The 121,896-nt window shown below is 52.0% G+C and overlaps 2 protein-coding genes and 1 long non-coding RNA gene across 9 annotated transcripts; 2 read left to right on the forward strand and 1 right to left on the reverse strand.

The window, feature by feature from the left end:
• Positions 1-38,717: 38,717 nt before the first annotated feature.
• Positions 38,718-51,610, reverse strand: LOC117066624. 2 transcript variants are annotated; one of them, XR_004430414.1, is made up of 3 exons: positions 51,577-51,610; positions 50,965-51,106; positions 38,718-39,104 (listed from the first exon to the last, which is right to left on the reverse strand). It is a non-coding gene; the product is annotated as an uncharacterized LOC117066624 (long non-coding RNA). The 2 variants fall into 2 exon arrangements; XR_004430415.1 differs by lacking the exon at positions 38,718-39,104 and adding an exon at positions 42,665-43,041.
• A 3,876-nt stretch (positions 51,611-55,486) lies between these two features.
• Positions 55,487-61,716, forward strand: RPL38 (ribosomal protein L38). Of its 6 annotated transcripts, none has more exons than XM_033182026.1 (5): positions 55,487-55,583; positions 55,791-55,831; positions 55,998-56,058; positions 61,060-61,182; positions 61,645-61,716. In XM_033182026.1, the coding sequence occupies exons 2-5, from the start codon at positions 55,829-55,831 to the stop codon at positions 61,668-61,670; spliced, it is 213 nt and encodes a 70-aa protein (XP_033037917.1). In that variant the 5' UTR covers positions 55,487-55,583; positions 55,791-55,828; the 3' UTR covers positions 61,671-61,716. The 6 variants fall into 6 exon arrangements, with proteins under 6 accessions (XP_033037917.1, XP_033037918.1, XP_033037919.1 ...); XM_033182027.1 differs by having other exon boundaries at positions 55,511-55,601; XM_033182028.1 differs by having other exon boundaries at positions 55,520-55,618.
• A 3,645-nt stretch (positions 61,717-65,361) lies between these two features.
• TTYH2 (tweety family member 2) lies at positions 65,362-113,948 on the forward strand. The gene is made up of 14 exons (XM_033182032.1): positions 65,362-65,555; positions 74,528-74,700; positions 83,159-83,270; positions 89,551-89,771; positions 96,173-96,268; positions 96,777-96,849; positions 101,834-101,903; positions 102,164-102,219; positions 102,725-102,817; positions 103,054-103,146; positions 105,279-105,421; positions 106,129-106,314; positions 106,803-106,881; positions 113,791-113,948. Exons 1-14 carry the CDS (start codon positions 65,427-65,429, stop codon positions 113,869-113,871), a joined length of 1,605 nt encoding a protein of 534 aa, XP_033037923.1. The 5' UTR covers positions 65,362-65,426; the 3' UTR covers positions 113,872-113,948.
• The last annotated feature ends 7,948 nt before the right edge of the window (positions 113,949-121,896 follow it).

Genomic DNA, 121,896 nt, shown 5'->3' on the forward strand with positions numbered 1-121,896 from the left:
TGACCCCACTGAGCCCAGCTCCAGGGACTCAGGCCGTGCCAAGTCCTCTCTGCCTCCTCTCACTCCAAATGGAAGAGACAGGTAAGGTCAGGCTGCAGGTATTTCATCCCCTGCTGAGTCCCCAGGAGAATACCAACCAGGACTCAGAACTGGCCTGGCACCTGGAAACCATAGCCCCACTTTATTTCTGTGTTCCTCCTGGAGACGCCCTGAAATATTGGTGTCTGAGCCTGCCAGGCTGTCCCCAAGGCAGAGCCTGAGATGAGGACATTTGTAGTAGGGGTGTCCTATCTGGGAGGCAACCCCAGAACAGTAATGAAAGAACAAGAGGGTGACATAGGGACAGAAGAAAGTCAACACAGAAGTGCTGCTGAGGCCATTACCGTGAGCAGCAGGAACTCCTTCCTCCGGGACCTCTGAAGAATGAATGGCACATAATGCTGCCCAGAACTGTGCCCTGTAGGACTAGGGGCGGGGGCAATAACCCACTGCCCCCACACTGCCTGGCTGCAGATGCTCATAGAACAGACAAGCGCCCTAGAAGCTCCCACCAGCATCCTCCAGGTTGGAGGAGCCCAGGGGCAGAGATGGGAAATGTATGCCCTTGCTTGAGGCAAGGTGGCATCCGTGTGGATGCAGTGGGAGCCTGCAGGGCACCGTCTCCTGGCTGGCCTGGATCAGAGGTGGGGTGGAGCAGATGCAGGTCAGGCAGCAGACTGCCTGCTCAGTAGATAAATCTCTCTGCAGACCTTTGAGGAATGACTCATCACTTATACCCAGGTGTGGAATTTGTCTTCCCCTTGCAGCTGTAGGTTAAGAAAAAAAGAGAGAGGGTGACACATGATTGAGAGCTTTTGATGTTAGGTTTCCCTGTGTTACCAGCCCAAGACACCCTCCAGTGACAGGGAGGCCTGCTCGGGGACAGAGCACAGTGTAATCAGGGATCGTGTTCTGCTTCAGAAGTGGCCTGGAGCAGAGATCCCAGCAGCCAGGGTGGCTGGCAGTAGAGAAGCAAGCCAGACATCCCTGCTCCCCTCTGCCTGCCTGTCCTTCTGAGTCCAGAAGCCAGCACAGGCTGTCCCCAGCCTGAAAATAGGCTGGGCTCCAAAAAGTGTTTTGAAACATCTGCTGTTTGGAGCTGGAAAGCACCTTCTCATTGAATGAGACTGTGTACAGCTCCTCAGGCCCCAGCCCAACTCACAGGAAACCTACTGAGCGTGGGCCACCAAAACACTGCAATCAACGGGGTCAGCATGTCATAGGGTCCCCTTGGAAAGCACAATCATGGTCACAACTTGGGGAGCTAGGAGCACAGAGTCCCCTAGGCAGCGAGGTCAGGGGATCCTCCGCCTCCCATCCTCTCAACTGCTGGGCAGTGGCACGGGGCAGTTTCCAAGCTCCAAACTTCTGATGGCAATCTTATAGCCAGAGCAAGGACTCCAGCAAACAGGGCCGGGATGAAGCTGGTGGAATTTGAGGGGCTTCTGAAGCTCAGATTCATCTTCAGGAGCTAAGGAGGCACAGGGGAAGGCCCAGGAGAAGGTGGCACGGTACCTTCTTTCTGGCTGTGTCCTAGGTTGAAGAGAGTAGCCTCTGCCCAAGGATTAGATGGAAGTCACCACAAGTCACTGACGCCTGTAGCTAAGGCTGACTCCCGGCCTCCTGGATTTTCCCCGCTGCTCAGACCACAGCTCCTAGAAGCTCCTCCTTCAACATCTATGGGCTCCACTGGGACTCAATCCCCAACTCCCAGCTCACTTCTCCAAGGACCCAATATAGCCTCCATCTTCTGGACAAGCCAGCTGAGGCCCAGCATCACCCAGGAGGCAAGTGCCAGAATGTAGACGAGGACACAGAACCGCTCACCCCCAGCCAGCCCACCTACTCACCAGGAAGGCTCAAGAAAAGCTCCTGTTTCTCGGGTAATGAAGGCCGCTCAGCCCCTGCCTGGGGATGGGAGCCTGGAGCATTATCTTTTGGGAAATTACAGGTATCACTTTATCTTTCCAGGGGAAAAAATAACCATGGAAAACGCCTGCAATTACAGCTCATCACCACTGACTGTGTAACTGCAGCCTAAGTGCCCGGTAATCAGAAGACCGCAGACAATGAGAATTTACCTTTATTTAGCACCTTTCCAACCCTCCACCTCAAACCCTCTCGCGTGGTGTGGCAGCAGGAACCTGGTTTCCCAAACACTCGATACAGCCTTTCCACAGTCTTTCCATACAAAGATCAGGCCACTGCCCCTTGGCTATCCATGGAAATGTCAACTTCTTTTCTTTCCCCAGAGGTCCGGCTGAGTGTTACTGGCCGCCTGGCCCCTCTCAGTCCCTTGCTCTCGTCCGAATTTAGTCTTTTATTCAACCACATTTGTGGAGTGTCACCTCTATAGCAGCCATGGAGAGAGGAGCAAGCAACATAACAGTAAACAAGTCAGGCAAGGCCCTGCCCTCATGGGGATTACATTCCACTCTGGGAGATAGAGAGTACACAGGGCAACCTGTGAGTACAAGAACTGTAGCACATCGCCAGAACTATGAAAAAAACTTAAAGGGGCCGGGTACAGTGGCTCATGCCTGTAATCCCAGCACTTTGGGAGGCCGAGGCGGGTGGATCACCTGAGGTCAGGAGTTCAAGACCAGCCTGACCAACATGGTGAAACCCTGTCTCTACAAAAATACAAAACTTAGCTGGGCATGATGGCGGGTGCCTGTAGTCCCAGCTACTCAGGAGGGATAGGCAGGAGACTCACTTGAACCTGGGAGGTGAAGGTTGCAGTGAGCCAAGATTGTGACATTGTGCTCCAGCCTAGGTGACAGAGCAAGAGTCTGTCTCAAAAAAAAAAGAAAGAAAGAAGGAAAGAAGGAAAGAAAGAGAAGAAAGAGAAGAAAGAAAGAAAGAAAGAGAAAGAAAGAAAAGAAAAAACATACAGGTGATGGGGTTTTAACCAAAGGGACGAAATGATATGATTTGTATTTGGAAAATATCATTCCAGTTGCCAGGTAAAGAATGGATGGGCAGGCCGGGCGTGGTAGCTCATGCCTGTAATTCCAGCACTTTGGGAGGCTGAGGCGGGAGGATCGCTTGAACCCAGGAGGTGGAGGTTGCAGTGAGCCAAGATCGTGCCACTGCATTCCAGCCTGGGCAACAGAGCGAGACTGTTGCATCCTCTCAGGAGGACAAGCCAAACCACATGCACATCGGAGGCCTCTGCTCACATCACATCTAACAGAAGTCCACCGCAAGTCACATGGCCAAGAGTAACGCCAGTGGGGTAGGGAAATATACCACGCAAGGTCACGTGACAAAAGGAATGCACAAAGACTCAGGAATAATGCAGCATTATCTGTCTCAAAAAAACACGAATGGCTGGGCAACAGACAACGTGGAGAACATGGGGGCGGGGCGACCAGCAGAGGCTGCTGCGGGGACCTGGGAGGTGATAGGAAATGGTAAGAAGGCTATTTACCCGTTTGCATTTTGGGGAAGAGCCCACAAGCTGGATTAGTGATAACGGAGGTGTGAGGATGTGGAGAGGATGGAGCAGATGCTCCCCGGGTCTGGCTGAGCAGCTGGGTGGACCATCTGCCAAGGAGGACAAGGTTGCTAAAGTCACGTACAGGAGAGAAGTGCTGGTCCACAACCTGTTTGCTGCCCAATCCATCCCTTATGCTGCCCTTGCCCTTCTCTGTGTCTCGAGGGGGTGCTGACCTCAGCATTTCCCAGGCTCCTGTGTCAGCTGGGTGCAGCCAGTGGCAGACACTGGCAGGGGATTGAAGGGCAGGAGGAGCAGAGTTGGGCCCATCTCCCTCCCTCTCTGCTTCAAGCAGAGTCCAGGAAGCAGCGGTTATCTCCTCTGAGGCTCCAGGTCCCAGGAGGCAGCTCCCCTGGCTGTGGCTCCCACTGGGTCTCCCCAGCCCCTGAGGTTAAGGACCCACCTCTCTTCCTTGTTCCTCCATCCACACATAGTTAAACTTCGTGCCTTTGCTAACCTCTAGGTTTCTTCATCATTCCTTGTTTGGTTTCTCAGTTTTTCCATTATCTGTGTAACCAAATTCCTATAAAAAATTCCCTCCGCTTTAAAAATTTAGAGTGTTGTATGTAATCCTGATTGGACCTTGACTGGTACATGAAATGCCTAGATGAGGTGGGAGGTGCAAAGCTGGTCCGTGTGGACTTTAAAATTTTAATCTTATATTGATCCTGCCTCCTAGAATTCCAAGTACCAGTCTCCAATAAGCAGAGTTAACCACAACTCCCTTTGGAACATAAAACCACAGGGTCCAGAGGCTGAAAAACACCTTAAAGATGCCCTAGTCTTAACTCTTACCCAATGCTGGATACCCTTTGTAATGCCTTACCAGATGATCTTAAGCCTGGGCTAATCACCCTCGGTGACAATGTATTAGTTAGCTATTGCAATTATAATGCTGTGTAACAAACCATCCCAAAACTCAGTGGCTTAAAATAACAAGTAATTTATTTTCTTGCTCATAGGTCTGTGGGTGGCTCAGGTGTTTCTCCTTCAAGCTGAGGGCTTGGTTCCAACTGGGTTCAAGTCTGCTCCATGTGTCTACACATTCTCTGGAGACCAGAATCTACCTGAACACTCTTCTGACAGATCACGGGCTCTCAGGAGGACAAACCAAACCACACGCACATTGGAGGCCTCTGCTCACATCACATCTAACAGAATTCCACTGCAAGTCACACGGCCAAGAGTAACGCCAATGGGGTAGGGAAATATACCACACAAGATCACGTGATGAAAGGAATGCACGAAGACTCAGGAATGATAACACAACCAGTAAGAGGTTTCTTCTGTCCAGATTTTGAGCTGGAATCTGCCTGTCTGTGTGTGACAGTTAATATAGGTTGGTGCATCATCAAAAGTGATGGCAAAGACCCCAATTCCTTTTGCACCAACATATATTAGGCGTCAACATGATTGGATTGAAGGACACCTAGATAACTGGTAAAGTATTGTTTCTGGATCTGTCTGTAAGGGTATTGCCAGAGGAGACTGACATTTGAGTCAGTGCACTGGGAGAGGAAGACCCACCCTCAATGTGGGTGGGCACCGTCCAATTCAGCAGGCAGAAGGAAGTGGGCTCACCTTGCTTGCTGAATCTTCTAGTTTTCATCTTTCTCCCATGCTGGATGCTTCCTTCTGCTCCTCCTGCCTTTGGACCCCAGAATCCAACTTCTTCCGCCTTTGGACTCTGGGACTTACACCAGTGGCTTGCCAGGGACTCTCAGGCCTTCAACCACAGACTGAAGGCTGCACTGTCGGCGTCCCTGCTTTTGTGCTTTTGAGGCTTTGGGACTCGGACTGAGCCAATACCGGCTTCTTTCTTCCCCAGCTTGGAGACGGCCTATCGTGGGACTTCACCTTGTGATCATGTGAGCCAGTTCACCCTGGTAAACTCCCTTTCATATAGACATAGATCCCATTAGTTCTGTCCCTCTGGGGAGCCCTCTAATACATGATGTTAAGCCAAGTTTTCTGTATCCCTGTTCTTCCACGTGATATACTAAACAACCTCCCACAGGTCCGAAGCCCACTTCTAATCTTCTTCCTCATGAACCTCCCTGATTCCTTCAAAGCCCTGATTTTCAGATCTGTCATCCTGTTTGCTCCCCTCTGAATATGATCCCATTTTATTTTGATTACACCTCATGCATAATGTCCACAACTGACTGCACTTGGTATTTTCTTACCATGACAGATTCCTTGTCCCTGTGGCAAGGGCCCCATCACTAGTGGAAGCTGAACCCATATAAGCAAGAGAAGACAGCTTCCCCCAAAGCACTGCCTCCAGAAGGCTCTCTTGGTTATGCCACCCACACAGATGATCCCTCCTCTTATGCTGAACCCCACAGTCCTCATGCATCGCTAGGCCTGTGCTGGTTGACAAACTGCTTCTGGTCCTCAGCCTTGGGTCCATGGACAGGCATCATAGCTCTATTTGGGCCATGAGAACCTAGAAGACAGGGTCATTTTTGGGACCACAGTACCTGGTACTAGGCTCTGGGAGCCCCTAAGTCTATGTTTGATGATTGATCAAGTGGTCATGACTGAGGGGCTCAAGTAGCTTTACCCATAGGCACTCAACTATTATTTAAGGGATCAGGTCTTAGCTCTTCCTAAAGCAGCAACCACCAGAATGCAAAGCTGGGTGTGAGATCTCAGCACCAGCCCTAGTAAACATCTCAACTCCTCTAGACTGTAGAGATGTTTACAGGAGCTGTCTGCACTGATTTAAGCTGGTCAGCTGGAGGGAGTCTCTCTCTCTCTCTCTCTCTCTCTCTCTCTCAGACACACACACATACACACACACACACAGACTCACAGCTAAGAACCCAACAGGATTTTTGAAGGCCTAAGCAAAGCTGACAACTGATCTATAGCCTCCTTCCTTCAGCTGGAAGGAATCTCGTATCCAAGGAGGGAAGATGCCACTGTAGCTGAGAAATAGACTAGGGAGTGCTTCATCAGGAGAAGGATGGAATAGCAGGCACTAGAATTAAAGGAGAACTTTTCCCCATAATGTTTGTGGAACCCTTGGCCGGACAGCTTCTCCAGTGTGTTAGTCAGGATAGAATAGGATGAGCTGCAGTAACAAATATCCCCAATACCCTAGTCCTTTAGCATAGATAAGAGTTTGTCTCTTAGACTACACAGGCATCACAGATCAGCAAGGGGCTCAGCTTGTCATGATCTCTCAGGAAGCCAAGCTGGCAAGGGCATTATTTCAACATGTGCTCCCCCTGCCCACAGTGCTCTCCCTGCACACAGCAGTGGGAAAGAGGTGTCACAGACCAGGCACCACTCTGAAAGTTGCTGCCCAGAAGTGAAACGTGTGTTCATATTTTCTTGATTAGAGTGAGTAGCATAGTGATTGCCAACTTTAAAAGAGGCGGACCAATGTAATCCTTCACATGCACAGAAGGCAAAGAGCACAAAAGACCACCATGCCTAATGTCAAGGTGGGAGCCTCAGCCCAGGGGCAGGACGTCCACAGGGCAGAGCTGCCCAGGGCCCAGTTCCTCCCTGGTGGGCCTCTTCTTTGCTCTCTCTTGCTCACTCCTTCTCCCTCTCCTTCTTGCTGTCTTTTTCCATGTATTCATTCATTTAACAAATACTGACTGTACTCTCATACGGCAGAATATGGGGCAACCCAGTGAACACAGCAGATTCATCCTTGATCTTGTGAGCTCTTGTCCATCAGAGGACACCAGCAACCAAGCAAATCCCATGTCCACCGTTTCTCAAGCCAAACCTCATGTCTTCCTTGATCCCTCTCTTCCTAACTGCCCACATCTAATTCATGAGTAAGTCCCATCCACTCCACTCCAAAATCATGCTGAATGTGACTCCCTCTCCACCATGGATGACCCCTGTCCCATCACCTCTCTCCTGGACCCTTAGAGACCCCTGGCTGGTCTCCCCATCCCACTCTTCCCACCTGGAGTCTATTCTCCACACAGCAGTAAAAGCGACCTTTAAAAAGCCAATGTCACCAGGTGCAGTGGCTCATGCCTGTAATCCCAACACTGTGAGAGGCTGAGGCAGGATAATCACTTGAGCCCAGGAGTTCGAGACCAGCCTGGGCAACATGGCAAAACCTCGTATCTACAAAAAAATACAAAAATTAGCCTGGCATGTTGGTGCCTACCTGTAGTCCCAGCTACTTGGGGGACTGAGGGGGGTGGATCACTTAAGCCTGGGCCGGGGGGGAGGTCAAGGCTGCAGTGAGACAAGATGGCAAGCCAATGTGAGTGGAAGGCAAATGTAAAATAGGTGAACAAACATAAACTAAACACAAATTGTGTTAGGCATTATGTGGGCGACAAGTGAGGTGCTCAGCTAATGAAACTCACAGGGATGGCCTGGAGACAGGCGGTCAGGGAAGGTGTTTCCAGCACCTGCCATGCCACCCCAGCCTCACCTCCTACCCTGTCATCTGCTGCAGCTCCCAGTCCCGCACAGACCAGCCTCTCGCAGGTGCCATAGGGCAGTGCCTGGCCTCAGCCTACACGGTGACTCCGAGGCCCTCTGTCACTGTGGAAGGAAACACCTGAGGGCTCTCGCTCCTGTGCAATCCCGGAGAGTGGGCGACTTCCTGTCCTTGGAGTCACCGCTGACCAATGGACCAATGGGAACAGGAGCCCATGCATAGATGCTTTTCCCTTTCATACTCGGGGGGAGGGCTGAGATGCACACCATACAACCCCATGGGGTGGAGCGCCAGTGTCTGTGGCTACAGCTGCCTCCAATTTTGTTTTTTCCTCCTTCCCTGCTTCACTCTCTTCGTCCTTGCTCCCACTTCCAAGAATCATATTCCCAAATAAATAACATGCCGGTAAACCCTCATCTCAGGGGAACCAAGGCTGAGGCAGAGGCCTCCTCGAGCAAGTGACGGCTGGACTGAGCTGCAGGGGCTGAGAGGAGAGGAAGGAAAACCACCCCTAGCAGCCGGGATGAGTGGGAGCAGATATCCGAGGGGTCCCAGGGGCTCATGTGTATGGGGAATAAAGAAGGGGCAGCCAGAGTGGCCTGAAGGTAGGGAGGGAACAGGCATCAGCCCTTGAAGGACCTTCTGAACAAGGCCAGAGAGCTGGGACTTCCTCCAAGGGCAGCCGGAAGCCATCAAAGTGTTGAATCAGGAGAATTCACACTGCTCAATATGGCTTTGAAAATGGCAGCTGCTTGTGTTCCTTCCATCTAGTCTCTGCATGTCTAACATCCTCCCCTTTTTCTTTCCTAACCTGGCTCTCCTCCACCTTTCATTCTCTCTACCTTCCATGCTTACCTGACCCTCTCCCACTCCTTGCACCCACTCACTTCTGGGGCCGCTCCCTGGACCTCTCCAGCCCTCACATCCCGTTAAGGACACCATGAAGAATGAGGCAATAAGGCAGGGGAGTATCGTAGTGGGGACTGTATTTTCTAAGCCCATCCAGGACAGAGGTCTGAGAAATCTTGGTGCACTCGCAGGAGTGTTGGGGCAATGTTTGAAATTGGAGCTGTCGTGAGAGTTCTGAGATGTACGTTTGCCGTGACTGCATGGTGAATCCAAATTGCAGGAGTCAGACAAAGAAGAAATCGCTGTCCCCAGGATGGGGGGAAGAATTCAGGGATGGGCAGTGGGAGGTATTGAGCTTTGTAGCCAACACACCTGGCTTCTCTCCAACATCCACCACCGCTCGCCGAATGGCCACGGGCAAGTTACTTAATCTCTCCAAAATTCAACTCACTGTTTAGAAAAATGGCGCCATAATACAGAATTCATTAGGACTCTCGGTCACAAGTAATGGGAAACACACACAAACTACCTTAAAATGAGGAGGGGAACTTGCTCCCATAGACCACCAGGAGTCTTCCAGAGAGAACAAGACAGGGGCTTGTTTCTCCTCCTCTCCTTGTCTTTCCAGCCGGCATCTTCTACTTCCCAGTCAGGTTGGGGAAAGCCAAAAAACTGAAAGAAAGCCTGGGTTACAGCCCAGGCAACAGAGCGAGACCTCGTATCTACAAAACATAAAAATTTTAAAAAAAAATCAGCCAAGCATGGTGGTGCACACCTGTAGTCCCAGCTACTTGGGAGGCTGAGAGGAGTGGAATGCGTGAACCCTGGAGTTCCAGGTTGCAGTGAGCCATGATTGCACCAATGCACTCCAGAGGGAGACCCTATTTCAAAAAAAAAAAAAAAAGCCTGGGTTTAGATGTTAAGATTTGGCTTCCTGGCCAGGCACAGTGGCTCACACCTATAATTCCAGCACTTTGGGAGGCCAAGGCAGGCAGATCACCTGAGGTCAGGAGTTCAAGACAAACTTGGCCAACATGACAAAACCTCATCTCTACCAAAAATGCAAAAAAATTAGCCAGGCATGGTGGTGCATGCCTGTAGTCCCAGCTACTCGGGAAGCTGAGGCAGGAGAATTGCTTGAACCTGGGAGGCGAAGGTTGCAGTGAGCCAGGATGGTGCCACTGTATTCCAGTCTGGGCAACAGAGCAAGACTGTCTCAAAAACAAACAAACAAGCCAGGTGCTGTGGCTCACATCTGTAATCCCAACACTTTGGGAGGCCAAGGCGGACGGATCACCTGGTCAGGAGTTTGAGATCAGCCTGGCCAACATGGTGAAACCCCATCTCCACTAAAAATACAGACATTAGCCGTGCGTAGTGGTGTGCACCTGTAGTCTCAGATACTTGGGAGGCTGAGGCAGGAAAATCACTGGAACCTGAGAGGCAGAGGTTGCAGTGAGCCGAGACCATGCCATTGCACTCCACAGGCAACAAGAGCAAAACTCTGTCTCAAACAAAAAACCAAAAACAAAACAAACAAACAAACAAAAAGAGTTGGCTTATTTTGAGAGATATCAGTCTGTGTGTGTGTGTGTGTGTGTGTGTGTGTGTGTGTGTATCTGTCTGTCTTCTGTCCCAATTCCAAATTCCTAGTAGTATCTGGCCCAGTGGGTCAAGAGATACGTGCAGGCCAATCAGCTGTGCTAAGGCACCATAACCTAGGAAGAGAAGTCTGAGTGACTTAGATTAGCCTGGACCAAGCACCCGTAGTCATGGGTGAGGTTGTGATGTGCCAACCCGACTGTCAGAACCCCACCCTGGAACGTGTATGTATATGTGTGTGTGAGAGAGAGACAGTGAGTGTGAGAGTGTGTGAGTGTGTGTGGGTGTGGGTGTGGGTGTGGGTATTGGGTGAAGAAGAGACATCCTTCCCAGAAAAGCAAGGGAGGCTGTGGCTGGGCAGTTGACAAATAGGGAACACCACAAAAACGTAGTCCTTGAAATGGGATCATGTTGGTGAAGTGCCCACAGCAACAGCTGCAATAAATGGTTCCTGTGACTGTAAGCTGACCCCTGCAGTGCTATTTATCTCCTCCTCCAGCAAAACTTCCTTAGAGCTGCCCAGGGCCACAGTCTTCACTTCTTTATCTCTCGTTCCCTGCTTACTGCTCCACGTGGACTAAAACCACATCTCTGTGGTCACACTCATCCAAGTTCCCAAGTTCCCATCCTCCTACTGATCACCAAAGTCTGTTCTTCTCCTGTGTTATTTCTCAACAGCATTCAGCATGATTGCCCACTCTGTCCTTCCTGAAGTGCATCCTTCTCTTGGTCGTTGGGATCCTCCTCCCAGTTTTCCTCCGCCTCCACTGGCCTGTTTCTCTGTGCTGGAATGCCTCAAGGCTCAGCCCTTGGCCCAGTGCTTCTCTAGCCGGTAACTCTCCAAGAGTCTCATCCACTTCCATGACTTTGTCATCTATGGCCAATGACCTTCACGTCTCCATTCCAGCCCTCACTTCTCCCCAAATCTCCAAACACCTCTATCCAACTGCCTGCATCTCATGCTGTCTTCACATGGGTGTTGTAAACTCAGCAGAGTGAGTTGAGCCCCCTCCACCCTGCCTTTCCCGTGCCATGGAAATAGCATTCAGTGGCATAGGAGTTGTCCTAGCTTCCTCTCTTTCCCTAACCCCCTACCCCCAATCCATCAGCAAGTCCTGCAGGCTCTGCTCATCTGTCACAGGCTAAATTCATCCACTTCTCTCCAGCCATCTCCACTGCTATCAAGCGGCCATCACCTCTTGCCTGCACCACCCCAGTAGTCTCCTAACTGGTTTCCTCACTTTCTCTGCTGTCCCCCACAATCCATTCTCTGTTCAAACACCAAAGCAATGATTTCAAATGTGTAAGCCCGATTATGTCATGTCCTCGCTTAAATGCCTTTCTTTAACACTCAGAACAGCATACTGACTCCTTAGGATCTGCCACTGACCCCCACCCTCCCAGGTGCTATGCACACCATCCCCCCTCCCACATTCTGCCTCAGGCTTGCTGGACAGCTTCTGTTTCTCTAACACTCCAAGTTTATTCCCGCCTTTGCACCCACCCACTCTGCCTAGACAGCTTCTCCCCCTCCACACCTTTTACCAAACCCTAAAGTCCCATCTTCATGTGACCAGCTCCTCTAATCTTCCAGCTCTTAACTGAAAAGTCGTTCCCTCCAGTGGGCCTTCCCCGACTGGTCTATCTAAAGAAACCACTCAGGGCTGGGCATTGCAGCCCATGCCTATAATCCCAACACTTTGGAAGGCCAAGGCAGGAGGATTGCTTGAGCCTGGGAGTTTAAAACCAGCTGGGCAACACGATGAGACCCCATCACTAAAAAAAAAAAAAAAAAAAAAAAAAAAGGTTTTCTTAATAATCTGGGTGTGGTGGCAAATGCCTGCATACTTCCAGCAACTTGGGAGAAGTGAGAGCATTGCTTGAGTCCTAGAGGGTGAGGTTGCGGTGAGCCGGAATTGCACCACTGCACTCCAGCCTGGGTGACAGAGCAAGACCCTGTCTCAACAAAAAGAAAAGAAAAGGAAGCTGCTTAGTGGATCTGTATTCATCACCTATTGATTTCTCTGCATAGAAATCAGACTTTTCAGCCAGGCTCACGCCTGTAATCCCAACACTTTGGGAGGCCGAGGCAGGCAGATCACTAGGTCAGGAGATCAAGACCATCCTGGCTAACATGGTGAAACCCTGTCTCTCCTAAAAATACAAAAATTAGCCAGGCGTGGTGGTGGGTGCCTGTAGTCCCAGCTACTCGAGAGACTGTGGCAGGAGAATCATTTGAACCCAGGAGGCGGAAGTTGCAGTGAGCTGAGATCAGGCCACTGCACTCTAGCCTGGGCAACAAAATGAGACACCTTCTCAAAAAAAGAAAAGAAAAGAAAGAAAGAAATCAGTATTTTTCAAATGTATTTATTGGTTTATGCATCTGTCCTTTTCTAACGTATTTATTTCTTTATGGTCTATCATTCACCAAAATAGAATCTCCATGAGAGTAAGGACCTCATTTATTCTTCCGTCCCCTATGCCCAAAACAGTGCCTGTCACATAGTTAGCACTTAACAAAATAGAAGAAAATTATAAATAGTAAAGGGGCAAAAAGGGTAATAAACCAAACATTATTTTAAAAAAAAAGGGTCACTTGTGGATGAAGAAATGCAACAAATATCTGGAAAGGGAAAAGTGATGGAAGTGTGCGGATGGAGGACGGAGGAAGCTGCCTTCAGAATATGCTCCGGGGAGGCTGGGTTGAGTCAGCCACCGAATTTGCATAAAGAACACTAGAGAGATTGGGGCTTGCAGTTGTCAAATACAACCTGTGGTGGGAGGGAAAACGGGGAGGTGGTGCTAAAAACACAGGGGTTAATTGAAACTCTGTGGAACAAATTTGTCATTCACCACCCTCCAACCCCACTCCCACCTAACAGAGCAATAGGAAACACAGCAAAAATCAGAAAGGACTCCTGGCTAAATCAACGAAACTGCTAGTAGAGAATGGGAGGCCAGCACAGTGGCTCACACCTGTAATCCCAGCCCTTTGAGAGGCCAAGACGGGAGGATCACTTGAGCTCAGTAGTCTAAGACCAGCCTCAGTAACAAAGGGAGACCCCCTCAGGAGGCTGAGGCTGGAGGATGACTGGAGCCCAGGAGTTCAAGCCTGCAGTGAGCTGTGATGGTTCCACTGCACTCCAACTCAGGTGGCAGAGCAAAACCCTGTCTCAAAATAAGAGAGAGAGAGAATAGAGCAGCTGTTATGGCTGCTGGTGTTCTATAGTAAAATTCATCTCGTTCTGCCATTTTTGCCTCCCCGCAACCTAGCTTCACAGCCACCACCCTAGCCAGTCCTCATAAAGCAAAGCCAGATAGTAAAGTAAGCCTTGCACATGAGCCCAGAGGTCCGAGGCAGCATCTCCACGTAGGGAAGGTACTCAATGGGAAAATAAAACCACATATAAAAATCAGGAGCCAGGCGCGGTGGCTCACGCCTGTAATCCCAGCACTTTGGGAGGCGGAGGCGGGTGGATCACGAGGTCAGGAGATCGAGACCATGGTGAAACCTCGTCTGTACCAAAAATACAAAAAACTTAGCCGGACGCGGTGGCGGGCACCTGTAGTCCCAGCTACTCAGGAGGCTGAGGCAGGAGAATGGCATGAACCCGGGAGGCGGAGCTTGCAGTGAGCTGAGATCGCGCCACTGTACTCCAGCCTGGGCGACAGAGTGAGACTCCGTCTCAAAAAAAAAAAAAAAAAAAAACAGGAAACCCACGCCAACCTCCTAGAATAATTACCCCCATCCTTCATTCTTAAATAGAAACAGACAAATGAGATTCACTAGACATGTGACAAATGAAAGAGAAACTCTAAGATTAAAAAAGAAAATGAACAGCAATCCAAATGTATCATCAAAGAAATGTGGAAGCCGATTACGTCCAAAAAACAGAACAGATTGCAATGAAAAAAGGAATTATCAGAGAACAAGAAAAAGTTCTTAGAATTTAAATCATATGGTTATTACCATAAAGGCCACATACGGCAAGCCCACAGCTAACATCATACTCAATTGCAGAAAGCCGAAAGCTCTTTCCTCTAAGATCTGGAATAAGACAAGGATGCCCAGTGTCACCACTTCTATCCAACAGAGTACTAGGAGCCCTAACCCGAGCAATTAGGCAAGAAAACGAAATAAAATACATCCAAATAGAAAGAAAGAAGTAAAATTGTCTCTGTTTGCTGATAGCATAGTCTTATAAATAGAAAATCCTAAAGACTCCATCAAAAAACTGTTAGAACTGATAAAGAAAGTCAGTAAAGTTGCAGGATACAAAATCAACTTACAAAAATCAATAGCATTTCTATACACTGCTAGCAAACTATCTGCAAAAGAAATTAAGAAAACAACCCCATTTTTTTTTATACTTCAAGTTCTAGGGTACACGTGCATAACGTGCAGGTTTGTTACATATGTATACTTGTGCCATGTTGGTGTGCTGCACCCATCAACTCGTCAGCACCCATCAATTCGTCATTTATATCAGGTATAACTCCCAATGCAATCCCTCCCCCCTCTCCCCTCCCCATGATAGGCCTGGTGTGTGATGTTCCCCTTCCGAGTCCAAGTGATCTCATTGTTCAGTTCCCACCTATGAGTGAGAACATGCGGTGTTTGGTTTTCTGTTCTTGTGATAGTTTGCTAAGAATGATGGTTTCCAGCTACATCCATGTCCCTACAAAGGATGCAAACTCATCCTTTTTATGGCTGCATAGTATTCCATGGTGTATATGTGCCACATTTTCTTTTTTTTTTTTTTTTTTTTTTTTTGAGACGGAGTCTTGCTCTGCCACCCAGGCTGGAGTGCAGTGGCCGGCTCTCAGCTCACTGCAAGCTCCGCCTCCCGGGTTCACGCCATTCTCCTGTCTCAGCCTCCCGAGTAGCTGGGACTACAGGCGCCCGCCACCTCGCCCGGCTAGTTTTTTGTATTTTTTAGTAGAGACGGGGTTTCACCGTATTAGCCAGGATGGTCTCGATCTCCTGACCTCGTGATCCGCCCATCTCGGCCTCCCAAAGTGCTGGGATTACAGGCTTGAGCCACCGCTCCCGGCCATGTGCCACATTTTCTTAATCCAGTCTGTCACTGATGAACATTTGGAACAACCCCATTTTTAATAGCATCAAAAAAACACGGGAGTTAATTGAACCATGCTGAAAACAATAAAACATTAGTGAAAGAAATTGAAGATAACACAAATAAATGGAAAAATATCCCATGTTCGTGAGTTGAATTAATATTGTTAAAATGTCTGTAATACCCAAAGGTATTTCAGATTCAATGCAATCCCCATCAAAGCTTCAATGTCATTTTTCAAAGAAATAGAAAAAACAATCCTAAAAATTTGTTCAGAACTACAAAGGGGGTAAATATTATGTTAAGTGTTCGTACCCCCGACACACACACACGCACACACACACAAAAAAACAAATAAATAAAGTCAAAAAGAGGAAATTTGGAGACGTGATGGATGTATCTACGACCTTGATAGTGGGAATAGTTTCACTGGTATATACTAATCCCCAAACCAATCAAGTTGTATACGTTAAATATGTACAGCTTTTGTATGTCAATCATACCCCAATAAAGCGGCTTTAAAACAAGAAACAATATAGTTGTTGAAATATAAATACATTAGAAAGGTTAGAAGGTAACGTTGAGAGAATTTCCAAAATGTTATAAGAAAGAGAAAACCTACATAGGCAGAAAGAAAGAAAAGATAAGAGACATAGCACATCAATCCAGGGGGTCCAACATCTGACTAATAGACCCTATAGAAAGAGAGCAGAGAAAAAAACGGACATAAATAAACTACAAAATAAAAGCAGAAGAAGGTTTTCCATTATTTAAGGAAGAAAGAAGCTTTCGGAATATAATATTGGGAAACATTAGTTCATCAAACAAAAAGACCCTGAAAGTCTCCAGGGAGGGGAAGAAGTTACCTACAAAGGAATTAGACACCACCTGTGGTTGCTCATCAGCAGTACTGGATCCAAAAGCAAAATGAGGCCTTCAACATTCCCAGGGAAAATTTGTTTTGAAACTAGAAATCTATGCCTACCCAAACTAACAATGAAGGAAAAATAAAGTCTCAGACATCCAAAAACGCAGAAAAACTACCTCCTCTGCATCATTTCCAAAGAAATTACCAGAAAACGTACTCTAACAATATGAACAAGATGCCAAGAAAGAGAAAAGGTTGGATTCAAGAAAAGGCAGAACTCTCACTAAAAAGGAAATCCCAGGATAATGGCTGGTTGGAACCAAATGTCAGTGTACTCTAAAGACAAGTTCTGGCCGGGCGCGGTGGCTCACGCCTGTAATCCCAGCACTTTGGGAGGCGGAGACGGGCGGATCACGAGGTCAGGAGATGGAGACCATCCTGGCTAACACTGTGAAACCCCGTCTCTACTAAAAACTACAAAAAACTAGCCGGGCGAGGTGGCGGGCGCCTATAGTCCCAGCTACTCGGGAGGCTGAAGCAGGAGAATGGCGTAAACCCGGGAGGCGGAGCTTGCAGTGAGCTGAGATCCGGCCACTGCACTCCAGCCCCGGCGACAGAGCGAGACTCCGTCTCAAAAAAAAAAAAAAAAAAAAAAAAGACAAGTTCTTCAAGAAGAGCACAATAAATTTCAAATGAGGCCAGGCGCAGTGGCTCATGCCTGTACTCCCAGCACTTGGAGAGGCCGACACGGGGAGATCACTTGAGGCCAGGGGTTCGAGACCAGCCTAGCCAACATGGTGAAACCCCATCTCTACTAAAAATACAAAAATTAGCCAGGCATGGTGGCACATGCCTGTAATCCCACCTACGTGGGAAGATGAGGCAAGAGAATCGTTTGAACCTAGGAGATGGAGGTTGCAAGATAGCTGAGATCACACCACTGCACTCCAGATACTCTGTCTCAAAATAAAGAAACAAAAAATTAAATAAATAAATAAATAAATTCTGAATGATAGGTAGACTTAATAAGAAATTGGAAGATATTTGTGAAATGATGAGTAAGATAATTTTGCTTCCTCCAAAAAGAATAAAAATATACACTTAAAGCCAGGCACAGTGACTCATGCCTGTAATTCCAGCACTTTGGGAGGCCGAGGCAGGCAGATCACCTGAGGTCAGGAGTTCCAGACCAGCCTGGCCAACATGGTGAAACCCCGTCTCTACTAAAAATACAAAAAATTACTCAGCATGGTGGCACGCACCTGTAATCCCAGCTACTTGGAGGCTGAGACAGGAGAATCGCTTAAACCTGGGAGGCAAAAGTTGCAGTGAGCCAAGAGCATACCCTGCACTCCAGCCTAGGCAACAGAGTGAGACTCTGTCTCAAAAATAATAATCATAAATAAATATATACAATAAAAATAATTAAAACATATATATATATATACACTTTAAAATGCCATGAAAAATTTGTACCAAACAATCATGATCTGAATCATGAAGCAAATTAAAATGTGGCATGATTTTGAACAAGTGATGGAGAATACAAAAATATTTGATTTTGCATAAGGTTATGATATGAGATTGAGAGAGGAAAAAAACATAATCTCTTTATACCATACTACTGGTTCATTGCAGAAAACAATACTTATATCATCACAAAATGTAAAGGCTGTTGACTGGATTTCAACTTTTAAAATCATTGTATAGATAAAACATGAATGACATAAATGTGGTTAAAAAACAGACTTTCAATGTCGCCAATTTTGACAATGTGAAAGATAAGGATGCAGAAGCTGGAAAGTTACCAGGGGTGGGGAGAAGAGGAGAAAGGAGAACAGGAGATGTAATCATGTCCTCGTGTTACAGAGTGGGCACACAGAATTACTGGCTCACATTAAGGGAGTAAGAATTGGACTGTTTAGGCCGGACATGGTCGCTCACGTCTGTAATCCCAGCATTTTGGGAGGCTGAGGCGGGTGGATCACCTGAGGTCAGGAGTTCGAGACCAGCCTGACCAATTTGGTGAAACTCCCATCTCCACTAAAAATACAAAAATTAGCCAGGTGTGGTGGCAGGTGCCTATAATCCCAGCTACTCAGGAGGCTGAGACAGGAGAATTGCTTGAACCTAAGAGGTGGAGGTTGCAGTGAGCTGAGATCGTATCACTGCCCTCCATCCTAGGTGACAGATGGAGACTCCATCTCGGGAAAAAAAAAAAAGAAAAGAAAAAGAATTGAACTTTTTTTTTTGAGACCAGGTTTCACTCTGTTGCCCAAGCTGGAGTACGGTGGTGTGATCATGGTTCACTGCAACCTTGACCTCCTGAGCATAACTGATCCTCCTGCCTCAACCTCCTGAGCAGCTGGGACTACAGGCACATGCCACCACACACCTAATTTTTTGCTTTTTTTAGAGATGGGGTCTTGCTGTGTTGACCAGGCTGGTCTCAACTCCTGGGCCCAAATGACCCTCCCACCTCCATGCTCTCAAATTGCTGGGATTACAGATGTGAGCCACCAACAGCATTGGATATTTTAAATATATTAATTAAAATTGATAAGGTAACCAGTAGAAGAAATAATTACCAAAATAGGACATAGATGGGGGAAGTAAGCAAAGTCTTCATATCTCACAGTAGGGAACCAATATGGGCCTAAAGTTAACAAATCAAGAAATGGAAGTTTAACAATATTAGAGGCCACCAAAGACCCCACACACATGCACACACGCGTGTGTGCGCGCACACACACACACACGACAGTGGTTGCCTCTGAAGGACAGCACTACACCTATGGAATCGTGGGGAGTTCTTTATGATCAGCTGACTGAAAAGGAAATAAATCAGATCTAATTTACAGATGGTTCTGCATGGTGTATTGGCATCAACCAGAAGAAGACTGCTATTAACACATTACCACTGCAATCGAGAGCATTTCTTAAAGGCAGTGGTTAAGGGAAATCCTCCCACTAGACAGAAGTTCAAGCATTATCTTTGGTTGTCTACTTGGGCTGAACGGAAAGATGACCAAAAGTATGGATCTATACTAACTCATGGACTGTGGTTAATGGCTGGACTAGATACTCAGGGACTTGGAAATAACAAGATTGGAAGATGAAGACAAGGAGCTCTGGGAAGGAGGAATGTGGATGGACGTCTTGGAGTAGGCACAGAGGACAAATACGTTTGTGTGCCATCTGCATACTCACCAAAGTCTAGCCACAGTAGAGGAGGTTTTCAGCAAGATGACACATTTTGTGGCTATCTATTTGCATTTTTCCCCAGGCCCCTTGATGGCTGTACAATAGGAAAGTATACAGAACAGTCACAGTGGCGATATCAAAGTCTATGTGTGGGCTTAGTAATAAGAACTCTTCTCACAAAATCCACCTGGCTGCCACCTCTGCTGAATGCCCAAACTGACAACAGCAGAGACCAACGCTGAGCTGGTCTCTAGTAGCATTCTGCAGGGGGATTAGCCAGACATGTGGTAACAGTTTGATTATATGGAAAGGGGCAGCCATTTGCCCTCCCTAGAATAATATGTATTCAGGATATAGATGTACCTTCCCTGCTGACCAAGTTTCTGCCAGTACTACCATCCATGACCTCATAGGATGCTTTATCCTGTGAGGATAAGGATATCCACCATCATGGTATTCCACGGAGATGGTTTGGCTGTGTCCCCACCCGAATCTCATCTTGAATTCCCGTGTGTTGTGGGAGAGACCTGGTGGGAGGTAATTGGATCATGGGGGCAGGTCTTTCCCATGCTGTTCTCATGATAGTGAGTAAGTCTTACGAGATCTGATGGTTGTAAAAAGGGGAGTTTCCCCGCACGAGCGCTCTTCTCTTGTCTGCCATGTAAGACATGCCTTTCACCTTCCACCATGATTGTGAGGCAGCCCCAACACATGGAACTGTAAGTCCGTTAAGGCTTTTTTTCTTCCAAGTCTCAGGTATGTCTTTATCAGCAGCATGAAAACGGACTAATACACCCACATGACAATGTTTCTGATCAAGAAACTCACTTCGTAGAAGTAAAGTGGGGCTGGGGGAGGTGGCTCATGCCTGCAATCCCAGCACTTTGGGAGACCAAGGCGGGAACGTCTCTTGAGCCCAGGGGTTTGAGACCAGCCTGGGCAACATAGTGAGACCCCACCTCTACAAAAAAAAACACAAACAAAAATTAGCCAGGTTTGGTGGCATATGCACCTGTAATCCCAGCTACTCAGGAGGCTGAATTAGGAGGGTTGCTTGAGCCCAGAGAGGTCAAGGTTGCAGTGAGCCATGATCATGCCACTGCATCCCAGCCTGGGCAGCAGAGCAAGGGCCCTATCTCAAAAGAATAAAAAAAAAAAAAAAAGTAAAGCAATGGGCTCATGCCCCTGGAAATCAATGGTCCTCCCACGCACCCCATCACCTAAAAGCAGCTGGTCTGACAGAACAAGCAAACGGCCTACTGAAAACTCAGTTTGCCAGCTGGACAATAACATTTCAAAAGATTGGTCTGTTTTATAGGATGCAGCCTGTGCTGTGAATTGATGTCCCATCTATAGCCATGTTTTTCCCAGACCAGAATACACAGGCCAGGGAAACAAGGAGTAGAAGTGGAAGTGACTCCTCTTACTATTTTTTTAAAAATACTTCTTGTAGAGAAGGAATCTCACTATGCTGCCCAGGCTGGTCTCAAACTCCTGGCCTCAAGTGATCCTCCCGCGTCAGCCTCTCAAAGTGCTGGGATTACAGGCCTGAGCCACCACACCTGGCCACCTCTCACTGTCACACCTAACAACTCCCACAGAATGTGTTTCCTATCCCCTCTTTAAATTTGAACTCTACTGGTTTGGAGGTTTTAGGATTCAAGGGAGGAATGTTTCCACCAGAGACCCAGTGATGGTTCCACTGAACTGGACATCAAGGCTGACACCTGGACATTTTATAGGCACTTTATGCTGCTGAATACACAGGCAGAGAAGAGAATTACTTTCCTGGTTACCAAAGAGAAACTAGATAGCTACTATATAAAGGAGACAAGGAACCCAGGAAGTTCTCTGGTTTCCCGTGTGGTACTTCCTTGTCTTAGGGAAGAATAATGGATGTGGAACGGGCAATGAGAGAAGGAAGTTAATACCAACATGACCTCATAAAAACAAGAACATAGAAAGCAGGAATATGTTCTTCCTTGCCTGTTGTGTATGTGTACATGTTTGCACTGGCACATATTAACTAATGTATCTTCTCTCTCCTTTGCCGTTTTTATTTTATGTAAAGATTATTAGCAGTGGTTAACTTCACAATTTCATCTGTAAGTTACGAAATATTCAGACGGGACCGTGACTAGCTTTTAGGGGTGATCAACATCATCCAGAAACGAATACCATGTCTGTCACTCAGAGGAAGATATAATAGCTCTTGGGATTTTATGTTTCCTGTCTTTGAGAACAATGTGAGTGTCTTTGTACAAAAAATAATTGCAGGTTACAAGGTAAAGGTGTACGTTTGTTGTCATCATTAGGTGGTGTTCAATACATGTAAATGGATGCTGAGTAGCCAAAGAGGTGGAGGACTGTGTCAGTTATCAAGCTATCATCTCTCAACTCTAAGCTCACCCTTCTATTTATTTATTTATTCATTCAGTTATTTTATTATTTATTTTTCTGTATCGAGATGGAGTCTCGCTCTGTCACCCAGGCTGGAGTGAAGTGGCACAATCTCAGACACTGCAACCTCTGCCTCCTGGGTTCAAGTGATTCTCCTGCCTCAGCCTCCAGAGTACCTGGGACCACAGGTGCCCGCCACCACACCTGGCTAATTTTTGTATTTTTAGTAGAGGTGGGGTGTTGCCATGTTGACTAGGCTGGTTTCAAACTCCTGACGTCAGGTGATCTGCCTGCCTCAGCCTCCCAAAATGCTGGGATTACAGGTGTGAGCCACCACGCCCAGCCCGAGCTCACCCTTCTAAACTCTACTTTTTGGTGCTAACATTAGGGCTCTGCACATAACATCTCTCCTTTGTCAACTGGCTCCTTGTTGGGTTCTGCCTGTAGGAGGACTAGAGAGAAACCAAAGGCTGGAGGAGAGAAAAGATGCATGCTCTTTCTGCTAGTTTATTCTTCTTGTCCCTGTCCCTCCAGCAACAGATCTCCCCCAAGCAGCAGCAGTGCATTCCAATAGCCAGTTTTTTACTGCACAATCTCATCATGCTCCTTCAGAGATAGCAGCACCAGTCAGCCAGGCTGCAGCGTCTGAGGTCTAAACCCAGCTCCATGGGGCCACTTCTTCAAGCTTGTAGAGTCAGATAACCACGACATCTCCCATTTGTTCTGCCCATCCTAGGGATGATGGCTTCTTTCTATAGTTCCTTTAACCATGCTACTTCAACGTTCTCTTTGGGCTTTTGCAGTCCTCCAATACCTGTTTAGCCAATTCTCTATATTAAATTCTCTCTGTTAAGGTAACTGGTGTGGTTTCTATTTTCCTGACTGAACTCTGACTGATACAAGCAGGCAACTGTAACTTTTTATTATAGGCCTGCTATACAATTGGAATTCATTTAAATTCTGCACGTATACTACTTTTGTTACTCTTTTCCAATTCTTCAATGTAACTGCAAGGAGAGTGCAGTTACAGAGTAGTGCCAGGCCATTTAGAAGAACCTCCTCAGCCTGGCACGGTGGCTCACGCCTGTAATCCCAGCACTTTGGGAGGCCGAGGTGGGCAGATCACGAGGTCAGGAGATCGAGACCATCCCTGCTAACACAGTGAAACCGCATCTGTACTAAAAAAAAATACAAAAAAAAAATCAGCCGGGGGAGGTGGCGGGCGCTTGTAGTCTCAGCTACTCGGGAGGCTGATGCAGGAGAATGGCGTGAACCCGGGAGGCGGAGCTTGCAGTGGGCTGACATTGTGCCACTGCGCTCTGCCTGGGCAACAGAGCGAGACTCTGTTTCAAAAAAAGAAGAAGAAGGAGAAGGAGAAGGAGAAGGAGAAGGAGAAGGAGAAGGAGAAGGAGAAGAAGAAGAAGAAGAAGAAGAAGAAGAAGAAGAAGAAGGGCCTCCTCTACACCGGGTTGGTCATGGAAGACTTCCTGGAGGAAGTGACATCTAAACAAAATTTGAGAAACTCATCGAAATTAACTAAGCAAAGAGTGTGGGATAGTGAGCCAGGCATGGGGAATAAATAACAAGTACAAAGGGAAGGAGATAGTAAGGCCTCATTACGTTCAAAGAAGAGTCCGGCTGGAGCATTGCCGGTGCAGTGTCAAGATGGGAGGCTGGGGAGGAGAGAGGTAATCAGATCAGAAAGGACCTCTGCAACCTTAGTGAAGAGTTGGAACATTTTCCCAGGGACTGTGAAGATCTTCGAGAGTTTCAGCAGGGAAAAGGCATGACTGTATGGCCGGCAGCAGACACCCAATGTCCTTGTGCCCACCTTGACCATGCTGGCCCTTGCTCTCAGCCAAGTCACATTATCTCCAGCACTTGCCCAAACTCCAAATCTCCCCCTCTTCCCAGGCAGGCGCCTCCTCAGAACACATCTGTACTGAGTTTCCCCTCAGAAACCTTGTTAGGGCACTAGTTAGTGTGATAAACTAATTCACGGTGAAGTGTTAGCAAATGAAAATGGTTTATCTCTCCTCAGGGTATTTTCATTTTAAGGAGACTGGGTTGACAAATATTTACTGAATAGTCTATTACATGCAAGAAACTATGTAAAACTCCTAGGGGGAGTCATGGCTTGACCTAAATAAATCAGTCTCTAATGATAGAATCCTAGGCTCACAGGGAAGCATTGCAGACAGCAGACAGCCTTTCTTATCTCTGCTTAAGCCACATTAGCATCTCTCTTGATCTGCCCTCCATCCCGACCCCTACTCCTCCCCTCCAATGGGGGTGAGCAGAGGCCGTGGCCCCCGGTGTTTAACTGTGACTTCCCTGAGCAGTGTTGACATTGCTGGGACTGCACTGGGGGCTCAGGAGTCAAATTTTGCCCCATGTTTTGGAATCCCCAGGTCTTCTCCATGGGAAGCCAGAAGGAGCTGTACTGGGGGAGCTCCATCTCCTGTCCTTGGCCACACTCTGCCCCCACCTCCACCCAGACACACTTACCGAGGGCCTCCTGCACACCTGGCCCCGCGCCAGGAATAAGGGCCAGGGAGCAGGGAGCAAGGACGGGAAACAGCACAGAAGTCCCACACCTGCCCTTCAGTTCAGCGCGCGATGGATTCTCCCTTGAATAGTGGAGCCTCAGGCCGGGCACAATGGCTCATGCCTGTAATCCCAGCACTTTGGGAGACTGAGGTTGGTGCATCACCTGAGGTCAGGAGTTCGAGACCGGCCTGGCCAATGTGGTGAAACCCTGTCTCTACTAAAAAAATTTTTTTTAAAAAAATATTAGCTGGATATGGTGGTGGGCACCTGTAATCCCAGCTACTCGGGAGGCTGAGGCAGGAGAATCACTTGAACCCGGAGGCAGAGGTTGCAGTGAACCAAGATAGCACCATGGCACTCTAGCCTGGGCAATAAGAGCAATACTCTATCTAAAATAATAATAATAATAATAATAATGGAAACTCCTCACCTGGTTGATTCTCCTCTTCTCTTTCTATGTGTGTGTCTCTCTCTCTCTCGCTGCCTTCTGAGTTAACAAACTGAAACAGAAAGGAGGATGAGAGGCAGGAAGGAAGGAGGAATGCTGGAAAGGGACGAACAGAGCTTTTCCAGCTGCTGATCCCCCAAGTCCTCCCTCTCATCCCCTCTCTCATTGTCAGGCCCCACTCCTCCCAAGCTGGATTCTCCAGAATCACCCTCATCCCCTCTGGCCCCTCCCCACTTACTGGTCTGCAACGCCCTTCTTGGACAGCACAGGTGAGACACATCCTGAATAAAGACGCTGAATGAGGAAGTGGAAGCCGGAACCCTGGGGCTTTCATCAGATTTACTGCAGTGTCCAGAGAAGCTTACCTGTGCCTTAGCTAAGTTCCCAGGACTCACTATTCCCATCTATAAGATGGGCATAGCCCAGGTCCTGTTACCCTCTAGGACCGTCTAGACCATCCCTCTCTGTCAGCCCTTCCCAGGCGCCCCCTTCTATCCATTAAGAAACACTGACATCTAGTGGTTGCATGGGGGACCTGCAGTGCAGACCCGGCTTCCAAGGACAGGGCCCACAGATGCAGAAGCCTCTGACAGCCTTATATAGAAACAGGGAGCCCCGTATTCCATGGTGCCCTCCGCAGCGTCCCTCCCTCTCCCTCCGAAGAACCCCCCCCCAAGACCTCCAAACAACATGGGAGTAAAGAACCAGTGTTGAAATGGCCATATTGCCCAGTCCTTGCTGAAGACCACCCAGACATCTCCCTGGAGACGAGGAGGGGAGAGAACCTGTGGATGAAACATCCCATGGCCAATCCACAAAGTGAGTCATTAGGAGCTGAGCACAAGCCCAGATTCCAGGAGCCACGCGGGGCCCCACCCTCCATGCCCAATGCAGGGAGGGGCAGACGAGTAGGACAGCTTCCTACCACGGCGGCTGCCAATCATCCATCGGCCAGCCGCTCCATCATGTGACCGCCCCAGACGCTTAGTCAGCACTCCCAGGTGCCCAGCGTCATATCAGGCTGTTGACAGTGTGTGTGCCTGCATGTGCACGCTCATGGGCGAGCACAGGGAGAGATGTGTGCAGAGGAAAGAAGAGGCACACAGCATGAGTCACTGGCAGACGTAAGCAAGTGAACCATAAAATAATCTAAATTCATTTATTCAACAAATACTTCCCAACACCTGCTGTGCACCAGACAGAGCTGCTCCCAAGCCACCAAGGGCTCCCCCCAACCCTAGCACCTGACAGCTACCTGAAAGTAGTCTACCCCGCACTCCTACCCTCCAGTTAACCTACTCTGCATATGTTAAAGACAGTTTTACCATTGGCTTGCATCTCTGCATCCCCAGTAGCTAGCACACAGGAGGGGCCTCATATGTGCTTATTGAAGTCATTAATCCAGTCCAGCGCCTGCCAAAGCGGGAATCCCTTCTGATAACGTCACCGATGGCTGCTCTCCCAGCCCCCTCAAGGGCCATCGGTTATTCCATACACTGTTGTGTCCATCAGGGTTCTGTGGCAAGGGACAGAACAGCCACTCAGATTCACTGGAGCAGAGAAGGGAGCTGCACAGGGAGAGAGGGCAGAGTCGGGTGCTGGCAGGCACGGATTGAGGGTAAGAAAGAGAATGGAGTCAGATGCTGGCAGGCCTGGATGACCACATCTGGTTTTCCCATCCTTTTATTCTGTTTTCCTTAGCCCCCTGCCACGCCCACATCCCCATCTCCAGGTTCTGCCTCTGTTTGTTGCTGGCCCCGGCCTGTCCTCCTGCATAACAGCTGCCTTCATGCAGCCCGAGGGAGGGAGATGGCCACAGGCTCCTCCAGGCTTGCACGATCCTAGCGCAGGATCCCAGAGGCTCCCTTTCCCTCACCTGTTGAACATATCTGGTTTTGGGTTTTGTTTTGTTTTTTTTTTTGAGACAGAGTTTTGCTCCTGTTGCCCAGGCTAGAGTGCAATGGTGCAATCTCAGCTCACTGTATCCTCCACCTCCTGGGTTCAAGCGATTCTCCTGCCTCAACCTCCCAAGTACCCAGGTAGCTGGAATTACAGGCACGTGCCACCACGCCCAGCTAATTTTATACTTTTTTAGTGGAGACGGGGTTTTGCCATGTTGGTCAGGCTGGTCTTGAACTCCTGACCTCAGAAGATCCACCCGCCTTGGCCTCCCAAAGTGCTGGGATTATAGGTGTGAGCCACTGCGCCCAGCCATATCTTGAGGAATATCTAAATCTCAGGAATGACTCTGTCTGAACCAGCTCTGATCCCTGAGTCCCCACTGTCCAACCTCCTGTCCATTCTTAAGGCCTGAGAGACAGGTACAGTGTCCCAGGGGGCACATGTCTGCCCCTGTGGTCAAGGAGAGGGGACAGGACATGGTCATTGCCTGCCCATCAGAATCACGTACAATGGGGAGTAGGACAGAAGAATCTCCCAAATGAGGGAGGGTATCTTACCAGGAAGAGGGAAGGAGACATGCTGAGAAAGTACAGTGTTTCAACAGTGTCCCCCCAAAAATTCACTTCCATCTGATCCTCAGGATGTGACCTAATTTGGAAATAGGGTCTTTGCCGATGTAGTTAGGGTAAGGATCAAGAAGAGATTATCCTCCTGATAATCTCTTCGAAGGGTGTTTTGGAGGTCCAGCCATGGTGGCTGACACCTGTAATCCCAGCACTTTGAGAGGCTGAGGTGGAGAGATCACCTGAGGTCAGGAGTTCAAGACCAGCCTGGCCAACATGGCCAAACCCCATCTCTACAAAAAATACAAAAATTAGCCAGGCGTGGTGGCACACGTGGTGGCTGTAATACCAGCTACTTGGGAGGCTGAAGCAGGAGAATCGCTTGAACCTGGAAGGCAGAGGTTGCAATGAGCTGAGACTGTACCACTGTACTCCAGCCTGAGCAACAGAGTGAGACTCTGTCTCAAAAAAAAAAAAAAGAAGAAGAGATTATCCTGGATTAGGGTGGGTCCTGAATCCAGTGAGCATGTCCTTTTTAAGAGACAGAAAAGGAAACACACAGACACAGGAAGGGGGTCACATGAGGATGGAGGCAGAGACTTGAGTGATGTGGCCACAAGCCAAGGGATACCAGAAGCCCCGCCAGCAGCTGGGATAGGCAAAAAGGAACCTCCCCTAGAGCCTCAGAGGGAGCACAGCCCTTCCGACACCCAGGTTTCAGACTTCTGTCCTGAAGAACTGGGAGAGTACCAATTTCTGTTGTTTTAGGCCAACAAGTGTATGATCATTTGTGATGGCAGCTCTAAGAAGAGGACCCAGGAGACCCAGACCAAAAGACGTCCACTGTGCCATTTTCTGGGGTGGCGGATGTTTTGGGGGACTGGAAAGCACCTGGCGGAGGTGCCAGCTCACTTCCCAGAGCCATGCCCACCAGCTGCCACTCTGCTGAGGAGACTCGGCTCAGGACCACTCCTCCCTAAACTGTCTGTCTAGAGCCTGCACACATGTGTGATATGGCAGATGCTAAAGGGTCCAGAGATTTTACGACCTTCCCACCACCATCAACCACTTATGAGTAAACCGAGGCCCAGAGAAGCTCAACAGCCTGTCCCCTTCAGATAGTTAGAAGAATTTCTGAATAAAGGGAAGAATTCTTCAGTAAAATTGATACATGACCTCTTTCTTCTTTGTTAAAAAATCGGATTAATTAGTAAAAGCTGGAGTGTTTGATAGTCACTGCTGAGAACACTGGAATTGTCAGGAAGCTAAATGCTTCTGAGCAACGGGCAAAGCGCTGGAGATGAAGGGGGCATTTTTTTGGCCTAAGATTTTGACAGGGTCAAGAGGACGTTCAACCCCTCACTGAGCCTTCACACTCCTTGACTAATTTAATTGTTTGGAAGTCAGAAAGTGCAGTAGCTTTCTAGTTTCTTCTTTTCCAGGCTGAGATTTCATTCCTTGAAACATTCTCCTTTCCTTAATACAGTTTGCAGGGCCTCCACCTCGCTGGCAAACCATCTGTGCACACACTCACCACTGCTCACTGCAGCCTCACTGCCAGGCTGCCTGCGGTTCTGTCCCTGCCAGGAGACCTGGGCTGGGGCAGGATGGTGGCTGCTGCCCGGAGGCACGGGGCTGGGAGAGACTTGCTGAGATCAGGCCTCTCCTGCAGCTTCTCTATCAGCCCCCAGGCCCAGGAGTAGACACAGAACATGGAGAGCCCAGCTCTTGACTCCTCCCATTCCAGTAAGATTGCAACCCTCCCTGGCCCCTCCACATAGAAATCCAGAGCTCAGTCCAGGCAGCTTCTCCAGGCAGCAGGTGGTTCCACAGCCTGATTCAGGACCTCTGGTCTCCCCCCAGGTCCCCAGCTTCTGAGACTTTGATGTACTGACTCCTGCCTCCCACCTGGAAAGCCCAGCAAAGCTGTCGCCTCTCTCCCACTCCTGGAGTTGACAGACTCCAGGCTATTTTTCAGGTGATTTGGGGACCTTCCTGGGAGACACTTGGAAGCCTCTTCAAAGCCAACTGTGTTGTGAGCAGCTGCCAAGCTGCAGAAAGACCCTGCAGCCTGGACCACCCCTAATTACCAAGCCCACCGTCACCCTGTTGGTGCTCCTGGTGGGCCCTTCCTCTGCAGCCAGCAGCAAGGGCCCACCGTCACCCAGGAGCAGAAGGGAGGGGAGTCTGCAAGGAACTTCTTTCAAAGGACACCGCACTTCCAAAGAATGGCACCGGAAGAGTTCCCGTGAACAAACGTGAACAACTGGTCTGATATTTACTAAGCACCAGCACATCCTAGCCCCTGTGCTGTCTCACACTGAGCTAGGCACGAGAAGAAAACGGAAGTTGCGCAAAGGCTCAACTTCTGTTCTCCCCAGCTTCTCTCCTCTGCACTCTAGGCTCTGAGCTGCTGAGCTCCCTGCCCAGGCTGTCTCCGTCTCCTCCAGCCTGGCAAAGGAGCACAGATCATTGATTCTCTCCTGGGCTCCTCACCGGCCCCTCCCCTTGTCTCTGCCTCATTCCCCTGGATCCTTAGTTAAGAAGAGGCAAATGTTCCTTCTCCATTAGCAGCATCATTTAAACAGATGGCTGTGGGGCAGGGCCCGAAGCCTCCTCCTCCCCAGGCCCTGCAGCTTTTCCTTCTACCTGCTTCCCACTCCCAACCCCAGGCAGGGAAGACTGGTGAGAGGCTGCTGGGTTGGCTGGGAGAGACTGAGGCAGCAAGTGGCCCCAGAGCTCCACTGGCCTACCTGCCCCCTTAAAAACCCCAGCCCCCTCTCCATCCTGGGCCTGTAGCTTCAGAGCATGGGGCTGAATCCCATCAACAAGAAATTTGAAGCCATTAAAATACAATAAAAGAGAAATTAAATGTAATCGCTCTGTAAATTATAACTAATTGAAACATCAATTGTAATTTTTATGATCTGCATTCGGAGTGAGTGATGGTGGAGTTGCGAAATGAAAGTTAAATAATGATGGAGATGTCCCGAAATGCCCTCTGGCCCCCAGCCTCTGCCTCCCTCCTCCTGCAGGCTTCCCTCCCTTCTCTTCCAGACCCTGCCCGAAAGCTCTGCCTTCCAGAAGTTTCCTCCATGCAACTGTTCTGCATGGCCTCAAAGGCCTCAGTCTGCTCATTCGGGGGATCTCCTACATTGGGAGGCCTCTTGTATAGGGCCTCAGCAGGCCCTCCTGTTTCCCTGCAACCCCCAAAAAGGGCTGGAAGGCCTTCCCGGTTCCACACATTTGGATCACGACCCCCAGGTCCCACCCAACATGCTTGGCCAAACTCCAAGCTTGGAAATGAGAGTGCCTGAAGCCTCCGATCTCCCAGAACGTTCCCTGCAGGTCACCTGATCCATCTCCCTGTTTCCCTCCCAGCTCGAGCAAGGAGCTCCAGGGCCCTGGGTCAGTTGTTCAGCACCAGCACCAGCTTCCCTCCCCTCGTCCCATGGCCGGCAGTGATGGGGAAAATGCGAGTGACCCTGCCTGTGTGTGGGGACCCTGCTATGTTCAGGCCGCCCTTCCTCCTCCCTGCTTGCCAGCTCTCCACGCTGTGTGCGGCACCCACGAGAGCACGGCGTGTGTGCTGCGGAGGCAAGCAGACCTGCATTACGTCTCCACCGTGAGGGCGCTGCCACTCGGCTTGTCTCAGACTCCATTTCCAGCAGTAACTGAGAGGCAATAATGACGTATCCCCGAGAGGCCTGGGCTGTTTAGTAACAGCAGTGTTTGTGAAGCTCTTAGCACAGAGCCAAGCACAGAGCAGGCACCTATTAAATCTAGGGATGACCACTGTCATGGTTTGTCATTACATAGCCCAGCTTCAGACTGTTTTCATTTTGCTCCCAGCAGATCCCCGGGACCTGGTCCCTTCCCCCCAACCCCTGCCAACTCCCTCTCCAGTACATTGGCTGCCCCTCTGCAGATGTGAGGCAGGCAGCTGGCTACAGGTGCTCCCCACACCTTCTCCTGGCTGAAGACTTCTTTGGATTTTGTCAGGAAAATAATGGATCTTCCACAGGGTAAGAAAACAAACCCCTGGTCTCCGCTCCTTCTGGCAGACACAGGCAAGCTCCTGGCCCCCTGGATCCCAGCAGACTGGCCAACTCCCAGCTGAAGTGGATGGGGAGACAAGGTTAGGAAGGCCAGTCTACTCCCACCTCCTCCGAGAAAAAGCCTTGAAGAAGTTTTATTTTGATAACCCGGTGTGGTGACTTACGCCTATAATCCCATCACTTTGGGAGGCCGAGGCGGGTGGATCACCTGAGGCCAGGAGTTGGAGACCAGCCTGGCCATCATGGTGAAACCCCGTCTCTATTAAAAATACAAAAATTATCCAGGCATGGTGGTACATGCCTGTAGTTCCAGCTACTCAAGAGGCTGAGGTAGGAAAATCGCTTGAACCTGGGAGGCAGAGGTTGCAGTGAGCCAAGATCGCACCACTGCGCTGCAGCCTGGGCAACAGAGCGAAACCCCACCTCAACAACAAGAACAACAACAAAAGCTTTATTTTGAGGTATAGACTTCTAGAATCATCACAATATTCCCCCAATGCCTGTTTCTCATGAGCTGACCTCTGCCTAGAACCGCTCCATCTCAGAACATAACAGACACTTGGCTGATTTCCCTAGTGCTGGTTATGTTGGGTGGGAGTCAGGACCTGAGCCCTGGGCCGCCTGACTTTCTCACCCAGGGAGCCTGGTCACTCCTCCCCTTGGCTGGCACACAGCTTCGCACAGAACAGATGAGCTAATTCAGTCCTTCTCCAGCTACCCGAGGTGCGGGACCTGTGGGTTTTTTTGATCACCAATCTGTGACAGATCAATACCTTAAAATATTTTTATTAAGATATAATTCACATACTATAAAGTTCACTCTTTTAAGATGTGCAGTTTCGTGGTTTTCAATGTATTTCAGAACATTGCACAGCCATCACCACCGCCTAATTCCGCAACATTTTCATCAGCCCAGAAAGAAATCCATACCCCTTAGTACTTACTCCTCATTTCCTCCTTCCCCTGGCCCCTGGCAATCACTAATCTATTTTCTGTTTCTGTGGATTTGCCTATTCTGTACATTTCATATAAATGGAAGCATGCAATATGTGGCTTCTTTCACTTGGCATAATGTTTTCAAGGTTCATCCATGTCATAGCATGGATCCGAACTTCATTCCGTTTTGTAGCTGAATAATATTCCATCCTGTAGGCCGGGCATAGTGGCTCACACCTATAATCCCAGCACTTTGGGAGGCCAAGGCATGTGGAGGAACTCCTGAGGTCAGGAGTTGGAGACCAGTCTGATGAAACCCCATCTCTACTAAAAATACAAAAAATTACCTGGATGTGGTGGTGCATGCCTGTAATCCCAGCTACTCAGGAGGCTGAGGCAGGATAATTGCTTGAACTCCGGAGGCAGAGGTTGCAGTGAGCCGAGATCGCACGCTGTACTCTAACCTGGGCAACAAGAGTGAAACTCTGTCTCAAAAAGACAAACAAACAAACAAATCTGTCCTATAGATATACCACGTTGGGATTTTTCTGGGGGGCGGGGGGTATGGTTTGTGTTGTTGTTGTTGTTGCTGTTGTTGTTGTTGTTTTGAGATGGAGTTTCACTCTGTCACCCAGGCTGGAGTGCAGTGGTACAATCTCAGCTCACTGCAACCTCCACCTCCCAGTTTCAAGTGTTTCTCCTGCCTCAGCCTCCTGAGTAGCTGGGATCACAGGCGTGCGCCACCACACCTGGCCAATTTTTGTATTTTTATTATAGACGAGGTTTCACCATGTTGGCCAGGCTGGTCTTGAACTCCTGGCCTCAAATGATTCGCCTGCCACGGCCTCCTAAAGTGCTGGGATTCCAAGTGTGAGCCACGGTGCCCAGCCAAGATATACCACATTTTGTTTATCCATTCATCAGTTGATGTACATTTGAGCTGTTTCTACTTTTTGGCAATTGTTAGTGATGTTATAACAAATATTTACGTGCAAGTTTTGGTGTGATCATACGTTTTCAATTCTCTTGAGTATATACCTGGGAGTAGAATTCCAGGTTTAACTGTTTAAGGAACTGTCAAAGTGGTGTTACCACCACTGTGTTTGCAAAAATAAGATGAATACTAATTATTAGAAAAACTAAAATTTGAAATAACATACAATACGCAAGGCTAATTTTTATTATTAAATAAATGGGCATAAAATTACCTTGTCAAATTGCTATGACCGTTTCTATTTCCTCTCAGTTTCTAAACTTGCTTGGTCAATGATGGGTAACACACAGGTCTTAGACTGGCACCAGCCCTTGGGCCATGCTTTGAGCAGCCTGGACCATCTGCATCCTCTCCACTGCCTCCAGCATAAAGGGCAGCCCCTTGGTGTGGGGTGCAAGCCCCACCCAACACTGGCCTCTCCAGCCTCATTTCACACCAGCCACACTGTGTGCCCATTCTGTCCCCAGGACTCCCTTCCTGCCCCACCTTGGACTGATCAATCCCTCTTTTTTTTTTTTTTTTTTTGAGGTGAAGTGTCACTCTGTCGCCCAAGCTGCAGTGCAGTGGCGCAATCTCGGCTCACTGCAACCTCTGCCTCCGGGTCTCAAGTGATTCTCATGCCTCAGCCTCCAGAGTAGCTGGGACTACAGGTGCGCACCACCACGTCCAGCTAATTTTTTGTATTTTAGTAGAGACGGGGTTTCAGCGTGTTGCCCAGAGAGGTCTTGAAATCCTGAGCTCAGGTGATCTACCCACCTCGGCCTCCCAAAGTGCTGGGATTACAAGCATGAGCCACCACACCCAGCCTAATCCCTCTTATTTATTTCCAGTTGACAGCCGAATCACCACCTCCAGGAAGCCCTCTTAAGACCCTGGATCTGGATTAGGTGCCTCCTAAAGGCCTCCCAGTTACAAAACTCAACCATTTACTCCCCTGCTTGCTTGGTAACGATCTGATTGGTGTCTCTCTCCTCCGCTGTTAGAGCCTCCTTTAGGGCAGAGGCTCTTCCTAGAAGAGAAGCATCCAAGACACAGGGCGACCATGTCACAGAGTGACTGTGTAATTTAAAGTCCAAGCCAGGACATTTTTTAGAGTGAAAGAGGGAGCTGTTAATGATTATGCCAGGACACCAGGCATAAACCAGAGCTGTTCTGGGCAAACAAGGACTTGGAATCACTCTGTCTAGAAACTTCAGTCCCAGGGAGGGACCTATGGGAAAAACACAGGGATGGGAAGAAACAAGGAAGTAACCAGCGCTGGGGAGGGCCAGAGCAACAGGTCCCCTCCCTCAGGACCCAAGTGGTCCTCTGCAGTCCTGCGGTCTGGTCATGCTCCTTGGACACCAATACCATGGCCACTTTCTCTAGCACCAGGTGGACCACCCCCACCGAGCAATCTCATCATCCCTACATCCCAAGAAGATGGCCTTCTCCACAGTTGCTTTAGGCTTGGACGTTGATCCTGGGTTCCAACAGTCATGGCCAAGTTTTCCGAGTCGTGGAGCGTACAAAACAAAAGAAGCGGGGTTCCCGTGGCCCCTCACTTCACATGGGGACACAGGTGGATCAGGTACCTTGGAGTCTTGCAGGCTGTCTGCTATGTTGTGGGTATGACTGGCTAGGGCTGGCCTTGCAGGCAGTAAAAGAATGTAACAAGGCCGGGCGCGGTGGCTCAAGCCTGTAATCCCAGCACTTTGGGAGGCCGAGACGGGCGGATCACGAGGTCAGGAGATTGAGACCATCCCGGCTAACACGGTGAAACCCCGTCTCTACTAAAAATACAAAAACTAGCCGGGCGAGGTGGCGGGCGCCTGTAGTCCCAGCTACTCGGGAGGCTGAGGCAGGAGAATGGCGTAAACCTGGGAGACGGAGCTTGCAGTGAGCTGAGATCCGGCCACTGCACTCCAGTCCGGGCGACAGAGCGAGACTCCGCCTCAAAAAAAAAAAAAAAAGAATGTAACAAGACAGTCGTAGGTAAAGAAAGGCGGATTTATTAGAGAAGGTGCAAAGATACATTAAGAAACATTGCAAGGGTCCAATGGGCAGCACAGCAGAGAAGGGGCTGCCTGCAAAGGGGCAGGGGCTGCAGGGCAGTTTCATAGGGTCATGTTTCTGGGGCTACGTGTGGAGTGAGGCAGTTGTGTCAGCGGGTTGTCTGTCATTAGAACAATTGTTCCCCCCACCCCTCCAGACCATCCCCACATGCCCGCCCCACCACCCCAGACCCCTTCTTCCTTGTTGCTTACTTCTCAGGACTCCACATACTAGAACTGAGTTTTTCATCTTGGTACCCCAGGACCCAGCCTAGTGAGTACTCCATGAGTGTTGGCTGAATGAATGAATGAATGAATGCAAGCCTCAATGTCCCTGTAACAACCGGCAATAGGATTTCCTAGAAACCAAAGAATCTTGGCCTTGTCACTGGCCAGAGGCAGTCAGCCAACGAGTCATCTTTTCCTGCTAAAAACTCGAAAAAAAAAAAAGTTATGAGAAAGGCCAGGTGCGGAGGCTCACGCCTGTAATCCCAGCACTTTGGGAGGCCAAGGCGGGTGGATCACCTGAGGTCAGGAGTTCAAGACCAGCCTGGCCAACATGGCGAAACCCCGTCTCTACTAAAAATACAAAAAGTAACCAGGCGCAGAGGCGCACGTCTATAATCCCAGCTACTTGGGAGGCCGAGGAACGAGAATTGCTTGAACCTGGGAGGCAGAGGTTGCAGTGAGCCAAGATTGCGCCACCACAATCCAGCCTGGGTGACAGAGCGAGACTCCATTTCAAAAAAAATAAAAGTGATGAGAAGCAAAAGCTGTGTAAGGCTGGTGGCTCCCCTGGTTCCTGGGTTACGAAGTGGCAGCGTCTCCCTTGGGCTGAGATTTGTAGTTCCTGGGTAAATGCCAGGGTTTAATGGGCGTGCTAGGGAAAATGTTTTTTAGCGAGTGGTAAATGTCTCCCTGGTGCCTGCGGCGGTAATTACTTCAATGGGACGATCTCTCTTTAGCATGCTCATGGCCAGGAGGTAGGGAAGGGCTCTGAACAGAGGGACCAGCTCTGGAAGCTGTGGCCAAGGGCATCTCTTGGAGGAAGCCGAGGGAGGAATAAGGAAGAGACACAGGTGAGCCCACACCTTGCCCAAACCAGGAGGACAGCGGCCCGGGGGGCCTGGGTTCAGGGCAGCCAAGACAGGAATGTCTGTCGTGTGTCAGTGCTTCAGGTTTAATTATGGGGTCATTATTGGGTCTCTACCTGGATGAGGTTACAAGAAAAAAATTTTTAAGTTTTTATTGAATTATAAAACACGTCCCTAAAATGCACAGATGATAGTGTTTATTTAGCAAGGCAAATTTTCACAAAGTGAACCTTACAGCAATCCAGTTCCCAGAGCAAGAAATAGAACAGAACAGCCCCAAGAAGCCCAAAAGTCCTTCCCAGCCACTCCCCACCCCCAAGGTGACCATTGCCCTGACCTTTGTCATCATGTCAGTTTTGCATGAAAACTCGGTGATATCACTGGGGATGGTCAATGCTGAGGGAATCACATGCATGGGGGACTCAGGGGGCACAGAGGACGGACATGTCACACAACCCACAGCTTGGAGAAGACTCCAGGAGGAGGTGATGTCTGAACCAAGTCCTGGAGGATGAACAGACGTGAAGGCAGAGGTGGAGAAAGGGGTGTGTGTGCGTGTGTATGTGTGCGTACGCGTGTGTGCGTGCATGTGTGTGCATGTGTGTGCATGTGTGCACATGTGTGTGCATGTGTGCATGTGTGTGCCGTGTATGTCATCATCTTAGTTTATTGGTTCCTTCCACCTGTGGCTATTAATCTTTCCATTCTACGAAATTAAATGAGTTCAAGAAGAACTTAGGGGCCAGGCGCTGTGGCTCCCACCTGTAATCCCAGCACTTTGGGAGGCCAAGGAGGACGGAAAACCTGAGGTCAGGAGGTTGAGACCATCCTGACCAACACGGTGAAACCCAGTCTCTACTAAAAACTACAAAAATTAGCTGGTGACCAGCACCTGTAATCCAAGCTACTCGGGAGGCTGAGGCAGGAGAATTGCTTGAGCCCTGGAGGTGGAGGTTGCAGTGAGCTGAGAACGTGCCATCGCACTCTAGCCTGGGCGACAAGAGCGAAACTCCATCTCAAAAAAGAAGGAGGAGGAGGAGAGAAAGAAGAAGAAGAATGTAGGTTAGCTTGAGGTTTCTCAGTCTCCACACTATTGACATTTCAGGCCAGATCGTTCTTTGTTATGGGGCTTTCCTGTGCACTGTAGGATATTTGGCAGCACCCCTGGCCTCTACCCACTAGATGCTAGTGGAAATTCTCCTCCCAAGTTGTCACAACTAAAAATGTCTCCCAGTGTTCCTGAGGAGGGGGACAAATTGCCCTTCTCTGTCTGAGAACCCCAGATTAGCTAAAGAGAACTACCAGTGGCCAAAAACTTGGTGAATAAAGGACGTATGTGAGCTGTCAGGAGGATCCTGGCAGAGACTGGCCTACCCTGTGCCTGGAGGCAGGGGGATGAAGAGGTTGTGCTTGGGAGGGCCTGCCTGACCCCCAGCTCCAGCACTGGGCAGCATCTCCCAGCAACCAGTGGGGACCTAGGAGGTTGCAGGTGGTCAGCCCTAGGCCTGGGAGCAAAGAGGAGAGACAGGGAGGCGATATCTGAACCAAGTCCTGGAGGATGAACAGATGCGAAGGCAGAGGTGGAGAAAAGTGTGTGCATGCATGTGTGTGTGTGTGTGTGTGTGTGTGTGTGTGTGTGTGTCCCTGAGTGGCCCAAGCCAGGAGCAGGCCTTGCTCCCTGCTCTAGGGAGATAAGGGGGAGAATATCACAGCAGAAGGGCCTTCCTGTTGCTGAGATCGGATTTCAATTAAAATGATTAGCTCTGTTTATTTAGGCTCCACAGCTGCGTACAATCTACTGCGTGTTATTGCAAGTTTAAAGAAATAAAGGAGGGGCATGGGGGGAGGGGAAGCATTTCAGCCTAAATTGAAAAAGTCCTCCTGTAATTACGAGATTGGAGAATATCCGCGGAGGGGATCAATAATGGGAAATCTAAGTGCCACTGTTTGCTGAGATTACAGTTTTGAATCGCTCCAGCTTGGATTTTAATTTTCTTTCTCATTGTCACATCACCCTGAGCTGTGATCCCAGCCCCACCTCCCAGCTTCAGAGAGGCAGGCGGTAGGGCTGAACCAAAGCGCGGCAGTCAGGGCATATCTGACCTTTTTTAAACCTTTTATTGCGGTGTAACAAATGACCACACACTTAGGAGCTTAAGACAATACACGTTTATTGTCTCACAGTTTCTGTGGGTCAGGAGCCTGGTGATGGTTCTACTGGGTCCTCTGTTCAGGGTCCTGAAAGGCAGCACTCAATGTGCCTTCTGGGACTGGGTCTCATCTGAGGTTCGGGGTCCTCTTTCAAGCACATGGGGTCGCTGGCAGAATTCATTTCCTTACAGCTGTAGACTCATGGCAGCTTGCTTCTTCAAAACCAGCAGGAAAGAGGCTCTGATGTCCACGTCTTCTTTTAAAGTGCTTACTGAGCTGGGTGCAGTGGCTCAGGGGCCGGGGGCAGTGGTGCACGCCTGTAGTCCCAGCATTTTGGGAGGCCAAGGAGGGCAGATCACTTGAGGTCAGGAGGTCCAGACCAGCCTGGTCAACATGGCAAAACTGCATCTCTAGTAAAAGTACAAAATTAGCCAGGCATGGTGGTGCACGTCTGTGATCCCGGCTACTTGGGAGGCTGAGGTATAAGAATCGCTTGAACCTGGGAGGAAGTTGTAGTGAGCTGAGATCACACCACTGCACTCCAGCTTGGGCAACAGAGAGAGACTCTGTCTCAAATAATAAAATAAAATAAAATGCTCACCTGATTAGTCCAGGCCCATCCAAGATAATCTCCCTTTTGATCAACTTAAAGTTAACTGTTTAGAGACCTTAATGACATCTGCAAAACCTCTTCAACTTTGCCATATTCTTTTAAGAGATGAAATCTTATTCTGTCGTGCAGCCTCCACTTCGATCTCCCAGGCTCAAGCAATCCTGCCACCTCAGCCTCCTGAGTAGCTGGGACCACAAGTGTGTGACATCATGCCTGGCTAATTTTCTTTTGTTTTTAGTACAGACAAGGTTTCACTATGTTGCCCAGGCTTGTCTCAAACTCCTGAACTCAAGCAATCCTCCTGCCTTAGCCTCTCAAAGTGCTGGGATTACAGGTGTGAGCCACTGTGCCCAGTCATCTTTGCCATATTCTATTAACTAGAAGCAAGTTACATGTCTCACCCACACACAAGGGGAGGGAATCATACAATGGTGTGTAAGTCCTTGGGGCTCATCTTACAATTCTGCCTAACTCACCCTCCATCAGAGCTCTCTCTCTCTCCAGCTTCTTCTTCCCAGATTCCCAGAGCCAGGCCTTGAAAAGACATCCCTTCCTGAGCCATCCTCACCCCCACAGGCCTCCCCAGTCCCAGCTTGCTGAATTGACCCCAATAAACAATCCAGCAGCCAGCCTTGATTGAGAGTCTTCCCAAATGGGAGAAGAAATGAAGAAAACAACCAAGAATATGACATAATCCTCTGACTTTCTGTCCAGGGCTCTTCCCTGCAGACCAGGTTTGCTCCCACTGGTCTATTGGCTCCTCTGTCCCAAACACCAGCCAGGATTCCTGGCTGCCCTGATCCAGCAGCCTTGACCTGTTACCTTCCTTCTTCTCAGGATACTGAGCACAAGGTGAGATGCAACTGAGCTCTTCCAGGGTGGATGAGGGGAGGAGCCCGCTGTCCTCAAAGGACCCACACTTTTATCATGTTGTTGCCTGGCTTCCAAGTCTAAGACAGCTGCTTCAGCTCCAGCCATCACTCCCACCGTCCAGTCAACAGGAAGGAGGAAGGGACGGAGAAGGACATGTGCTATGGTTTGAATGTTTGTCCCTTCTGAAACTCATGCCGAAATTCATGTTAAAACTTAATCTGGGAGGCTGAGGCAGGAGAATGGCGTAAACCCGGGAGGCGGAGCTTGCAGTGAGCTGAGATCCGGCCACTGCACTCCAGCCTGGGCGACAGAGCGAGACTCCGTCTCAAAAAAAAAAAAACAAAAAAAAAAACAAAAACAAAAAAATCTTAATCCCCCGTGGAACAGTATTAAGAGGTGGGGCCTTTAAGAGTTGATTGAGTCACAAGGGATAAATTCACGGGTTATTGCATTATCCTGGGAATGGGTTAGTTATCACAAGAGGGCTGTTACAAAAGTTAGTTTGGTGTGTTCTTGTCCTCTCACCCTGTGATGCCCTGTGCTGCCTCGGGACTCTACCTAGAATCCAAATGAGCAAGAAGGCCCTCACCAGATGCAACCCCTTGGCCTTGGACCTTTCAGCCTCCAGAACTGTAAGAAATAAATTTGTTTTCTTTACAAATTACCCAGTTTCAGATCTTCCATTATAGCAACAGAGAACAGATGCTAGCTCCCTTTACACATCTCCTTACACCCCATTGGTCATAAGTTAGTCACATGATCACAAATGACTGCAAAGAGTGCTGGGATATATAGTTTTATTATGAACAGCCCTGTAGGATGGGAGGATGGAGGAGTGGATGTGGAAATTTCTGGAAATCTCTGTTCTAACTTCCCTCTGCCTGGCTTGTGTATGCAATCTAAGGGATGGGATGTTTCTTTTGAATCCAGATACTTACCCTCCCTTTCGATAGCCTGGCCTATGGTTCCATTGCTATTAATTGTTTCATTAAACCCATTATTCATGCATTCTTTCCTTCACTACTCGGCCTACTCATTTGTTCACTAGTTCATTCATTTAGTCTCAGAAATTCTCTTCCTCTGTCTTTCACAGTATCTGACCAGCATTCCAGATATGGAGAGAATGACACAGACCCTGCACTCAAGTTACCCAGAAGCTAGCAGGGAAAACAGCCAAGAAAATGTATCATTTTAGCACTACGGCATAGGCACTATGAGAATGTGCAGAAGTCATGCAAACACTATGGCCCTCACCCACCTGGGGCTGTGTGCAAGGTTTGCAGGGGGAGATGACACCCCATCTGAGTCCTGGTCAAACAAACTGGCTGGGAGCAGAGAGGAAAAGGCATTCCAACCCACAGGACTCTGAAGAACAGTGCTGGCCCTGTCCGTGGTGCTGACCCACAGGCCCAGCCTGGAGCCCAGTTTCAAGATGACATCAAGCCAGTCCCTGTTTCTCCCACCAACCTACCCAATCTAGGCTGGCACACAGGGGTGGGCTGGTGGGACGGAAGTGAGGTGGTATTTAGCTACACACTTCATTTTCATCACGACCTTCCCGTTTCTCCTCGCTTGTCAGTCTGTGACCATTAAATTCCTCATTAGCAAACGAGCTTTGGATGAGCCCATTAAGATGAGGGATGGCCTCACAATGCAGCTGGCTGGGGTGAGCAAGAACTCTCCTTCTACCTCCCTATTAGAAAACAATGCGCCTCACATTCTGTGCACCCCTCTCTAGGTCTACTACCAAGCCCACACGGGCCCCTTGGGGTTATTCAGAGGACCGGCTTCAAGGACAGCCAGGGCACAACAAAAAACAAACAGCAGGACAGCTGTTGGCTCACACATATACCCAGAGCCACCCAATCAGGGTTTAGGCATTTGTTGCTTCATATTAAAGCTCAAACTCCCAAATGTGACGTTCAAGCCCTTCCCAATCCTCTCTCAGTCCACCTCTCCAGTCTCCTCTCCTATCCTCCCCACCTGTCTCTGCATTTTGGCAATGACGGATGACCTGATGCTGTGGCATGCCAGAACTGGCTCATACCACCACCCAGCTTGTGAGAGCTGCTTTTTACATACTCAAAAGTTTTGCAAGGCAATTGGCAGCTTGAAATCTGCCGTGGCGAGAGTATTTACACCACAGGAATCAGCAAATGCCACCAGTTAAAGTTTTCTGGCTTTTTTGGGGGGAGAGGGGGCGATCAGAAATCTGGATTTTAGGCCACGTACAGTGGCTCACACCTGCACTTTGGGATGCCTAGGCGGGTGGATCACTTGAGGTCAGGAGTTCCAGACCAGCCTGGCCAACATGGAGAAACCCTGTCTCTATTAAAAGTACAAAAACTTAGCCAGGCATGGTGGCAGGTACCTGTAATCCCAGCTACTCAGGAGACTGAGGCAGGAGAATTGCTTGAACCCAGGAGGCGGAAGCTGCTGTGAGCCGAGATCGCACCACTGCACTCCAGCCTGGGCGACAAGAGCGAGACTCCGTCACAAAAAAAGAAAAAGAAAGAAAGAAATCTGGATTTTAAACATGTGCCAGCACACCCCTGTCTGCAGGCCTCTGAGCATGTCATGCCCTTGCACAGCCCCCTCAACCTTTAACGCTGTTGCCTCTGCCAGGTTCCACTCCTTCTTCCTGGAATGCCTTCCCAGTCCCTCTTCCCTGCCTGATGAAAGCCCAGTCATTTGTTCAGGCCCCAGGGAGGCGTCCAGCTCCCCATTCAGTGTTCCCACAGTGAAAGGGGTCCTATAACCTAGGCAGGACTTCTTGTCTTCTCTTCCACCTTAACCAGGACTTCTCATTCGCTTTCAATTTTGGGGACCACAGGTGAGCGCCACCATGCCTGGGAAGGGAGCTAAAGGAAAAAGCAGAAATATGTGGAAAGGGAAGTTAGGGGGCAGGAAAGTGCACAATACCCAGTGGCAGAAAGTACACCTGGTCTCACAGGGACACAGAAGAATGGAGAGAATGGCACAGACCCTGCACTCAAGCAGCTGCTATTATTATTATTATTATTATTATTATTATTATTATTGAGACAGAGTCTCACTCTGTTGCTCAGGCTGAGTTCAAGCGATTCTCCTGCCTCAGCTTCCCAAGTAGCTGGGATTACAGGCACACACCATCACGCCCGGCTAATTTTTGTATTTTTAGTAGAGACAGGGTTTCGCCACATTAGCCAGGCTGGTCTTGAACTCCTGGCCTCAGGTGATCCGCCCACCTCGGCCTCCCAAAGTGCTGGGATTACAGGCATAAGCCACTGCACCCGGCCACAGCTGCTCTTTTTCTAGGGTCACCTATTCTCTGGATTCTGCCTATAACACCCCTTGTGGCTTCCCCCAAATAAGCGCCCTTTGCCCCTGGTTCACATGAAATCTCAGGCCAATCAACCACAAACCAGAGAGTCTCTGAGTCTCAGTCCCAACCCCAGGATTGTCCCAGGATAGTCGAATCATTGGAGGCCATCAGGCAGGGCGTGGAGCTGGGAAAACGGCCCATCTCCCAGGCTGGAGGGCAAACTCCATCAGGACAGGGAACATGTTTCTTCATCTCTAAGAGAAGATCATCTCCTAGTTAAGAGAAGGTGTTTAGTAAATATTTGTCGAATAAATGAGTCACCTCACAGTTTGGGTCCTACTCCGAGCAACACGTGACCCAGCTCGTCCCTAGAGAAGGAAGCAAAGGCTTTGAGGCATTCAATAAGGTAACGCTGCACACTTGATTCATGAGGCTTCCTTGCCCTCCAGTTACTAGCTGTGTGACCTTGGGTGAGTCACTTAACCTCTCTGTGCCTCAGAGCCCTCATCTATAAAGTAAGGGTTGCAATTTTGCCTAACTTAGAGCCATGGTGAGGATTATGGATGATCTTCATGGAGCAACTGGTGTGGCTCCTGGCGCATAGTAGACAATTGACACAGCAGAAGCTATTGTTCCCTGTTCTATGCTGAAACCACAGGACAGGGTTCCTCTCTGCTCCACCAGCAGGCTTCCTCCCCAGATCTGATGTGACTCCAGCTAGCCACACACACTGACCCTCTGCCAACCCAGCCAGACCTCTGTTCTCAGGGCATTAAATACGAGGGGAAGGCCATGTTGACAACCAACTGCAACCACGCCTCCTCTGCCCTCCAAAGCAGCCTAGGCTGAAGACTTCATCTGCTGTAATTAACAAGCCAACTGCAGCTGTCTTGCTCCATTAATAGCAGATCAGCCTGTCAGGCAAGGGCTGACAGGAAGGTTGTGAACAGAAAGGTAAGAAGGAAGTGGGCCGGGCGCGGTGGCTCATGCCTGTAATCTCAACACTTTGGGAGGTCAAGGCAGGCAGATCACTTGAGGTCAGGAGTTACAGACCAGCCTGGTCCACATGGTGAAACCACGTCCCTACTAAAAATACAAAAATTAGCCAGGCATGGTGGCGGGTGCCTGTCATCCCAGCTACTCAGGAGGCTGAGGCAGAAGGATTGCTTGAACCCGGGAGGTGGAGGTTGCAGTGAGCTGAGATTGTGCCACTGCACTCCAGCCTGGGTGACAGACCGAGACTCCGTCTCAGAAAAAAAAAGAAAGAAGTCGATAGGACCAGGTGCATGATGCAGTGGCGTCCGGCCTGCCCTTCCACCTCCACCCCTTCTCCTCCCTCCAACCCTGAGGCTAACTTTCCAGAAGCCACAGGCTACAGGGAAGGGGAAAGATGACTGAGTGACGGGAACAGCCCAGGCCCCCCTCCAAAGTGCTCCTGACAGCAGGTGGGGGTTAGGGATAGAGCCATGGCTTGGAGGCCCAGACTGTGGAGAGCAGCCACGCCCTCTCCAGAAACCCTTCCTCCCCAAGACTCAGCCAGGCAGGAGACTGGTTAGGGGTTAGGGTCACTTCTACCTCCATCCCTCTTTTTCCAAAGATTTTGCGATTCCTGTGACATGGGAACACGCAACTGCTGGTGAGCTTTGAGGAAGAGGTGGCTTCTTACCACTTAGGCCAATGACAGCCACTTCCTCCCTTTTTAACAAACAGGTACATCTCCTCCCCATCCCCCAGCATCGAGTCTAGATTCGCACAAATTGTTTTGTTATTGTTGCTTGCACACACCAAAGAAGAAAACAGAAGAAAGAAGGAACACAGTGACCCAGGCCCCACCTGTGCTGAGGGGCTGCAGGCCTCTGCTGGTGCATTCCTGATGTGTCTCCTTCCCCCAAACCCCTCCCGGGTCTGGCTGCTCTAAGCACGTGTGTGCTCACAGGCAGGTACCTGCAGGCTTGTCTCTGATGTATGCAGCACACAGACCCCTCGAGTCCCTGCTTCTAGCCAGGAGCCGTGTCTTTAATCTCCTCACCTTGGGAGGCATTGCAGCACTCCGGTAATTGCTTTTGGAAACATGGTCACCAGTTTAATTGGTAGAACTTGTCCTAGGCAGTGTAACATCACCAAGCAACCTCAGGCCTATCTGTTTTTCCAGATGCCTTGGCGGGCATGTAACTCTGTGTGCATGCGAGCTCATCTGTGCATTGGAAAGTATATCTGTGCTCACCTGTGCACTGGAGAGGTGTGTCTGGGCTCAGCTGTGCACTGGAGAGGTATGTCTGGGCTCAGTTGTGCACTGGAGAGGTAAGTCTGGGCTCAGCTGTGCACTGGAGAGGTGTGTCTGGACCCAGCTGTGCATTGGAGAGGTGTGTCTGGGCTCAGCTGTGCACTGGAGAGGTGTGTCTGGACTCAGCTGTGCACCGGAGAGGTGTGTCTGGACTTAGCTGTGCATTGGAGAGGTGTGTCTGGGCTCAGCTGTGCACCGGAGAGGTGTGTCTGGGCTCAGCTGTGCACCGGAGAGGTGTGTCTGGGCTCAGCTGTGCACCGGAGAGGTGTGTCTGGGCTCAGCTGTGCACCGGAGAGGTGTGTCTGGGCTCAGCTGTGCACTGGAGAGGTGTGTCTGGGCTCAGCTGTGCACTGGAGAGGTGTGTCTGGGCTCAGCTGTGCACTGGAGAGGTGTGTCTGGGCTCAGCTGTGCACTGGAGAGGAGTGTCTGGACAGCTGTGCATTGGAGAGGTGTGTCTGGGCTCAGCTGTGCAACGGAGAGGTGTGTCTGGGTCAGCTGTGCACCGAGAGGGTGTCTGGGCTCAGCTGTGCATTGGAGAGGTGTGTCTGGGCTCAGCTGTGCACCGGAGAGGTGGTCTGGGCTCAGCTGTGCATTGGAGAGGTGGTCTGGGCTCAGCTGTGCACTGGAGAGGTGTCTGGACTCAGCTGTGCACTGGAGAGGTGTGTCTGGACTCAGCTGTGCATTGGAGAGGTGGTCTGGGCTCACTGTGCACCGGAGAGGTGTGTCTGGGCTCAGCTGTGCACCGGAGAGGTGTGTCTGGGCTCAGCTGTGCATTGGAGAGGTGTGTCTGGGCTCAGCTGTGCACTGGAGAGGTGTGTCTGGACTCAGCTGTGCACTGGAGAGGAGTGTCTGGACTCAGCTGTGCACTGGAGAGGAGTGTCTGGGCTCATCTGTGTGTTGTGCAGGCTAGCTAGAGTGTGTCTCCAATCTCAGCTAAAGGCATGGCCAGGATTTAGGGGATAAGGGAGTGAAGGGCTCCTGAGAACCAGTGGGACAGGATGGAAGAGTGCCAGCCCAAGACCTGGGGGACTTCTCTGCCTTGTGACCAGAAAGGGGAGAGAAGATCTCTCACAAAGCCATCCTGATGCCACCTTTGATGGGCTCCTTGCACTGTGCTGGGGAGGGGGTGGGTTGGATATCTTGCTCTGTGCCCAAGGAAGACTGCCTTGAACCTGTTGGGGTCAGCCAATGGGGTGCCCAGGCAGGACACTGAGAGAAGGAAGGGAAGATTGTGAGCTCGACGCATTCATTCCCCTGAGAGGCGGCCACAGGCTGAGGGCATTGCTCGGCTGAAAGCCCCAGCCCCATCAGGCAGATCCCTCCTGGCAGCAGAGCTGTCTTGGGTCTGGTGACCCCCTCCCCTCCCTCATGGTAGTAACAGTCCCCGTTGACACTTGCTGGAGCTCCACACTCTCCTCTCTGGTGTCCTGCACCTGCCCACGCCTGCAAACAGATCTTTTATGAAAATTACCCTCAAAGCACACAGTCTGACTGTGCCTCCGCTTCCTGTTAAGACCTCAAAGGATCCCTCAGGTGGGGGGCAAACAGCATTTGGGGAAGGCAGCCCCTCCTCTCCCGGTTGTTTCTTCTCTGGTTTTCTTCTCTGTTGGGCCCCCATGGACAGATGAGCCCAGGGTGAGGGTGACACAAAGTTATCTCGGGGGGACAGGGACAGTTACTCAGTCCTTCTACCCCTCGAACATTTCCCTCCCGAGCCTCTGCACCAGCTTTCCCACACCCCAAGCCAGGCTGGCCATCCCTGGGCAGGACACAGAGGAGACCCACGACCACTCAGTCCTCCTCACAAGGGCCGCTGGCCCACGGCTGGAAAGAAGGAGCAAAGTAGGAGGTCAGGTGCGTTGGCTCATGCCTGTAATCCCAGCACTTTGAGAGGCTGAGGTGGACAGATCACCTGAGGTCAGGAGTTTCAGACCAGCCTGGCCAACATGGCAAAACCCCATCTCTATTAAAAATACAAAATTATCTGGGTGTGGTGGTGTGTGCCTCTAATCCCAGCTAATTAGGAGGCTGTGGCAGGAGAATCGCTTGAACCTGGGAGGCAGCAGTTGCAGTGAGCCGAGATCACGCCATTGCACTCCAGCCTGGGCAATGAGACTGAAACTTCGGCTCAAAAAAAAAAAAAGAAAAGAAAGAAAGAAAGAAAAGAAAAGAAAAGAGAAATAAGGGAACAAAGCAGCACCTGGGGGCTCCACTGCGAAATGAGAGGGACAGAGGGCAGGAACCTCTGTGGCAGAGGGAAGAGCAGGTGCCCAGCGGGCAGGATGGGCTCACAGACAGGGAGAGCGGAAGGAGCAGACAGACAGGAAACAGTGGGGGTGCAGAGGAGAGGCGGGCAGGGCTGACGGAGTGCAGGCTGCGGCGCTCTCCATGGGGTCGACTCCTGCGGCCCAGGGAAAGGGTCAGGGATGCGGCTTCAGCCTTCAGACGCCAGAGCTTCCCAGGAGCAGTTACCAGGGAGCCAAGCACTGTGCTTCCGTCGAGATGCTGCAACCCATCCAGGTACACCCACCCAAAGGACACTGCCCCCCCCACAACCCGGTTATGAGATCACCTCCATTTCACCCTATGCCGCCATGCCATGCCCCAGTCCAGCCCACACCCACGCCCTCCATCCTGGCACTAACACCAGCAAAGCCAGAGGTCTGCCCCGCCCTCCCCTCCCTCCTGCAGGGAGTCCAAGCCTGGGGGAGAGAAGCCCACCCACTGGGTCACCAGCTTCCCCATGGGGGACTCTGCCTGACAGAAGGACCTACAACCTGTCCAGCACTACTGCTAAGACGCTCCTGTCATTCACGCTTGAGACGCTTGTGATTTATGGACTTTAATTTCCCCAGCTCTTCAGTGGCTGTCCTCCTTTTCCTCTGGCCTGTCAGGGTGTTTGTCTCCCAGCACCCCCCCACCCCGGTTTTTAATTTGAAGCATCCGTCTGGAGCATCTCGAGGAAGAGACATCTGCGAGGCTGAATGCATGAAGCAGCTGACAGCTCTATTGATTTCCTCTCTCCCTCCGCATAATGCAAGATACATACGAGCCGATAGGCCGGCCCTCTTTGAGGGTCTGTGCCCTTTTTTCTCACTCTGATGTCCCCTCACCCTGGCACATGTTGATCTATGGGAGGGGCGCTTGTCCCTCACGCTGAAAATGCATTCTCCTCTGCCTTAGTGTTATTTTCCTCACTGTTGGTGAATACGGCCTCATCTGTCCTTTCTGCGCTAGCAGATTGGACACCCAGGAAGCAGCTCTTGGAGTGAAAGGGGCCAGTGGGGAAAAGCGGGGCGGAGGTGTCATCTGTCAAAACTGACTCTGCGCCCCATGCAGGAGATGGTGCGGGGCTTTCAGAGTGGTCCTCCCCTGCCTCACAGGTCTGGGCAAGCGGAGCTGCTTGCCGCTCCAGCCCACGCCTCCTCTAGGTTGCAGGTTGCAGGTGTTTTCCTCCAAATCCATTGGCAACTCTTGCCTGGGACTTACATTCAATTAGCAGCCACAGAGCCGGGTGCTGGCCTAAGCATTTTTCTGTTCTTGGTGCCTTCTGGTTTCTCATAAGCAGGGCAGCCGCAGACAGTTGTGCAAGCTGCACACAACTGGCCACAGTGGCCTGAATCCTAGCAGGAATTAATACTCAACAGAAAGTGAGGCTCAGAGCTCTCAGGAGACTCACTGACATTCTCCCAGCCAGACACTGATTTTGAATCTAAGACTGCCTGCCTCCCGGAACAGTTTTCCTCCTACCCTATCACACTGCCTCCTCCAGGAAGACCACCTGATTTGATGCCACTCAATCTGATGGTTCTTTCGTTCTTGTCATCCTGGAACTTATTTGCTACGAGGGTTTGCACGTTCTAGCAGGCTCCTCTGGTTGTGTTGCGTGGGTTCTCAGGACAAAGCAATATTCTACTCCTCTTTGTGAATCACCATCAATGTTACTCCTGGGGGACTTTCCTGGCCCACCCCTTCCCCAGCCTGTATCAGACCCCCATGCCTCCATCTGGTCCCACAATTCCAAACACTTCCTACACCTAGGGCGCAACCTCGTCACTGGCTCTCTTACTAGTCTGTGTGTCCCTTGAGGTGGGAACAGGGACAGGATCTTATTTCTGCATCTTTTTTTTTTTTTTTTTGAGACAGAGTCTCGCTCTGTCGCCGGGGCTGGAGTGCAGTGGCTGGATCTCAGCTCATTGCAAGCTCCGCCTCCTGGGTTCACGCCATTCTCCTGCCTCAGCCTCCCATGTAGCTGGGACTACAGGCGCCCGCCACCTCGTCCGGCTAGTTTTTTGTATTTTTTAGTAGAGACAGGGTTTCACCATGTTAGCCAGGATAGTCTCAATCTCCTGACCTCGTGATCCGCCCGTCTCGGCCTCCCAAAGTGCTGGGATTACAGGCTTGAGCCACCGCACCCGGCCTATTTCTGCATCTTTACCACTTAGGAACCTAGAGGTACCTTAAAGACAGGCCCCATGCCTCTCCTTCCTTCTCCCACCCCAGCTCCCCACCCCATCCCGAGGCTTCCCACTGGAAAAGGTGTTCCCACCTGCTCTGGGCTGACATCAGTGCTGTGCCTCCCAGAGTGGGGACGAGGGTCCTGGCCAATGGGGCTGCCACGATGCTCCTGGTAACTAGACTGCACCCCACCTTGCCACCCGTAGAGCCCAGGCAGAGGCAGCACCCAGGGCGGTCCTCCTTACAGCATCCACAGAAAAGCTTTGAAACCCTAGGCTAGGTGCAAATAAGACAGTAGCCTGAGCCCATGAGTTACCCGGCCATAGGCACAGAAGAGAGATACACATTATGACGAAGAATGTCCTCGTGGTTTTGGCCTTCTAGTCAAGTGGCTCTCAACCACAAGGGGCATTGCCCTGCTTCCCCCGGGACATTTGGCAATCTCCAGAGACACTTTTGTTTCTCACAGTTGTGAGGTTCTAGCACTAACCAAGTACCAGCCTGGGATGCTTACAAAGCTCAGAACAGTCCCAGCCCCTAAACAGAAAGTGAAAGTAACTCCATCCACAAAGGTCAACCACGTGGGGCGTGAGAACCCCTGTTCCAGTCTGCCTGGCCTTGCTTCGTGGCTTCTAGCTCAGCAGCGGGGAGAATGTTAAACCTGTCTACCTCTCAGGGGCTCACGGACTCTTTGGGGTCCAGGGGGACAGTAGGTAACCAGCATCCCTTTAAACTCACCATCTTCAGTTTCCAAAAAACAGCAGTAGGCCGGGTACAGTAGCACACGCCGGTAATCCCAGTACTTTGGAGGCCAAGGCAGGAGGATCGTTTGAGGCCAGGAGTTTGAGACTAGCCTGGGCAACATAGGGAGACCCCATTTCTACAAAAAAAAAAAAAGAAAGAAAGAAAAGAAAAGAAAAAAAGAATATAACCACATGCCTGTGGTCCCAGCTACTTGGGAGGCTGAGATGGGAGGACCACTTGAGCCTGAGAGGTCAAGGCTGCCGTGAGCAGCGATTGCACCTCTGCACTCCAGCCTGGGCAAGAGAGCAAGACTCTGTCTCAAAAATAAATAAATAAATAAATAAAGTACCAACTCACCCCCCCCACCCCCCTCCCCATCCTTTCCCAGGGAAATGAGTTCAGTGCCAGGGACCAGAGTCCCCGCCTGCTGACAACCTATAAGGTTTAATAAACAACTCCCTTCCGAGATGGTTTAAAGGCCAGCCCTGCTGGCAGCCAAAGGCAGGGGCCTTTTGGGGGCCTCCTGGAGATTAAATGAGATGGTGGATATGAAAGCCCTCCACCAGGTATGAAATCGCATATAAATATTCCCGGTAATTGATGTACATTTTTCTCCGCCTGAGCTCCCAGGAGTCGCCCGGAAGGGACTATTCCGTTTCCAGCCGCGGCCTCAGCGCCCCCGTGCGGCCGCCAGTGGGCACAGCCCCCAGGGCGGGCCTTGCCTGAGAGGTGTGGGTTGGAGCTTTGCGAATTACCCCATGGAAGCTTCGCTGCAACCCTGAGAGGCGGGAGAGAGGCGACAGCACACCCCCACCCACAACACATGCACACACGTGCACGCACACACACAGAGCATTAGAAACCAGGAAACCAAGGCTCGGAAGATCACCGCTAGGCATTGAAGGAGGTGCTATGGACCCCAGGGATGGGCCCTTCGGTGACGATGACCACAACGGGCATCCGTGAGGCTGTAAGGGGAACTCCTGAAGTCCCTGGACCCCAGCCCAACTCCCCCTCCAGCCTCTTCTTCCCGACCCCCGGCCCCAGACCCTCCTTACCTCTGCCACACTGAACTTCCCACCAATTCTCATAAACACCCGCATTCTCCCGACCCTGGACTGAGGTCAGCTCCCTCCCTCCTTCTGTCTGGAAGTCCTTCTCCTGACAAGCTGCTGCACACCCCTCCCAGAGGCAGCACACTGTGTCCCCTCCTCCACGAAGCCTTCCAGGACTCCCTCAGGAGGAATTAGACCCCTAGCCTCTGGGCATCCTCCACAGCTTGTTATGGGATCCCAGCAGTCATGAGTGTTTGGAGCTGGAACCGCATTCTGCTTATTCCCAGGCCCAGCCCAGTGGCTGCCTTAGAGTAGGAGCTCAATTGATGTTCACCACGTGTACAGAATGGACTGAATGGCAGAAAATCCTGGAGGCTGGGAGGTTTTCTCAGCCATGTGCCATGCCAGCCCTCTGCCCACCTGCAAGCTGGGGCATTGGGGTTTTTTTTGACCGATCCTGGTCCTCTTTCCAATGTGTTCCTGAAAACTGAAGAGAAAACTCTAAACCATTCGGCCTTCAGGAGTGGCCAGGGCGGGGCTGCTGGAGGGAGAGGGGAGGCCATGTGCCTTCTGAGGCCCTCTCTACCCAGAGCCAGCAGAGTGAGGGAAGGGAAGGAGGGGAAAGTGTTAGACTGTGCCCTGCAGCTCCAGACATGCCCTCTGTGCCTCTCCAGCTTCCAATCACGCTGCAACACCCTGCTTGAAACCCTCCCTTCCACTTCTTGACAATGAGAATAGCCCTCACCGTCCTGCAGCCGCCAGCGTTGGATATTCCAGCCCACCAGTGGCCAGAATGACCATAACAGGCAGCCTGGGCCATCCTGTCCTCGAGTCCGGGGCTTTCCTCTCCTGCAGGGTCCCCCCTGGGCCTTGGAGAGTTTCATTTCGTGTGTGTATGGCATTCACCAGGGAGGCTCATGCCCAGGGCAGCACCCTCTCAGGGTCTCAGGCTGTGGCGCGCAGGGCCAGGGCTCTGCCAGCCTTGGTCTCTGACAGTCCCCGACCACTCCCGGACATTTGGGGCTCATCCTCCCATGGAGCAGGGAAGTGTGCCCTCTTGGCGCCTTGCCTCACTTTTAGTGGCTGTGGCTTATTTTGCTATTTGTCCCCCTTGGGGAGCTGGAGGTCTTTGGTACTTGAACAAATGTGCCATTGTGTTTTGCTACTACACATCTATGGTCCCTTAAATTATATAACTCAAGAGGGCGAACATCTGTCTCCCTGGGATCACTGCCAAAAGGGAGGTGCAGCTCCTCCTTCTATCCCTGTCCTTGTCCTGTTGGGCCTGCAGTGAGGTGAGAAGCACCAGTCATTCATTCAACAAATAGTTTTTGGACCTACTACATACCAGGCACTGCTTCGGGCACATCAATGCCTCCTTCTAGCTCTCCCTGAATTCCTCCCTCCATCTACCCCTCCATATAGTAAGTGATCTCAGATGCCCCATCCAGCCGGATCATCCTGCAGTGTTAGCATTGAGCTCTTACTGTACAGAGGGGTACTGCACTTAGAGAGTTATCGACAGAATACTGAGCCCTGTCCTTGCCCTCAAGGAAAAGTGGTAAGGTGGGGCATAGTGGCTCACGCCTGTCATCCTAGCACTTTGGGAGGCTGAGGCAGGAGGATCCCTTGAGCCCAAGAGTTCAAGACCAGCCTGGGGAACCTAGGGAGACCGTGTCCGTAAAAAAGTTTTAAAAAATTAAAAATAAAAAGAGTGGTACGCATGTATGAAAAGTTAAACACCTCCATGCAGCCTATGGAGAAGTGATTGTGAGGAACCACTGTATGAGTGGCAAGTGACGTAAGTCGGGGTGAAGGGTCCTGCCTGAAAAAGGGGACGCGGGAGCTGAGCTCGGCAGGACCATTGGCATTTGACATCAGAGTGGACAGCAGAGCGAATACCCGGAGGGCGGAAAGTGCCCCGCACATGAAGAGGCCCCTCAGCTTGGCTGAATGGGTGGTTGCTTGTGGAGGAGCAGTGGGGTAGAAAAGACCAGAAAGGCATCGCCTAAGATGGGAAGGGCTGGCAAAGCTAGGCTCTACGGTATAGGAAAGTCCGTCTCAGGTCAGAGCTGAAGCACTCATGATTCTCAGATGGGATCCGACCTTTAGGCATCTAAAATTAGGCTTTTGCCAATTAACTTTTCCCACTGCTGGAATCCTGACACATTTACAGTTGCAGAGACATCGCTCAGCTTCTTTAAAAGACTCTTCAGTGCTATTACAGCATTTTGTGATCTCTCTGCAGCAAGGTCTATTGGTTCCTATATCTCCAGCACCCCCAGGAAGGTGCTCAGCCTGAGCTTGTTAATGGAAGGGCAGGAGGGAGGAAGAAAGGAAGGTAAGTTAAATAAGTTCTAAGTAAAGCTCGCGGCAAAGTGCTCTTTCTCTTCAGGAGGGCTGCTCTGTAATAATAAGCACGAAGCAATTACATTCTGCCATGTGGTTATTAAATTTGAGGGAAACAAATATAATAAAATGTAGACATTTGTAGAGAGGTTGGAAATAAAATAAAAGTGGAGGATAAAAATAAAATCGATAACCACAGGTTGCTAAGAGCCTAACCTGAAGGATGTTATGGGGGAGAAAGGAAGGCTGCCCTCCCCAAACTGCCCAAGCCTCCCCAAGAAGTGGCCAGTGCCTGGACTGGGGAATCTGCCCAGCAGGGGTTCAAGTCCTGAGTCCACCTCTCCCCTCTGGGGCGGTGGTGAAAGCCGGCAACAGCAGGAGAACTCCCACTGCTGCACCATCAGCCCTAGCTGTTGGAAGTATTATTATTATTATTATTTTTGCTAGAGATGGGTGGGAGGGGGGGTCTTACTAGGTTGCCCAGGCTGGTCTCGAACTCCTGGCCTCAAGTGATCCACCCGCCTCGGCCTCCCCCAATGCTGGGGTTACAGGCGTGAGCCACCGCGCCCGGCCTTAACTTGCTTTCATTGTACACCAATTCGTAAAGGAACTGGAAGCAGCAGGCAGGAATGCTCCCTCTTATGGAAAGAAGATCCCAGGGCCCTGGTCATGACAGGTTCCGGTTCTCAAAAAGGAGACCGGAAGAAGAAAACGTGAGGCGCCAGAACAAGAGGTTCTACAAGGTGTACACGAGGGTCTCTGCTATTAAATGAAGAATTCTCTGTGCAGATGTCCCGTGCACAGGTCCAGTGAAAGCCGTGCAGAATAAGCGTTAGCTCTTCGAACTGAATCTGAACTAAAACCTAGCAAAGCCAGGCTGGGGTTTGAGAGGTTGCGGGGGAAGACAGGAAGTGGTGGATGGGGAAGAGGCGGGGGTCATAGAAGGAAGGGATGGGGAGGAGGAGGAGGAGGAGGAGGAGGAGGGAGTCGGAGGGAGGGCGGCAGCCAGGATGGTCCATTCCATTCTTGGAGCTGCACTGTTGACCTCGACCACGAGGGGGCAGGGCTGCTGAAAGTGGAAGTGCCAACGCCTACATGAGTCTTGACCCTCGGCAGGCACCGTATCCAGTTTCCTCCGTTGGGCGGGTTTAACTGCCCGGAAACGGAAGTTTCGTCCTTTTTCGTCCTTTTACTCGGTCGCTGCTAGCTGTGAGTGTCTCTAGAGTGGTACGCGGGTGAGAAGGGTAATCTGGGGCAATCCACGGCCAGGTGAAATCTGGGGACCCCAGGTCCGCGTGGATGGTGTCGGGGAGGAGAAAGGGAGTGCGATGGGGGCGATATTTCGGGGGAGGGCGGGAAAGCGGGGTTGACTGCCAGACCCCGCGCCCTGTTAACGCCAAGGACTGTTTCCCGCAGGTCCCAGTCCGCGCCAGCTCCCTGCGCGCCTCGTCGCCATGGTGAGTACGGTCCCTGCCTGGCGCCTTCCCGGGGTGGGTTCGTGGGACCCGGGGCGAGGGCGAGAGAGCCTCCCAAGGGCCTCCGGAGGCCGGGAGGAGCTGGTGGACTGGACCGTCACCGGAAGACGTGTCTCTTTGCTGTTTACCCGCTTCCTTTATGTTTCAGCCTCGGAAAATTGAGGAAATCAAGGACTTCCTGCTCACAGCCCGACGAAAGGATGCCAAATGTAAGTGGTTGCTCCGAAGGTTCTAGATGAGCGGTTCCTACCCTGGCACCGCTCCGGTAGCGTCTTCCCCGGAATGTCTGGCAGGAGACGGGTTAGGCTGTCTGGGCGTGTGCCTGGCCCTCTGGGACCAGTGGTTTCATCGTATTTCCCATGAGAAAGACCTGTGTGGGGCACGTTGAGGCCCTGGAATTCTAGGACCATCTGAGCTAATCGCGAGCATCTCAGAGGCTGCCCGGAGTTCAGTTTTCTTTTGTATAATACAGTAAATTTTCGGAACGGAATCTCCACTACGCGAAAGCCTCAAAACACACGTCCTATAAACACTGAGTTTAGGTTCTCTGCAGTTGTGCAAAATCTTAACACAAAACCCATTTTGTAATGAAGTGCTGGATATTTGCATGTAATGTATTGAGTACGGCACACTGTGCAATATAGTCGTTTATCTTGTGATCCTGTGGTCGATGGCCAGTGTCAGAAGGTGTCATACCTATCTAGCCCAGAAAAAGATTTTTTTTAAAAGTTTTTATTTTATTTTTTTCTTGAGACAGTATGGCTCTGTGGCCCAGGCTGGATTGCAGTGATGCAATCTTGGCTCACTGCAGTTGCCGCCTCCCAGGTTCAAGCGATTCCCCTGCCTCAGAGTAGCTGGGATTACAGGCACGCGCCACCGCGCCTGGCTAATTTTTGTGTTTTTAGTAGTGACGGTGTTTAACCGTGTTGGCCAGGCTGGTCTCGAACTCCTAACCTCAGGTGATCCACCTGCCTCCGCCTCCCAGAGTGCTGGGTTTACAGGCGTGAGCCACTGCGCCCAGCCAAGATCAAAATTTGAAGCAGGGCTTCTACTGAATGCACATCGCATTCCCACCATTGTAAAGTCACAAAGGTTAAGTTGGACTGTGGTAAGTCTGTCTCCCAGCTTGTACATACAAGGGAAAGAAGGTGATTAATGAAAATCCTTAAACAGCAGATTTTCGATGGGTAGGTGCCAATCTCTGCTACCCACTTAAAGTTTTACACCAAGTGTGAGAGAGGTAGTTGTGTTATCCCTTTGTGATACTTGAAGATTTGGGGGCTTGTGTTTGATAGGTCTTGAGTTATGTTGTACTTTAACCCAGAGTCATATTTTTTCAGCTTCATGAAAGAGAATCAGGTCACATGTGGAAGTGGGGTTGCATGGGACAGGCCTGTTAAGGTGGGCTAAGACACCAGCCGTCTCTAATGCTCCATGCCAGTGATGGTGCCAGACAGTGGTTGGTGTACCGGGAGAGTCTTTCAATGAGTTGGGGGTAAGCAGAGATGGGGGTCATATTTGTGTCCCCATTACCCAAAACAGGCTGTCACCTTTGAGGTGGTGACCACCTGTGGGAACAAATAGCATCTGGTGGGAATGATGTCTGTTTGCCAGTGTTTTGTATAAAGAGATGAGGTTATCAGGTTAGTTCTATTTCAGGCCATATGGGGTCACTGCCTAGTTCAAAGCCCAACTCTACCAGTAGGTAACTTACCCTTCTCAGCAAGTTAAACATGACACTACTCTTTGCTTGTGTTTAAAAAGGGTGGTGGTCCGGGCGTGATGGCTCATGCCTATAATTCTAGCACTTTGGGAGGCCAAAGTGGGCAGATCGCTTGAACCAAGAGTTCAAGACCAACCTGGGCGACATGGCAAAACCCCATTTCTACCAAAAATTTAAAAATTAACCGGTCATGGTGGCACACGCCTGCAGTCCCAGCTACTCAGGAGGCTGAGGCAGCAGAATCAGTTGAACCTGGGAGGTGGAGGTTGCAGTGAGCTGAGATCGTCCCACTGCACTCCAGCCTGGGTGACAGAGCGAGACTGTCTCACAAAAAAAATTGGGAACCTGGATTTTAGATGATGCAGCTTTAAAGGTAGGGGTCACAGCCCCCTGGAGATAGTGAAGTGTCAGTAGCTGTTGAAAAAACTTTTGAAATTGTTCTATTAATTTTTAATGTGTAATAGGCGTAGCATAAAATTCACCGTTTACACTGGGTATGGTGGTTCCCATCTGTAATCCCAGCACTTTGGGAGGCTAAGGCAGATGGATGAGACTAGCCTGGGCATCATAGTGAGACCCTGTCTTTACAAAAGAAAAAAGTTAGCCAGGCGTGTGCCTGTGGTCTTAGCTACTCAGGAGGCCGAGGTAGCGATTGCTTGAACCCAGGAGATTGAGGCTGCAGTGGGCCGTGATTATGCTACTGCACTCGTGGCTGGACAACAAAGCATAATTGTACAGTTCAGTGGCATTCCGTAAATTCACATTGTTGGGCAGCTGCCACCATCGCCACCCATCTCCAGAACTTGATCTTCCCAAACTGAAGCTCCCTCTGTTAAACATCAGCTCCCCATTCTTCCCCAGTCCCTGGCAACCACCTTCCAGTTTGTCCCTGAGTATGACTGCTCTGGATACCCCATACAAGTGGAGTCTGCTATTGCATATTTGACCTTTTGTGGCTGGCTTCTTTCTCTTCAGAGTTCTCAAGCATGTGTCAACATTGCCTTTTCTTTCTTTCTTCTTTTTTTTGAGACAGAGTCTCACTCTGTCGCCCAGGCTGGAGTGCGGTGGTGCAATCTTGGCTAGCCTCAAACTCCGCCTCCCGGGTTCACACCATTCTCCTGCCTCAGCCTCCTGAGTAGCTGGGATTACAGGCGCCCACTACCATGTCCCGCCAATTTTTTTTTTTTTTATTAAGTAGAGACGGGGTTTCACTGAGTTAGCCAGGATGGTCTTGATCTCCTGACCTCATGATCCACCCGTCTCGGCCTCCCAAAGTACTGGGATTATAGGCTTGAGCCACCGCGCCCAGACCGAAGTTTTGTTTGGAAGGCTGAGTTTTCCACTGTGGGAGGCCACGGTTTGTTTATCTATCTATTGATGGACATTGGCTTGCTTCTACATTTTCGCTATTGTGAATAATGCTCTGAACATGGGTGTGCAATATTTCTTCTATGGTTGCTGTCTGTTCTTCAGGATATATATCTAGAAATGGAATTGCTGCACATACGGCAATGTTGAATAAACTTTTTTTTTTTTTTTTTTTTGAGATGGAGTTTCGCTCTTATTGCCCAGGCTGGAGTGCAATGGCGGGATCATGGCTCGCTGCAACCTCTGCCTCCCATGTTCAAGTGATTCTCCTGCCTCAGCCTCCCCAGTAGCCGGGATTACAGGCACCCGGCTAATTTTTGTATTTTTTAGGAGAAGACAGGGTTTCACAGTGTTGGTCAGGCTGGTCTCAAACTCCCGACCTCAGGTGATCTGCCTGCGCCGGCCTCCCAAAGTGCTGGGATTACAGGCGTGAGCCGCTGCACCCAACTGAGTAACCATTTTGAAGAGCTCCATACGTTTTGCAAGTGGTGTTCAGCTTGGTTCAGTTGCTAGGGTCAGTGTTACACTGAAATGGGTTAGTTTGGATAGATATCCAGGTGCATGGATGTATTAAGAACAAGAGTCCAGGCACCTCATGCCTTTGGCAGGGCCCTGAGTCACAGTGCTGCTTCCTCTGATGTGCCCATTCCTATAGCAGTTACTGGCAGAAATGGAGTTGCAGCCAGGCGCAGTGTCTCACGCCTGTAATCCCAGCACTTTGGGAGGCTGAGGCGGGCAGATCACGAGGTCAGGAGATCCAGACCATCCTGGTGAACACGGTGAAACCCCGTCTCTACTGAAAATACAAAAAAATTAGCCGGGCACGGTGGCGGGGGCCTGTAGTCCCAGCTTCTCGGGAGGCTGAGGCAGGAGAATGGCGTGAACCCGGGAGGCGGAGCTTGCAGTGAGCTGAGATCATGCCACTGCACTCCAGCCTGGGAGACAGCAAGACTCCGTCTCAAAAAAAAAAGAAAAAGAAAGAAAGAAATGGAGTTGCAGAATTGCGAGGACAAGATTGTCTTGTGCTGCGTCTGTCCAGGTCCTTGCGTTGGGGCGTTAGAGCCTGTGTTCGGCCCTCAGCCACCTTTTTCTTGATTGGCACATCACTGCTGTTTCAACAATTCCTGGGAGTGTCTGAGCAGTTTTTAAAGTGGTTAGAACAAGGCATTTGGCGAGTACATGGAGCGGTAACTGCTCCTGGGAAGGGTTGTCTCCCAGCAGCCAGATGGCAATGCATTGACACTGCTAGTGCATAACCGGGGTGGTGCACAGTGGAAACCCCACGCAGCTGAACTTGAGGGACATGTTAGAGCTGTTTCCGGTCTGAGCTGTGATCCTGAGATAGAACTTGGCAGCAGGAAAGAACCCAGAAAATGGATTCCACATAAATTCAAGGAAAGGCCTGGGTGCACGTTGTGTGCAGTGGCTGGAGGCATCCTGAAGAACAAGCTCTGTCTTGCTGGCCCAGAAGGTCACTCACATGCGGAGACGTGATTTCCAGGAGTGGAGTGCTGAAAAGCGCTCAGTCCCAGCAGACAGTCCATCTCCTTCTTTATCGCTGCTTCCATCCTTTTTAAAAAAGATAATAGGCTGGGCGCGGTGGCTCACGCCTGTCATCCCAGCATTTTGGGAGGCCAAGGCTGGGGTCAAGAGATCAAGACCATCCTGGCCAACATGGTGAAGCCCCATCTCTACTAAAAATGCAAAAAATTAGCTGGGTGTGGTGGCGCACTCCTGTAGTCCCAGCTACTCCAGGTGGCTGAGGGAGGAGAATTGCTTGAACCTGGGAGGCGGAAGTTGCAGGGAGCCGAGATTGCGCCATTGCACTCCAGCCTGGCAACAGATCGAGACTCTGTCTCAAAAAAAAAAAAAAGTAGAAATAAGAAAGATAATAAGGTTGCTAGAGGATGTTCTACAATGTTGTGTTCAGTGTACCCAATAAAAGTTCGAAGTTGCAGGAATGGGTAATAGTGTTTTCTGTTTGTGCAGAGGGACAGTGCTGGAGGTGGGTGCTGACTATCACTTGCATGCTGCTTACTGCTTGAGTGTATTTGCATGTGGATTGTGTCACATTTGTTTTTTGTGATACAATTTAATTCCTGATTCTGGTCTCCGGTAGCTGTCAAGATCAAGAAAAATAAGGACAATGTGAAGTTTAAAGTTCGATGCAGCAGATACCTTTACACCCTGGTCATCACTGACAAAGAGAAGGCAGAGAAGCTGAAGCAGTCCCTGCCCCCTGGTAAGTGAGCCTGAAGTCACTTCAAGGGCAGGTGGGGTTTGGAAGGTTGCTGTGTGTGGCCGTCTTGTATCTTGTTTTGAATCCTTCCCAGATTTCAGAGCCCATTTTATGGTCTTAAGAATCTGCTCTTGCTCTTGGGAATGTGAGGAATAGTTGTGATTCTCAGATTATATACAGTAGCAGAAATCATTTCCTTAGCCAGAAGAGAGGTTAGAGCTCATTTAATGCTGTTCATGTCCTTCAAGGTTGGTGCTGGTACTGATAATCCCTATTTTTTACAGGGAACGGATTGAATATAATAGACCAAGTCTTTTTATCAGACACTAAATATTTTAACCAAAACTTCCCTGGTGGATCTAATTTCTGAACCTTGTGTGCTCTCTTTAGCTTAAGTACAAAATCTAGACAGCAGCAACTCAGATGTGTCTTCTGGATGGCTTACTTTTGTCTCTTTTCCTCTAGGTTTGGCAGTGAAGGAACTGAAATGAACCAGACACACTGATTTGAACTGTATTAAAATACTAAAAATCCTAAGTGTCTTTCATCTTTGAGGATGGGAAAGGAAAATATGCTACCTGGTAGTGGCTTCTGGTGGGAACAGGACACGGGTCCATGTTGCTGCCTCCCTGCATCCTGATTTTTTGAGACGGAGTCTTGCTCTGTCGCCCAGGCTGGAGCACAGTGATGCGATCTCAGCTCACTACCACCTCCGCCTCCTGGGTTCAAGCGATTCTCCTGCCTCAGCCTCCCAAGTAGCTGGGATTATAGGCATGCATCACCACACCCGGCTGATTTTTGTGTTTTTAGTAGACAGTGTTGCACTGCCCGCCTCAGCCTCCCAGAGTGCTGGGATTACAGGCATGAGCCTCCGTGCCCAGCGCATCCCTAATCTTGAACATGATCTCAGTGGGCAAATGAGGCCATCTGTTTTCAGCCCAAGTTTGAAAATAAGATGTGGGGAGGCCGTGATGGAAACAACGTGGGGTTAAACATACTGGCAGATGTGGGAGCGACAGTGGGGCATGCCGTTCAAACAGGTCCCAAAATGGGTGCAACAAAGTGTAGCACATCTGCCACTCGCTAACTTGACTGACTGGAAGAAATGACTACACTTTTGCCCGTTTCCTCAGTTGGAAAACAGCCATATTAACACCTCTTTTATTGGCTTGCTGTAAGGGTACTGGGATGTGGGGGGACATGGTGGAGGGAGGTGTGCAGGTCGGGGTGGCCACCAGGTGGTGCTGTGCCACAGCAGATAGCCCCACTGGAACTGTGTCTACCTTTTCAAGTGTGGTGTACCGTGCACTTGGTATTGTGTTAGGCATTTAAACGCACTCAGGTTGTGAGGTGTAAGTGCCAGACTTTGAGTATCTGTAAGGATTGTGAGGGGGTGAGGTGGTTTTGAGTCTGGTTGGGGTCTTGTTTCCTCCGGGAGAGGGAGAGGGTGGGTACGTCGGCCCTCAAGCCCAGGTGTGGCACTGTGGGCAACTTTCAGCCTTCCCCGTTCTGTAAACATTTCAGATTCCCAAGGAAGAGTGAGCTTTTACCACGTGGGTTTTCTTTGTTCCCAGCACATCGTCCAGAGATTCATCCCAGCTCCTAGGAGACAGGCCATGAAGGGGTGTGTCCAGCCTTGTGTAGAGAAGGCCGCCTTTCATACAGTGCCTCCCAGCCCTGGCTTGTGACTCAGAGTCATCTGGGGCCCTTAGCCAGTTCACTAGGGTGGCCAGGGCTGACTGGAGGTTGTGAGTGCAGTGGTCTGGGGCATAGGTGTGTTTCCGAGCTCGCAGGTGGACCACTGTCTTGCTGGGGCTTCAGCAAGCCCCTAAGTGCTGCATAGCAGGTGAATGAGGGGGGACGGGGATGGACTACAGCTGCTGGTTTGCTGACTTGGCTCCAACTCCTTGCTGAGTCTCTGGGAGGTCTGTCCCTGTTCTGCCTCAGCTTTTTGACACCTCTGGGTCAGCAGGCCTCCGGGGAGGCCTCTAGAATGGTCGCTGTCTGTCTGGGGGCGGGTGGGCTGAGCAGGTTTGGATATTCCAGGCTGCATTCCGGTGGCTGTGAGAATAGCCCTGAGGGAGGGCCTTCACAGTTGGTTTCTTCCAGTGCCATGTGCAGGCCTCCAGCCTCCTGGGGCTCCCCTGCACTGGGTTCCAAGTCAGTCCTCTGTGACCACCCACTGCCTAGGAGGCAGGCCCTTCCCACTTGGGGGGCCTCTGAGGGCAGGGGCTATAAAGGCTGTTACCAGAGCCCTACCCGAAGAGTCCACTTTCCCCAGCAACTGCAGGGACTGAGTCAAGAGACCAAGACCTTTTAAAATGAGGTTTTCACCCAAAGAAGTTCCCTCCCCTGCCGCAGTCTCCAAGCTGATCGCCTGGCTTCTGCAGTTCTCCGGCTCCCCTCTCCTGTTCTGGAACTTTCTCGCTTCCCCTTCCACCAGTCCTAGTCCCAGATCTCACAGGGTCCTGTTCCCTCTGCACAGAGGCCTCCCCCAGCACCTCCCTCTTTGACTCCCGATCATCCTTCAGCTCATGTCACTGTCCTTTGGGAAACAGCCCCGATGCCCACCTTCCATCTCCTCCCTCCAGCAGGGACTCTGGCGTTTCGCAAGGGCTGTAATCGCTGTTTGCAGGATGCAAGCCCACCTCACCTCGCCTACTAGGCTGTAGATGCGGTGCAGGCGGGTACGTGTTTCATCCATTACTCTAGCTTCTAGAACAGAGAACATGCTCAAGAAAATGTGTTGAAAGACGCCCCGATGAGAAAAGAACGGCTGTTTCCAACTTCACGTGCCCCTCAGCTTTGGGCTCCTGCAGGGCCCCAGAACTGTGGGATCACAGCCACCAAGAGAGGCCCCGAGGCCAGGACTCCCTCTCATGGATACAGGGCCCTTGAGCACGGGGTGACTGGAGCCCCACCCCCCAGCAGCCACGTGTGTTTACCAGCCTTTCCAGCCTGCCCACATCCACCTGGTTCCTTCAGCCAGAACCCTGGGAGCCCCACCCCCATCCTCCTGGGGCTCCTTTCTCACCTACTTCTCTGCCGGGGTCGCTGTGCACCCCTCAGGCTGACTGCGCAGTGAGATCTCTACACCCAATCTGCCTCCACCCCATCGCTCCACCCCACCTACCCCTGACCCCTACTTGTCCTTCAGCCTGGGCTCCTGCCTCCGCTGGCCAGTCACACCAAGCAGTTTGTGGTCACAGGATGAGTGGGGGCCCTGTATGTGTGCAGAGTACCGAGGGCCCAGGGACGCAAGGCTCCCCAGTGGGCAACCTCCCCTGCCTTTGCTTTTCCCCAGAGCCCCTCCTGGCCTGCGTTCGGCACCTTCTCGGATACTATCATCACCCTCTGCAGTGCCTGCACTCGGGGTGAGGGTTTTTGTCGGCTGTTGTGACATCCCCGATGTAACAGTGCCTGGCACTTAGTAGGTGCTCAATAAATGTGTCGCGGCTGTTGTGACATCCCCGATGTAACAGTGCCTGGCACTTAGTAGGTGCTCAATAAATGTGCCGCTGCATGCGCTTCGGTCTCCCCGAATGCTCTCATCACTCTCCTACCTTCCCCACTACACAGCTCGAAGGCCCCCTCTTCCAGGAAACTCACCCTGTCCTAGTTGCCAGGAAGAATCAAGCAATTTTTCTCAGTCCTTAGGACACCTTGTCCTCACTCAGGCGCCCGGCAAGCAGCTTCAGTGAGTCGTTGGGGCAGATGTGCCGGGAGCTCCCAAGGGCAGGGACCGCGTCTTACTTCTCTTTTTAAGTCCACAGGGCTTGCACAATAGATGCCCAAAAAATGATTGAGAGTGAATTTAGAATGAGTGACCGAGTGGCTGAAGATTGCCTCCTTCCGTTCCCAGTCTGTCGGTTACTTACCCTGTGACAAACCTTTGGGATGGGCAGTCGCCCCTCTGGCCTGTGACTGCTGGCTGCCCCCACTGACACCTTATACCCTTGATCTGATCATAAATAAGCAGCAGCTCGGGGACCTCGAGACTGAAACCGATTTAGAGACTTCTGGGAGCTTTTTTCACGTCCCTCCTCCTATCCGGCCAGGACAGATCCCCGCCCAGAACTGGGACTGCAATCGCGGCGGGGCGGGGCCGGGGGGGGGAGGTGCGGGCCCAGGGAGAGGCGGGGCCGGGGGGGCGAGGCGGGGCCGGGGGGGCGGGGCGGGCGCGGGGGCCCGGGCTGGGAGTTGAGCGCAGCTGCCGCTCAGCGTGTGGGTCGCACTCGGGCCAAGCCATGCAGGCGGCGCGCGTGGACTACATCGCTCCCTGGTGGGTCGTGTGGCTGCACAGCGTTCCGCACCTCGGCCTGCGCCTGCAGCCCGTCAACAGCACCTTCAACCCTGGCGACGAGAGTTACCAGGAGGTGAGTTCGCGCCGCCCCAGACCCCAGCCACGCGCGCCCCAAGTCCCTGCACTACCCCCTCTCCCCTCGAGAGCCTGCACTTTCCCACGTGCCTCTCAGACCCCTTCTCTCCCCGCGCAGCCCTTTCCCGTCTCCCCTCTCCCCTTCTCCCCCACCCTCCCGGGCCCGTGGCCCGCGTCCCCTCCTGTCTGGGAACCTGGGGGCCCAGAAGACTGAAGAGATCAGAGTGAAGCGGGCGTGGGGAAGGGAAGAAGGGGCGCGAAACCGCCTGCAGGGGCAGGGGCTGAACGCCGAGCGGGCAGGTTGGCGCGGGGTAGGGATAGGGGCATTCGTGTCGGGGTAATCCTGGCGCTCTAGGTGCGAGGATGCTGAGGGGGTGCCCCGACGTTTTCGACCTTCTGGAGATTCCAAGAAGGGGGACTCTCTTTCCGAGGCTAAGTGGCCTGGGAAAGTTTGGCAGAAACTGAGTAGTCTCCCGAGTCGGTCTCCGCAGCACCCCTCCTCCCCAGTCCCGGCCTGCAGGGTGGGAGTCCCAGCTGGAAGGCTGCAGGGCTGGGGAAGCGGCGTGGGTCACTTCCCCTCTAGCGCAGAGAACCCACAGCTGCTTCTGCTTGTTCCAGGGAAGGAAGGTGGCCTCCGTCAGCCCATCTCACACTGTTGTCCTGAGGACCCCCTTGCATTGACAGCCTCTTTGTGTCCCCTGGTCCTAGACTGGCCCATTCCTGTTCCCCCACACCCCTCTCCCCACCCCACCACACCTTCTAAGCCCTGAATTTCTGGCCTAGGGCAGCCACTCCCGGCTTCCCCGCCCTTTCCCTGCTCTGCTGGCCCTTGGCGGGATTCTGCACCCCACAGACAGGGCCAGGGCTCCCCCAGACCTCCCTACCCAGACAAACAAAGCTGCAGAATCTCCCAGCCCGTCTCAGGTCTGGTCATGCCTGCTCTGGCCCCAGTAGCCCACCTGTGTCAGTTCCGTATGTTAGGTCAAAGATTCTGGGGCCAGTGGCCCAGGATGGGGTCCATTTGTTCAGAGCCAGGCGCCCATCTCAGGACTTTGACCCCCAGCGGCCTCTCCCTGTGTCAAGTTCTCCAGATACGGGACAGGTCAGGGCAAAGCAGGGCCTCTTGGAGGGAATACTGATCCAGTGTGAGGTGCCCAAGTGCCAGCGACAGGGAGTCTAATAATAACCCCTGGTGACCCGGCTGCCATCAGGCCCAGGCAGATGGTGCCTGCCCTACCAGAGGGAGGGGAGCATCAGGACCCCTTCCTGGGGTTCAGTGGGCACTCGCGAGCAAGATGGCAATCAGTGGGCACACCCGCCCTCCCTCCCCCAGACCCCAGCCTGTGGGAGTCCGTGTTCCCTGAGAATGTGATTGCCTGGGGATAGCTCCAGGGAATCTTCCTCTCCCAGAGAATGCATGAAAAGAGGCGGATATGATTTCAGAGACAGCTGTGTGTGTGTGTGTGTGTGTGTGTGTGTGTGTGTGTCCATGTGTCCCCATCCCAAACCCTGTGCCCCAGATCCCACACCCAGGGTCCCAGGGTCTCCAGCCACAGTTTTCTCTTCTCCACTGGAGGAAATCTAAACTCATTGCGTCAGGAAGACCCCTAGGTGGGGGTAAGGATGGTAAGGGGACTCCCTCAACCTGCTGGCCCCAGAGACAGTACTTATCTGCCCAGCAGCTGTGGCTGGTGGAGCCTGGGCCTGCCCACAGCCCCCTCAGTCCCATGGACAGGTGGCAGTTGAGCCAGAGGAACCTACTTCCAGCCTCTGCCCCTCCTCCCAGGATTCCAGCCCCAGCTCACTTTGTGCTGGGCATCAAATGGTTCCAGAGGGTGTCCCTTCCCATCGGCCACTGCTCCTGGGCAGCTGACACCAGCCCTGCCCACTGGCTCCTGGTCCCGCTCACCCCTCCCCACCACCCAGATCGCTGAGTAGGAGATGAGCGTGGTGGGCCAGGGCCGGAAGTCTGGCTCTAGGTGTTATTTAAGGCGGCTCCTATTTTGTTAAGTTCTCCTGTTGTGACCACAGGTCTCTCCTGGATGTCTTCTTTCCTCCTGAGCACCAGTCACTAACAGAGTCAGGTGGACCGTCAGTCATCCCAGTTCTCAGCAAGCTTGACTGGGGCAAGTGCCATGCCAGGAGTGGGGTGACCATGGTAACCAAGGCAGCGGGTCTTCAGGAGGAATTCCTGGGGATTCTCCGCGGCAGGGCTCTGGGCTCAGAGCTGTGGCAGACACCACGCAGTTTGAGGTGGGGGCTCTGCCCTCCAGTTGGCTGGGGTGGATTCCCAGTTCTTTCCATGTGTGACCACTGGTAGGTGTCTTAACCTCTCTGAGCCTTGCTCCCTTCATCTGCAAGAATTAGATGAGATATTCCACATATCATGCCTAGTACAGACAGCTCATACCACATAACAGGAGCTGGTGACACAGATCATTCAATGGAGTGGCTGTGAGGCTCAGCAGTGTCTCAGGACAGTACCCTGTGGGGGGATGGAGAGGAAGGAGATCTCTTCCACAGACTCTGATCGGGGGAGACTGAACAAAATGCCTGCAGCAAGGGCTTCAGCTCATGCCCCACATGTTCAAATGCACAGTGCTGGCTGGTGGTACAATGTGTGTGTGTGGTGGGGGGCTGGTGCGTGTGCATCAGAGACTAAGCAAAGTTGGAAACAAGCAGGTGCTGGCCTCGTGGGATGTGGGTGGTGCATGGGATTTCAAAGGCAAGGGGGTTCTTGGAAGTGCAGAGATGGTGAAGAGCAGGTCACCTGATGAGCTGGGATTTCCTGAGCAAATTCAGTGTTCCAGAACCTTCCTCAGGAGGTAGGGGCTCTCACTCACTTTCTGGGGTCTTTAGGAGCCGTGAAAGCCCCCAGTCCTCCTGATAGTTGATCCTCACCCCTTTTCCCGCAGTGATCTTGAGCCCAAGTCCTCACAAAGGCCACTTGGCCTGTGTCACCAGCCTTGTGGGGAGGCTACCCTCCGGTAAGCAGAGTCATGAGAGGTTAGCACCAAGGCAGGGCTGTGGATGAGGGTGCCCTGGCCCTGGCGGGCACCCGGTTCTGGGCTGCCAGATGTGGCTGTGTGTCTGGAAGGAAATCAGCCTAGACCTGCAGCCCGAGTCTTCTCACCTTTGACAGATGAGGGGGATTGGATTTGGAGACGATTCCTACTCCAAAGAGTTGGTAAAAGGACTGATGAGTTCATGGATTATGAAGCCTATGGCCAGTGTCTGGCACACTGGAAACTGCTACAATCGCCACTTGGGAAGGAGAAGACTGCAGCCGGCCAGGTGTCCATTGGGCGGTGTTGGGGACAAGGGAATGGGCACCTGGTACTGAATCCAGCACCGTCTCTCTGAGCAAATGAACGAGGCACTTCAGTGTCCTTGCCTGGGCATGAGCACCACCATCACCATCCAGCCAGCCCCTCAGGGGAGACCAGATGCTGATGAGCTCAGTACTTGAAACATCTTAGTGAGTTCCCACAGGCTGTGCAAATGTTAGTTATTGCTACTGTCAACAGGCAGGTGGCCACACGTGTGCTTCCTGTTCCAGCTTCCCTTGCCCGGGATCAGCCGACCAGCCGCTCTTTCAGGACATGTGTTAGGAGGCGGAGGAGATGTTGTTTAATTTTTTGTATATAGGCATGTATTTCCATGCATTTTCTCTTTGGTTGGTCTGGTTCATAGATTGGCCAAAGTACAGAGTGGAGGGTACAGAGTTGGGAACTAGACCAGTACTACAGGACTTCCTGCTTCTGACCTGGGGGCAGGTCTGAGGAAGAAGGACCAGGCAGCAAGCCCATCCCAGCCGAGATCTGAGAAGAGCTGAGGTTAAGATGAGGAAGCCCCGTTCATCCAGTATGAAATTGAGTCACGGTCATCAGACTGTCATGCCGCGCCTGGGAGAGGGCTTAATCTTTCCCAATGGGCCTGTGGGGGGAGCCTCTCCCTCTAGGTGCTCCTAGTTTCTCTCTCCCAGCCTCTCTCTGAGACCGGCTCACCTCTCTCCATGTCTTCTGGGGACCGGGGCTGTTGCCCTCTCCTCCACCCAGTGCAGAAGCCCCTTGGGTCCAGCTTTCGTGGTCACTGCGGCCCCCAGCTTGGGTCCCAGCTTGGGTCCCAGCTTGGCACTCTCCGCTCTGGGTTTTTCATGACACAGTGACAAATCAGAAATAATTGAAGTCTCTTTAATGAGGGGAGAAGCAGAGTCTGAGCACCAGTGTGGGAGCTGGGGGCCTGGTGTTGCTGTGGGAGAAGGAGGTGGCTGCAGGGCACAGTGGGAGGCGTGGGGTGGCGTGGGAAATTGTCTTGGCAAATCTCTGTCCATCTGAGCAGGGGGACCTGGAAGCAGAACTCTTGGCTCCCTCTTCCACTCCCCTCCACCTCCATGCACACGGGGACATGCAGCGTTAATTAGGAGCAAGAAAATAATTGCCCATTAGAGAGTAGCAGGTGACACCAAGCTGGCCCTGGGAGATGGCTCTGCTGAGGGAGGGGTGGGGAGCCTCCCCGCTCCTCTTTTCCCTCCTCCTTCCTCCTCCCTTGCCCACCTTCCTTCTTCTTTCCTCTTCCCTTCCCACTCCTTTTCCCCCTACACCCTCTCCCCCTGTCCCACCCACCACCCGTTTTTTCCTAGCACCTAGGTAGGGTTCCCAGGAGGGTTTGGGAAGTAACTCCCTAACAGAAGGCTTCCAAAGGCTGGGCAGGGTGGCTCACGCCTGTAATCTCAGCAGTTTGGGAGGCCAAGGAAGGAGGATCACATGAGCCCAGGAGTTGGAGACAAACCTGGCCAACATAGTGAGAGCCTGTCTGTATTTTTTTTTTTAACGGAAATTTAAAAAAAAAAAAAAAGGCCTCCGAGTTTGGATTTCCCAGGCCTCGCTTTCACTGGAGCTGCCTCGCTTTCACTGGAGCTGGACAGCATTATCAGTAACCTAATTGAGGCCAGCTGCCCAGCTTGGAGAGGCCCCAGACCACAGAGGCTCAGCGCCTGCTGAAGGGAGAGATCGAGAGGCTGGAGGAGACTTGAGAGAGTGAAATGGGGGAGCCGGCTGCATCACCCACAGCCTGATCCTTCTCGGATGAGCCTTCCTCGCTGGGTGGGGACATTGGTAGATTCAGGAGCTTTTCCCACTAGTGATAAAATGATAGTGGGGCTGTTCAGGAGGCAAACTCGAAGTAAAGGGTAGCTAGGGGCAGGCTGGACGGTAGCTGGGCTCTAGGCCACACAGGAGGTTTGTCTGGGGCTCCCTTACATTTTTTTGTCATTAGGAATAACTTGGTTGGGCCTGGTGGTTCACACCCATAATCTCAGCACTTTGGGAGGCCAAGACAGATGGATCACTTGAGGTCGGGAGTTCAAGACCAGCCTGGTCCTTTTGTGCTAAAAATACAAAAAAATTAGCTGAGCATGGTGGCACACATCTGTAATCCCAGCTACTCAGGAGGCTGAGGCAGGAAAATCGCTTGAACCTAGGAGGCGGAAGTTACAGTCAGTCGAGATCATGCCACTGCACTCCAGCCTGGTGACAGAGCAAGACTGCGTCTCAAAAAAAAAAACAAAAAACAAAAAAATTAGCTGGACATGATGGCACGTGCCTGTAATCCTGGCTACTCGGGAGGCTGAGGCAGGAGAATCGCTTGAACCTGGGAGGCGGAGGTTACAGTGAGCCAACATTGCACCACTGCACTCCAGCCTGGCGACAGAGCAAGACTCCATCTCAAAAAAAAAAATACAAAAATATTAGCTGGCCATGGTGGCACATGCCTATAATCCCAGCTACTCAGGAGGCTGAGGCAGGGGAATCACTTAAACCCGGGAGGCGGAGGTTGCAGTGAGCCAAGATTGCGCCACTGCACTCCAGCCTGGGTGACAGAGTAAGACACTGTCTCAAAGAAAAAAAAAAAAAGGAATAACTTGCAGGAACGAGTGTAATCTTAAGTGTGCTGCTCAATGAATTTATACCCTCGAACACCTGCGTGCATGGTGTGTGTGTGTGAGCAACACCATCCCAATCAAATCATATTCCTGATCCCCCAGAAGCCTCCTTCATGCTGCCTTGAAGTCAGCACCCTCCCAAAGGTAGCGATGATTCGATGATTCACATATCTCTGGCTGTTGATAAGTATCTCTGACTTTGAACTTCATATAAATTAATCCATACGGTCTCTGCTGTTCCGTGTCTGGCTTTCTCCCTCAACCTGACTTCTGGAATATTCATCCCAGAAATATCGTCATGTGTGGCTAGTTTCCTTTTCATGGCTGTGTAGTATTCTGAGACTATGACACATGTTCTGTATCTTTTCTCTTGTTGGACGTTTTTGTCCTTTTGGGTGTTGGCTGTGACTGCTATGTGAAGCTGCTGTAAACATTTGTGTATCTTCAGACGGACACAGCCCTCCTTTCTGTAAAGCAGAATTGCTGGGTCATGGCATGCATGTTGCACAATGGTTTGCAAATTGTTTTTTGGCTTGGTTTGGGGTTTTTCGGGGGAGGGTTGAGTTATTTTTTTTAAGGGTATGTTGTTGCCTAGCCCAGGCTAGACTCAAACTCCTGGGCTCAAGTGATCCTCCCATCCCAGCCTCCCAGTAGCTGGGATTACAAGTGTATGCCACCAGGCCTCGCTGGTTTACAAATGGTTAGGAGGATCCCTGGGCTTTAGCGGAGGGCCCTCAGGGGCTGCCAAGGGGCAGCCAGGACAAAACCTGACATTTCTGTCCACTCCTTACTCGGAGCTCTGTGTTTCAGGGCTCTGCTAAGCAAGTCAGTTCAAAGAAAACGTTAAGCTACTGGAAAAAATTTGAGAACTTCTGTGTGCTGCCCAGATTTTAATGGAATATATGTTGCCTGGGATCATCTCTAGAGGCGGGTCTGATTCACTGGCTCCAGGGTGGGGCTTGAGATTCGGCACCTCTCACAAGCTCCCAGAAGATGTCAGGGCCACAGGTCACGGGGTGGTAAATTTCACTTTGAGGAAAGAGGCTCTCAACTCCCAGCTGTCTTGGCCTCCTCTGCCTTGGCCTGGGCTGTAGGGCCCTCTGGCGAAGGGGCATGGACTGAGGACGAGAAGAGGGGCAGTGACTTTCCACCATCTCTTTCTACCCCTGGGCTTGCTGGGGTCAGTCCCAGGGACAGGCTGTGCTAATGAGTGGTCCAGGCAGGGAGAGCCCCAGCCCCAGCCCCCGTCACACTGTGAAGTCTTTGGGAGAGGGAGGTGCCCAGATCTGCTGGGCCCTGGCTTCCCAGCTGCCACCTTTTTTTTTTTTTTTGAGACAGGATCTCCCTCTGTCACCCAGGCTGGAGTGTAGTGGCGCAATCATGGTTCACTGCAGCCTCAACCTCCCAGTCTCAAGCGATCTTCCCACCTCAGCCTCCTGAGTAGCTAAGATTACAGGCACATGCCACCATGCCCAGCTTATTTTTTATTTTTTATTTTTTTGCAGAGACAGAGTCTCCCTATATTGCCCAGACTGGTCCTGAACTCCTGGGCTCAAGCAATCCTCTCACCTTGGCCTCTCAAAGTGCTGGGATTATAGGCGTGAGCCACCACACCTGGCAGAAAGCCACATTTTAAGTCAAACCCATCTGTTCCCCTCCCAAGTGAGCCATCTCTCCTGCCTTTTTCTGGGCTGCCCCCCCCGCTTCAGCTGAGAAGTCTGTCAGCCAAGAGTGACCAGCAGAGCAGCCCGTGCCAGAGGCCCGAAGGCCTGCCCGCATCTCACAGGGCTAGCAGCACGGCCTCCAGTAGGTGTCTGTCCCCCTGGAAAACGGCCCCAAAGCCTCGGACTGCAGAGCCCAGCCCTGATTTGTCAGGGCTGTCTCTGTGTGTGCCTGCCCCTGCACTAGTCTCATCTCCCCCTTAGACCGCAGGGTCCCGGAGTCCCCACTTTCTGCCAATTGCCACCTCCTGCATAGGGCTCCCTGAAACAGGCTTTCGCAGGCAGCCCCCCTGGGGCACTAGGGGTTCGGGACCAGGAACCCCTATCGGGGGTGCATGGGAAGCAGGGACGGCTGTCAGCTCAGGAGCCTGATTTAGAGCCAGGTCCAGCCCTGGCTGGCAACAGCCAATCCCAGTGCCATCTGGTGCCCATCTGGCAAAATCAAGAGATGAGTGAGCAGAGAGTGGCACCGGGCCTCCTGACAGACAGTGGCTCCCATTGCAGGACCCTGAGGTGCTAGGCAGGCCTCAGGCCCCTCCGACCCCCTCAGAATTCTGGCTTTGCTGCTGCTGCTGCTGGCGCTGGAGGTTCAGCTGTCCCTGTTGGGGTGCAGTGGAAGGGACTCCATAAGTTGCCTATCCTGACTGTCCCGCCCCCTCACGCATCCCCCAAGCATTGAAGCTGGCTTCTTGATTCTCAGGATGGACCCAACACCTAGAACAAGCTCTTCACATTCTGGGTAAAGGATGATGCCCAGACTGGGACAGTGGGGTCATTGCATGGAAGAGGTGACAGATACACAGGCCTGTCCTTTCAGGCCCTGTCTCAGTGGCACTTAGCGCCCGAGGCCTCTGGGTACTGTGTTCCTGGACGGCATCCCTCTCCTTGCCTGTCTCCCTAAGCCATAGAGCTCACCACCCACAGCCCTCCCTGCCCGCCGGGGATTCCTGCCTTGTCTCCTGAGTAACTCAGACTCTTCATCAGCAGGACCCGGTCCTTTTCTTCATCCAGGGACTGAACCAGAAACTGGGGACCAACTCTGACACCCTTCCCTCACTGACCACCAGGCCCACCACTCGGCCTCGTGCCCTCCGTCACTCCCACCCAAGTGCCTTAGCGCCTGGCCCTCTGTTTACAGAGTAGGAACTTGAACCATAGGTGGAGCTTGGAAGGGTGGATGAGAGACACAGCTCAGGTCCTATCTGCAGCCCAGGCGGTGGAGCACTCGGGGCTCGAGGGCAGGGCACTTCCAGAGCCCCGCACTGCAGGGATGAAGAGTGACAACAGGCCTCCGCTCTCTTCCAGTCGCTGCTGTTCCTGGGGCTGGTGGCCACGGTCTGCCTGGGCCTGAACCTCATCTTTCTTGTGGCTTACCTGGTCTGCGCATGCTGCTGCCGGCAGGACGATGCAGTACAGACCAAGCAGCGCCACTCCTGCTGCATCACCTGGACAGCCGTGGTGGCCGGGCTCGTCTGCTGGTGAGTGTCCCTAGGCTCTGGGTCTGGGGTATGCGGCTCACTCTGCAAGGGGCCAAGGACTGTCTGGCCATGTTCTCCTGACCGAGCTCTGGCTACCTTGATGGAAAAGCTTGTCCCCAAATGACTGTTGTCCCTTTTCTTACCAAGCATCAGGAATCAGATGCCCGGGGTAGTGATGGAGTCTCCAGAAAGGTCTCCCAAGTGGCCCCCCAAACCCTGCCCCAATGTGAGTTTGTCCTGTGCCCAGCAGCCTTGCAGGCAGCATTTCTGTGCCAACACTGGGCATCTCCAGTCTATGTCCCTGTCCCCTGCCAGCTGCTGCCCTGGGTCTGTGAGATCAGAAGATAGTCTGACTCCAGCACAAACCAATTCCATCTTCTTATAAGATCAATAGCTTTTAATATCATTAGCCAGTTCTTCTTTGCTTTGGATGAGGAAGTGAGAATTTCTTTATTTATAAGATGGGGTCTCACCCTGTTACCCAGGCCAGAGTGCAGTGGTGCAATCACAGCTCACTGCGGCCTCAAACTCTTAGGCTCAAACAATCCTCCCACCTCAGCCTCCCAAGTAGCTGGGACTACAGATGCACACCACCATGCCTGGGTTTTTTGTGTTTTTTGTTTGTTTATTTGTTTGTTTTTGGTAGAGACAGGGTTTCATCATGTTTCCCAGGCTGATCTCAAACTCCGGAGCTCAAGTGATCCACCTACCTCAGCCTCCAAAAGTGCTGGGATTACAGGCGTGAGCCACCACACCTGGGCTGAGACTATGTTGCTCAGGCTGGTCTTCAACTTCTGACTTCAGACGTTGCTCCCCACTCAGCCTCCCAAAGCACTGGGATTACAGGCATGAGCCACCATGCTGGGCCTTAAAGTGAGGATTTATAACTCCCATGCAGGAGTCCGTACCCAGCCTACCACACTGCCTGGCCACTCCACCTCAGCCAGCGTCCACAGGCATGCTGGCTGTTTTCAGGAGTTGTTGCATTTTTCTTGTTTTTAAATCTATAGACGCTTTTCCAGAAGCCTCTAGTGTCCACACAGAGATGCTTCTTGGGCGTCGTCACCCGAAAGAGTAGAGTCTCCCACTACCTAGCAGCAGGCTGGCAGCCAGGCAGGTCCTGGTCAGCCTGGGGGTGAGGATGCCTGGGCTCTCATACCCAGGCAGCTCACCTTGCCACTGTGATTTTCTTCTCTGTTGGAAGATGTTCTTGATCTTGTCCTGCCTGTAGTGTGAGGCTCACCTAAGCCAAAACGCAGGCGAGACGCTAAAGCAGCCTTGTGGGGTGGACAAAGCTCTAAGCACAAGGGGGGGATCAAGGCTGCTGCAATACATGGCTGGGGCTGAAATAAGAGACTCAGAGGACAGAGTTCTGGACAGGCCGGGAGGTCACGGACGAGTGTGGTTCCCAGTAGAGTGGAAGAGCTTTGGGAAGCGACCGTGGTGTTAAAAATCCTCCTGCATGGCTGGGCAGTGACTCACGCCTGTAATCCCAGCACTTTGGGAGGCCAAGGCGGGTGGATCACCTGAGCTCAGGAGTTCGAGATCACCTTGGGCAATATGGTAAGACCTCACCTCTACAAAAATGAGCCAGGCCTGGTAATGCATGCTTGTAGTCCCGACTGAGGCAGGAGGATGATGAGCCCAGGAGGCGGAGGCTACAGTGAGCCGTGATCGCTCTACCGCACTCTAGCCTGGATGACGTGAGACCCTGTCTCTTACACACACACACAGATACACACACGACAAACTTGTTTTTGAAGAATACTTTGGAACAGTAAGAATGGCGTGAGGAGTCCATTCTTCCAATAAGGAAGGATTATCAGCAGTGTAGGGGAATCTCAAAGTGGAAGGAATGTGCATGGCAGAATCCGTCCCACAACATTCTGGGCGTTACTTGTACTAGGCAAGAGGGCACCAGCAGTAAGAAAACAGGCACCAAGTCTGCTTTCATGATCTGTCAGCAGAAGCTGAGAATTGTGCACCAGTTTGCTCTGAATCATTACAACTAAGGAGAGAGGACCGGGCATCGTGGCTCATGCCTATAATCCCAGCACTTTGGGAGGCCAAGGTGGGTGGATCACTTGAGGTCAGGAGTTCGAGACCAGCCTGACCAACATGGTGAAACCCCATCTCTACTAAAAATACAAAATTAGCCGGGCATGGTGGCGGGTACCTGTAACCCCAGCTACTTGGGAGGCTGAGGCAGGAGAATTGCTTGAACCTGGGAGGTGGAAGTTGCAGTGAGCTGAGATTGTACCACTGCATTCTAGCCTGGGCAACAGAGTCTGTCTCAAAAAAAAAAAAAAAGAAGAAGAAGAAAAAGAAAATCCAAAAAACTAAGGAGAGAGCTCTGAAGGAAAGGAGCAGGCATAGAAGTGGATGGCCCACCTGAGTCCAGGCGTTGCTGGGTGACAAGGGCACCCAAACCCATAGGATGAGAAGGCATTAACTTGGCAAAGGTGGGGGCAGGGGAGGTGGAGACACCTCCAGGCAGAAGGAAGAGAAACATGCAAAGCCCCGAGGCAGGAGCGAGCATGGGGCTAAAGGAAGCCAATGTGGCCGGAGCAGAGGGAGCAGATGAGGGGGTTGGGGGCACTGCTGAGGGTCGGGGTGAGCAGTGAGTGGCAGTGGGATAGGGAGAGTGTCACGGGGTCAGAAGACACGGGGCAGATGGGATCCAAACCATGGAGCAACTCATAGGCTTTGTCAGGGGTTGGGGTCTTTATTCTAAGAGTCAGGGGAGCCACTGCGGGGCTCTGCAAAGAGGTAGGGTCACCGGATAACTCAGACTGAATGGAAGCAAGTCCGGAGGAGTATTCGGAACAGGGGGACTTGAATGTGAAGAAATGGCCGCCGGGCCACCGAAGAGCTCAGAGGCCTCATGAGGGCAGTGAGCGACCCTGGGATTAGCAACAGCAGGAGCCACCACCACCTGCAGGCCAGAGGGACACAGGGAGAGGCTATGTCACCAGCGAAGTTGGAGCCACACAGCCTGCCTATCAGCAGCTGCAGAACGAGGGGAGCAGGGCCCCCCTGGCTGCCTTACCACCACCTCCAGTCTCCTACCAGCACCTCCATCAGCAGAAGCCAGCTGGCAGGGGAGCCGGAGACATTCATTGTGAGGGATCAGCACCCTGTGATGGAGAACAGGGCAGGGGACAGAGGAGGGACAGGTCCAGGCAGAGGGTCTTAGACGCAGGCAAGAGTGAAACTCAAGCCATCAGGGAGGCCCAGTTGGAGAGTGGCGGGCTTACACCCACGCGTGGGCAGTGACCAGAGGGGAGTGCACGGAGGAAGAGTCGGCTAGGGAGGTTCGGGGAGGAGCTGCTGAAGTTGATCTGCAGGTTTCTGGCTTAAGCCCCCGGATGGGGTGGCGGTGCCATCCTCCAAGGCACGGGACATAGGCAGGGATCCGGAAGAGAAGCAGACAGTCACAGTTTGGTTATACACAGATTGAGTTTAAGGTGCCTTTGAAACATCCAAGCGGAGTTGGAGTTATAAAGCCGGAGTCATGAGCGTGGCCAGTGTGGAAGTCGCACGCACAGGTGGCCTGCTGTAGGAAGCACGGAGTGAGAAGGGGGCTGGGGCCAAGCCTGGAGGAAGCAGTGTTTCATGGCTGGGACGCAAAAGGTGCCTGTGAAGGAGACCAGGAAAGAGTGTCACACCAGGAAGGGCCGGGAGTGCCACAAGGGCACAGGAGTCACAGGGCGCCATGTTCCAGGAAGAGGACCTGGGGGCTGACTACTGCGTGTGGGAGGGGGGTTGGGAAGAGCCCTCAGGTTTAGTGGCAGGGGGGTCATCTGTCACCTTCATTGGAGCTGCGTCCACTGGGACACAGGAACAGCCAGATGGGTGAGTTATGGGAGGGGCAGGAAGGAGAGTCGGGACAGCAGCAGGAGAAGGGATGGAGGGAAAGGCTGGGGGACTGAGGTGGGAGGACACGTGAGCTCTGCTGATGTGGTTCCACCTGAAGGTGGGGGATTGGATCCACAGACCAACAAGGGGTTCCTGAAAAAGCAAAAGGGATACGAGGATACACCTCTTAGTGCTCCTCTATTTTAGGGGGAGGGTAGTGATTTTATGTTGGGGAAAGAGTGGTGTGAACACACCGGGGGAAGGCAACACCACCAACTCACTTATTCTTGTCAAGCAGAACAGTTTTTCCCATGGCCCAGGCAGGACCAATGACCCCAGGAGGGACCAGGAGACCCTCATTAAACAGCCAAGGCGATTTCTTTTTTCTTTTTTTTTTGAGATGGAGTCTCATTCTGTCGTCTAGGCTGGAGTGCAGTGACGTGATCTCAGCTCACTGCAACCTTTGCCTCCCAGGTTCAAGAGATTCTCCTGCCTCAGCCTCCCGAGTAGCTGGGATTACAGGCACTCACCACCACGCCTGGCTAATTTTTGTATTTTTAGTAGAGACGGGGTTTCGCCATGCTGGCCAGGCTGGTCTCGAACTCCTGATCTCAGGTGATCCACCCGCCTCAACCTCTCAAAGTGCTGGGATTACAGGCTTGAGCCCCAAGGTGATTTCTGATCCCCAAAGATGAGGCATAATTTCACAGCCCCTCCTGGGCCATCACTGATAAATCCACAGGGCCCGAGAGAATGAGAGGTTGGGAAAGCTCTTGGCTTCATATTGAATCCCCGGAAAACACTAAATCCTGACTCAGAGAGCTAGAAAAGGATGAACACACGCAGTCGATAAAAGGCTTCTCAGAGCACAATACAATTGGTTCATTTTCTTTTCAATAAAGTTACAAATTGGAGGATCATGGAAAGGCAATTCATGTAATGTATGAATATCTCAGCTGAGCACTCGGTGAAGCTCCTCACCTCTATGTGGATACTGTGGAAAAAAACAGGTTGCATTTTCCATGATGGTGCATTTGACTGGGTTCAAAGCTAGTTACACAACTTTGGTTGAATCCAATGAATATTGACTTAATGCAGTGGATTTCTAAACTGTAGAGGGGGTGTGTGTGAGAGAGAGAGACACGTGATTCATGCAGGAACCTCATTTTGTTAATGTCTCCCGCCCCCCCATCTTGGATGATGCGGGAACCTCATTTTAAAAGGCACATTCCCAGACCACACTGATGGAATGGGCCGGGCTGCTTATCTGCACTTAACAGGCTCCCCAAGTGATTCTGTTCCTGTGGTCTGAGGACCACATCCTGAAAAACACTGAATTAGGAGTCGAGGGCGCTCTGGAAGGAGGTTTCTTTTTTTCCTGTTTTTTTTTTTTTTTTTTTTTCTTTGAGATGGAGTCTTGCTCTGTCACCCAGGCTGGAGTGAAATGGTGCAATCTTTGCTCCCTGCAACCTCCTCCTCCTGGGTTCTAGCCATTCTCCTGCCTCAGTCTCCTGAGTAGCTGCGATTACAGGCACGTGCCACCATGCCCAGCTAATTTTTGTATTTTTAGTAGAGACGAGGTTTCACCATGTTGGCCAGGCTGGTCTCAACTCCTGAGCTCAGGTGACCCGCCCGCCTTGGCCTCCCAAAGTGCTGGGATTGGGATTACAGGCGTGAGCCACTGCGCCCGGCAGGAGGTTTCTATCACAGTCCTCCAGGGGGTTCCGTCCTAGATCCTGTCTTGTTTAAAGAACAAAAGAACAAATATAAGTGTGGACGTGTACACTCACGTCTCCCCACCCCAAACCAAATGAGCATTTTGGATGAAAACTCAGGAGGCTGCTTAATCAGTCTTCAGATGGTCTCAAGTGGTGCGGGTCAGATGGAATATGATGGATGACAAGAGTCAAGATTTGAAATGATTTGTTCATGCTGGAATGTTGGACTAAAACCAACTAGATGAGATTTCACAGGGATCAAGTTCTGCTTTTGGTTAAAACAAAGCAAAAATCAATACAGCACTATAGGAAGGAGGAGAGACTGGGCTTAACAGCAATTCTTGGGAAGAAATTCAGGGGCTGTTTGTAGACCACAAGATCGGCAGAGGGGGAGCGGAGGGGGGAACCAGGGTGGGCACAAGTTCAGTTCAGTGCCCCAGGAAGTGGAGGACCTAAGGCATGAGCCCCACTACGCTCAGAACTGATGAACAACCTGGACTTGAGTGACCTGCTCAGGCCACATTTAAGAGTGACATTAGGCCGGGCGCGGTGGCTCAAGCCTGTAATCCCAGCACTTTGGGAGGCCGAGACGGGCGGATCACGAGGTCAGGAGATCGAGACCATCCTGGCAAACACGGTGAAACCCCATCTCTACTAAAAAATACAAAAAACTAGCCGGGCGAGGTGGCGGGCGCCTGTAGTCCCAGCTACTTGGGAGGCTGAGGCAGGAGAATGGCATGAACCCGGGAGGCGGAGCTTGCAGTGAGCTGAGATCTGGCCACTGCACTCCAACCCGGGCGACAGAGCGAGACTCCGTCTCAAAAAAAAAAAGAGTGACATTAACCAATCATGTAGAGGACGGTGATGGCATGGGCAAGAGTCTGGAGACCTTAGCCCCAAGAAGGACACCTGTCCCACTTGGACAGCACGAGGTGAGCGGGTTATGAAGAAGCCAGGTTCAGCTGTCTGATGGGGCACCATGCAGAACTGGAAACTTCTTCCAGGCTGTCCTAGAAGACAAACGAAGATCCAAGGGATGAGTGGCTTAAGAAGGCAGGTGTCACCTCAGTAGAAGAAGGAACATTCTATAAGCTGAGACTTCACAGTGGAAGAACAGACTGTCACATGGGTGGCCTGGGGATGTTGAGGGAAAGGGTGGGGGATGTTGAGGGAAAGGGTGGAGGATGTCGAGGGAGTCCACAATTCCTGGAGGTGTCAATAGAGACCCAAGGTCAGCACTGAGTATGTGATCTCAGTAGACCTCAGCGCTTCCCAGGCCCACCTGTGTCAGAATCTCCTGGGGGCTGGTAAAAGCTCAGGTACCTGGGCCCTCCTCAGACCTACTGCATCAGCATCCCTAGGGCTGGCTACAGTCTCCTACCTTTTGGAGTCACAGGACTGGAGGACAGTATTTTCCTATTGCCCGAATAAAATGTCCTGTAGAGCCAGCCTGCCAGGGACCCTGAACCTTCACCTCACCACCCCCAGCCCCACCTGCCAGAATGTGAGTTGTCATCTGCCTACTCCACACAGCCCCCAGGAAAGAGTTCCTCAGTTACAGTCAAAAACCTGCTCTCCGTAGATGTTTATAGCAGCTGTATTCAGAATTGCCAGAACTTGGAAGCAACGAAGATGTCTTTAATAGGTGAATGGATAAATTGTGGTCCATCTGGATGATGAAATATTATTCAGCACTGAAAAAAATGTGTTATCAAGCCAGAAGAAGTCACGGAGGAATCTTAAATCCATATTACTAAGTGAAAGAAGCCAACCTGAAAATGTTCCACACGGTATCATTTCAACTCTATGACACTCTGGAAAAGGGAAAACTAAGGATTAAGGCCAGGTGCAGTGGCTCACGCCTGTAATCCCAGCACTTTGGGAGGCTGACGGGATGGGGCGGGGGGATCACCTGAAGTCAAGAGTTCGAGACCAGCCTGGCCGACATGGTGAAACCCCGACTTTACTAAAAATACAAAAAATTAGCTGGGCTTGGTGGCATGTGCCCGTAGTCCCAGCTACTCAGGAGGCTGAGGCAGGAGAATCGCTTAAACCCAGGAGGCGGAGGCTGCAGTGAGCTGAGATCACGCCATTGCACTCCAGCCTGGGCAACAGAGTAAAACTCCATCTCAAAAAAATAAAAATAAAGGGGTCACAGGGGAGGGGGGACTTAATGGGCAGAGCACAGAGGAATTTTAGAGCAATGAAACTACCCTGTATGATATGGTAATGGTGGACACATCATTTTTTCATTTTTTAAAATTTTTTGCAGAGATAGGGTGTCACTATGTTGCGCAGGCTGGTCTCCAACTCCTGAGCTCAAGCGATCCACCCACCTCAGCCTCCCAAAGTGTTGGGATCACAGGCGCGAGTCACCGCACCCAGCCATCGCATGTCTTTATCCATATGTCCAAAACTATAGAATGTGCAACGCTGAGAAGGAACCCTAGTGGAAGCTGTGGGCTCTGGGTGACAACGGTGTGTCCATCTGGGCTTATCGCTTGTAACGGATGTGCCACTCAGCCGCAGGATTTTCGAGTAGAGTAGGAGGCTGTGCATGTGTGGGGCAGCAGATATATGGAAACTCTCTACTTTCCACTAAATTTTGTTGTGAACCTAAAACTGCTCTAAAAACAAGCTTTTTTTTTTTTTTTTTTGGAGACAGAGTCTAGCTCTGTCACCCAGGAGGGAGTGCAGTGGCGTGATCTTGGCTCACTGCAACCTCCACCTCCTGGGTTTAAGCAATTCTATGCCTCAACCTCCTGAGTAGCTGGGATTACAGGCATGAGCCACTGCACCCAGCCCTAAGCTTATTTTTTAATATAAACAAACATTCTCCTCTGTGTATCACCTCTAACCTCTGTTTGGGATCTTGCTTGTAGTGCTGCAGTGGGCATTGGTTTCTATGGAAACAGCGAGACCAACGATGGGATATACCAGCTGATGTACTCCTTGGAAGACGCCAACCACACCTTCTCTGGGATCGATGCTCTGGTAAGGCTCCTGGGCAGCTGGCCGGGTACAGGCACAGCCCACAAGGTCAGTGTGGTCAGAGCAAGGGCCCCTGTCAGATCCCAGCTGGCTCAGCTGCACACGGAGGAGGTGTGGTGCCCGAGGGCTGACCCCTGCCTGCGCTGCAGTTACCTCTGCTGAGGCAAATGGGCAGCTGTGCGCCCCAAGCCCGGAGGGGTGGCAGGGATGGGGGTGAGGACCAAAGGAGGCAGCTGTGGGATCAAACCCCATTTTCTGGCAAGCTCAGCACTTTCTGATGTGTCAGAGGAGACCTTGAATGTGGAAAATCAGCCCCACTGCATTTTTTGTGTTCATTTTAAGTGCCGCATATCGAGTATTGCCGGGTCCAGGAGATGCCAAGAGGAAAAAAGTGTCTTCAGAAACAACTGAGGGCTAAGTGTGGTGGCTCACTCCTGTCATCCCAGCACTTTGAGGGAGGCCAAGGCATATGGAGCTCAGGAGTTTGAGACCAGCCTGGGCAACATGGCAAAACCCTGTCTGTACCAAAAATACAAAACTTAGCTAGTGGTGGTGTGGCTCCAGCTACCCGGGAGGCTGAAAGCAGGAGGATCACTTGAATCTGGGAGGCGGAGGTTGCAGTGAGCCAAGATCACACCATCACACTCCAGCCTGGGCACCAGAATGAGACTCCATCTCAAAAATTAAAACACACACACACACACACACACACACAATTGAAGAGCCCCGTGGCGTGGGTGCTGGAGACCTGCTTCAGCTCTTTGGGGCTCTGGCTTCCAGGCGGTGACTCCAGGTGGGGGCTCACAGTGAAGGATGCGCTGGCCTGGCCAGAGGAGGTGTCAGACTCTTAGGAGAAGGGGAAGGCTACTCTGCCAAGCCAGGGCTGGATTTTGTGGCAGAGGCTGCTTGATACACACGAGCCTTTTGCTGGAGCTGCCACCCCTCTGCTGGAGACGTGGCCCAGGGAGGAGCACGATGAGGGTAGACAGCTGAGGACTTGGTTCCCTGAAAACCGCCTCTGCCTTTTCTACCCCAGCTGCCTGGAACTGGAGTTTTCCCAAGTTTTGACCTTGGCCCCCACACACGTCGTTCTCACTCTAAGCACCAGGCCTTTTCAGCTGCTTATCCGAGCAGCCTCTGCCACAAAATCCAGCCCCAACAGGAGAATTTGGCCACTGCCCCAGCATCCTCCAGAAGAGGATTGGACCCCATTTGCCCCCCTCCTGCTCCCTTAAGCTCCCCTAAGGCTTTAATCCCTCAGTCAACAAGGGGGATCGGGGGTGTCACCTTAAAGAGACAGCTGTGCTGCTCCTCCGTGCCCAAGTCAATTGTGGGAGGAGGCCCTGGCCTCCAGAAAGGGGCTGAGGGTGGCTACCAGACCAGGGGCCCTGGTCCTTTGCAGAGTTCATTCGGCCACCCATGTCCACCGGAACCCATCCCCATAGCTGAGCGCTGATTCCCGGTGTGCAGATGCTAGTCTGGAACAGCCTTGCGTGGTGAGCTGGGGCGGCTGGGATGGAGGAACTGAGTGACAGCCAGCTCCAGCCTGGGAGGCAGAGGTGTCACCTGGCCTGGCTGGGGAGAATTCTCCCTCTGGGCACCCACCCTTGTCCCAGGCCCTGGGGGGGAAGTGTCCCATGGTCACTGCCCTCTAGGCTCTCTCTGCCCCTCCCTGCCATCCTGCTGCCTGCCTCCTCTTCACCCACCAGCACCAGGATCGCTGGAGGAGGAACCTAGCCCCCAGCGGAAAATCCCCTGCCCTGCCCAGGAAGGCCCCAGGGCCATGACCTTCACGGGTTTAGAGAAACTCCCGAACTCCCTTATGGGAAAATGTCAAGTCCTAGAAGTCCCTATCCCGCAGGATGAGAGCCGCCAGGGAGGGGAGCTGGGAACGAGCCCCCATGCTGGGGCCTTCCACCCCACAGCCTGATGGTGCTCCAGGGCCAGGTTTGGACATTTCACAGCAAGCCCCACTCTCTGAAATCCCCCATGTCCCCAAAGGGACAGGTTCTGTATCCCTGGAGATCAGCCCCTCGTCCTCTCCATTGTTACCGAGAAGTGAGGCCAGGAGTCCCAGGGCTTCACACTGGTCCAGCCAGCCCATAGCTGCCTTCAGCCTGCGGGTGACCACCTCCCCCTTTGGTAGGAACCCCTAGGGCCCAGGTGTAGCTGCTGCCTCCAGGTGGAAAGGCAGCACCTGGGTCCTTGCTAGGACCTGTGAGGCTGGTTTGGTCCTCAGGGTAGACACTCAGCACACTAGTCCTCAGGGCTCCAGGGGAGGCAGCAGATCTAAAAGACTTCCCAGATCCAAGGGGGAAGTCCAGATATCAGATAAATGACATTAGTGAAATAATGTCAGTGAAAGTGCTGGTAGACTATAAAATACGCTCAACTGTATGACTGTGATTATGAATGCTATTAATTACTGTAATGACCTTGGGGTCAACGGGAGGCTGGGATCCGGGACGCTGTGGGCGGCAGAAGCAGGTGGGGGACTCGTGGGCAAGTCAGGCAGGACCTGAACCTGGGCCTTGCCAGAGCCCGGATCATGCAGCTGAGTGGCCAACAAGAGGCCCTCTAGGGATGCACCCACAGAGTGAGGTGGGCCCTGCTCCACGTCCTCCTTTCCTAGACTGGAAGCCCCACACCTATGCGTGTCCAACTAGAGGGACACCTGTGCCTTGGTGGGTAGGGGCGGTGGTCCAGGGATCAGGCAGTCCTGGGAGGGCTGAACGCCCCAGTCTGGGGGAGTAGAGAGGAATCATTTCAGGATACCAAAACTTCCTGTACGTGGTAGCCAGCATGGCCCCTCCAGGCTCCCTCATGTGAGCCCACAGCAGGCTGATGGGCAGCCCTCAGGTGAAGAAACTGAGGCACAGGGAGGTTGCATTGCTGGCCCGAGATTGAAAATGTGTATGTTTCGGAGCAGAAGCCAGACCCCAGGCCTTCTGGTCTTAGCCCCTTTACCTCCACTGACCTGGCCCATCCACCTTTCCTGATAAGCTCACTGAGTGCGGGAGAGTCCTCCCTCCCAGAGGTTTTCATACTTGAGCTTGCATCAGAATCACCTGGAAGGGTTGGTAAACACTGATTGCAGGGCCCCACCCCCGGAGGTTCTGATTCAGTGGGCCTGGGGCAGGGCTGAGTGCTTTTGCTTTTGTGAGGGAGTTCCCAGGGCGTGCATCTTATGCCCCTGGTCCCGGGACCACACTTGAGAGCTGCTCTTTCGTCTAGACCATGGTCTCTGCCACCTGTAGCTCGTCCCTAACTCTGCCCAGTCTGGAAAGCTGGCCTGACCCTCCTGTTCCCAGAGCTTCCCATGAGAGAGAGCCTGATTCCATCTCTGGGTCATCCCACCTGTGCCTGGGGGGAGTGCTATGTCCCGAACCTTTAAGGAATTGGGGATGGTATGGAGAAGTGGTGGGGAGTTGTAAGTAGGTCACTGCTGTCATTCTTATTTTTAAAAATTTTAGGATCTTTTGAGCCTAGGAGTTCAAGAACAGCCTGGGCAGCATAGCGAGACCCCATCTCAAAAAAACAATTTTTTAGTGTTGTTTCCTGTGGGAAAATATCAGGAAGAAAGAGAAGGCATGACAAATACAAATACTGCCTTCTTCCCCTGTCCCCCCAAGGAGGAGTTTAAGAAATAGAGAAGTTAAAAATGTAGAACTGTAAAGGAGAAAACAAGTGGCCTTACAGAAAAAGTTTACAGATAATTTTTAACAGCCCTTTGCTCTGAAGTTTGATACAATATTGAAATATAGAAATGTCACCTGTTACTGGGTTTGTTCAGAATGCCACTATTCTTTGACAACAGTGCCATTTGTTATCAGTGATTCCAAAGTGGTTGTACATTTATGTTATTAAATTGAACAGCCAAGTGTACTAGCATGACATTTAGTTACTGAATGTACTTTTACATGGTATGAGGTCTTTTTCCCCTGTACTACGGGCTGTTGAATCTGTACAGGGTAGAGTGTCTCTGTACACTGGTATCGCTTAGTCCTTAACCAGCTCGTAAGAACCAAGCATAAGCCAGAAAACGGAACAAGCCTCTGACACTGAAAAAATAAAACAAAATGAAACAAAGAGAGCCATTCTCTTTTCTGGAACCAGGAACTCCCAGCGTAGCGCAGATGTAAAAGGCCACACAGCTGATGTGAAGTCCCAGTAACACAGAGAACACCGTTTGCCTCCAAGAGTGGAATCTAATCAGCCTTGCTGATCTCACTGTGGGAAGTTTCTGCCTCTTCTTCTGTGTTTTTATCTCCCAGACCCGTGGGAGCTGAAGGCTGCCGAAGGTGGATTAGTGCACGCTGCCCCTGTCCCGGCCCGTTGTGCTTCTTGGTTTAGCGTGACAGTTTCAGAACAACAAAGCCCTTTCTCCCCTCGCTGCCAGCAAGGGTGTGCTTCAGGCTGCCAAGCTGCATCCCGGGGCTCTGCTGCACCCCGGGGCTCTGCAGGCACCCTGGGTCTGGGCTGTGGGAAAGCCCCGCTAACCAGTACGAGCCCTGCCTGTGCCCTTCAAAAGCCAGTAAGGGTCGACTTGGACCATTAGAAATGGAGGGACACGGCCGGGCGTGGTGGCTCATGCCTGTAATCCCAGCACTTTGGGAGGCTGAGGTGGGTGGATCACTTGAGGCCAGGAGCTCAAGAGAGCAGCTTGGCCAACATGGTGAAACTCTGTCTCCACTAAAAATACAAAAATTAGCCGCGCATGGTGGTGCACGCCTGTAGTCCTAGCTACTTGGGAGGGAGCCTGAGGCAGGAGAATCGCTTGAACCCAGGAGGCGGAGGTTGCACTGAGCCGAGATTGCACCACTGCACTCCAGCCTGGGTGAGACAGAGCGATACTCCATCTCAAAAAACAAACAAAGAAAGGAAGGAAGGAACGAAAGAAAGAAAGGAAGAAATGGATGGACAGGCTACTCTGGAACACTGCCTATAGGGTAGCCCTGCTCTGCAAGGAGCGGTACCTTTAAAAATAAATAAATAATGTTTTCAACTGGATGGCCAGCCATCAACTTTCTATTTCTGTCTTTGCATTGCATTGGCAGATGTTTCCTTTAGGGTCCACTCAACCCCAGGCCCTTAGGGCTCAGCCAAGGGACAGGAGCCTGTCTGCCCACCCAGCGGGACACACGTCCAGGGGAGGATGTGAATACAGGGAGAAGGCGCCGGTTTCCTCCTCCTGCCTCATGTCCAGGCTCGTCAGAGACAGGATCACAACTGTTTTTGTTTTTGCAAAGTCCCATTGTCTTGCCTTCACTCAGCGTTCAGGACGCGGTGTGCTGCTGCTAGCGCCACAACAAAGCCTTTCTCTTATAGAACAGTTAGCAATCCTGTTGTGGGGATACGAGGTCAAGGTAGCAACATAGAGTCTGTTTCTCTAAAAGAGAATTTGTAAGCCTAAGTGTTGAAAGTTTTAAGAGAATCTTCGAAGAATAACAGATTATTTTGTTGGTTTCTCCATGCGGGTGTCTCTCTCTAAATATAGTAAGGGATAGTAATGAATGCATACGTTCATTCCAGCCCTTTACAGCAGGGGCCATGTGGTGAGCACACAGGATAGCCTACTTAGTAGACAGCCACAGAGGCTCCAGAGTGCAGGGATGTGCCCACACTCCCAGCGCCAGAAGCTAGACCTGGCTGCAGCCTCCAGCACACAGTGGTGTGCTCCTCTGGCACCAGTATTCTGTCTCTTGGAGCCCAGATCCTGGTTAAGGCCAGTTCAGGGACTGCCCCCTGGTTTGAGGGACATGAGGACTGGGTGGGTAGTGGCAGCCTCTGTCTTCAGTCCTTCCTCCAGGGGCACAGGCTCGAGATCTTCAGAGCTGGGGCAGCATGGTATGTTCATTCGTGCCTGAGCAGGCCAGGTCACCTTTTTTTTTTTTTTTTTTGAGACAGAGTCTCATTCTTGTTGCCCAAGCTGGAGTACAATGGTGCAATCTTGGCTCATTGCAGACTCCGCCTCCCAGGTCCGAGCGATCGTCCTGCCTCAGCCTCCCAAGTAGCTAGGACTACAGGTACATGCCACCACACCTGGCTAATTTTTATGTATTTTTTTTTTGTAGAAACAGGGTCTCACTATGTTGCCCAGGCTGGTCTCAAACTCCTGGATTCAAGCAATCCGCCTGCCTCAGCCTCCCAAAATGCTGGGATGACAGGCGTGAGCGTAATTATCGCAACTGGCCAGGCCACCTTCTGCTGCCTGGAAAGACCTCTTCCGGGATGAGAATCAGAAGCTTTACCTCCCTGGCTTTTGCTCCCTGCTCCTCCCTAGGTTTCCGGAACTACCCAGAAGATGAAGGTGGACCTAGAGCAGCACCTGGCCCGGCTTAGTGAGATCTTTGCTGCCCGGGGCGATTACATGCAGACCCTGAAGTTCATACAGCAGATGGCGGGTAGCGTTGTTGTTCAGCTCTCAGGACTGCCCACGTGGAGGGAAGTCACCATGGAGCTGACCAAGCTATCCGACCAGACTGGCTACATAGAGTACTACAGGTGAGGAGCCGGTGGGAGGCAGAGGGAGGGGCAGCAGGGGCTACATCCGCTTCATTCATCCAAACCTGCATGTTGAGCTCCAGGTGGAGAAGGGCCACCGGAAAGTCTTCTTTTTTTTTTAGACAGAGTCTTGCTCTGTCACCCAGGCTGGAGTGAAGTGGCACAACCTCAGCTCACTACAACCTCTACCTGCTGGGTTCAAGCGATTCTCTTACCTCAGCCTCCCTCCCAAGTCGCTGGGACTACAGGTGTGTGCCACCACACCAGACTAATTTTTGTATTTTTAGTAGAGACAGAGTTTCACCATGTTGGCCAGGAGCTGGCCTCTCGAGCTCCTGGCCTCGAGTGATCCGCCCGCCTCGGCCTCCCAAAGTGCTGGGATTACAGGCATGAGCCACCAGAAAGTCTTGATAAGCCATTGGCCGAAATCAGGAGAACATGGGAGCTTACAGGGGCCACATGGTGAGCATGCAGATAGCCTCCTTCATAGACAGGCAGCAGAAGCTACAGAGGGCAGGGATGTGCTCACGCTCCCCATGCCAAAGGCTGGACTTGGCCTCGGCCTCCAGCACACAGTGGGGTGCTTCTCTGGGTCCAGCATTCTTTGTGGCTGGTGCAGGGTGGAAACGCCGCATGCTTTATAGGTTCCTCGCCTGCCAGAGTTTATGGGATAGGATTTCTTGTACCCACAGACTCAGCCACAGGGTTATGGGGGGTTAAAGAAATGAGCACCCAGCTGAGGGTGCTAAGAAGCTGCCATCAGGGGAGGCTCTGACCTACAGGTCATTGTGCTCCCAGGGCCTGGCCCTAGCGTGGAGGAGGCTACAAGGGAAGAAAGAGGCTGTGCCCCCAGACTCGCTTTTTTTTCTTTCTTTCTTTCTAAGACAGTATCTCACTCTGTCACCCAGGCTGGAGTGCAGTGGTGTGATCATGCCTCATTGCAGCCTTGAACTCCCCAGCTCAAGTGATCCTCCCACCTCAGCCTCCTGAGTAGCTGGACTACAGGCACACAACCACGCCTGGCTAGTTTAAACAGAACGTTTTTTGCGGCCGGGCCTGGTGGCTCACACCTATAATCCCAGCACTTTGGGAGGCCAAGGCAGGCAGATCACCTGAGGTCGGGAGTTCAAGACCAGCCTGACCAACATGGAGAAACCCTGTCTTTACTAAAAAATACGAAATTAGCTGGGCATGGTGGCACATGCCTGTAATCCAAGCTACTCGGGAGGCTGAGGCAGGAGAATTGCTTGAACCCAGGAGGTTGAGGTTGCACTGAGCCAAGATCATGCCGTTGCACTCCAGCCTCAGCAACAAGAGGGAAACTCCATCTCAGGGGAAAAAAAAAAAAATTTAGAATTAGGGGTCTTGCTTTGTTGCCCAGGCTGGTCTCAAAACCCTGGTCTCAAGCAATCCTCCCACCTCGTCCTGGGATTACAGACATGAGCCACTGTGCCCAGACCAGCCTCACTTATGAGTGATGGGGGCTGAGGGGCACCACCCTCACTTAGGCGTACAAACTCATGGCCGTGTCATCTGACCTCTGGGGCTTTGTTTACATCTCCCCTGCCTTCCCATTCGCCAAACCCCGGCCCAGGCAGAGGTACTGGACACAGTCGGCAGAGCAGGGACCTGCTGCCTCTCTCCAGGTGCAGGGTCCAGCGAAGGTTGCTCTGGGGAGAGCGCAGGAAGGAGGCAGCAGCCCCAGCCTTTGGAGAGCTCCCGGCTGAATGGTGGCCTGGGCTTGTGCTCCCAGGGCCCCAGGCCTAGCCTGGAGGAGGCACGCGGGGAGTGGAAGAATGAGTCATGAGGAGCGAGTATCAGTTCTTTGGATCCCTCCCGGCTCCCTCCATTTGTTGGCTCCTCTTCAAGCCATTGAGGAAATTCAGAGCCTTTAGCTCAGGGTTGCACAACTTACTCCTGTTTTCTGGATTTGTGTTCCCTTTGTGTCATAAAGCCCCATGCCAGGAGGTCACTGCTGGACTGAGTCCAGGGGCCTCTCCCCTTCCCAAAAATAGGAGATGGCAGGTCCCTTAGCAGAGGGAGCTCATGAAGTCCCCAGCTCTGGGGATCCTCCCCACACCTTGCCTCCCCAGCCCGTCCAGCCCCTGCGTCTCCGCCATGTCCTGGATGCTCTGGATTGAAGGGACCTTGGTCCTGCTCCCCAGCAGAGTGCCTCCCTCCCAAAGGACAGAAGGAAACTGCCAGCTGTAAGGACTGTCCGTGACCTCCTGCTCCTGTGGCCCCAAAACAAGGGTATCTGATGAGTCTCCTGATGTGTGGGCCATTCATTGCCTGAGCCTTTGAAATCTTATGTCAGGCAGGGGCTGGGGGTACAAAGGTATCCATTTTGACCTCACTCTTCTCTGAGCGCACCTAGCAGAGGACTGTGTATGTTTAATAGCCTCCTGTGGGCATTTTGATAATGACACAGATGGAATTAAGTCAATTTACATATCAAAGGGGGCTTATTGTGAAGGCGATTTTATTAAAATAGTGGAAGGATGGTGCCAACTGCACATCAGCTATTTCGGCATGGGTGATTGACAGGACCCCCTGTGAGCCCATCCCCCACTCCCCACTCCTTGTTCAGGTTGAGGCAGAAGAGGTTTGGCTGAGCGCGGTGGCTCATGCTGTAATCCCAGCACTTTGCGAGGCCAAGGCGGGCAGATCACCTGAGGCCAGTAATTCGAGACCAGCCTGGGTAACATGGAGAAACCTCATTTCTACTAAAAATACAAAAATTAGCTGGATGTGGTGGCGCATGCCTGTAGTCCCAGCTACTTGGGAGGCTGAGGCAGGAGAATCACTTGAACCCAGGAAGCGGAGGCTGCAGTGAGCCAAGATTGTGCCACTGCCCTCCAGCCAGGGCAATAGAGTGAGACTCTGTCTCAAAAGAAAAAAAAAAAAAAGCAGAGGTCTAGTCCAAGGTTGGCACCTGTGGCTCCTAAACATCAATGATGTCTTTGCTTCCATCTGTGGCTCCTCCTCTTACCTGAGCTGCTCTGGAACACAAGCCCTCCCCTGAAGGGCCCCCATCTTTGCTTTTGGGATAGTCCTTGAGCATGACCATGCAGCGAAGCAAATATTTCCTAGCGTTTTTATACAAGGCCTGGCGAAGTATTGGAGGAGATAAAAAGCCGAGGGGCTCCTCTCTTTGAGAGGCCACAGTGAGGGAGGAGGGAGCCGGGGTGGGAGTGGCTCTGGCATGCAGAGCCGAGTTCTGGGTTAGGAATACATCCCCCAGTCCTCGCCCGGCTCCTCTGGGAAAACACATCCGCCTAGAGGAGATGTTTCCAGGAACCCCTGACAACATGAGGCCCCGGAGGCAGGGAAAATACACTGAATCACAGCCACAGAGAGTGGGTTAGAAGCACCCCTAACTGGATTTCCTGCTGCTCTACAGAGCGGAGGCGAGAGGTGACAAGCAATCTTTAAGTTTGAAACATGAACTGGGTATTTTGAGAGGTGCCCTGTGGCTGGCTGTGTCCCTTGCAGGAAGCTTGATGGAGACAATGTGGAATTCCTGGGTCAGGCTCTCCCCACCATGGGGCCTTGGCTTTCCAATCTGTAGAATGGGATCCAGCTCACACCTATGATCCCAGCACTTTGGGAGGCTGAAGCAGGAGGATCTCTTGAGTCCAGGGTTTGAGACCAGTCTGGACAACACAGAGAGACCTAGTCTTTATAATACGTGTGTGTGTGTGTGTGTGTGCGCGCGCGCGGGCGTGTGTGTAAAAATAAGAATGTGATCCAAACACTAGATGGTTTGCGAGGTTCCTTTCAGCTCTGAGCTGAGTCTAAGGAAACTGGCTTCTTGGTAGCAGCAGGCTCTGCCTACTCCGCAAAGCCCCCAGCTCCATTCCTGGGAATCCCAGATTCCTAGTGTGCATTGCCCCCTGCTCTGTGCAGAAACAAGGACTTTGATTAGTCCCCTTCTCTTGGCAGTAAGCCTCGATTTGGGGAGTCAGAAAGAACCTCCCTTGGCTGCTGGGGCCTCCAGCTTGCTCTCTCCCCTCTCTCCCTTAGAGCCTCTTTGCCACTTTCTGCCAGCTCCAGGGGACTCCCTGCCCATGCTCCAAACTCCTTCTTCCCCTTTATGATGTCAGTAAAGCAGAAAACCATTGCTGGAGAGGAGAGGTCAGCGACTTTACCTGGCTCTTGCAGCAAGAGAAATAATGATCCAAATACTGCCCTCTCTGGGGACTGGGAAGCCCCTGTCTCTGCACCCTCCCTCCACTGTCCACTCTCCTGCTGGTGCCCAGCACAGGGCAAGGGGCATGGCTGCCAGGGGAGACCACTGGCCTTGTGAGGACCACCTTGGGGACCTGTGTGGAAGTGAAAGGAACAAGGGCACTTTGGGGTCTTCTCGGTGCCCTTGGGCTTAAGGTACTTTGATTCTTCAGCCTGTTCTCTGGAGAAGCAGGAGGGCAGGGCCTTTGAAGTCCCGGGCTGCCTTGCCCCGTCAACCTTTATATTTAGCAAGCACTTAATCCTTACTCTGGCCCTGTGAGATGAGGGGTTCCAGCTCCCTTTACAGATGTGGAAACCAAGGTCCTAAAGGGTGAGGTAGCTTACCAAGCTCTCCCAGCTGGGGTGTAACTGCCTTTCCCTACCAGCCCAGCCTTGGGGGCAAAAAGGCCAGAGGAATGAAGGGCTTGGAGGAGCCTAGAGGTCTGCAGGGCCGTTGGTACCCTGACCCGGACTCCCGGGTTCTACACTGAGCTCTCTGATGGTCAGAAACGAACCCACTCACCTGGGTATCCCTGGTGCCAAGCTCAGTCCCTGGCACAAATGTTGTTTAAAAATGAACCTAAAGGCCGGGCGCGGTGGCTCAAGCCTGTAATCCCAGCACTTTCGGAGGCCGAGACGGGCGGATCACGAGGTCAGGAGATCGAGACCATCCTGGCTAACATGGTGAAACCCCGTCTCTACTAAAAAAAAATACAAAAAACTAGCCGGGCGAGGTGGCGGGTGCCTGTAGTCCCAGCTACTCGGGAGGCTGAGGCAGGAGAATGGCGTGAACCCGGGATGCGGAGCTTGCAGTGAGCTGAGATCCAGCCACTGCACTCCAGCCTGGGCGACAGAGCAAAACTCCATCTCAAAAAAAAAAAAAAAAAAGAACCTAAAGTCTTTTGTTGTTGTTATTTTTGAGATGGAGTCTCACTCTGTTGCCCGGGCTGGAGTGCAATGGCGTGATCTCGGCTCACGGCAACCGCTGCCTCCTGGTTTCAAGTGATTCTCCTACTTCAGCCTCCCGAGTAGCTCGGACTACAGGCGCCCACCACCACACCTGGCTAATTTTTGTATATTTTGTAGAGATGGGTTTCTTTTTTTTTTGAGACGGAGTCTGGCTCTGTCACCCAGGCTGGAGTGCAGTGGCACGATCTCGGCTCACTGCAAGCTCCGCCTCCCGGGTTCACGCCATTCTCCTGCCTCAGCCTCCCAAGTATCTGGGACTACAGGCGCCCGCGACCACGCCCGGCTACTTTTTTTGTATTTTTAGTAGAGACGGGGTTTCACCCGTGTTAGCCAGGATGGTCTCGATCTCCTGACCTCGTGATCTGCCCGCCTCGGCCTCCCAAAGTGCTGGGATTACAGGTGTGAGCCAGAGATGGGATTTCACCATGTTGTCTGGCTCGTCTTGAACTCCTGACCTCAAGTGATCCACCCATCTTGGCCTCCCAAAGTGCTGGGATTGATTACAGGCGTGAGCCACTGCGCCTGGCCTGAACCTAAAAGTCTTAAGTTATGGATCCCATCCAGCAAGGGGGCAAGACGGGAGGCCTTGGAGAGCCAGACTGAGTGTCAGAGAGGCAGGCACCTTAGGGGCTGTGTGAGATCTGTGGCTGTAAACATCAGGCCTTGGCTGCTCTGATACTGTCTGAGAGTTCTAGAAACAAAGGGAAGCAGGGTCCTAGGAGACGCCTGCTGGGAGGCTGCAGAAAGACACGTCAGAGCTGTGCTGTCCAGGGTGGTAGCCCCAGCCATGTGTGGCTATTTTAATTAATTAAAATTAAGTAAAGTTTAAAATGTATTTCTTCAGTTGCACAAGCCATGTTTCAAGTTCTCGGTAGCTACCTGTGGGTAGTGGCAAAGGAGACTGCACAGCAGGGATTTAGAACAGTTCCTCTACTGGGGAAAGTTCTAGTGCACAGTGCTGGTTTTGACACTCAGCCTGGAGGTGAAGGCAGGGGGTGGGAAGTGACAGCTTTGTCCAGGCAGCAGTAGGGTTGCAGCTCCCGAGCCTTCAGCCCACACATGCTGGGTGCTCACTGGCTCTGGGCAGTGTGTCGTAGTAAAGGGTCCAGTGGGTCCTGGGGCTGCTGTGCAGGCCTCCCAGGTGGCCAGCAGGTCAGGACATCCACCCTGTTGCTCCTGACCATCCCTGCCCGTCTACCCAGGTGGCTCTCCTACCTCCTGCTCTTTATCCTGGACCTGGTCATCTGCCTCATGGCCTGCCTGGGACTGGCCAAGCGCTCCAAGTGTCTCCTGGCCTCGTGAGTATCCCTACCCGTGGACCTGGGACAAAGAGCTGGGCAGGATGCCATCATCAGAGAGAGACGAGGGCCTGGCCAGCTCCAGAGTGTGGGGAAAACAGCCAGGCTGCCTGAGGCCACCTTCTGCCCCGTCCTCAGCACTCAGCAGAGGAGACAGACAGCAGCCACCAACTCACCATCTGGTCACCAAACGAGCAAGCACTAGGCTTTCCTCCTTCTCTGGGCCTGACTCTGTTGAGCAGCTAAGAGACGTGGGCCCACGCATGAAAGCCTCCGGCCATCTTAGCCAACACTGCCCCCTTAGCCTGTGCTCTTACGCCTGGGTCTTTTTAGCCCCAAAGACCTGGGCTCCATGATTCTTTCCTAGTAGTGAGCATGGCCCACATCAGGGCAGGGACTGAGGCTGCCTTTGGATCCACTGCAAGGCTCTGGGGGGCACGGTGGGCAGAGTGATGGCTGAGAGGAAGGGGACCCTGCCTGCCAACCTTGTCACCTGCCTCTCTCCTAGGATGCTGTGCTGCGGGGCACTGAGCCTGCTTCTCAGCTGGGCATCCCTGGCCGCTGATGCCGCTGCGGCAGTGGTGAGTTGGGGGAGGGGGTGGGTGGTGCGTGGTCTGCCAGGATACTCCAGTGTGTCTCCAAGCAGGGCCAGCTTCCGGTCCCAGCTCCTAACCTAGACTCCCAGAATCTCAGAACCAAAGGGACTTGCATCATCTCAACCGGCCCCTCTCGTTACAGATGGGGAAACAGGCCGAGAGAAAGGAAGGGGCCTGCCCAGGGTCAGAGCCAGGATAAGACACTCATGCTTCATACCCAGAGAGAAGCCCCCGGCCGCCCAGGCATGCTTAGGCTTACGCATGCTTAGGCTTAGGCGTGCCTGGGTGACCAGGGGCTTCTCTCTAGGTGTGAAGAATTGATCGGGCCTCCTGAGAATGTGTAGGGGTCTGAGCCTCAGACCAGGGAATCCCTCCCGTATCAGAAGCTGCTGCTTTGCCAGCTCTCCGGGCCCTGGGACTGTAGAATGCGGTGTCTGACTTGCCTTCCGTCCCAATGTCCCAGGACTCCCGCGGTCTGAAGCACACGTGCTGTATGTTTCTGGATGTGATGCCTCAAAACGGTTTAAAAAACAAAAAAGTGGGGGTTTCCTATGCAGGTCCACAGGATCTTTAATGGACCTAACACTGGCACTAAGCTGTGTGCATGAGGCTGTTCATTCACTCAGCTGACATTGTTTGCTGGGTGGCACTCGATGGTACAAGACGCCTGGGGATGTGGAAGCCAAGAGGACGTGATGGTTGCTGTTGACAAAGTTCCAGCCTTTGGAAGCAAGACTTGTGGGCAGATAACTGTGATACAGTGGAGGTGCAGTGTGTGTGTGTGTGTGTGTGTGTGTTAGTGTGCGTGTATGTGTATGTGTGTGTGTTTGTGTGTGTGTGCTTGTGTGTGTATGTGTTCAGGCACATGCATGTAATAGAAGAGAACACAGTTTACCAGGGAAATTCAAGGAACTCCTCCATGATTCAAAGGCCGCAGACTAACCCTGGGATATGCATCTGTTCTGCCCTAGTGACCTGGGGCTTGATAGGATAAGATGGGTGTGGCTTGTACCAGAAGCTCCCTAACCACACTCACACCTTGTCCAGTGACTTGGGGGTTGGCCACTAGCTCTGGGTGTGGACACAGTGCCCTCAGGGACTCTGGCACTGCCTGACTTAGCACCTCAGGCAGAGGCTTATGCAGAAGCGAGAAGAGAGGGCATGTCCTGTCTTTGCTCCCCGCCACCCCAGTGCAGTGACCACGGACCAAGGACTGGTAGAGAAAAGGCCCAAGTCACGTTTGAAAGCATGCAGGAGCTGGGACGGCTGTAAACAGTGCCACTGCTGGCCAGGGTGACGCACACTGCTGCCTGGCCTGCAGCCTCTCCTCTGGGGCCAGGGGCACGCACAGGGAAGCCACAGGGAGCACACGGCGAGCTCCTCCAGGGCCCCATCTCGCTTTCTGGGCAGCCTCTGCCTTCTGGAGGCAACAGTGGCTTCCAGCTTGCCGCTGTGAGCTGCCCTGTGGTGGCCACCCCTCCCAGTGGGGGCTCCTCCCTCTCACCAGGCTTCAGTGTTCAGGAAAACCAGAGGCCATTTAATCTCCCAGCTGGGCGCCCTGGAATGCGGGGAGCTGGGGAGAAAGGCCATTTCCCTAATTCCTCTAGTCAGGCCCTTGTGTGTGTGAGGGGGAGCAGGCGGTGGAGCTGAATGAGCTTTTGACGGGCTGGAGATGCTGCTGCATTTTAATAGGAAGCCGGGTGAGGAGGAGCCAGGAGGGCGGGGAGGGTGGCCGGCTGTCCCGGGGTTATTGTGGAGAGCTTTTGTGTGGCCTCCCAATGCCAGCCTGCTCTCTGAGGCCTGTTTTGACAGCCATGGGGCCAGAGGACTGACAAAGCCTCCCCTCTCCGCCCCCCACCCCTACCCCTCTCTGTCCCTAGAAAGGACTCCATGAGGACAGAGGGCTGCCCTGGAGATCTGCTCTGGGTGAGGCGGGAGCAGAGGGCCAGCAGGACTTGAGCAGCCGAGCTCTGAGCTTCCAGGCCCTGGGGCCACCCCTCATGGTCAGCACTGCTAGTCAGGAGGTGTCTAGGGTGAGGGACTAGAGCAGGCAGAGAGGCTGGGAAGCCCTGGAAGAAGGAAGGGGGAGGAAATGGGTTCAGCTGTGAGGGAGGGAGGCAAGGGCTGTCACAAGTGCTTTGGCCACCGAGCCCGGGGACAGAGCGCTCCGGGGAATTCCTCCAGCCAAGGGGCAGCCAGGCCTGCCCCTGAGTCAGAGAGTGGGAGTGTGGCCTCTGCAGCCACCCTGTCTAGGCCCACATCCCCCCTTCAACCCTTCCCAGCAGTGGAAACCCAGGAAGGTTCCTGAGGTTCTCTGTGCCTCAGTTTCCTCCTAGGTGAACACGGAGAATAACAGGACTTACCTCAAAGGGCTGTTGCTAGGGAAAGATGAGTGGGTTAATCCTGGGAGGCACACAGAAAATGTCCAATAAACAGTGGCCACCGCTGGCTTCCTGTGCATTCATCATCATCATGCTAGGGTCACGGGGTGCCCATTCAGACTCACACCTCCATTCTCAGGAGCTGCCTGCAGGCTCAGCCATCGCCTGGGCTGGTTAATGGGCAGCCTCTCCCACCTGCTCCAACTGTGCTCAGTGCCCTCCTTCCTGTCCCCTCTCCTGCCATCCCCATCACCATGGCATGAGTAATGCACACGTGTATTAGTCCATTTTCATGCTGCTGATAAAGACATACCCAAGACTGGGCAATTTACAAAAGAAAGAGGTTTAATTGGACTCACAGTTCCACATGGCTGGGGAAGCCTCACAATCATGGTGGAAGGCAAGGAGGAGCAAGTCACGTCCTGCATGGATGGCAGCAGGCAAAGAGGCCTCATGCAGGGAAACTCCTGTTTTTAAAACCATCAGATCTGCCAGGTGCGGTGGCTCACACCTGTAATCCCAGCACTTTGGGAGGCCGAGGCAGGTGGATCACCTGAGGTCGGGAGTTCACAACCAGCCTGACCAACATGCCAGAACCCCATCTCTAGTAAAAACACAAAATTAGCCAGGCATAGTGGTGCATGCCTGTAATCTCAGCTATTCAGGAGACTGAGGCAGGAGGATTGCTTGAACCCGGGAGGCGGAGGTTGCAGTGAGCTGAGATCATGCCACTGCACTCCAGCTTGGGCAACAGAGCGCGACTCTGTCTCAAAAAAAAAAAAAAAAAAATCAGGTCTTGTGAGACTTACTCATTATCACGAGAACAATATGAGAAAGACTTGCCCTCATGACTCAATTACCTCCCACCAGGTCCCTCCCATAACACATGGGGATTCAAGATGAGATTCGGGTGGGGACACAGCCAAACCATATCAACACGTGTACACACAAGTGCATATGCATCACACACGTACATGCACACGCACACAGGTGTTTGTCTTCATTAATAGGAGAGTTGACTCCTCGCTGAGTCCCACAACCCAAACCATCCTATGCACCTATCCCAGGAGATGGAGGCTCCAGGGTGGCCAGGGGGTGTGAAGAGCAGGCCTGGCCTGGGAGGGGGAGGAGGGATGCAGGAGGATCACGTCACTGTGGAGCCTTGGACTGGAGCCTCTGTCCCTCTCCTTTCTTGGTTCCCAAACTTCTCGGGGGTGACCCAAACTGAGATAGTGGCCTCGCTCTTTATTTTCCCAAGACTTCCCCATCCTCCACTCGGGCCTGGCTGCACTCTCTGCCACTCCAGCCAGGGGGTGGGGGCACACCACCAGGCCTGCTGGCGCCACAGCTCTGATAGGTAATAATAGGCCAGGTTGATGTATTATGAATGCTAGTGGTTTGTGTATAAAGCATTTCTCCCAGGGTCTTAAGTGCATGCGTGCGTGCGTGTGTGCACATGGGGCTCTCAGGAAGCTCTGTATCTAGAGGGGCATGTTATTCCCCACCCTTGCTATACACACATTTCCTAGACTGTAAGTGCTGTGATGCACTAACCTGTAGTTGCTAGAACCCTGCACGGCACCAAGGAAGTACTCCATAAATGTCTATCAACTTAGCAAGTTAGTGAGTGATGCTCCATTGTGACCCCTGAGGCAGTGGTTCCTGAAGGAGGACGGGGCCACCGGCAGAGCAGGGCACTCAGAGGGGTCCCCTGCCCAGGGAGCATGCACCAGAGGAGGGGGACGCCCCTAAGAACAGGCCAGAGGACTTGAGCTCTCCCTGGCTACTCTAGAAGGCAGAGGACCCCCATTTTTCCAGTCCCCAGAGCACCCCAGGCCAGATCTGGGGTGCGCCTGGCTTAGAGGCCATGTACTTGCTGATGCCTCTCCTGGGGCCTATGTCTGCTCCCACCCTGCTGCATGGGCCTTAGCAATCACCTAGCCAGGCTGTGCTGTGGGGCCAGGCCCTCCAGCTCGTACGTGGCAGCCGCCTCTCAGCTCCATGCCCTTCCCACCCTGTGTCTTGGTAGGTGAGGACCTGCCCCCAAGACTCACAGATGCTTCAGCACCAACCTTGTTCTTTAGAAAAAGTTTGGGGGAGCCTTCATAGATTGTCCACCCGTCCCTGTAGGACTTGATCACCGCAAGACAAAATGTAAAACAGACATGAGCAGATGAGGCCATGCTGTAATGAACTCCTACACACACAGCCTGCAGCTGCCCTGGGGCCCAGGATGCTGGCCCCCAAGGGTCTGTCCCAGAAGAGGCATTTGGGAATAAGAGTAACAGCATGCCCTCCACCCCAGTCACTTTTCTGAGCACTTTACATGCATTGGGTGAATAGCATTATCATCTCCATGTCATAGATGAGGCAACCGGGGCACAGGAAGAATAAGTAACTTGTCCAAGGTAACAGCGCTAGGAAGGGGCAGAGCCAGGTTTGAACCCAGGAGGCTGGCTCCAGACTCTGTCCTTTGCCACCTGGGAGGGAGCTCAAGGGGCTGGGGTGATGGGCTCCTGGCTCCTCCCAGGGCCCTGATATCCTGGTATCTGACTTTCCTCCACCCCGTCCCTCTCTCCCTCACTCAGGCCACCAGTGACTTCTGTGTGGCTCCTGACACCTTCATCCTGAACATCACGGAGGGCCAGATCAGCACAGGTAACGTACTCTCAGGCCACTGCTGTGGATGCATGGGTGGCCAGACTGTGTGCCCCTGCGTACCTCTTTCAGCCCTGCAGCCATCCAACCCCTCCTCAGCCCTGAACTTCAAGTCCAGCTCTTGCTCTAGGCCATTTCCTAGAAACTGCCTCCTTTGGGAGCTCAGGGACGGGGAGGGAGGTCTGGCTTGGTCACCAAGGATGGTAGAGATCTCATCTGGTCATTTGTGAGCTGCCTAATGCCATGCTGTTGCTCTGCAGAGGTGACTCGCTACTACCTGTATTGCAGCCAGAGTGGAAGCAGCCCCTTCCAGCAGGTACGGCCCCCCGAGGCCTGCCCTCACCCTGCCCACAGCCACTCCCCCTTGACCCTAAGCCCCACCACTGACCAGGATGGCAGAGGTGGCAGGGCCTTCCTTGCCTCACCGTGGTCCTCTCCTTAGCTGCTTCTGTGGGGGCGGTGGGGGGAGCTTGCTTTTGGTCATGGGTTCTAGATCGGTGGTTAACGCATGTGCAGCTCAGTGGGGAGCTGGTTCCATGTAGATGCTGTGCAGCAGCTCTGGGGTGGGGCCGAGATTCTGCACGTCTCACAAGCTCCCAGGTGAGGCCAGGGCTGCTGGTCCAAAGACCACATCTGAGCTGCAAGCAGGGAGAAGACTGTGCAGCTTTCAAGAAGCCAGAGGAGTAGGGGGAGACTTCCTGCAAGTGGAAGGCCTGTGCAGCTGCAGCCAGGTGGGAGGGGCAGGAGCATAGGCCCCTCGGCCGCTGTGGGGCTCCTGGGAGATGGAGCCTCACGGTGGGGCTGTGTCTCTCCTGGCCCAGACCCTGACCACCTTCCAGCGCGCGCTCACCACCATGCAGATCCAGGTCGCGGGGCTGCTGCAGTTTGCCGTGCCCCTCTTCTCCACCGCAGAGGTAAGGCAGCTGTGCAGGAACAGGGGAGCCCCAGATGAACCCTGACAGCCCTTTCCCCTACCCCAGCCCCAGGGCCAGGCTGTGCACAGCTTGCTGCTGGCTCTCTGCACTCCCACCCCCGTGACTCGGCTCCCACCCTTGGCTCTAGAGACCCCTGAGCACAGCTGCTGTGGTGGTTTTCTCCGCCAGCTCTCCTCCACAGCCCCTCGGTGTCTCTGTCTCTCTTCCTGCTTCAGGAAGACCTGCTTGCAATCCAGCTCCTGCTGAACTCCTCAGAGTCCAGCCTTCACCAACTCACCGCCATGGTGGACTGCCGAGGGCTCCACAAGGTGCATGGGGGCCCTGGGGGCATGTGGAGAGTGTGAGGGCACCCAGGAGGCCACACCTTCCAGAGAAAAGCCGGTAGAGGCTGAGGAGAGGGGTGGCCTGGGCCCCCTTCAGGCCCAGGAATGGAGCTGAAGCCAGACAGTGGGAAGGGAGGGTGTGCCTGGCCTTTCTCCGAGGGCTGAGACAGGGAGACTCAGTACAGGGGACCAGGGGTCAGGGATGGGAGGGTTGTATCCGGTTGGCTCTGGGTCACTGGGGGACCCTGACCAATACAAGGGAGGCTATTCCCCATTGTCCAGACTCCTGGCCATTTGCTCAACACATCTGTCTCCCTGGGTTGCAAATGGATGTTCCAATCCCATTGCCAGAGTCTTCCTTCCAGGAACTTGGAATATCAGACAGACACAATGATGCAGGGAACACATGGCGAGCACATGAGAGCCCCCCACCCCAAGCAGTGAGCCAGTGTATGGCGACAGCTTTCACATCCCAGGTGGATTTAGTGCAGACAGTCTTTGTCATCATCATAGCTGTCAGCTCCATGCTTGGCCCTGTTCTGTGCATTTTATATCCAGTATGTCATCCAGTTCTCACAGTTCTATTGTGAGACACATGTTATTTCCTAGGAAATTGGCATGTGTGTATGTGTATGGATAGACGCATAGATATAGCACTGTGTGTGTGCACGTGTGTGTTTTTGCACGCACGTGTGTGTATGGATAGACGCATAGATATGTGTGTGTGCACGTGTGTGTGTGTATGGATAGATGCATAGATACAGCTATGTGTGTGCACAAGTGCGTGTGTGTGCGTGTGTATGGATAGACGCATCGATATATCTGTGCACACATGCGTGTGTGTGTGCGCGTGTGTATGGATAAACGCATAGATATACCTATGTGTGCGCATGCATGTGTGTGTGTGCACATGCGTGTGTGTGCACGCGCATGTATGGACACATATAGCTATATATGTGTGTGCACGTGCATGTGTGTGCACTTGTGTGATGTGTATGTCTGTGTGCATGTGTATGGTGTGTCTGTGCTGTTTGTGTGCACAAATGTGTGTGTGGTATGTGCGTGTGTGTGCGCATGTGTGATATGCACGTGTGTGTGGTGCATGTGTGTGTGCCTGTACCTATATGAATGTGGGGGGGTGTGGTGTGTGCATGTGTGTGGTGTGTGCATGTCTGATGTGTGTGCGTGTGGTATGTGTGCATGTGTGTTGTGCACACATGTGTGTGCACGTGTGTGGTGTGTGGGGGGGGTGCGTGTGGTGTGTGTGTGTGGTGTGTGTGTGGAAAGTGGCCTACTGAAGAGTCCTGACTTGGCACATCAGGGGCTTGGGTTTTGATCCTGGTAGTCTGACGTCAGAGCTAAGAACATGGCAGTCACCCCTGTCTCCTCTCTCCTTCCCCTTCTACACTAATCCCCAGCAAGTCTTGGCAGCTCTCCTCTCAGTTGTACCCTGAATCCATCCGTTTCTCTTTCTCTCCACGGCTTCCACCATGACCCGGTCCTGCTCCTCCAGCAGACAGTGGCCTCCTCCCACTTTCTCTTGCCCCCTCACCACCCATTTCACACATTCTGCCAGAGCAGTCCTTTTGCAAACTAGATTGGATCACATCCCTTCCATTCCCACACGCTCCGATGTCTTTCTGACCCCTTATAAAAGTCCGTACTCCTCTCCTGCCCTGCAAGGCCCAGCATGACCTGGCCCCTCCAGTTCCATCTCCTGCTGGCCTGTGTTCTCTCTCTTTCCTGAACAGGCCAAGCCTGTCCCCTTTGCCCCCTCTTCTCAACGTGTGCTGCTTCTTGCCATCCTGGCCTCAGCTTCAGTGCCCCCGTCTCTGGTTCCCCACCCTGCAACCTCATCTGCCCTGTTCAGAGTCAGCTTCTTAGTGCCTAGCGCTCAGTAGGTGCTCAGCAAATGTTTGCAGAGTGAAACCCAAGAAGCCCCATTGTGTTAGGCTCTAGAGTGTGGATCCTTAATGGTGCTACAAGGTGCTCAGGATGGGGAGCAGCCAGGAGACCCCGGGTCCAGTCTCAGGGGAGAGGGGCTTCCAGAGGAGAGCCTGGCGCCCAGGCTTTGCCCCTGCTCCTTCACTAGCTGCATGTCCCTCCTCTTCCTCCAGGACTATCTGGATGCCCTTGCTGGCACCTGCTACGACGGCCTCCAGGGCTTGCTGTACCTTGGCCTCTTCTCCTTCCTGGCCGCCCTTGCCTTCTCCACCATGATCTGTGCAGGGCCAAGGGCCTGGAAGCACTTCACCACCAGGTGGGCTGCCTAGTGAGGAGGGAAGCCTCCCACGGCCTGGGGGTCTCCTGGGAGGGCAGCAGGCAGGGGCCTCTGCTCTACGACGTAGCTGATCACCCAGGACTGAGGAGGGCAGCAGAGGGCCTGGGCATTCAGCCCAACAGGCTGGCTGGCTTCTGTAGAAGCTTCCCCGAGAGTCCAGACAGACCCTCCAAAGGAGTTCGGTGGGGCCCAGAGCAGGAGCTGGGGCCCAGGGTGGTGACAGCCCTCAGGCCACAGCCTCGCCTCCCTTCTCCTCTCTTCTCACCAGGACTTTGTGATCGGGAATGAGGAGAGTTCCCGGTGCTGGGAAGGGTGCCCTGGGAATACCAAGAAGGATACATGGGGTCACTGTTTTCAGGGAGCCTGCAGTCCTCTTGAGGACATGGGAGGGGACAGAAGGTGTGCAGGCACCTCATGAGCAGATTAGGCAAGAGGACGCAGGGTAGGGAGGACCCACGTGCGCACGGTCAGCATGGTGGGGAGCCTGGAAGAGCTGGTCGTGAAGCTAGGAATGGGCCAGAGTGATCTGCAGGAGGCAGGCCAGGGACCGTGTTTGAAAGGAGTCTCAAGGAGACACACATGGCCAGAGAGTCCTGGCAGGAAAGGCAGGGAAGCAGGACAGGACCTGGCTGCCTCGGAGCCTCCTTCACCCTTCACAGCTGGCCATCTTCTACCCGTTGTTCTAGAAACAGAGACTACGACGACATTGATGATGATGACCCCTTTAACCCCCAAGCCTGGCGCATGGCGGCCCACAATCCCCCGAGAGGGCAGCTTCACAGCTTCTGCAGCTACAGCAGTGGCCTGGGCAGTCAGACCAGCCTGCAGCCCCCTGCTCAGACCATCTCCAACGCGCCTGTCTCCGAGTACATGTATGGCCTGCTCACACACCCAGGCTGGGTAGCACTGCCCGGACAGCATGTTGGGTGGGGTCTACAGCGCCAGGTGCGGGGAGAAAGGCATCCAGGGTCACCCGTGGTCCCCACTACAGCCATGGGGTGCCTGGAGGGAAGGCCCCCCGGGAGCATCTGGTCACCCCTTCACACCCACATGTGCTGGGGGAAGAACCCACTGATGTCAGCAGCCTCTGCCACAAGCTGATGGGACAGGTCCCAGGCCCAAGAAGCTGCATTTCTCCAGGCCATGCTGCTCTCAGCCTTCGTTGCCCATCAGCCACTTGTCCCCAGGCTTCCCAAGGTGCTCTTCTCCATATCTGCCCACCACCCCTCCTCCACTCTATCTGTGGTTCGGGTCCATCCCCTGCCTCCCATGTGCTCACCCATGGGACTCTCCTGTAGAAATCTGCACACACCCCCACTCCCACACCATTCCCTCCTGAGCTCTCCTCTCATCCCCACAGGAACCAAGCCATGCTCTTTGGTAGGAACCCACGCTACGAGAACGTGCCACTTATCGGGAGAGCCTCCCCTCCGCCTACGGTAATTGGGGCTCTGGCCCTTCCTTGTTGGGGTAATACGTAAAGACAAAACCTCCTGCTAACCCAGTGAATCCTGTCCCCAAAGGCAGAAAAGAATGAAACAGTTCTGTAATTGAATACGCACTAAACCAGACTGTCGCGGGTATCCCAGGCAGTCTGCTAAGGAGATTGCAAAGACACAAGAAATCTCACTCCTTCCCCTAACCAGGCAGGAACAAGACACAGCCCACTGCATACCTGTCATCCAGCAAAAGGACTTAACAACACTGTTTGTCACAGTAGTCCACCTTAATCTAACACTTGCTAATTGGGGTGGCTGTCCTGGTTAAGTAATTGCCTTTATTTATTTATTTTGAGACGGAGTCTCGCTCTGTCGCCCAGGCTGGAGTGCAGTGGCTGGATCTCAGCTCACTGCAAGCTCCACCTCCCGGGTTCACGCCATTCTCCTGCCTCAGCCTCCCGAGTAGCTGGGACTACAGGCTCCCGCCACCTCGCCCGGCTAGTTTTTTGTATTTTTTTTAGTAGAGACGGGGTTTCACCGTGTTAGCCAGGATGGTCTTGATCTCCTGACCTCGTGATCCGCCCGTCTCGGCCTCCCAAAGTGCTGGGATTACAGGCTTGAGCCACCGCACCCAGCCCAATTTATTTATTTATTTATTTTGAGACGGAATCTCGCTTTGTTGCCCAGGCTGGAGTGCAGTAGTGCAATATCGGCTTGCTGCAACCCAGGTTTCAAGCAATTATCCTGCCTCAGCCTCCCAAGTAAGTGGGATTACAGGTGCGTGCCGCAACGCCTGGCTAATTTTTGTATTTTTAGTAGAGATGGGGTTTCACCATGTTGGCCAGGCTGGTCTTGAACTTCTGACCTCAGGTGATCCGCCTGCCTCAACGTCCCAAAGTGCTGGGATTACAGGCATGAGCCACCGCAACCGGCCAGCTAACTGCCTTTATCCAGAGGAAAAATAAGACTCCTATTTCCATAACAATCAGATAGTTACGACTTGGAGCCAGGCCCCTAAGTGAACTGTCACTGAGAAGGAGATGAGGTGCTGTCTTCCTGATGTTTGTACTTCCAAGAGATGGCTCCCAGGCCGTAAGAAACCATCCCTGGATTGTAACACTGGCAAGGGCCATATTCAGCCTTTAAGAAGGTTTGCAGACATCTCAAAAGACAGAAATTATTTACAGTGATACGTTTTCTAAAGGGAATACTGCAAGAAGAGAGGGGGTCTCGTTCCCTTTGTGCACCAGAGAAAATTAAGGAAGTGTTTTTCTTTGTAGATTTCTGTTTACCTTAATCCTTGGTCTTTCTTGGGCTGGAGGGTGGGTGGGCTGTGGTGGTGGGTCTGGGAGGGCTGAACCCGAACAGCCTTCCTCAATCTGTCTCAGCTCCCCATGTCCCTAGGACTGTGCCCAAGTGGGATCTGTGCCTCTTGTCCACCCCACCACCTCCAGCCAGGGTACCTGAGATGCAGCCTCAGGGGAGTAGCTCAGGGTGGGAGGTTGAGAAGCAAAAGACCGTGCTATCTCATCCCAGAGAAGTATCCAAAGGACTCAGAAATACTGGCTGAGACAAAGAGCTGCAAACAGACAGTGACCACCGAGGTTCAGGGACACAGACCCCAGTGCCACATGCCTGGGTTCAAATCCCAGCTCATTGCATGGCCTCTGTGACTTTGGACAAGCACTTTGCTGCTCTGTGCCTCAGTTTCCCCATCTATAGAACGGGTATGGGAATACTAGCACATTCCTCCTCGGTGGTGTGTGCATTGGGGAAATTGATTGTTATCAGCGCATACGTGTGAAGCATCCAGTGAGTGCCGTAGGACATGGAGCTGTTATTTGTGATTTTCTTCCACCCCACCTCCACAGAGCTGTGGCATTTATTTATTTAATTTTTTTTTTTTTTTTTTTTTTATGAGACGGAGTCTCACTCTTCTGCCCAGGCTGGAGTGCAGTGGTGTGATCTCAGCTCACTACAACACCTCCTGGGTTCAAGCGATTCTCCTCCCTCAGCCTCCCAGCATGCTAGCTGGGATATACCGGCATGCACCACCACACCTGGCTAATTTTTGTATTTTTAGCAGAGACAGGGTTTCACCAGGCTGGTCTCGAACTCCTAACCTCAGGTGATTCACCCTCCTTGGCCTCCCAAAGTGCTGGGATTACAGGCATGAGCCACCGCACCCGGCCAGAGCTGTGGCATTTATAAGAAAGGACAACGGGAATCAAAGGCCAGAAGTCTGCCACGGGATGGGCAGAAGGGTTCTGGAGCCAGGCGTCTCCTTTCATTTGGCCGGGCCAGGCATTTCACTGCCCTCACCCAGGTAGTTTGGAAGGGGACATCCAACAGGAAAGCAGAAGCACTGGAGCCCGAGTACCTGGGACCAGCGTGATAGACCTGGGCCCTGAGGACCCAGAAAGTGCACGCACAGGCACCCAGGGAGTCAGCTTCCTGGTCATGGCGCTTGGTGAAAATCATACCATCAGACCCAAGAAAAGAGCAAGTGGGACCAGTCCCTGGCTTCAGGAAGTTCCGGTCTATAGAAGGGGCACTCAAGAAGGCTGCCTGTAGAAAGTGCTACAAGGTACTTTGGGACCAGAAAGAAGGAGCTGTCTTTGCTGCCGCTCTAGGGGATTCCAGAAAGTTCTATTTAATAGTTGGCATTTGAGCCACAGTGTAGAGCAGGGGCTCACTCAGGGGCAGTTTTCTCCCCTGGGGACATTTGGCAATGTCTGGAGGCATTTTCATTATCACACTTGGAGGCTGGGGAAGGGGGCTGGATGCTATTGACATTAGTGGGTGGAGCCCCCACCACAAAGCCTGGTGCAGCCCCAAATGTCCATGGGTAATGGGGCCTGTCCTCTGCGTGTGGGATGTTTAGCAGCGTCCTTAGTCTGGACCCACTAGCAAGCCTGCTGAAACCAATCCCCTGTCATTCACTCCTGCGCCACCACCTTGGTGCTTTTGCCTGGAGCACCTCACCTGTTGTCCCCGCAGCTTTACCAACACAAGCCCCGGCCTCATGTTGTTCTTCTTCCTGGAGTCCTCGGAAGTGGGCTGGTTGAACCTGTATTCAAAGTCAGCACCATTTATTATTTATTCTTATTTTTTAAAGACAGAGTATCACTCTGTCACCTAGGCTGGAGTACAGTGGCGCAATCTCAGCTCATTGCATCCTCCACCTCCTGGGTTCAAGCAATTCTCATGCCTCAGCCTCCCAAGTACCTGGGACTGCAGGCATGTGCCACCACGCCCGGCTAATCTTTGCATTTTTAGTAGAGATGGGATTTCGCCATGCTGACCAGGCTAGTCTCAAACTCCTGGCCTCAAGTGATCCACCTGCCTCGGGCTCCCAAAGTGCTGGGGTTACAGGCATGAGCCACCATGCCCCGCCTAGAAGTCAGCACCTTTTAAATCCCAGCCTAGCTTCTCTCACTAATCAGAAGCCTCCCGGGTTCCTTTTTCTAACCACCAGCTGCTATGGCCCCAAGAATGCAGATTGACTTTAATATTAATCTAAGCACAACGTAATTAGGGGGAATCTGCTGTGAAAAAAGAATTACTCTATGCATTGTGATGCCAAATAAAAATGATTTTCGGATTACCTTCTGTTTGAAAGATCCAGGCCACTCGTCCTGCTGTTAGCAGAGATAATCAGCAACTGACCTTATTTGCAAAGCTCAAGGACAGAAAACCCTTCCTCCCTAGATTTAAGACCTGCCCAGAAACACTTACTGCATTGGCCAAGTTGATTGCCCAGTCCCACCTAGCTCAGCCTGCCCTGGGAAGACCCTTCCACCTCCATGCCTGGTAAGGGACCTAGAGAGACATCTAATGATGCTGCAGACCAAGGAACCCCACAGCGTGAAAGATGTGGGTGTCTGCCCCAGTAAAGACAGCACAGCTGGCTGTGCCCCACCCTCCCCGGGGTGCCTGCTCTAAACACTCCTTAGGATTGAGCAAGTTCGAGAAGTGGATAAACTCCTCCCTCTGCCGAGCGCCCTCTCTAGGACAGTCCGGGGATCTCACTGGGTGGGTGATGTCACACCTGGTGATCGGGATATACAGCCTGTCCCTTGCTGGCAATGTTTCTTCGCCCAGCTCTACCTTCAAGGAATAATCTCTCCTATCCTTTTAGGCCCTGTTTCCTGGACTTGATGAACAAAAATGACCCAGGGCAATTAAAATTGAGTGAACAAAAATGACCCAGGGCAGTTAAAAATACTGATATTGAGACTTCTCTTCAGACTTATAGAAACAGAATATCTTGGGGAAAGAGCCTGGGAGATTCTAAGTTTAGCGAACTTATTATCATTCAAGTTGGGAAATACTGCTTTAAGAAGGAGGATCTTGGCCAGCACAATGGCTCATGCCTGTAATCCCAGCACTTTGGGAGGTCAAGGCAGGTGGATCACTTGAGGCCAGGAGCTCGAGACCAGCCTGGTCAACATGGTGAAACCCCATCTCTACTAAAAATACAAAAATTAGCTGGGCGTGGTGATGGGTGCCTGTAATCCCACCTATTTGGGAGGCTGAGGCTGGAGAATCACTTGAACCCAGGAGGTAGAGGTTGTAGTGAGCCAAGAGTGCAACACAGCACTCCAGCCTGGGTGACAGAGTGAGTTTCTGTCTCAAAGAAAATAAAAAAAAAGAAGGAGGGTCTCATACTTGCATATGCATCAGAATCGCCTGAGGGACCCACCCTGTTTCTGATTCAGAAAATCTGAGTTGGAGCCTGGAGATGTGCCTTTTTTTGTTTTTTTGAGACTGAGTTTCGCTCTTGTTGCCCAGGCTAGAGTGCAGTGGCATGATCTCAGCTCACTGCAACCTCCACCCCCCAAGATCAAGCGGTTCTCCTGCCTCAACCTCCCGAGTAGCTGAGATTACAGGCCCCCACCACCACGCCCAACTGATTTTTTGTATTTTTAGTAGAGACAGTGTTTCACCACGTTGACATGGCTGGTCTCGAACTCCTGGCCTCAGGTGATCCACCTGCCCCCGCCTCCCAAAGTGCTGGGATTATAGGCGTGAGCCACCGCGCCTGGCCGGAGATGTGCGTGTCTGACATATTCCTAGGTAAAGCTGATGCTGCTGCCCTGGAAATTGCGCTTGGAGAACCACTGCTCTGAGGCGGGCTTCTTCAACCTCAGTGCTATTGATGGGCAGGGTCATTCTTGGTGGATGGTTCCTGTGTGTTGTAGGATGTCTAGCAGCGTCCCTGGCCTCTACTTGCTACATGCCAGTGGCACTCCAGTCCCCAGTTGTGACAACCAGAATGTCTCCAGACATTGCCTAATGCCCTGGGAGGCAAAAACACCCCTGGTTGAGACTCTCCCACTGGGTCGAAGAGCCTCATGCTCCCTCCTCCCCGACCCCAGCCCAAGTGGAAGCATTTCATTCTCCCTGATGTGAATGGCCTGGACGCCTGAAACTTCCCTGGGTCAGGAGAGTGGCAGCTTCGGGAAGCTTGTTAGAAGTGCAGAATCTCAGGTCCTGTGGACAAGATCCCCAGGTAGCCTGTGTGCAGGGTATCAAGTGAAAGGCCCTCTCCACTGCCAAGGACGAGTAACTAAGGTCTGTCGAGCACCTACTCTGTACTGGGTCACTGCTTCTCCAACTTGAATGCACACTGGAGTTGCCTAAAGAGCTCTAAAAACACTGATAGCTCTTTAAAATGCTTAGTTTTATGTTACGTGCTTTTTTTTTTTTTTTTTTTTAAGAGATAGGATCTCGCTCCATTGCCCGGGATGAAGTGCAGTGGTGTGATCTTAGCTTGCTGCAACCTCCACCTCCTGGGCTCAAGTACCTTCTCCTCCTGCCTCAGCCTCCCGAGTGGCTGGGACTACAGGTGCATGCCACCATGTCCAGCTAATTTTTTGTATTTTTGATAGAGACAGGATTTTGCCATGTTGCCCAAGCTGGTCTCGAACTCCTGGGCTCAAACGATCCTCCTGCCTCTGTCTTCTAAAGTGCTGGGATTACAGGTATGAGTCACCACCGTTATGTGCATTTTGCATCAACAAAAATATACATATCTTTATACTAGCGGGTGTGGCCTGGGCATCGGGATGTTTTTAGGCTCCCCAGGTGTTTCTGGTGAGCAGCCCAGTTTGAAAGCAGCTGTGTTAAGGCTCTTCCCTGCTCCATATCATTTCACCCTTTCTTTTTTTTTGAGACAGAGTCTCACTGTATAGCCTAGGCTGGAGTGCAGTGGCGCAATCTCGGCTCACTGCAAACTCCGCCTCCCAGGTTCACGCCATTCTCCTGCCTCAGCCTTCCAAGTAGCTGGGACTATAGGTGCCCACCACCACGCCCAGCTAATTTTTTGTATTTTTAGTGGAGACGGGGTTTCACCGTGTTAGCCAGGATGGTCTTGATCTCCTGACCTTGTGATCCGCCTGCCTCGGCCTCCCAAAGTACTGGGATTACAGGCATGAGCCACCACGCCCGGCCTCATAATTTCACCCTTTCAATGTAAGAGCTGGGTGCTCTTTTGTCCATTTTGCAGGTAGGGAAACTGAGGTTAGAAAAGGCTGGAGAACCTAAGCCAAGGTCAGGGGGTAAGATGCACAACTGGGATTTGAACCTGCTTCTCTGAGTCTCTGGGCCTCTGCCCCCAGCCTGCTGGCTGCTGACTGTTCCTCCATGAGTTGGTGGACCCTGAAGCTGCCCTCAGTGTGAGGGGACAGGTTGGGTGCTGGGGCGGAGTGGACATTGGAGGACAGCTGGTCTGTGTGTGTATTTTTTATTTGAGGCTGAGAGCCAGATGATGGCCCGGCATGGCCGGGTTTCCCTCATTCCCTAAGACACCCGGCCCAGTTCCACTCTGAGAAGTCCCCGGTACCTTTGCTGGTGCAGTGCCTGGCTGATCCAGTTCTGACCATCCCCTCTCTTCTCTCTTGGCAGTATTCTCCCAGCATGAGAGCCACCTACCTGTCTGTGGCGGATGAGCACCTGAGGCACTACGGGAATCAGTTTCCAGCCTAACAGACTTTCGGGGGTTCCTGCCTCCTTTTTCCATTTTGGTTTTTAATTAGTGCAAATACAAGCTGCGTTTCTTTAATAGAAACCAAAGGCATCTGGAGCCCGAGAGGCCTCCTGCTGTGGCAGAGGAGCAGCTGGGATTCCCGACCAAAGCCCCAGGGGGGCAGAAGACTCACCACGTGGGCCAGCCTCTCTCTTCCGCCCTGCTCTCCACACCAGAAATGCCCCCAGGTGCTTGGCTGTCTCAGAGGTACCATCCCTGAGCTGGCTGCCTGGCCCTGCTCACCCCTATGCCTCGCCCTCACCAGGAGGGGAGTGGCAGTGAGGAAGGGACCAGGTCAGGTGCTGTGTGTTCTCTCTGGTCCCACAGCCATGACTCTGCCTCTTGTCAGCCTGGCCAAGAGCCCAGACGGCCCCTCTCGGAGTCACCTCTGTCCTCCATTCCCTGCAGATAATGTGAGAAGGGCTGATGAGGAGATGCTCTCTAAGAAGGTCACACCCTTGATGACACCAGAACAACCCAAATCAGAGTTCCCAGGGCCAAACATGCTCTTCCTGGGCCACAGAGAGGAGGCGCCAGGAGAGCTCTGCAGTGGGGGGCTGGGGGCTCACAGCCTGGCGGACCCCAGTGGGAACAGAGGTGAAAGCCTGCCACATTCTGCCTGTCTCGCTAAGCCTCCATTGCCTCACCTCTATTCCAGAATCAATGCTGCAGATACGTTAGCTGCAGATAGGCGCGGTCTCAGGTATGAACAGGCATTTTGAAACGACTTTAAGTCTTTCTTTTCTCCAGTGTTTTAAACATGTTGATTATCCAAAGAATTGAAACTCCTAGCACATCCAGTTTTTACCGTAGATTTGCAGCTCATTCTTCACCCTGGTTAGGTCACTACTTTTGCAGATTTTATTGGCATTGGCCAGTTCTACAGATCTGGAGGAGAGGGGAAGGAGCTGATTCTTAAATAAGGATCAGTGAGACATCCTGCCCGAGCTGCTGTTTGATGGGGATCTGGGTTCATCTCACCCACAGAGGGAGGATCTTTAAGAGGAGAAAAAAGCTAGGCCGGGCGCGGTGGCTCAAGCCTGTAATCCCAGCACTTTGGGAGGCCAAGGCGGGCGGATCACGAGGTCAGAAGATCGAGACCATCCTGGCTAACATGGTGAAACCCCGTCTCTACTAAAAAATACAAAAAACTAGCCGGGCGAGGTGGCGGGCACCTGTAGTCTCAGCTACTCGGGAGGCTGAGGCAGGAGAATGGCGTAAACCCGGGAGGCGGAGCTTGCAGTGAGCTGAGATCCGGCCACTGCACTCCAGCCTGGGCCACAGAGCGAGACTCCGTCTCAAAAAAAAAAAAAAAAGAAAAAAGCCAAGAGGGAAAGTCAGAGTTCCCTATTCTAGGGGACTCGCCGAATGCCCACAGCAGCTGTCCCCTCCTTGTTGTCTCCAAGTAAGTTTGCCAGAAAAGGTTTTAGCAAAGTGATACAACTGTGTCTTTATGGGAGGATAGGCCTCTGCCCTGCCCCACTCCCCCCACCACCTGTCCCCACCCAGTGTCCTGGGCCCCTGGCCTGCCAGGCCACAGGAGCTTATTGGCCAGGAGGGAATAATGTCCCCCAATCCTGCCTGTTGAGGGACCAGAGTTGGGGTCTTTGGTGCTTCCAACCTCCTGCCAACCTGGAGTTCACAACACCAGAGCCCCACGGCCTCGCACACTGAAGCAGGGGTGTGGGGTGACTTGGTGTTTCTGTTTTGGAAGAACCACCTGTCATCACAACACGGACAGCAGGGTGTTCTCAGCTCCCAGTGAAGCCTCCGCAGCGGAATGGGGCCGCAGGGCAGCCGGGACTCCCTGTCTCGCCTGCATTAACCCATGCATACTGTATGCCATAAACTCACTTTGGTATGTCCGCGTCACATGCAGAGAGGAACTCTACGACGTCAAAGTGTTGCTTCTTAAAGTTTCATTATTGGCAACTAGAGGGTTGTTTTTAATGCATGGAAACTAAACAAATTCCTCAGGGAGTTCCTGAAGGAACCAGGTGGGCCAACCTTTGCTTATATATGTGCAGCCTCACCTGGAAGAGAAATAAACCACTTATACTAAAACATGCGTTCCGTCTCTGACTTCCTCAGCTGCAGGGAATAACGAGGGTATTGAAAGATGGAGTGGTCCCCTCCAGCAGGGTCATGTGGTGGGAGGCTTAGAAGCAGATTCCAGTTGCAATTTCCGTGCCAGGACTGAAAGAGGGGCTTGAATGAATGTCATGGGGCTCTTGCGTGGCTTCCAACTGCTCTTACAGGACCAGGGACAGGATTTATTTCTGCCCTGATCTTTTTCCAGAACTCCCCCTAAGGGTCACTGTTTTTTTTGTTGTTGTTGTTCTTTTTTTTTTTTTTTTTTTTTTTTTGAGACAGAGTCTCGCTCTGTCACCCAGGCTGGAGTGCAGTGGCGCCGTCTCGGCTCACTGCAACCTCCACCTTTGGGATTCAAGCAATTTTCCTGCCTCAGCCTCCTGAGGAGCTGGGATTACAGGTGCGCACCACCACACTCAGCTAATTGTTGTATTTTTAGTAGAGACGGGGTTTCACCATATTGGCCAGGCTGATCTCGAACTCGACCTCAGCTGATCCGCCTGCCTCGGCCTCCCAAAGTGCTGGGATTACAGGCGTGAGCCACCTCACTCAGCTGGTAACTGCATCTCAGTACCCAAATGAGATTGGTTTTGGGGGCCACCATTGTCTCGAAGCTGGAGTGGGACCTGACTTGTAGGCCGGCCCTGCATGAACTAGAAAGGAAGCCTTGGGAATGCACAAGCCGGAGTCTGATCACTATGCCTGTCATCTGCCTTTCCCATCTCAGCTACATTAGTCTTTCCCACAAGGTAAAGGAGTGGGGTGGGGAAGTGGGTCCTGGGCCCCTGTTTTGCCTGCCAGCCTGCAGGCAGGCCCACCTTTACCCTCCTAAACATCCTCTGAACAGCAACCTGACTGCAGACCCAGAACAGCCAGCTTAGGAGGAAGGACTGGAACTTAACCTGCTCCTGGAGAGAGACAGCAGCAAACTCCACCAGACCCCTTTTGCCGGGAACAGCGGGTGGAGCTTTTGCCAGGAACAGGCGAGTGTCCCAGGCTGTCATTTGGAGCCCACAACTTACCCACAGGGAGCAGCCAACAGAGTGATTTCTTCTCCAAAGCTAATTCATCTCCCAGCAAGTTTTCTCCCCCTCCAAAGCTGTACAGTCTTACATTTAGGAGCAGCTGGGGTGTTTCCACAGTCTCTTAACTGCATATTGCAGATCAGTCAGGAAGCCTGGTGTGTCTGTTGACAGATATACCCATACGGAAAATTTACCTTCCTTTCTTCTCCTTTTCATTCATTTAAAAATGGATTGCCACCAGGCGTGCTGGCTCGTGTAATCTCAGCACTTTGGGGGTCCAAGGTGGGGGTCAAAGGCGGGAAGATCTCTTAAACCCAGGAGTTCAAGGCCAGCCTGGGGAATATAGTGAGACCCCATCTTTAAAAATAAATACTACAGGGCGCAGTGGCTCATGCCTGTAATCCCAGCACTTTGGGAGGCTGAGACGGTTGGATTATTTGAGGTCAGGAGTTCGAGACCAAACTGGCCAACATAGTGAAACCCCCATCTCTACTAAAAATATAAAAATTAGCCGGGTGGTAGTGGCGCACGCCTATAATCCCAGCTACTTGGGAGGCTGAGACAGGAGAATCACTTGAGCCTAGGAGGTGGAGGTTGCAGTGAGCCAAGATCGCACCACCACACTCCAGTCTGGGTGACAGTGAGACCCTGTCTCAAAAAACAAACAAATAAATAAATAAATAATGGATTGATTGCTTAACACAGGAGCCAATAACTAGAGCCAGTGAGCCCAGCTTGGCCAGCTGCCCTGGAAGGCCTGTGAGTATAAAATAGTTTTTATATTTTTAAATGGTTAACAAAAAACTCAGACATTCTCAACTACTTTTTGGTTTTTTTTTTTTCCTCGAAGTCTTTTCTTTTTTTTGAGTTATTAAAACACACACACACACAACCAAAAGAACTGACAAGAGGAAGACAAAGCGTCGGGATCAGCTAGAGACCGAGCGGCATGTGGGATAAGGCACAGGTCAGGCCTAGCTGGGTCTGTGGAGCAAGGTGGTGGGAAGTCCTGAGGCCCTTTGGGCATGTGGGGTCTGCGGAAGGAGATGAGGTCACTTACAAAGTACATATACTCTACACATCTATACCAAGTGTCCCATGTTGGGGGAGGGGGCGAGGTCATGGGAGCTGGTCCACTTTCTCCTCAGACCAGCCTCCCCACAGGCTCACGGGCTTGGCCAGCACAGGGACCCCTGCAGCTGGCTGTTGTCTTCTGTAGAGCGAGGGAAGGTAACAGTTTAGTTCCCACCCATGGTGGGCAGAGGTCAGCAGAGATTAGAGGCATGGAGATGGCCACCACTTGGCTAGGAAATCCCTGTGCCTGGTGCTGGTGCCCAGCATACAGTCTGCTTTGCTGTCTTCTTTCTACCTTTTTCTTCTGGGACAGTGACTCAGGATCTTTGGCTGAGGCCTTGTCTTGAGACAGAGACTTGTTCTGTCGCCCAGGCTGGAATGTAGTGGCACAATCTTGGCTCACTGCAACCTCTGTCTCCCGAGTTCAAGCAATTCTCATGCCTCAGCCTCCCAAGTAGCTGGGATTACAGGCATGCACCACCACGCCTGGCTAATTTTTGTATTTTTAGTAGAGACGGGGTTTCACCATGTTGTCCAGGCTGGTGTCAAACTCCTGACCTCAAGTGATCCACCTGCCTTGGCCTCCCAAAGTGCTGGGATTGCAGGCATGAGCCACCGAGCCCAGCCTGCAACTAATTTTGATGGTCGAGAACACTAACTGTGAACCTCTCAATTAGGCAAAATGTTATCTCCCTCCCCAAAGATTCCGTTCTTCTCATTAATAGACCTGTATTACCAAAAAATTGTACTTGATTATTATAACATTTTTCTTTCATCAATTAAAAAACTGTGGAAATCGGCCGGGTGCTGTGGCTCACACCTGTAATCTTAGCACTTTGGGAGACCGAGGCAGATGGATCAGTTGAGGTCAGGAGTTCAAGACCAACCTGGCCAACATGGTGAAACCCTGTCTCTACTAAAAATTCAAAAATTATCTAGGCATGGTAATGGGTGCCTGTAATCCCAGCTATTCGGGAAACTGAGGCAGGACAATTGCTTGAACCCAGGAGGCGGAGGTTGCAGTGAGCTGAGACCACACCACTGCACTCCAGCCTGGGCAACAGAGCAAGACTCCGTCTCAAAATCAATCAATCAATCAATCAATCTGTGGAAATTGGTTTCCTTTCTTGTCATATAGGTACCTATGACAGGTATGGTGACTTACACCTGTATTCCCAACACTTTGGGAGGCTGAGGCAGGAGGATTGCTTGAGTCCTGGAGTTCAAGACCATCCTGGGCAACATAGCAGGGCCCCGTCTTAAAATAAAATAAACATTTAAAAAGTAAGTACTTACATGATATCTTTCATTTTACCTCTTGGCCCAAAAAACCTAAAATATTTATTCTATTTTCCAGTAGTTTAAATTTGCTGGCCCCTGGCTAAGCACAACACCACGTTGTCTAAATTCCGGGACTACAGAAGTACCTAAGGCAATCAGGGTCCTTGACTTCATGTAATTTACAAATTAGCAAGGAAGACAAGGAATGTTATCAACACTGACTTGCTTTACATGCAAATTCAGGGTCTCATCTGGACATTTGGTTAAACTCCTGGAATCTTGGGCCTCCTGTTTCGGCTTGTCTGTTTTAATTGTCATCGTCTTTCTTCCTTTCTTTTTTTCTTGCTTTTCTTCCTTCCTTCCTTCCTTCCTTTTCTTTCCCTCCTCTTCTCTCCTTTTTTTCTTTTTTCTTTTCTTTCTTCACAGGGTCTTGCTCTGTCGCCCAGACTGGAGTGCAGTGGTGCGATCTCGGCTCACTGCAGCCTCCACTTCCTGGGCTCAAGCCATACTCCCATCTCAGCCTCCCCAGTAACCAGGACTACAGGCACACCAGCACGCCCGGCTAATTTTTGGGTTTTTTTTTTTTTTTTTTTTTTGTAGAGATGCGGTTTCACCATGTTGCCTAGGCTGGGTCTTGAATTCCTGGACTCAAGCAATCTGTCTGCCTCAGCCTCCCAAAATGCTCAGAATACAGGCATGAACCACCATACCCAGCCCGTCATCGTCTTTCCTGATTACAAAAGAATGTATGTGGTACAAACATTTCAAACTTGACAAAAATGTGTGAGAAAGTGAAAATCCCCTATAATCCATCAACCCAGAGCAAAATACCAGGACCAGTTTGGTTCACATTCTCCATGTTTTGTCCTAATTGTGTGTGCAGAAATATAGTCACACTATACATATTGTTCTGCAATTGCTTTTTCTACCTCATGCTTTATCTTGGACATCTTCTTGTCATTCTTTAAAACTTCGCTCCACTTTTGGGGCCAGGCACAGTGGCTCATATCTATAATCCCAGCACTTTGGGAAGCCGAGACCAGCCTGGGCAACATAGTGAGAACTCGTCTCTTCAAAAAAAAAAAAAAAAATACAAAAATACAAAAATTACCCAGATGTAGTGGTGTGCACCTGTGTGTGGTCCCAGCTATGTGGGAGGCTGAGGTGTGAGGATCGCCTGAGCCCTGGCAGGTCTACAGTGAGCTGTGATCGTGCCACTGCACTCCAGCCTGGTGACAGAGCAAGGGCCCTATCTCAAAAAATAAAAATAAAAGAAATAAAGCAATGGGCTCATGCCCTGGAAGCCAATGGTTACCCCACCCATCACCCAAAAGTAGCTGGTCTGACAGAACAACAACAACAAAAATGTGTTCCACTTTCAACCACCAATGCAGGAGTACAGAGAAGAGCACAGACTATGTCAGCACCAGAATCCCATTGAGAAAAAACACTCTGGCTGGGCGCAGTGGCTCACACCTGTAACCCCAGCTTTTTGGGAGGCTGAGGTGGGTGGATCACCTAATGTCAAGAGTTCAAGACCACCCTGGCCAAGATGCTGAAACCCCATCTCTACTGAAAATACAAAGATTAGCTGGGCATGGTGGCAGTGAGAGGTGAAGCCAGCTGGACTTCCTGGGTCGAGTGGGGACTTGGAGAACTTTTCTGTCTTACAAGAGGATTGTAAAATGCGCCAGTTAGCACTCTGTAGCTAGGATCGTAAAATGTACCAATCAGTGTTCTGTAGCTAGCAAGGGGATTGTAAAATGCGCCAATCAGTGCTCTGTAAAAATGCACCAATCAGTGCTCTGTAGCTAGCAAGAGGATTGTAAAATGCACCAATCAGCAGAAGTCTAAAAGCCAATCACAGGGAGGATTGAAAAAAAGGCACTCTGATAGGACAAAAATGGAATGTGGGAGGGGACAAATAAGGGAATAAAAGCTGGCCACCCCCTACCCAACAGTGGCAACTCACTCAGATCCCCTTCCACACCGTGGAAGCTTTGTTCTTTCTCTCTGCACAATAAGTCTTGCTGCTGCTCACTCTTTGGGTCCGTGCCATCTTTAAGAGCTGTAATACTCACCACGAAGGTCCGCCACTGCACTCCAACCTGGGCGACTGAGTAAGACTCCATCTCAAAAAAAAAACAAAAACAGAAAAAACATTCTTCCCACCTGCCAACAATTTGTCGATTTGATGGGTGCTTTCTGAAAGCACAATGCAAATACCTTCCTGAGGCTCATGAGCATGAAGCAGCACTCATGTTTGTCTTTGAACAGGTGAATGCAAGTCAGTGCCCATGGTCATGGTAGTTGTACACGAGTCTGTCACCCTGTTTCATAGGAACCCATCAAGAGCTGTTAAGTCCTAGGTGATCAGGTAGACAAATGGGTGCTAGTAACCCATCAAACACCGGGGAGGAGCTAATGGGGAGAAGCGGACCTCATTGCTGATAGGTTTGAGAGGGTTTTTGTAACATCAGAGGGTAACATCAGGCAGGCAACTCAAAGTCTGGA

Source organism: Trachypithecus francoisi, unplaced genomic scaffold (genome assembly GCF_009764315.1).
Source record: "Trachypithecus francoisi isolate TF-2019V2 unplaced genomic scaffold, Tfra_2.0 Lachesis_group20, whole genome shotgun sequence".
Classification (NCBI taxonomy): domain Eukaryota; kingdom Metazoa; phylum Chordata; class Mammalia; order Primates; family Cercopithecidae; genus Trachypithecus; species Trachypithecus francoisi.

Excerpts from the sequence above, each read along its gene's own strand:
- RPL38 (XM_033182026.1), top strand. Across the intron at positions 56,059-61,059 it reads CCGACGAAAGGATGCCAAAT|CTGTCAAGATCAAGAAAAAT; the intron begins GTAAGTGGTTGC and ends GGTCTCCGGTAG. Across the intron at positions 61,183-61,644 it reads GAAGCAGTCCCTGCCCCCTG|GTTTGGCAGTGAAGGAACTG; the intron begins GTAAGTGAGCCT and ends CTTTTCCTCTAG.
- TTYH2 (XM_033182032.1), top strand. The coding sequence starts at position 65,427 with ATGCAGGCGGCGCGCGTGGACTACATCGCTCCCTGGTGGGTCGTGTGG. Across the intron at positions 74,701-83,158 it reads GTGGCCGGGCTCGTCTGCTG|TGCTGCAGTGGGCATTGGTT; the intron begins GTGAGTGTCCCT and ends TCTTGCTTGTAG. Across the intron at positions 106,882-113,790 it reads GAGCCTCCCCTCCGCCTACG|TATTCTCCCAGCATGAGAGC; the intron begins GTAATTGGGGCT and ends CTCTCTTGGCAG.